The sequence below is a fragment of the Oncorhynchus mykiss genome, chromosome 3 (genome assembly GCF_057628025.1).
Source record: "Oncorhynchus mykiss isolate SJ-2025 chromosome 3, ASM5762802v1, whole genome shotgun sequence".
NCBI classification, from domain to species: domain Eukaryota; kingdom Metazoa; phylum Chordata; class Actinopteri; order Salmoniformes; family Salmonidae; genus Oncorhynchus; species Oncorhynchus mykiss.
In genome coordinates, this window is record NC_143024.1 from 45874876 (window position 1) to 46019054 (window position 144179).

At 43.0% G+C, this 144179-nt stretch overlaps 5 protein-coding genes across 13 annotated transcripts; 2 read left to right on the forward strand and 3 right to left on the reverse strand.

Annotated features, from left to right (window-relative positions):
* Positions 1-11948: 11948 nt before the first annotated feature.
* cnih4 (cornichon family AMPA receptor auxiliary protein 4) lies at positions 11949-24783 on the forward strand. Of its 2 annotated transcripts, XM_021596458.3 has the most exons (5): positions 11949-13119; positions 13594-13662; positions 19990-20102; positions 23409-23549; positions 23742-24783. In XM_021596458.3, the coding sequence occupies exons 1-5, from the start codon at positions 13051-13053 to the stop codon at positions 23767-23769; spliced, it is 420 nt and encodes a 139-aa protein (XP_021452133.1). In that variant the 5' UTR covers positions 11949-13050; the 3' UTR covers positions 23770-24783. The 2 variants fall into 2 exon arrangements, with proteins under 2 accessions (XP_021452133.1, XP_021452138.1); XM_021596463.3 differs by lacking the exon at positions 13594-13662 and having other exon boundaries at positions 13017-13170.
* A 156-nt stretch (positions 24784-24939) lies between these two features.
* Positions 24940-37447, reverse strand: LOC110519296 (WD repeat-containing protein 26). Of its 2 annotated transcripts, none has more exons than XM_036973925.2 (14): positions 36778-37447; positions 34532-34631; positions 34279-34335; positions 33245-33381; positions 32781-32878; positions 31745-31901; positions 31177-31315; positions 30867-31007; positions 30498-30617; positions 30240-30385; positions 30059-30137; positions 29839-29968; positions 29376-29570; positions 24940-28459 (listed from the first exon to the last, which is right to left on the reverse strand). In XM_036973925.2, the coding sequence occupies exons 1-14, from the start codon at positions 37068-37070 to the stop codon at positions 28386-28388; spliced, it is 1866 nt and encodes a 621-aa protein (XP_036829820.1). In that variant the 5' UTR covers positions 37071-37447; the 3' UTR covers positions 24940-28385. The 2 variants fall into 2 exon arrangements, with proteins under 2 accessions (XP_036829820.1, XP_021452125.2); XM_021596450.3 differs by having other exon boundaries at positions 24940-28469.
* A 673-nt stretch (positions 37448-38120) lies between these two features.
* On the reverse strand, positions 38121-67220 carry adcy3a (adenylate cyclase 3a). 4 transcript variants are annotated; one of them, XM_036973927.2, is made up of 20 exons: positions 64903-67220; positions 63260-63409; positions 54530-54672; positions 54268-54379; positions 53914-54041; positions 53309-53467; positions 52789-52954; positions 52285-52401; positions 51636-51778; positions 51166-51327; positions 50927-51014; positions 47732-47848; positions 47154-47422; positions 46833-46914; positions 46531-46689; positions 42680-42826; positions 42373-42486; positions 41929-42055; positions 41700-41824; positions 38121-41252 (listed from the first exon to the last, which is right to left on the reverse strand). In XM_036973927.2, the coding sequence occupies exons 1-20, from the start codon at positions 65575-65577 to the stop codon at positions 41070-41072; spliced, it is 3366 nt and encodes a 1121-aa protein (XP_036829822.1). In that variant the 5' UTR covers positions 65578-67220; the 3' UTR covers positions 38121-41069. The 4 variants fall into 4 exon arrangements, with proteins under 4 accessions (XP_036829822.1, XP_090085480.1, XP_036829821.1 ...); XM_090229354.1 differs by having other exon boundaries at positions 66777-67174; XM_036973926.2 differs by having other exon boundaries at positions 40484-41252; positions 52285-52404.
* Positions 67221-69763: 2543 nt separating this feature from the next.
* Positions 69764-82662, forward strand: LOC110519336 (guanine nucleotide-exchange factor SEC12). Of its 2 annotated transcripts, none has more exons than XM_021596477.3 (10): positions 69764-70008; positions 71005-71181; positions 71397-71586; positions 71943-72196; positions 72300-72380; positions 72517-72644; positions 75928-76101; positions 81030-81102; positions 81186-81345; positions 81448-82662. In XM_021596477.3, the coding sequence occupies exons 2-10, from the start codon at positions 71047-71049 to the stop codon at positions 81540-81542; spliced, it is 1290 nt and encodes a 429-aa protein (XP_021452152.1). In that variant the 5' UTR covers positions 69764-70008; positions 71005-71046; the 3' UTR covers positions 81543-82662. The 2 variants fall into 2 exon arrangements, with proteins under 2 accessions (XP_021452152.1, XP_021452159.1); XM_021596484.3 differs by having other exon boundaries at positions 71946-72196.
* A 28758-nt stretch (positions 82663-111420) lies between these two features.
* Positions 111421-118371, reverse strand: LOC110519356 (lysophospholipase-like protein 1). 3 transcript variants are annotated; one of them, XR_016494635.1, is made up of 5 exons: positions 118041-118299; positions 117374-117473; positions 115002-115171; positions 112919-113494; positions 111421-112621 (listed from the first exon to the last, which is right to left on the reverse strand). XR_016494635.1 is itself a non-coding variant. In XM_090229355.1 (5 exons), exons 3-5 carry the CDS (start codon positions 115156-115158, stop codon positions 112370-112372), a joined length of 525 nt encoding a protein of 174 aa, XP_090085481.1. In that variant the 5' UTR covers positions 115159-115171; positions 117374-117473; positions 117991-118371; the 3' UTR covers positions 111421-112369. The 3 variants fall into 3 exon arrangements, 2 of the variants coding, with proteins under 2 accessions (XP_090085481.1, XP_021452167.1); XM_090229355.1 differs by having other exon boundaries at positions 112919-113034; positions 117991-118371; XM_021596492.3 differs by having other exon boundaries at positions 112919-113034; positions 118041-118352.
* Positions 118372-144179: the final 25808 nt, after the last annotated feature.

Below are 144179 nucleotides of genomic sequence, written 5' to 3' on the forward strand. Positions count from 1 at the left end.
GATGGAAGGAGGTTTTCCCTCAAAATCTCACGATACATGGCCCCATTCACTCTTTCCTTTACACGGATCAGTCGTCCTGGTCCCTTTGCAGAAAAACAGCCCCAAAGCATGATGTTTCCACCCCCATGCTTCACAGTAGGTATAGTGTTCTTTGGATGCAACTCAGCATTCTTTGTCCTCCAAACACGGCGAGTTGAGTTTTTACCAAAAAGTTATATTTTGGTTTGATCTGACCATATGACATTCTCCCAATCTTCTTCTGGATCATCCAAATGCTCTCTAGCAAACTTCAGACGGGCCTGGACATGTATTGGTGTTGTGGTGGGTGATTCTGTTAAGGTTTTCTTTTGTCGAAAGAGAGGAGGACCAAAATGCAGCGTGGTTATTATTAAACATCTTTCATAAAGATGATAACAAACAATACAAACCACTAAACGTACCGTGAAAAACCAAAAACAGCCCTATCTGGCACAAACAAACACAGAGACAGGAACAATCACCCACAAAACACTAAAAGAATATGGCTGCCTAAATATGGTTCCCAATCAGAGACAACGATAAACACCTGCCTCTGATTGAGAACCACTCTAGGCAACCATAGACTTTCCTAGACAACTCCACTAACCACAATCCCATAACCTACAAAAAAAAACCCTAGACAAAACACACCACATAAATACCCATGTCACACCCTGGCCTGACCAAAATAATAAAGAAAACAGAAAATACTAAGGCCAGGGCGTGACAACTGGCTTAAGCAGGGGGACACGTCTGGCACTGCAGGATTTGAGTCCCTGGCGGCGTAGTGTGTTACTGATGGTAGGCTTTATTACTTTGGACCCAGCTCTCTGCAGGTCATTCACTAGGTCCCCCCGTGTGGTTCTGGGATTTTTGCTCACCGTTCTTGTGATCATTTTGACCCCACGGGGTGAGATCTTGCGTGGAGCCCCACAGTTGTCTTGTATGTCTTCCATTTCCTAATAATTGCTCCCACAGTTGATTTCTTCAAACCAAGCTGCTTACCTATTGCAGATTCAGTCTTCCCAACCTGGTGCAGGTCTACAATTTTGTTTCTGGTGTCCTTTGACAGCTCTTTGGTCTTGGCCATAGTGGAGTTTGGAGTGTGACTGTTTGAGGTTGTGGACAGGTGTCTTTTATACTGATAACAAGTTCAAACAGGTGCCATTAATACAGGTAACGAGTGGAGGACAGAGGAGCCTCTTAAAGAAGAAGTTACAGGTCTGTGAGAGCCAGAAATCTTGTTTGTTTGTAGGTGACCAAATACTTATTTTCCACCAAAATTTGCAAATAAATTCCTTAAAAGTCCTACAATGTGATTTTCTGGATTTTTTTTTCTCATTTTGCCTGTCATAGTTGAAGTGTACCTATGATGAACATTACAGGCCTCTCTCATCTTTTTAAGTGGGAGAACTTGCACAATTGGTGGCTGACTAAATACTTTTTTGCCCCACTGTATATATATATATATATATATATATATATATATATATATATATATATATATATATATATATATATATATATATATATATATATATATATATAACATATAGTAACATATACAGTATATATATATATATATATATATATATATATATATATATATATATATACATACAGTGCTTATAGAAAATCTACACCCCCTTGAACAAAAAATAAATAAATGTGAGTTACAAAGTGGGATTGAAATAGATTGAATTGCATCGTTTTTGTCATTGATCTACACAAAATGCTGCAGAATGTCAAAGTGAAAAGAAAATTCTACAAATTAAATAAATAAAATAGAGTCATTGTCTAAGTATTCAACCCATTTGTTTCGGCAAGCCTAAATTATTTCGGAAGTAACACTTGGCTTAACAAATCACACACGTTATATAGACTCACTCTGTGAAATAATAGGGGTGGACATGATTTCTTAATGACTACTCCTTCCTCTGTCCGTCAAATACACAACATCTGTAAGGTCCCTCAGTCAAGTATTGAATTTCAAGCACAGATTCAGCTACAAAGACAAAAGGAGCTTTCGAAAGCCTCATAAAGAAGGGTAGATGGGTAACAATAACAAATCAGACATTGAATATATATTTTTGCATGGTCAAATTAATAATTATGCTGTAGATGATGTATTAAATCAGCCAGACACATCAAATATGCAGTCGTCCTTCTGAACTGAGCTGCAGGACAGGAAGGAAAAAGCTTCACCATTAGACCATTGGTAATTGTAACGTTGATTTCAATGGCTGTGATTGGAGAAACCTAAGGATGGATCAACATTGTAGTGACTCCACAATACTGATTTAACAGAGTGAAAAGAAAAATATGCATATGTATGCAACAAGGCACTAAAGTAATATGCAAAAAAACACAGCAAAGTAATACACTTTTTGGACTAAATGCAAAGCCTTATGTGTACTTCTTCTTCTTTGGTATCTTGGCGTTTGCACATTTTGTTTGTGCATACCGCCACCTACTGTGCGGTACTGTGTGGTCAATCAATTTACATTTTGTGATAAAACTCTAAAAAAGGAAGGGAAAAGGAAAATACTGCACCACCAACTAACCCTACACATACAGTACCAGTCAACCAGCTTCATGAGGTAGTCACCTGGAATTTCAATTAACAGGTGTGCCTAAAAGTAAATGTGTGTTTGAGCCAATCAGTTGTATTGTGACAAGGTAGGGTTGGTAAACAGAAGATAGCCCTATTTAGTAAAAGACCTAGTCCATATTATGGCAAGAATAGCTCAAATAAGGACAGCGAAACGACAGTCCATCATTACTGTAAGACATGAAGGTCAGTCAATCCGGAAAGGTGCAGTTGCAAAAACCATCAAGCGCTATGATGAAACAGGCTCTCATGAGGACCGCCACAGGAAAGGAAGATCCAGAGTTACCTCTGCTGCAGAGGATAAGTTCATTAGAGTTACCAGACTCAGAAATCGACAATTAACTGCACCTCAGATTGCAGCCCAAATAAAATGCTTCACCGGAAGCAGGAAGGGCAGAGTAGGTGAACGGATGATCTCTGCATGTATGGTTCCCACCGTGAAGCATGGAGGAGGAGGTGTGATGGTGTGGGGGTACTTTGATTTATTTAGAATTCAAAGCACACTTAACCAGCATGGTTACCACAGCATTCTGCAGCGATACGCCATCCACACCACCAGGCTGCGAAAGGGCTATTTGACCAAGAAGGAGAGTGATGGAGTGCTGCATCAGATGACCTGGCCTCTACAATGACCCAACCTCAACACAATTGAGATGATTTGGGATGAATTGGACCGCAGAGGGAAGTAAAAGCAGCAAAACAAGAGCTAAGCATATGTGGGAACTCTTTCAAGACTGTTGGAAAAGCAATCCAGGTGACTACCTCATGAAGCTGGTTGAGATTGCCAAGTGTGTGCAAAGATGTAATCAAGGCAAAGGGTTGCTACATCGAATAATCTAAAATATAACATACATTTTGATTTGTTTAACACTTTTTTGGTTACCACATTATTTCATTTGTGTAATTTCATAGTTTTGATATCTACAATGTAGAAAATAGTAAAAAAATAAACAAAAACACTTGAATGAGTAGGTGTGTCCAAACTTTTGACTGGTACTGTATATACCACTATTTAATACAAATCTACATCACCACCCCATTCCACTACTTTGACCCTAACTGATCCTACACCAGGCCAATGGACTGGGAGAAAGGGACTCTTTTGTTCAACACACTTCGTAAAACCTTGTACACCCAAGTACTTCTCTACAGATGCCACCATAACATCTATTTTCTGTGATTTTCCTTCCATTTCTGTGGTACAGCTGATAACCATGGCAATAAACGCTAAGAAGCAAACCTTACTGAAGAACAAATTTGTATCACTCTGTATTGGCCTAGGCCTAGTACTCACCCTTGACCAATCACCCTCTACTCTCTTCACTGTCTCAGTATACAGCACCTTCTGTTCTACTCTGACCCTGGCAACCTCAACCTTTCTCTCTCTCATACCTTTCTCTCTCTCTCTTCTGATCCCCAGCAACATAAGCACCCCCACAATTGACACTCGTTTTTTTCCGCCGATACTACAAATTCCTTCATCCCATGCTCTCCTGCACACTTCTCACATATCCTAATCTCCCTCCTACACACTGCTGCAACATGACCATAAGCTTGGCATCTGAAACATCTTAGTGGGTTCGGCACAAGTTATTTGGACTCACTGGATATCTGACATATCCTAACATGACTTTATCAGGTAAAGGTTCTGTTTCAAAACTCAAAAGGACAGACAATGTCTTCTCAGGTTCACCAAGCTCACCACCTGGTCTGCGTCGCACCAATCGGAGGGTGCCACAGACACAGAGAATTTTCAATTTCAGTTGCTCCACCTCAATGCCACTGCAGTAATCACTCCTTTCAAAGTCTTCCTGCTCCGAATAAGAAAAGCAAGTCACAGGTCTTGTCCCTAGTCGCGTGAAGCAAGACATCTGCTCCTCTGAACAGAAAAACATCACAAGTCCACTTCGAGCTACCTTTTCAGATTTAACAGTTCCCAAATTATTTTCTACCCTGAGACTACAGCCAAAAGGCAGGGATCCACTTTCTCCAATAATGGCCCTCCCACTGTGTCGCTTTACTTGTTACAAAAGGCCACAGAGAATAAATATTAGCTCAAAGTAGGAGAGCTGTAGCTCTGCCCACCAGTGATGTGGAGCAGAGCATGCTGGGCATTCTCCAGTTCTGAGAAGAAGGAAGTAACGAGAGAAAAGTTACAAGTTACAGTCATCTCCTGTGATTTCCTTTAGTTAGCATGCTTTGTTTTAGCCAAGGCCAGTGTGCGTTCTTCAGAAATGTGACTACATCTTTCTTACTTTTCATGTGTTTATGTTGTGGACACACTCAGCTACAATTATTTAGTTTCTCTTTGTTTTACTAATTAGTGTTTTTTCAGCACAATAAGAGCTAAGACGTTAATATTTGTGTAAACTCTACACAGTTGTGTTCTGAGTGCCACTAAGAATGCAGATACCCCATTTCATAGGTGCACAATTCATAGGTTAGGCTGTAGAGAGCAGTATGAATGGTCAATGCACACAATAGACTGGTTGGACTGGCATTTGGATGTAAACTAACGCTGTTGATGTCTGACTCTAGCTAGCTAATGGCGGACTGCAATAGCATCGAATAGTCCCCGCGATATGCAACTGTTCAGGGAAGTCAGGAACCAATACACGCAGTCAGTCAGGAAAGCCAAAGCCAGCTTTTTCAGGTAGAAATTTGCATCCTGTAGCTCTAACTCCAAAAAGTTCTGGGACACTGTAAAGTCCATGGAGAACAAGACCACCTCCTCCCGGCTGCCCACTGCACTGAGGCTAGGTAACACGGTCACCACCGATAAATCCATGATTATCGAAAACTTCAACAAGCATTTCTCAACGGCTGGCCATGCCTTCCTCCTGGCTACTCCAACCTCGGCCAACAACTCCGCCCCCCCGCAGCTACTCGCCCAAGCCTCTCCAGGTTCTCCTTTACCCAAATCCAGATAGCAGATTTTCTGAAAGAGCTGCAAAACCTGGACCCGTACAAATCAGCTGGGCTTGACAATCTGGACCCTCTATTTCTGAAACTATCCGCCGCCATTGTCGCAACCCCTATTACCAGCCTGTTCAACCTCTCTTTCATATCGTCTGAGATCCCCAAGGATTGGAAAGCTGCCGCAGTCATCCCCCTCTTCAAAGGGGGGGACACCCTGGACCCAAACTGTTACAGACCTATATCCATCCTGCCCTGCCTATCTAAGGTCTTCGAAAGCCAAGTCAACAAACAGGTCACTGACCATCTCGAATCCCACCGTACCTTCTCCGCTGTGCAATCTGGTTTCCGAGCCGGTCACGGGTGCACCTCAGCCAAGCTCAAGGTACTAAACGATATCATAACCACCATCGATAAAAGACAGTACTGTGCAGCCGTCTTCATCGACCTGGCCAAGGCTTTCGACTCTGTCAATCACCATATTCTTATCGGCAGACTCAGTAGCCTCGGTTTTTCTAATGACTGCCTTGCCTGGTTCACCAACTACTTTGCAGACAGAGTTCAGTGTGTCAAATCGGAGGGCATGTTGTCCGGTCCTCTGGCAGTCTCTATGGGGGTGCCACAGGGTTCAATTCCCGGGCCGACTCTTTTCTCTGTATATATCAATGATGTTGCTCTTGCTGCGGGCGATTCCCTGATCCACTTCTACGCAGACAACACCATTCTGTATACTTCCGGCCCTTCCTTGGACACTGTGCTATCTAACCTCCAAACGAGCTTCAACACCATACAACACTCCTTCCGTGGCCTCCAACTGCTCTTAAACTCTAGTAAAACCAAATGCATGCTTTTCAATCGTTCGCTGCCTGCACCCGCACGCCCGACTAGCATCACCACCCTGGATGGTTCCGACCTAGAATATGTGGACATCAATAAGTACCTAGGTGTCTGGCTAGACTGTAAACTCTCCTTACAGATTCATATCAAACACATCCAATCTAAAATCAAATCTAGAGTCGGCTTTCTATTCCGCAACAAAGCGTCCTTCACTCACACCGCCAAACTTACCCTAGTAAAACTGACTATCCTACCGATCATCGACTTCGGCGATATCATCTACAAAATAGCTTCCAATACTCTACTCAGCAAACTGGATGCAGTTTATCACATTGCCATCCGTTTTGTTACTAAAGCACCTTATACCACCCACCACTGCGACCTGTATGCTCTAGTCGGCTGGCCCTCGCTACATATTCGTCGCCAGACCCACTGGCTCCAGGTCATCTACAAGTCCATGGTAGGTAAAGCTCCGCCTTATCTCAGTTCACTGGTCACGATGGCAACACCCACCCGTAGCACGCGCTCCAGCAGGTGTATCTCACTGATCATCCCTAAAGCCAACACCTCATTTGGTCGCCTTTCGTTCCAGTTCTCTGCTACCTGTGACTGGAACGAATTGCAAAAATTGCTGAAGTTGGAGACTTTTATCTCCCTCACCAACTTCAAACATCTGCTATCTGAGCAGCTAACCGATCGCTGCAGCGATCCCCATACTGTTTATATTTATTTACTTTTCGGCTCTTTTGCACACCAGTATCTCTACCTGTACATGACCATCTGATCATTTATCACTCCAGTGTTAATCTGCAAAATTGTAATTATTAGCCTACCTCCTCATGCCTTTTGCACACAATGTATATAGACTATTTTTTTCTTTTTTTTCTACTGTGTTATTGACTTGTTAATTGTTTACTCCATGTGTAACTCTGTGTTGTCTGTTCACACTGCTATGCTTTATCTTGGCCAGGTCGCAGTTGTAAATGAGAACTTGTTCTCAACTAGCCTACCTGGTTAAATAAAGGTGAAATAAAAATAAAAATAAAATGTATGTTTTTAAACCTTCCATAAACAAATATAGCTACTACCTTTCTTTGCCTGTTCGTTAGCTGACTGGTGTTAGCTAGCTAGCTACAGAGGTTAGCTGCTGGATTTCAGACAAGCTAGCTAGCTAAAAATATTAACATCAGCTGTGTTGTTGCCGAGCAACCGAGTTACTGACCTGGTTAAATAGAACTCTGAGATTTGGCTGAGTTGATTTGCAAAAAAACTATCAAGCGGTATCTCAATCCTAAAAGAGTTCATCGGCTGTCCCCATAAAATAACCCTTTGAAAAACCCCTTTTGATTCCAGGTAGAAACCTTTCCACAGAGGAGTTTACATAGAACCCTAAAGGGTTCTACCTGGAACCAAAAATAGTTCCACCTGGAACTAAAAATAGTTCTACCTGGAACCAAAATGGTTTCTTCAAAGGGTTCTCCTATTGGGACAGCCAAATAGCCCCTTTGGAACACTAAGAGTGTGGTGTAAGTAGATCCATTTGATATAGCACCACTTCTAATATAATACATTTGTAAAGCAATTATTTTTCAGATGCAAAACCCTTGTGTCCTGATTCAACAGACCTTGGTGAGTCATGTAAAGTTTCTTCCTTTTCTCTCTTGCTCATTCTCCCTGTCGCTCACTCAAACTCACATACGTGCACAGTTGCAGAGAAGAGGAAGAATGATATGTCAGACAACTTTTGAACAATATAATATGTTATTGTCTCTTTATTTCCTCTTTACACAAAGCTAAATGTAAAAATGCACGTTTATTTTTTTAAGACTGCCAAGCTGTCCTCAATTGGGGGAACCTCTGTCAGGGACAATGTCCTCAGGATTATGGAGTGTGTGTTTCTAAAAGGTTGTATAAATATCACAAGATGTATTAGGATTAAGCAAAACTTTACCATTTAAAATGGGTTAAAATTGTCATTATCCAACTTCTTTTTAATGTTGATATCCTCTTTCTTAAACTGTTTCAGATTGATTACTAATATATTAATTTCCCACTTCAATATGATGGGACAAAGGAGCAAACATGCCTTTGCTATACCTTTTTAGTGATTCTGTTAAAAATATTTTACTGTACGTCACTGTTCTGTCATGTTGTCATGACTGTCCTGTGAGGATCACAATGGGTCAGATCAGTTTGACAGAGGGGAGGATGGAACTGGAGTGGGGGTTTGACACCTCAACACCCGGTCGTAAATTAAGCAGGAGAGGACTCTCTCTCCAGTATTGGCTAAAGAAATGTCCCTTTGTCTCCAGAGACCTTTTCCCCACCCAAAACTCTAACGTCCAAAAAGTGGACAATATTTCTAACATAAAGAATGTGGGGAATGGTCAGTGGGGAGATGTAGAAAACTAAAGTCATATTGTTTTTCATTTTGTGATGTCATTAAAAACTGTATGGACGAAATACTGTAACTTGGAAATCTGTCAAGTTTCCATCCAATACGTTGTGTGCATAGGATATGAAAAATGATATGGATGTGATTTTAGGAGTCATAAGAGATAACTTCTAATCCTATTATTTGCACATTAAGTAGCCACGTCCTGTGTGAGGCCAGAAGAGCGTGACAGACGGACGGAGCCGTCCCCTTTGGCTAGAGTGCATAAAAAGCCTTGGTAATGAAATTAACATTAGACCAGAAAAGTGTGGAGCGGTCGCTACACGTCTGAAATGGTTGGAACTTTGAACCTCAAAACGAGGTGAAGAAATGAACTCGCCTTCCTTTAGACCAGAGAGACGAAGAGCTACAGCTCATTGTCCATAGTGGTTTGAATCCTGAACCCTGAATAATCAACACGAGGAGGAAGAGGCGACAAACTCCCCCCTCAGGCAATCACTGGTACAGCTGATTAGCTGTCCTGAGTCAAATATCTCAAACTCTTCAAACCATCCCATCCTACCACGAGTCTCAAATCACTGTAGCACGATACTCTCATCACCCCACTGGAACCATCGACACGGCTGGCTTATCTTCAAATAAGCAGCTTCATGAGCGAATGGAAGAGTGAACTCTGTAGTTCTGTTCAGGACTACACAATGGACAAGGGAACCCACATGCAAACACATTCATGATTTCTTATTCCAAGCGGGCGGCGGTTCGTGCGCAAACTATATGATTAGCGTTACTGTGAGAATAATTCTGAAATGTCTCTCTCTCGCTCGCTGGGTAAAATGCCATATTGTGTCAGTCCGCTAGGAACCTTTGTCTCATGTAGTAAGTGTGTGTATTCTGTGTTGTTATTTAGTTAGCTAGTACATCAATAATTAAACCAATTTGTGTAGTACTGAATAATGCGCAAGGCTGGGGTTTTTACATATGCAAGGAGGTAATGATTAATAAGATGACTGTTTATCGATGTAATAGATATATACCTTTATAGAGTTTAATTCAGGCGATGGTAACTCTTTAACCTCTTCTATGGTGCCCCAAATCCTAATGAGTTAATTGTTACATGATTAATTGAATCGGGTAACAATTAAACATAGTTAGTGGATTAAATAAATAACAGTCATCAGATTACTGAAGGAAAAGTCATGACAATGTCCTGCATGCCCACAGTATGCCAATCATTCATTTTTTATTCTCTTTTTATGATTACAGTAAGTGCCATGAAAAGCCAGAAAACTCAGTAGGTTGATATGTTGCGGGCCCTCTGGAAAGTACTCAAATATGCCCCTGACCACGGGTAAGATGTAAACTACAGTGCCTTGCGAAAGTATTCGGCCCCCTTGAACTTTGCGACCTTTTGCCACATTTCAGGCTTCAAACATAAATATATAAAAAAAATTGTGAAGAATCAACAACAAGTGGGACACAATCATGAAGTGGAATGACATTTATTGGATATTTCAAACTTTTTTAACAAATCAAAAACTGAAAAATTGGGCGTGCAAAATTATTCAGCCCCTTTACTTTCAGTGCAGCAAACTCTCTCCAGAAGTTCAGTGAGGATCTCTGAATGATCCAATGTTGACCTAAATGACTAATGATGATAAATACAATCCACCTGTGTGTAATCAAGTCTCCGTATCAATGCACCTGCACTGTGATAGTCTCAGAGGTCCGTTAAAAGCGCAGAGAGCATCATGAAGAACAAGGAACACACCAGGCAGGTCCGAGATACTGTTGTGAAGAAGTTTAAAGCCGGATTTGGATACAAAAATATTTCCCAAGCTTTAAACATCCCAAGGAGCACTGTGCAAGCGATAATATTGAAATGGAAGGAGTATCAGACAACTGCAAATCTACCAAGGCCTGGCCGTCCCTCTAAACTTTCAGCTCATACAAGGAGAAGACTGATCAGAGATGCAACCAAGAGGCCCATGATCACTCTGGATGAACTGCAGAGATCTACAGCTGAGGTGGGAGACTCTGTCCATAGGACAACAATCAGTCGTATATTGCACAAATCTGGCCTTTATGGAAGAGTGGCAAGAAGAAAGCCATTTCTTAAAGATATCCATAAAAAGTGTCGTTTAAAGTTTGCCACAAGCCACCTGGGAGACACACCAAACATGTGGAAGAAGGTGCTCTGGTCAGATGAAACCAAAATTGAACTTTTTGGCAACAATGCAAAACGTTATGTTTAGCGTAAAAGCAACACAGCTGAACACACCATCCCCACTGTCAAACATGGTGGTGGCAGCATCATGGTTTGGGCCTGCTTTTCTTCAGCAGGGACAGGGAAGATGATTAAAATTGATGGGAAGATGGATGGAGCCAAATACAGGACCATTCTGGAAGAAAACCTGATGGAGTCTGCAAAAGACCTGAGACTGGGACGGAGATTTGTCTTCCAACAAGACAATGATCCAAAACATAAAGCAAAATCTACAATGGAATGGTTCAAAAATAAACATATCCAGGTGTTAGAATGGCCAAGTCAAAGTCCAGACCTGAATCCAATCGAGAATCTGTGGAAAGAACTGAAAACTGCTGTTCACAAATGCTCTCCATCCAACCTCACTGAGCTCGAGCTGTTTTGCAAGGAGGAATGGGAAAAAATGTCAGTCTCTCGATGTGCAAAACTGATAGAGACATACCCCAAGCGACTTACAGCTGTAATCGCAGCAAAAGGTGGCGCTACAAAGTATTAACTTAAGGGGGCTGAATAATTTTACACACCCAATTTTTCAGTTTTTGATTTGTTAAAAAAGTTTGAAATATCCAATAAATGTCGTTCCACTTCATGATTGTGTCCCACTTGTTGTTGATTCTTCACAAAAAAATACAGTTTTATATCTTTATGTTTGAAGCCTGAAATGTGGCAAAAGGTCGCAAAGTTCAAGGGGGCCGAATACTTTCGCAAGGCACTGTATTTATATGAGCAACTTGCTCTTTTTTAAAGACATATCTAAGCTATAACTGCCACAAAATTAGTCAACTAACACCATGGAAATACCTATAGGCAGCTGAGTCCACAAAATTTCTTCAAGAATGTCCTTTTCTAGTTTTCTTTTAAAATACAAAATTGATACAAATGTAATGTGCTGATTCTCTTCACTACAGATCGGACTCATGACACGACTCTTCAAGAGAGCCACTACGCTCCAGATCGCCTTCTGTGCTCAGAGGACCTTGATGAGGCTCTACCCCATCAAACCATGCTTATTAATCATTAATCAAATAATACAATTGGCCTTTATATACTCTGTGTCCCAGTCTTTCTATGCATGTAATGTCTGTGGGTGAATTATAAAACAATTACTGTATGCCGATGTGCGAAAAATTGTGATTTAGATTTGTTTTTGCCATTGCTTGATCTGTTTAAAATGTAAGAATATGTTGCAGATTAACTTTAATTGCTGACAATGGAAACAAATAGAAATGTAATGAACAATGTTTTCAATATCCAACTTTATCCTCAGCAATACATTTTACAGTACACTCTTAAAAAAAAGGTGTTATCTAGAACCGTAAAGGGTTTTTTGGCTGTCCCCATAGGAGAACCCTTTGAAGAACCCTTTTTGATTCCAGGTAGAACCCTTTCCACAGAGGGTTCTACGTGGACAGCTGAAGAACCCTTTTGGAACCTTTTTTTTCTAATTGTGTAGGTAACAAGCTGTAGTCAGGTGGTTGTTACCAGGTTATGATGAGATCTTAACTGTGACCAGTTGGCTGCATAACATAGGACATAATATAGAGGTCACAATTATGACCAACTGCTCGTATGGTGGTCAGAAAAAATACGTCATATTCTGGTCAGTAAAAATATTGTAATGACCTGGCTAGATGGATTGCGTTTACGAATTCCCAGTTTATTAACCACACTCAACACAGGTTACTATTTGGCCATAGGCCACGCCAGATAAATAAAGGAAACCAGTATCAAACAACGGTGACCCATCTCTTGTTAAGACCAGACGTAAAGAAGGAGAATAGCATATGGTCTTAAACTTGCGGTGCTAGTTGAACTACATGTAGTTCACTGCAGGCTATGCTTTGTATTGTAGGCTATTTTTATTTGTATTATACTGTAGGTCTGTCTCATGGGCGGTAGTTTGTACTATCTACTACAGTACGAGAGGTGGCAGCATAGGTAAAAGCTAACTAACAATTTGCACCTATTTTCAAAATAACCGGAAATAGCAGTGAATGCGGAAGACGAAAGATGGAGGCGGCTGTGTTCATTCTATCGCTGGTCGACTGCTGTGCTTTAATTTTTCTGGCTGTGTACTTCGTATCCTTTGCTTGAACGTTAGCTAATACGTTGTGTACTGGATCACTATTGGTATGCTTTGTTATGATCAATACGTTTTTAGCGCTCGTGCTTAGTGGGCACCTGTCTGTGGCAGACCAATCCAATCCGTGCTGCTCTGTCTTGATAAACTGACGTTGGCGAACTAGCCAGCCAGGGCCAGTGAGCCAAAGTCCTGTTCGTCCTTTGCACTTTAAAATGCCGTTCTTCTGGCTGTCAACAGCAGTGTTGACATATTTTAGATGCGGTATCTGCAGCTTGTTTTTTTTCCCTAGCAAAAGTTCAGTGGTTACTGTACGCTTAGACTGTTAGTCCTTGTTTCTCACACATTCCCACGCATTCAATGGCTTCCTCGCTTGAGTTAGCTGACATTCAGAATATAGAGAAACTGTTACTGTATAGCTAGCCTGATGCATCTCTGCCCAGACAGTTTACATACCTTAACTTCATGAATAGATAATTACCCTCTCCGATCTAGAGTGTGACTACATCAATGCACGAGCCTGCTGTTCGAAGTTAAACAGAGTAAGCACAGTTGGCATGGGTCATCTTTCAAATATATATATATTTTTGCATGCACACACAGCTAGCTGGCTCTCGAGAACCCAGGGGGCATAGCCTTCCTTTGGGGCTCTCGGTTAAAGGTGTAGACCACCGCTGGCTCACTGTAAATGATATAATCCCGACACTGTTTTAACGGTTAGAAACATTCAATCTCGTTTGCGATAAGGCTTTGGAAACCTCTGGGATTTAGCTTTCACATTAGCGATAAATAATATTTCAAATACCAAAAGATACACTTGTGAATCGTAAATCGAGCATCACCGGGCCACATTTTGGTGTGCCGGCGTTTTCCAATGATCTTGAATTTGGGATTTCGTTTTAGGTAATTGCTGGCAGAGCACCCAGCTAATAAAGAGAGATATCCCACCTTGTTACCCACTCCACAAATCCGGGAGGCAGCCTGTGGTCAAAACGAATGCAATCATTATTTTTGACCACAGAACGGGTTAACCGGGAGAGCTAAATCGAACTCCCTTCATTGGAACATTAGATTCCGTCTGGAGTATTTAAAAAATAAAATAATTACACAGCAGGGTGTAACTTTGCCAAACTGTGTACTGTAAGTGTATCTTTTGTGTTTTTTCATCGCTGATATGAAAGTTAAAGCTGCAATATGTAACTTTTTGGCCACTGGTTATAGACCTGTCATTCTCATTGAAAGCAAGTCTAAGAAAGAGTAGATCTGTTGTGTGTGCGCATCCTATGCTTCCGTTACATTTAGTTGTCGCGTCTTTACTTTAGGTTTTGTACACCATCTTCATTCAAACAGATGAAAATACAATATTTTTGGTTATGGAAAATATATTTCACAGCAGTTTAGACGCTACAATGATTCTCTACACTATACTGGCTTGTTTTGTGAGAAACTTAAATTACGCTAACGTAGAATTTTAGCAACCAGGAAATGGCGGAGCATTTTTATTAAGTTCCAAACTTTTCCAAAATCCTATTGCAAGCGAAGTGTATTTCGTTTAGACAGACCATTTGGGTAGGGTCAGGACATTTCCAACTGCAAAAAGGGATGTGGAGTGCCATAGAGCCCCATAGTGGAGGTGTCATAATACCCATAAAACCTGGATAACAGGAAAGTGGTTTCAATCGTTTTCAACCATAAATTTTTCCCGTAGGGGATTTTTAGAAACACTTCAAATAAGGGCTGGGTTTCGTGTAGGCTTACCCTGTCGCCATGTTTTGATAACCATGTAAATCTATCTCGGACAAGGTGACTTATATATGATGCTTTATTTACTATTATTTGAAAATGCTAATTAAGATCAAAGTAGACATGCAAAATGACAAATCCCTGCAAGCTCCTGCAGAACATCGCAAGCTGACACCTTTGCTAACAGGTATTGTGTCAATTTAAAACTTGCATAAGGCAGTTCACATAATTGTCCATTTAAATACATTTAGCCAATTTACTCATTACTATATTTACCTAACATTAGATAGTTAATCCAGAGATTCCTACCTTTGCCTTGATTCGGCAGTCCCGTCCAGATTATCATTGCATTTGTAGTTCTTTATGATAGCCACATTAGCAGCTAATTAGCATTTCATTTTTGGTGGGTAAATACAGGTAAATATATTGATGAAAGTCACTTTATCCTAGAGAGATTTACACAGTTATCAAAAAGTCACGCGAGGGTAAGCCTACATGAGCCCCTTATGCATGAGGCATGCATGAGAGCATCAGCTGTTCCGGACGACTGTGATCACGCTCTCCGTAACCGCTGTGAGTAAGATCTTTAAATAGGTTAACAATCACAAGGCCGCGGGGCCACACGGATTACCAGGACGTGTGCTCCGGGCTGACCAACTGGCAAGTGTCTTCACTGACATTTTCAACATGTTCCTGATCCTGATTGAGTCTGTAATACCAACATGTTTCAAGCAGACCACCATAGTTCCTGTGCCCAAGAACACTTAAGGAAACCCATCTAAATGACTACAGACCCATAGCACTCACATCCGTAGCCATGAAGTGCTTCGAAAGGCTGGTAATGGCTTACATCAACACCATTATCCCAGAAACCCTAGACCCACTCAATTTGCATACCACCCAAACAGATCCACAGATGATGCAAACTCTATTGCACTCTACACTGCCCTTTCCCACCTAGACAAAAGGAACACCTACGTGAGAGTGCTATTCATTGACTACAGCTCAGCATTCAACACCATAGTACCCTCAAAGCTCATCACTAAGCTAAGGACCCTGTCACTTTAACCATACCTACATGTGCATACTAGCTCAATTAGCCTGACTAACCGGTGCCTGTATATAGCCTCGCCACTGTTATTTTTCAATGTCTTTTTACTGTTGTTTTAAAAAAAAAAATTTACTTATCTATTGTTCACCTAATACCTATTTTTTACTTAAAATTTGCCCTGTTGGCTAGTAAGCATGTCACTGTAAGGTCTACTACACTTGTTGTATTTGGCGCAAGTGACAAAAAAACATTGCTTTGATTATTTTAAGTGTTTCTGAAATCCCCTATGGGGAAAAAGCAATGGTGGAACATTTATTGGAACTATTTCCCTGTTCGACCGCTTGATTCCATGGGTATTATGACTCATACTGATGTACTCTATAGGACTCATGATAAGTACAAGCTGTGCACCTGAGTGCAGAGCAGACATGAGACAGAACCTCATATTTTGTTAATGTTGGTATAGGTTTAAGGGAGTGAAATATTACAAATAGAAAATCGGACCTCTCTGAAATGAAAATGGCTGGCCCTCCCTACAGTAAAATATATTTGACCTAAACCCTCCCTGAACGCTTAAAAAAATCAGCCCTCCCCTATACCCAAAATACAAACTAACATACACAGTGGATAGCAACTTTGACTCTCCTGAACTGCCACTGTAGTCCTACACAGCACAGCCATTGGTTAGACAGCAAACAAAAACATTTTTGATTAGCAAAAGCAGAGCAGGCCGGGGCTCAGGGTTGGATTATCCATTGCAGTGTGTAATGCAGCCTAGTTTCATTTACACCATCCCAGCAGCTATCTTAGAAATATAACTTTACTATGTGCCTCTCAAGCATGCACTTCATAGCCGATAGGCTATGGATCGTTTGATTGAGACCACGCTAAATAGCCTATATGCTATGGCTCATTTGATTGAGACCACACTAAATAGCCTATAGGCACACTTGATATTGAGTGCCCAGCGGAGAATCAGAGATGAGGGGCGGTATCGGACACACATTGATATATAGCCTAATAAGCAACTACTACTAAATCTCAGAGAAATATTGACATTTCAATCTACACTGCTCAAAAAAATAAAGGGAACACTAAAATAACACATCCTAGATCTGAATGAATGAAATATTCTTATTAAATATTTTTTTCTTTACATAGTTGAATGTGCTGACAACAAAATCACACACAAATTATCAATGGAAATCAAATTTATCAACCCATGGAGGTCTGGATTTGGAGTCACACTCAAAATTAAAGTGGAAAACCACACTACAGGCTGATCCAACTTTGATGTAATGTCCTTAAAACAAGTCAAAATGAGGCTCAGTAGTGTGTGTGGCCTCCACGTGCCTGTATGACCTCCCTACAATGCCTGGGCATGCTCCTGATGAGGTGGCGGATGGTCTCCTTAGGGATCTCCTCCCAGACCTGGACTAAAGCATCCGCCAACTCCTGGACAGTCTGTGGTGCAACGTGGCGTTGGTGGATGGAGCAAGACATGATGTCCCAGATGTGCTCAATTGGATTAAGGTCTGGGGAACAGGCGGGCCAGTCCATAGCATCAATGCCTTCCTCTTGCAGGAACTGCTGACACACTCCAGCCACATGAGGTCTAGCATTGTCTTGCATTAGGAGGAACCCAGGGCCAACCGCACCAACATATGGTCTCACAAGGGGTCTGAGGATCTCATCTCGGTACCTAATGGCAGTCAGGCTACCTCTGGCGAGCACATGGAGGGCCGTGCGGCCCCGCAAAGAAATGCCACCCCACACCATGACTGACCCACCGCCAAACCGGTCATGCTGGAGGATGTTGCAGGCAGCACAACGTTCTCCACGGCGTCTCCAGACTCTGTCACGTCTGTCACATGTGCTCAGTGTGAACCTGCCTTCATCTGTGAAGAGCACAGGGCGCCAGTGGCGAATTTGCCAATCTTGGTGTTCTCTGGCAAATGCCAAACATCCTGCACGGTGTTGGGGTGTAAGCACAACCCCCACCTGTGGACGTTGGGCCTTCATACCACCCTCATGGAGTCTGTTTCTGACTGTTTGAGCAGACACATGCACATTTGTGGCCTGCTGGAGGTCCTTTTGCAGGGCTTTGGCAGTGCTCCTCCTGCTCCTCCTTGCACAAAGGCGGAGGTAGCGGTCCTGCTGCTGGGTTGTTGCCCTCCTACGGCCTCCTCCACATCTCCTGATGTACTGGCCTGTCTCCTGGTAGCGCCTCCATGCTCTGGACACTACACTGACAGACACAGCAAACCTTCTTGCCACATCTCGCATTGATGTGCCATCCTGGGTGAGCTGCACAACCTGAGCCACTTGTGTGTGTTGTAGACTCCGTCTCATGCTACCACTAGGGTGAAAGCACCGCCAGTATTCAAAAGTGACCAAAACATCAGCCAGGAAGCATAGGAACTGAGAAGTGGTCTGTGGTCACCACCTGCAGAACCACTCCTTTATTGGGGGTGTCTTGCTAATTGCCTATAATTTCCACCTGTTGTCTATTCCATTTGCACAACAGCATGTGAAATGTATTGTCAATCAGTGTTGCTTCCTAAGTGGACAGTTTGATTTCACAGAAGTGTGATTGACTTGGAGTTACATTGTGTTGTTTAAGTGTTCCCTTTATTTTTTTGAGCAGTGTATTACAAATGACATAACCCTCCCCTGGACTAGATTAAGAAAATACTAACCCCTCCCCTTGACTAAAATTGATAAAGCATGACCCTCCCCCATTTTCCTTCAGGTAACCATTCTCTAAATGTTAATCCATCCCTAAATCCATTTGAAAGAAATCACTTTTTTGTCAGGATCCCTTTTTGATTTAAACAAAACTTTCCAGACATGTTTGCCCATGGGAAAAGTGGTTAGAAAGTGACTTTTTGGACCTGATTGCCAAAAGGTTCAGGAGATAAAGATGCTAACAGTTTACCAATTTTGCGTACCCCACCATACCATGAGACATCCATGTCTTCTTCACTGGAAAAGATAGTTGGAGTTTAATATAATTTAAAAGCTTAAAAACAGTTTTGTCAAACTATTTTATTTCTTGGAGAGAAAAAAATTGGAATATATTGAAATATATCCTATTTCACATCATCTAAGGTTTCTGTGTTGTGCCCGCCATCGGTTGAGACACAACATGCTCTTGAATACAGGTTGGGTGTCATTTCAATCATAGAAATAGAATTCATAGAATGGAACTATCCCTTCAGGCCACTGCAATTTAGCTGGTACACTATTGCAATTTAAATTTACATTTTAACTTCTAATTACTACCATAAAGATGACCGCCCATCGTCGACTGTCAACGTAAATAGTTATGCCAATTCTATTATCTATATTTCTATGGTTTCCTATGGACGATTGACAGTATAATTTGAAACAACAGGTATACCCATTCCAGTCAACGTTCGCTGGTGTGTGGCCCTCCAACCATCTTTGTGGTACCATTTGAAATTTGACGTTTCAATTTTATTCCCATATTTGTACATCAGCCAAAACATGACACCCGCCCTTTATTCAGGAGCAGGTTGTGTCTTAACCGATGACACAACACAAAAATCCTGTCAAATAGGGTCTAAGCTACAGCATATGTGAATAGCGTTTTTAGATAATTGACAAAGGTAAAAAATAAAAAATATTACAAAAATAAATCTACAAATTATCAAACAATTTGACAACCCTGTTTGTAAGCTTTTAAATTATATAAATCTCACCCGTTTATCTTTTCCAGTGATGACGACGTGGTATGGGGGGGGGGGGGGGTATGCAAAATGGGTTAACTTTGAGCACCTTTATTTCGTGAATGTTTTGGAATTCAGGTCCAAAAAGTCACTTTCTGAGCATTTCTACAATGGTTAAATAGGCCTATGTATGGAAGGTTTCATTCAAATCAAAAGAGGTGCAGTCAAAAAGTTACTGAATTCAAATGGATTTACCCTACATGTAGTTAGTAACTTTCAACTTCCTGACTTATACTTCTGTGGCCCGTTGTCTCCAGTTGTCTTTTTATCTATTGTGTCCTGTATGCTTGTGCTCATATACTTTTCATAATGTGTATCTGCAGTGGGTTGTACCAGAGCTGGTAGGCCAGGCCCTGGCAACAGTGCTGATGCTCGTCTCGCTGCACTGGTTTGTCTTCCTACTCAACCTGCCTGTGGCCGCCTGGAACATGTACAGGTAAATACGCCGTACCTGCTGTTTGAGATGACAACTGAATGTTACAGTTTTTTTCGATTGCTAAACGACAGTGGGTACAACTGGAGTCACATGTGCAAAACTCTAACTACAGTCTGCACTACCAACAGTCACCTGAGCTAAACAGTTCACATCACCTGCAAAACTCATTCCAAGCAACACAACTCTTAACACATGGCTCAAAACACGCTCAGTACAGCCAAACACTAGGCACAACCCTCACTGAGATAACACACACTGTCACTCAGAACACACTGAGAGTAAAAACACTAGCATCAAACACCAATACAGAAAATACAAACTTTTCATCTTTACAGTTTGAACAATTTCAGTGACTTCATACAAAGTAATATTGTCTTCAAAGAAAAGAGTGACATTCTTTCACATGATTTATTAAACTTTTTAGAACATAACAATTCTTTAAGGTAAATGAAAATTAGCAGTTTGCTTCAATAGTCTGTAGTAATTTACGGAATTACAGTAATGAGAAAAAAAAGGTAGAAACTAAAAGTACATACTGTAATTCAAACAAATAATTGAGGGGCTAATCCTGCCTCTCTAGCATCAGGCCACAGGTTTTCTTCAACATCACATCTAATGTTTTCTCTTGCCATGCACCTGGGGAAGAACCTTCTGGAGTGCCTTATCCATCCCTGGCAGTCCTCTGGAATCGTGTCCTCACATCCGGCACGCATGGCTTCCAAAAGAGACATTTGGTCATGTGGGTGGTGACCAAACACTTTCCACCTCCAGGCAGAGAAAAACTCCTCTATTGGGTTGAGGAAGGGTGAATATGCAGGCAGGTACAAAACCATAAATCTGTGATGTGCTGCAAACCAATCTGTGACAGCTGCAGAGTGGTGAAAAGCAACGTTATCGCAAACTATGACAAAAACTTGGGGGTTTCTTACTGGCTCCCCCTGTTCTGCTGGTACTAGCTGAGCATAGAGCTGTTCTAGGAAAGCTATAAGCCTTTCTGTGTTGTATGGGCCAATGAGTGGTGTGTTGAGAAGCAAACCATCATTGGCCATTGCAGCACACATGGTGATATTTCCCCCCCTTTGGCCTGGAACCTCCACAGTGGCCCTTTGACCTATAACATTCCTTCCTCTGCGCCGTGTTTTGGCAAGGTTAAATCCAGCTTCATCGATAAATACAAATGAATGTGGTCTTTCCAGTGCTTCCACCTCCATTACGCTCTGAAAAACAGTAAGTGCACAGTTTTACTGTAGAAATGCTAGTGTTTTTTTTTACTGTAAATATTTTGTATAGCTGTGTACGTAACCTCAGACGTCTTACCTGGACATATTGGTATCTTTGCTCTTTTACCCGTTCACTGTTTCTCTCGAACGGTACAGTGTATAACTGTTTCATTGTAACTTGGTGTTTCTTTAGGACTCGAGCAATAGTTGTTGTGCTGACAGAATTAACATTTTCAAATATATCATTATCAGCCAGCACTCTATCTTGAATCTCCCGCAGTTTTATTGCATTGTTGACAACAACCATGTCAACAATAGCATTTTCCTGCGCATCTGAAAATATTTTTCCTCTTCCCCCTGTTGGGGGCAGCCTTTGGGTCCTGTTGTAAAAATATATTTTACAGTCAAACTTACTGTAATATATATCTGTGTAAATATTCTATAATTGCAATACAAAATAGATTCCTGTAATGTTTTCATTTACTGTAAGGATGTAACTCTCACCTGTTTGCATGATGGAACATTCGCATTACAGATGCCACTGTGGATCTTTGCAGATTGGGTTGCACCCTCAACCCTGCCTCTCTCAATGAGAGACCATGGTTCACGACATGGTCTATAAGTGTAGCCCTTATTTCATCTGAAATAACAGCTCTTTGTCATCTTTGTCTTCCTCCACGCATCCGCCCTCTCCCTGCCACCCTTCTCCCTCCACGAATCCATCTTCCTTGTTCCATTTCCAAAATGAGTCTTTCTGAGCTCTACCTATATATACTGTAATATGTGTGTGTGTTCACTAACAAGTTTAAAACAAGACAGCCTTTCAGCTGAAATTGCAATCAGCAGTGTTTGAAAGGCACAAGGCTGAAATCTATTCCGTTTTGAATGTGTGGTTCACAGTTTTGACAGCAGTGTGTTAGCATTTGAACAAGGTGCTGTAAATCCACAGTGTTGTGCAGGTTGTGGTTAAAGTCATGGGATAAGTGTGTAGAGTTTTGAAAACTGTGTTCAAGCAATGAAAAACGAACTAGAGTTTGGTCCACATGAATTGCTGCTGTGCAGACTGTAGTTAGAGTTTTGCACATGTGACTCCAGTTGTGTCCACTGTCGTTTAGCAATCGAAAACAACTGTAATGATCAACAGCAACTTATTTTCTTATGTGAACAGTAAAGACACTTTTGTGTATGAGGAGTGAGGGGGTCCACGCAGAGATGTCATCAGTGGATGTGTGTAAACCTTACGATACACTTTATTTTTTAATTTACATTAAAATTAATTTTGTGACGTCAGCATACAAACACAACACAAATTACATGCAGTACTGAAAACTGGAAAGTTAGTATACAAATCACACATTTCCATGTTCACATATTCTACTGTCTGACCGTGTATTGGGCCTGCGTCTGTCCTATGTCCTACTGTTTACCAGGCTGGTGGCTAATGGAAGGAAACTTGCCTTCCTCCTATTCTTACTGAACAGTGAGACCCTTAATCGCCTTCTGGAGGGCAGCAGCTCAAATCATTAGGCAAGATTGTGTGTGGGTTCCTCTATGATGCTCTTGGCCTTGTCCCTTGCCTGTTTATCATAGTGGCTCGGAAGCCCCCTGCATTGCAGCCCGCAGAGCTTGAACCCCAGGTTCACAGTCCGCCTGAGGACACCCTTATTAGCCACTGACTGCCCACCGTACCAGGCCAGGAAACAGAAAGCCAGCACACTCTCTATATGGCAGGTGTATGATGTTCTGAGTGTTGGCATTAACAGAGGGTGTGCTGTCCATGATGGTTCCCAGGTACCTACAACTCCACATTCTCTATCTCTTCACCAATCCGGACTAGGTGGCTTACTGTGTCTGCCTTCCCCCAGAAATCAGTGATGTTATTGAACTTCCCCCAGGAAGTGACGTTATTGAACTTGACATCCTGCTCAGCAGGAAGTCCAGCACCCACAAGTAATACTATAACTACCCTAGCCCATGTAAGCCCTTTTCAAACTCCCCAACTCTTAGAGATATATGCCAACCCCAAGCAGTTGTTCTTTTGTCTCAAGTGTTGTTAGTTTTCCTCTACCTATTGTTTATCCGACAGGGTTTGGAAGGTGCCCATGGGAAACATGGGGGTGTTTGACCCCACTGAGATCCACAACCGGGGACAACTAAAGTCTCACATGAAAGAGTCCATGATCAAACTCGGCTTCCACCTGCTCTGCTTCTTCATCTACCTGTACAGGTAAGAGACTGGCCCTTCCTGTCTGGTATTCTATATGCTAGCCGCTGTCATATGTTACAGTACTAACGTAGCTAATCTTACTGCTTCTTCATTTATTGCTTAGTACAGGATAACTTTGACGTTTAGCCTGAGCTTAAGTTTAGTTTTATAGTCACTTCAGCACTTGTCACACCCTTCCTTTCTCCTCCACAGCATGATCCTGGCACTGATCAACGATTGAGATCCCCATGGCTGTTTTAATCCAATTGGCCAAATCACAAACTAATCAGTATGTGGTGTTCAATATGTCCTGGTCCTCAGTCCTCTGCTCAGCTGGAGTCACATGACCTTACCCCCCCCCCCCCCCTTCTGTGTTCTCATAACTGCCCTGGAATAGTGTGCGCGCTCGCTTGTGCACGTGGGTATGTGTGTGTTCTTTCGTTCAGCCTGTATCCAACAATGCTGTCCATGCACTGCTTCTCTGGGCAGATGGAAAACATGACAATCGTACAGGTGCCTACGATTTAGCATTTACAGCCAAGAGCCAATCACAACAGCTAGAACATCCTCTTGCAGCATGGCGAATGCCATATTTGATTGTCAATTTTTTTTGTTTGTTTCTCTTGTCAACATGCTGGAAAATCCTTGAATTGAATATCCTTTGCAGAATACTAACCTGCGTTTTGGCGATCTATTTCTATTATATTTTCTTGCAGTTTCTCTTAACATCAATAAGTTATAGATCTGACATCCCCTGACTGCTGAAAGGTGCACATTTGATTGGTATTATAAAACAAAAAGTGTTCTCAGGGGAATACATGCAGCTGGATTGGAAAATGGTTTTATCACTCTGACTGTGTATCAATGGGCAATATAACCTTGGGCTCGATTCAATCCATAGCGCTGAAGCGCAATTTCATTTAAGGCCATTTCCAATTGAGCTGACATGCAGCATTTATCACAAATGCGGGAACATTGCCTTTTACATTTGTATCGCGCTTCAGATTGAATCAAAGCCCTCGTCTGTATGATAGTTGTATTACATGTCACTATGTATGACAGAAGCACATTTATTGCACATCACTATGTATGTCAATGTGAACACTTTATTTGTACAGTTTCCAGCCAAATGTACTCCATGGGGGAGGGCGCGTGTTTCCGATTGTTTAACTCAAACTAAAATGACTGTCAAGTTTCATTTTTGCTTTTGAAAATAATTTGTGGGGTTTCTTAAATAAATAAACTTGAAAGAGAACACTTGGGTGTCTTTTTCTTGTGAGATTGTATCAACCCGTATTGAGGTAGGGCTAATACAAAGTGAAACCTGGGGAGATTTACGCATGTTCTGAGAATATAATCATTTCTGTGGCTGTGTTTCGTAAGCTGCTAATCATTAACGTCACTCACGGTCTTAAAACCCTGAATGCTTTATTGAAAATATACATACATATCTTCTACACGACATTACATAACAGTACAACCACTTTTTGTAATAACACATTTAAATGCAAAATGGATTCTTCCGAACCTGGCCGCTAACAAACAAACCTAACGATGGCTTCTCACCTCGCCAAGCGTTTACAGCAAGGAGTGGGAAATAAGCCCCAAAATAAGGTAAGTCTCAAAAGAACAAAAACTTGCATAAGCTGAACCTAGAACACCACATCTGTGATTGTTTTACTGTTTGATCTGTACTGAGGTGTGTGGCGTGTGTCTACATATTATTTTATATCTATCGGTCTTCTGTAACAGAACAAGCTGGTGGTGGCTGTAATGACCTGTGGGCTGGGGAGATCTGTGTCGCGGAAAAATGCTGAGCCTATATGCTGTTCTTGCACTATCTCATTATACATGCCATAACATATACAGATATAAAGCGCATACTATATCAGAAAAGCTTATTTTGCTTGACTGTCCAAAAGGAACAATTTGTACATGTTCATAATTATCTGATACGCTTGTGTACAAATGCATTACACATACATGATTAATTGTGGTCAAATAAATTAACTTATAGAAAATGAAATGGTTGAAGAGGCCAATGATAGTACAGGGAATATGAGATGAAGTGATACATGAAACAGAAAACGATAGTAACAAAATTCACAAAAGCCATAAAGAATGTTTTTTATGTCAGCCTGTAATGAACACATAACAAATCAGGACAATGAAAAACAAACCAAGCAGCAAATAAATGGTAATTTCACCACAAAAAGTGGATACGCCAAAAACGTAAGCGCTAAAGACGAGGGATAGGAGAGAAGGGAACAAGTGAGAGGCAAGGAGAGAAGAGGGAAATGGAGGTAAAATGAAAACAGCACAATGGTGGACACATAAATGAGATCAAAGTCAAGGAAAACCCAGTCAACCCCATTGCTGATACAACCCAGTTCAAACAGCAAGTTTAAGCAAGTCCTTCCCCCACTACCTAACCTCTCCACAACTATAACCTCCTAAACGTTCCCATTAGAAAGTTAGCCTCAGCACGTGCTTCACTAGGTCTAGCAAGGAGACTGAAGAGTAAGAGTATAGCCACCATATAATAAAATGCTATTTAGCTGTGAACCACAGGTGGTCAAAATGGTTTCTTCTGGCAGCAGTGAGGCCTAAGCAACATGCACATCAATCTCACCATCCCACCAATTCGGAGAAAAAAAGCTACATCCAATTTAAAATGATATTTTACTGTGTTAAAAAAACACTAAACAAACGTAATCATACAAGCACCTCCAAGATTCACTTAGATTTGTGGATTTTATATCCATCCGATTCAGTTAAAATGCCTGTAGTCCTATCATTTAAAAATTGCTAAAAGTTTGAGGTAAAAAAAAAAAAAAACGTAAATATTTCCAGCGTGTGAAAACCACAATCTCATATACGTTGAGACGTTTATTAGAGGCAGCAATGAATAAACCAAAAAAAAATGACTTTCCTGTTGGAAGAACAACATAGATATACAGTGCTGTGAAAAGTATTTGCCCCCTTTTGGATTTTTGTATATTTTTGATAGTGAATGTTATCAAATCTTCAACCAAAACCTAATATTAGATGAAGGGAACCCGAGTTTACAAGAAAACTCAATTTACAAAGTATTCCCCTGTGTTAAAAAGCAATTGCCCCTTACACTCCATAACTGGTTGTGCCACCTTTAGCTGCAATGACTGCACCCAAATGCTTCCTGTAGTTGTTGATCAGTCTCACATCGCTGTGGAGGAGTTTTCACCCACTCTTGTTCGCAGAACATTTTGGGGGGTTTCAAGCATGAACTGCTCGTGTCATCTCAATTGGGATTAAGTCTGGACTTTGACTAATCCATTCCAAAACGTCAAATTTGTTACTTTTTAACCATTTTCATGTAGACTTGATTGTGTGTTTCGGATCATTGCCTTGCTGCATGACCCAGCTGCTCTTCAGCTTCAGCTCACAGACCAATGGCTGATATTCTCCAGTAGAATTATCTGATAGAGCAGAATTCATGGTTCCTTCTATTAAGGGAAGTCGTCTAGATCCTGAGGCAGCAAAGCATCCCCAACCCATCACACTACCACCACCATGCTTGACCGTTGGTATGAGTTTCTTACTGTGGAATGCAGTGTTTGGTTTCGCAGGACATAATGGGACCCTTCTCATCCAAAAAGTTGACTCAAGTTTGCCAACAAAGTACCTTGATTATCCTCAAGACTCTAGGAAGAATGTTCTATGGACAGACTTTTCAAAAGTATAACTTTTATGAAGACATGGGTCCAATAACACCTGACGAAACACTGCATTCCACAATTAAAAACCTTAAGCATGATGGTGGTAGTGTGATGGTTTGGGGATGCTTTGCTGCCTCAGGACCTGTGTGACTTGCCTTAATAGAACAAACAGTGAATTCCGCTCTGTATCAGAATTCTACAGGAGAATGTCAGGCTATCCCTCCGTGAGCTGAAGCGGAAACCCAGCTGGGCCATGCAGCAAGACATGATCCAAAACACACAATCAAGCCTACATGAAAATGGCTAAAAAGCAACAAATTTGAAGTTTTGGAATGGCCTAGTCAAAGTCCAGACCTAATCCCAATTGAGATGTTGTGGCAGGATTTGAAACTAAGCATTTCATGCTTGAAAACCCACAAATTTCACTGAGTTAAAGCAGTTCTGCATGGAAGAGTGGGCCAAAATTACTCCACAGTGACATGAGACTAATTAACAACGACAGGAAACGTTTGGTTCGAGTCATTCTAGGTCAAGGTGGCACAACCAGCTACTGAGTGTAAGTGGGCAATTACTTTTTCAAACAGGGGTGTTGCACAACTTTGTTTATGAAAATAAATATGTAACGGTTGTGTTATTTATTCACTCAGGTTCCCTTGATCTAATATTCAGTTTTGGTTGAAGATCTGATAGCATTCAGTATCAAAAATAAGCAAAAGGAGACAATTAGAAAGGGAGCAAATAGTTTCACAGCACTATATATACCCTTATCACTCTCCACCACTACAGCCCGCTCTATATATATCAACGTACTAATCATGACAATAAATTATATTATCAATAATAAATAATAAACTCTCAACGAGGCAGGTGAAAGGTGGCAGTCCTGGGGTTAGCTCCGAGACAAAAGAGGATGGGGCCTGGCTGAACACAGGAGGTGCAGACATCAGACACTGTGAGCCACACAGGTAAGAGGTGGGAGACAGGTAAGAGGAGGTGGGATGTCACAGTCAAGGTGGCTGCTGGGTAATCGGTTAATTTCTGTGATTTGTCTGACAGCTCCGTGTGTGTGTGACGTTATCACCTGCCGCCGGAGCACAGCCCCAGGGCCAAACCTCCAGAAAGCAGCTGTCAAAATGCAATAGTTTCTCTGCTTCATTTGTTAGAGTCTAGTGTTGTTCTCCTGGATTCGAGAAGTAGTGTCTTCTGCTCCAAGGTCACCATCAGCTGTCCATGCTACAAGATTCTTTCATGGAGAGAGAGAAACAGAAGAGCATTTTCATTTATTGTTTATTTTTCAAACATTTATTTATGCCCATCCCCTTCTTCGGACTACAAAAATAAACTTTGTTTTTACAGTTTTTTTTATTTTGTTGTTACATGCAGTCTACACACATTTTACATACACTTTTTACAAACATATATATATATTTTTACAGTAGTTACATGGCAAGAATAAAATAATTTGATATTTTTTATATACATTACATCTATATAGAATAGTACTTATACCTTGCGTTGTCAGTCATAACTATTATAGAACATGAGCTTTTAAAACCACACCTCAGCTACTCAGTCCATCCCACCTATCGCCGTAAACCGCCCTCGTGATTTCTGTGCTGCTCACAAAAAATCTGAACCCGTCTAATCCTATAGGATCTACATATTGTAAGTTAAACATAAATATATTTTTTACATTGTTGATTGATTGACTATTGGCTTTCTAAATCTCCCAACAATGCTATACGTAGAGTTCATTATAGCAGAGCATTTGCATATATATTACTTTTTCTTCTTGGTCCACCCCCACACAATAGACTTAAAAACCTACAAATGGTCTTTTACACCACATTTTGTCTCATAATTACAGTGTAGAGGCTATGGTAATAATATACACTGAACCTAAAAACATAGGGTGGTTAGAGTGTTGGACTAGTAATCGAAAGGTTGCAAGTTCAAATCCCCGAGGTACAAATCTGTCGTTCTGCCCCTGAACAGGCAGTTAACCCACTGTTCCTAGGCCGTCATTGAAAATAAGAATTTGTTCTTAACTGACTTGCCTAGTTAAATAAAGGTAAAATAAAAATGGCAGATATAAAGAGGGCTCTAGACCACTAGTTAAAGTATGATGACCAGTCAAATAACTCTGTACCGTTTAGCCCCTCAGCGTCCTGGACATCAAGGAAAGGGGCGGGCCCCCAGATTCGAACGGTGCCGTCGTCTGAGGCGCTGGCCAGGAGACCGGGCACTACAGGATTCCAGCTCACACAGTTCACTGTACGTGTATGACCTGTCAACTCTGCGATGGGCAGCTCACTGCGCCTGTGCCAGATGTACACTTTGTGATCTGTAGATGGACACACAGCATAAACCAGACCATGCGAGTGTTACATATTCTCCTCTACCTTTTCCTGGGCCATGTTCATTAGGCAACAAATGGAAGAAAACGTTCATTTTCCTTTGCAAACGTTTTCCGTTGCATGAGCTAATAAACTGCCCTGACGTGTGAGTGAGTTAGTGTTGTTATACTGACAGGTTTATAAATAGTACTGAAAGTAATGTCAAAGCATAATTTGGACTCAGATGAGATCGACTAGAAGGGGACGTGGCCTTACCCTCACTCCCACTGGCGATGAAGTCTTCGTTGTGTCCTCCAAAGCAGGAGTGGATGGTGTAGAAGCCCTGTGTCACGCCCTGATACTTCCTCACCAGCACCCGGTCATGTAGGTCCCACAGGTGCACACCCTACAAGACAGACAGAATATTGACCGGTGCACTCTCTGACAGCTCGACATAATCCGAACCCCCCCCCCCCCCCCCCCCCAAACCACTCACCTGAGTAGCCACATTCAGCAGAGCTAACCTCCCGTTCTTTGAAACTGTGAAAGACATGATTGGATGGTCCTCCTGGACTCTGTGGAAGGGCAGCACAAACAGACAAATTAAAATGACAGAACTTGCATAAGCACAGGATGGGCCTGGTGATTCGATATGACAATGGAATGGACTAACTTACATGTTTCTGTCCGTAAGGTCCTCAAAGTTGTAACCACGGATACGCTGGTGTGTGTCTGATGCCAGGACGGTCCGAGTGTCACCCAGGCACCACAGGCACTGAACTCTTACTCCTTCCCACGAGTCCAGCAGGTTACCATCCAGATCCTGGGGATAAGGTTATATCAACCTCAATGCACTGATTAGTCCAACACACACAATAGCTCAATCTGCCCTTATGCTTGGACAGACAGGTCATACCCTGATGGAAGACACTCACACACTGGTAGAACTGGCCCCTCTGGCCTCCGGTGACGAAGCGCTTGCCGTCTGGATTCCAGGCCACACTGGTCAGACTGTCCTCGTGTGATTGGCTCATCTTTGTCCGCAACTCACCCGCCTGGCCAATGACAAGAGACATGGGTGAGTGAGAAGGGAGGACTTTTAAAAAACTACCTTTAACCTTTTTTTTTTATGCCTAGTAATAACATGACAATAACAACTACCATTTCCATCCTGGTGAGAGTAAGATGTGGGTAAATTAGAGATGACTTCCACAACACAATCATTGAGGAATAGGACTTTGTAGAGGACTTTTGATCTTCCAACAACAAGCATTCTGGATAAAAAAAAGTAAATCCAACATTACCTGTACGTTCCACAGCCACAGCTCTGAGCAGTCATCGGGGCCACAGGCAATCAAGTAAGTGTCATCAGGGCTCCAGGCCAGGTATGAGACACCGTAGGCGTGGCCCTCAAGAGTCTTCATCAGTTTCAACTGGTGACTCTCCTGTCAATCAGCAGCACAGTTATCACCTCAGCTAATAATTTCCCCCAAAGTTCACATCTTCCCGCCTCCGCCACCCCTTTGAAACCCCCCTCTCTTATGCCCTGTTTACTAAAACCTGATACACTTATCAGCATGATCATGGTTCGTCTGTAATGAGAAAGGCTCCTACTGTGTTGACATGCCACACGATGACTGTGGTGTCTTTGGATCCCGTGGCGAGTTTGGTGCCGTCATTGGAGAACTTGCAGAACCACACTTCATTGCAGTGTTCGGTGAGGATCTGCTGGGTGTAACAAGGGAACTGTTTCCTGTAGATAACAACACTCAGGCGTCATGGAGAGAGGACATATAGGAGATAATAAGGTTTTTGTTAATTCCAGGAATAGACCTTATCACCCTGAACGTTCTACCCAGCTAGCGTGGGTAGCTAATAAACATTTTTTAATCCAGGGCAGATAGTGGCAATGCGCTAAGGTTTTTGCATCGGTTTAAATGAAGCACTTCACTTCCATTAGGAAATGTGAACGTTAGTTAATGGCGTGTGAATCCATACAATCGTCACATAAAATCTTGTGACATAACAACCACAATAGAAGCAAGACAAACTATTACTGGGAAGTAAGACCATGACAACTACAGCTGAGGTCCAAGGCAAGGCAATTTTGACAGCCAAATTAAGGGAATGAACACAGGAAGGACAGACAACTACAGACAGAGTATAGAATGAAGAGCCTTACCGGCTGCAGGCGTGGTCCAGGAGGAGGGACACAGAGTCCAGGCCACTGTCCAGCTTGGTGTTGTGGTAGAGGCAGCGCTCTCTCTGCAGCTCCACAGCCTGCCTCAGCAGGGTCTGCAGCCGGCGCGGAGGCAGCATCACAGAGGGAGGCAGGTACGCTGCAGGACAGGAGACGGGAGGAAATGAGGCACAGTGTGATAAGATTGGAATGAGGGGAACAAAGAGAGAGGGAGAAAGATAAATTGTTTAAAAGAGATTCTATCCTTAAAATGTCACTCGGAAAAGAAGAGGAACAAAATATCTGTGTTTAAAGACACGCAATTCTGTGTCAAAGCTGGAGTTTTAGGTTCCACATGAACCTATGAAAACTCACGGACGCTTAATAAAGCTGAAACCAAGTTTATTCACCCATTGGGCCGATACAGCTGCATAAGACAAAAGACAGATTCACACAAGCACTGATATTTAACCTTTTCTCCTAGGCTGAGTCTCCTCCTACACACCTGACCAGCCAATGCATCTCTGTTGCTAGACAGAACCGTAGTGATATCTGTTCTTCCTCACTTCATTCGACCTGACCTCTATCCCAAAGTGCTCACTCACTCACGGGTGTCATTTCAACTCATACCAGACTGTCTTTTCTCCTCCCATAGGATCCCTGATGGCTAACAATAACATATCCGGACAGAATGTATACGTTATACATTTCCCTCTCTCCCTCAGTGACATGAATAAGTATATTTCATATTCTCAGAACCCAACAAGAGGAACTCATTTGATAATAAAGGTGTACTCATCTTAAACAAAACTGGGGGGTAGGCTGAATGTGAGGATGTGGTATGTGTGTGTGTGTGAGATGTGTATGTGTGGGTGTGTATATGTGGGTGTGTATGTGTGGGTGTGTGTGTGAGAGACGTGTGTGGGTGGGATGTGTGTGTGAGATGTGTATGTGTGGGATGTGTGTGTGAGATGTGTATGTGTGGGATGTGTGTGTGAGATGTGTATGTGTGGGTGTGTGCGTGTAAGATGGCACTCACTCTGTAACTTGTCCAGGAGTTTAGTGCGGGAGGCAGTGCCTTTACCCTCCCAGTCTGCCTTTGCTCTCAGGTCCTCTGCATGGCTGCACATCAGGTACCTTGGAAATAGATGTCATCAGCATTAGGCTGCCCTGCAGGACTCACCCCCAGCACCGCGAAGACAGACAGGGAATCCCATTATTCAGTCAAAATCAGCTAAAATTCAAAGGGGAGTGAAAAATGTGTCTATAATCAAATCCCATACCATCGACCATACTGAACGAGGATTGGCTGTACTCCAACACAAACACTCCTCACTGATGGAATAGTTAGTTGTCACACATTGCAATGGACATGGATCAATGCCGTTTTAAAAGGAACTACAAGTGACAGCGGTTTCAATTTTAAAAGGGGCTTAGCTCTGTGATCTAGGCTATTCCTTTAGGGTGGGGTAGGGCATTAGGACTGTGATCAGAGGTAGCTACCCGCTCAGGATGTGGATACGCTCTGTGTTGTACTTGAGGGGAGTGAGCTCAGCTCTCAGGACCTGTAGCGCCTCCAGGACCTTGGCATCCTCCAGATACTCCAGGTACTTCTGCTGCAGGAGCAGGAACTTCATCCGCTATAGAGGAAAAAATAAGACGGGCAGGGGAGGAAAGGACATGTACAAATATGAGTGCATTATGAGTTAAGCACATACATCTTAAAACATATCAAAACGATTGTCTGTGAGGAAAATGTAGCCTACACATCCTACTCTTTTACTCTTGTCCGCATTCAACTGTAGCTAGTGCTGAGTGATTAACCGAAATGTTGGTCATTTTTTGCTTTTTAAACAACTAATTGAAAGATGTCAGTTCAATTATTTGAATTCAGGTTTTTTCTGTGAGCGCAATGCGCAGTTTCTCTAGAGATAAATCAGATCAAGCCCAACTGCGCAATGTAGTAGGGACAATATTCTACATAGTTTTGTGCAGAACACATGGTAATTACCTACAATGACAAACGAGAGAGAGAACGTGCAATCAAGAGGGATAGAGAGCAGTTGCTTCGTGAGGTATCGATACCTGAAAATACATCATCTAAGATTGGTAGTTGGTATTCAGCAGTCATAAAAGTATGCCTTATTTACTGCGAAGAACCACTAAAATAGTGATTTTGTCAGACAGCATAAGCATCAGCTCTACAGAGATGACGTTGAATTAAATTATTGCCATCAAATAGGCCTAAAACAAATGTAACATACAGAAAAACTGAAATATTTTATTAAATGTGAATAGATTATGGTTAATAAGTGATAAGCAGTAATGGGCAGTCCTTACCATCATGGGACTTTTTTAAATGATTTTTTATTATTCTCTGTGTTGTTACAGCATTCAACCCACATAATGCATAGTGCATTTAATGTTAAAAACAATAATTGAAAACAGTGATTATTTTATTTTATATATAATCGAACCGAAACCGACCTCAAAACACACCAATCACTCAGCACTAACTGTAACACTGTTGGACTTACCACAATAGCACTTGGAGAATGCATCAATGCTTTCAGCTCACTCAGGTCACTTTCAGCCTATATTCAAACCCAAAAAATAGACACTGGTTATTTTCTGTTTTCTAACTACTGTACATTTCAACTTAATAAGCGAAATTGTTGTTTAAAACATTTGAGGAATGAAAAAAATAAGTCAACATGCAGAATAGATGTTTTGTGTACCTCTAAAGTTAGATGACTTAAAAAATAAAAACATCTCAAATGGTTTCATCACCTTGTCCCACTCTCCTTCCACCACATGGTTGCAGAACTTCGTGGCCGAGGAATGCTCCAGTCTGCAGCCAGACTCCTGCATCAACAGGTCCACTGTCTGACTGTAGATGAGAGGGAAAGGGGAAGCATGTGCAAAGGAAAAATACAAAGTATTTTCAAATGTCAAATAGCATTATTTTATGTAGAGGAATTCAACAATAAAGAAATAATTCATTTGAATCATGTCTACTAACTTATTACTTGGTCAAGTACAATGCCTGATAGGGTGATCATTGTATCTTCATCAATGACTTGCCAAAGTCCTAAACAATTAGACTTGTGCTGTATCAAATATGTAGACATATCTTTAAAGTTGGAGGCAAATATGATGACCGTTCAATTTTCAAAACTCTTCATGAAAACAGATTGATTTCACGTGATCTTGTGGCTTGACTGACATGCAAATACTATCAAGAAACCAAACATTCTCAATGTATTCTGGACAAGATTTTCCAGTTTCCATGGTCTTAACAACTCGCAAGAGTAATGTTATTGTAAGCATATTTTGAAATACACTTAAAAAATGTATATATATATATATATATATATATATATATATATATATATATATTAGATGTCGACCGATTAACTGGAATGAGTGATTAATTAGGGCCGATTTCAAGTTTTCATAACAATCCGTAATCTGCATTTTTGGACGCCGATTATGGCCGATTATATTGCAATCCACGAGGAGACTGCGTGACAGGCTGACCACCTGTTACGCGAGTGCAGGCAGCAAGGAGCCATGGTAAATTGCTAGCTAGCATTAAACTTATCTGATAAAAAACAATCAATCGAAACATAATCACTAGTTAACTACACATGGTTGATGATATTACCAGTTTAACTAGCTTGTCCTGCATTGCATATAATCAATGCGGTGCCTGAAATTGTGTCACTTCTCTTGCGTTCAGTGTAAGCAGAGTCGGTATATGCAGCAGTTGGGTCGCCTGGCTCGTTGCAAACTGTGTGAAGACCATTTCTTCCCAACAAAGACCATAATTAATTTGCCAGAACTTTACATAATTATGACCTAACATTGAAGGTTGTGCAATGTAACAGCAATATTTAGACTTGGGGTTGCCACCCGTTCGATAAAATACAGAACCGTTCCATATTTCACTGAAAGAATAAACATTTTGTTTTCGAAATGATAGTCTCCGGATTTGACCATATTAATGACCTAAGGCTCGTATTTCTGTGTGTTTATTATATTAGAATTAAGTCTATGATTTGATATTTGATAGAGCAGTCTGACTGGGCAGTGGTAGGCAGCAGCAGGCTCATAAGCATTCATTCAAACTGCACTTTCCTGCATTTGCCAGCAGCTCTTCGCAATGCTTGAATCACAGCACTGTTTATGACTTCAAGCCTATCAACTCCCGAGATTAGGCTGGCAATACTATAGTGTCTATAAGAACATCCAATAGTCAAAGTTTTATGAAATACAAATGGTATAGAGAGAAATAGTCCTATAATAACTACAACCTAAATCATCTTAACTGGGAATATTGAATACTCATGTTAAAAGAAACCAGCAGCTTTCATATGTTCTCATGTTCTGAGCAAGGAACTTAGACGCTAGCTTTTTACATGGCACATATTGCACTTTTACTTTCTTCTCCAACACAGTTTTTGCATAATTTAAACCAACTTTAACATGTTTAATTTTTTATTGGAGACTAAATTGATTTTATTTGTGTATTATATTAAGTTAAAATAAGTGTTCATTGCTCATTCAGTATTGTTGTAATTGTCATTATTACATACATACATACATACATACATACATACATACAGACATATATATATATATACATAAATCGGCCGATTAATCGGTATTGGCTTTTTTTGGTCCTATATACTGTATAAATATATAAAAAGTCTGCATATGGCTGATGATGAGGGAAGTGTTAGGCTACGTAACGAGAAAACTCCCATGTTCTTGTTATTTCATGAAGTCCCATTTCTGGACCCCAAAGTAACAGTTAACGGTAGACCAGTTAAACTGTGCAATAGTGGGCCATCTTTCTCCCTTCATCAATTTTCTAAAGGACCCGTGCTGTATTCAATGTGACCTCTACAAAACTCTGTTTATCTCACCGAACTAGTCGCTGTCAACATGACTTGCTTTATTCGCGCTTATTATGAAGGACACGATTTAGCATCAGCTGACAGCTAGCTAGGAAGTTAGCGAACGTTACTTACTTAAGTCCTAAATCGTGTAAATGTTGCCCTATAAGTCTAATGACATCTTCCTCTGACTGAGAGAGACGCTTCTTCTTTTTCACGGAGTTTGCATCCGAAGACACGGCGTTGTTGGATGCTGCTGGGGCTGGGATACCGACGTTGTTACTGACAGAGTTCCCATTGTTTGTTGTGGATAGTCCATTAACGTTAGTGTGAGCTCCCCCGGCGGAGGACGGCTCTCCGTTTTGCGCACTGTTGTTTAGGCAGGACAGCTCCGAATCTTGACCCTGTCCTGCCCCGTTGGCCTGCATGTTATTAATGTAGATGTGGGCTACACTGTGCGGATTTAATCGAATGACAGGAGCAACGGGTGAATTGGGAAAAGTTAAAATCCCCACAACTGTAGACAGGGCCGCTGACCCAATTGCAGCCCCAAGCTCCCCTGCTCCCTCCACCACCGAAGCTCGGTATTTCTTCCGCGGTGGCGGCGACACTCCGCCGGTTTCCGAGTCGGAGGAAGCGGAGGCCAGAGTTAATTCGCCAAGGGCGTTGGTGACAGAATGCTGGCAAAAGTGTCAGAGACGAGACAATAACTCGTTTTTATCGCGGAGCTTCTCTTGTTATTGTTGCTCTCCAGTCAGCTGCAGATTCATTATGGATATTGAGACGCAATGACGTCACCGGAAATTCCGACACTACCTTGTGTCCGGGTAGTCCATTTTTGGCCCACTTGAAGTTCATACTGAACTTTGTTTGTTTCACAAGTTAATATACCTTTTTATATTTTGATTAATTTTCTATTGGGAAAATGACAACTTGTTTACGATAAAAGGGTGAATCTGCAGTTCTAACAATAACAGTGACTGCTGTAACCAAATGCAACCACTCTCAAATTCATAGACAAGAGCTATGGATGCATGACGTCAACATTATAGAATGAACTAAGTTGAGGCTATACAGCATTTGTTTCAAATTACATTGTTTAGAGTTTATATTTTCAGTTTGTGTGGGGTACGACAATTGACCTAAGGTCATGAGACTTCTATTCAATAATCAATGGGTATGTATATATATATATATTTTTTAAAATCTATTTTATATATCATTCATTTAAAAGTCTAAAACTGGAAGTTGCAATTGCAGGTTTCCCCTTTAAGTTTTTTTTCAAGCTACATCAAAAAGGGGGATCTCTTCTCAACAAGCAAAATTGGTTGAAACGTATTTTCAACATATTGTGTTCATTAGGTTCTGCAACTTCTGCATGAAATGGATTGGAAGTCACACTCTCAACATATACAACAACTTTATGCTATCCAAAGAGGAGACAACAGGCCTACTCAAAACACACTAAATAAAGAAAGTATTAGGGACCATGGTTTAATTTCGTTTTTTTTATCAATACACTTGAAAATGACAAATAATTTAAACAAAATACATTAATAACTTATCTTTCAACTCAAACACAGATAGTTTACAGACCATTCAAAGTGCCATTTTATTCCCAAGCCTGAGGTTCTTTAAAATACAAATCGAGAAACAGCAAAGACCTGCATTTTGGCCACATGTACAGGGACCAAAGCCATTCCTTCAACATTGGCACTTTTACATTGGTTTAAAAAAAGGAAATCTGTCCCTGACAACTGCAATAAATTAAATTAATGAACAGTAAACTGTATGTACAACTTAGAGACTCATTAGTCCTTTATCCCTTCACTGTAAATAGAATCTCAGCATGAATTAAACTTAGTTATAAAAATATTAAAAGGGCCAGGAATGTTTTAATTTGTGTTAGGGGCAAGCGAGGACAGAGGGTTGTAGAAGAATAAACTATTGCACTTCCATCCAATTTCAGAGAAAAGACACTGACGGGGACACAATACGAGCAAAAGAAACTCAGCCGCACCTGCAATACTGTCCACATATCCACCTTACATACACACAAACAAACAAACAAACATTGCTGTGGAAAAGGAATTTGCCCCCTTAATTCTCTACTTTAAAAAAAAAAAATGTAATACTGAATATTATCAGATCTTCAACCAAAATCTAATATTAGATAATGGGGACCTGAGTGAACAAATAACACAACAATTACATACCTATTTAATTGATTTCAGAAACATAGTTATGCAACACCCAATGCTCATGTGAAAAAAGTAATTTCCCCTTACACTCAATAACTGTTTGTGGCACCTTTACCTCCAATGACTCCAATCAAACGCTTTAGTTGTTGCTCAGTCTCTCACGTTGCTGTGGAGGAATTTTGGCCCACTCTTCTATGCAGAGCTGCTTTAACTCAGCGACATTTGTGGGTTTTCAAGCATGAACTGCTCATTTCAAGTCCTGCCACAACATCTCAATTGGGATTAGGTCTGGACTTTGTCTAGGCCATTCCAAAACTTCAAATTTGTTGCTTTTCAGCCATTGATTGTGTTTTTGGATTATTGTCTTGCTGCATGACCCAGCTGCGCTTCAGCTCACAGAAAGCCTGACATTCTCCTCTAGAATTCACTGATACAGCAAGCATTTTGCTACACCCACAATAACATCTGCTAAATATGTGTATGTGACCAATAACCTTTTGTTTGATACAGAGCATGATTTATGGTTCCTTCTATTAAGGCAAGTCATCCAGGTCCTGAGGCAGCAAAGCATCCCCAAACCATCAGACTACCACCACCATGCTTGACTAATGGTACAAGGTTCTTACCGTGGAATGCAGTGTTTGGTTTTTCGTCAGGCATAACGGGACCCATGTCTTCCAAAAAGTTATACACTTGACTCATCTGTTCATAGAACATTCTTCCAAAGAGCCTTGATGATCTTCCAGGTGTTTTTTGGCAAACGTAAGTCAACTTTAATCCAAAAGTCAAGTCTACTTTAAAATGACTAAAAAGCAACAAAATTGAAGTTTTGGAATGGCCTAGTCAAAGTCCAGACCTAATCCCAATTGAGATGTTGTGGCAGGACATGAAAGGAGCAGTTCATGCTTGAAAACCCACATATGTCACTGAGTTAAAGAAGTTCTGCATGCAAGAGTGGGCCAAAATTCTTCCACAGCGACGTGAGAGACTGATCCACAACTACAGGAAGCATTTGGTTGCAGACATTGCAGCTAAAGGTGGCACAACCAGTTATTGAGTGTAAGGGGTCAATACCTTTTTCACACAGGGGAATTGGGTGTTGCATAACGTTGTTAATTAAATAAATAATATATATATTTTTTTTTTGTAAACTCAGGTTCCCTTTATCTAATATAAGGTTTTAGTTGAAGATCTGCTAATTCAGTATCAAAAACATGTAAAAACAGAGAAAATCCTAAAGGGGGCAAATACTTTTTTCAGGGCACTGCATTTCGATCTACCGGAATACCCATGACCACAGGTGTCAGCTACTCACAAAAACCTGGTGACCACAAACTCTAAAATACCATGAATCACTCTTGCTTGTCAACGTGCATGCGCACACCTGCAATGCCTCCAAAAAAACACAAAAACATTCAACCTGTCGCCAATTTCACACCTGAGGACTCACACCTGGGTTCTGTGCCCACTGTCAGCATAGACTCAGATGCCGTAAAGAAGTGATGTATGCCAATGTAAACAAAGGGGGGGTGGGGGGGGGGGGGTGGAGAACATAGAAGGCATGTGTTCCAAATTCATAGCTAACAGAAAAAGGGCATGTCATGTTACTTGATTCCGGATCAGAAAAAAGTGAGAAAGAATACTTTCACTGCAGGCTTATTCAGCACACACACACACACCTCTACCATCTTATCTCAAGTCATCGCCATCTCCAAGCAGTTTGGAGATACTGTAACAAACACAATGAAATCCATTCTTTTCCAAATATAAAGTATTTTGTAAAAGGGGGAAAGTATTCAAAATGAGGCATTTAGTCCAACAGCCATGATGCATCTGGCTTGAGCGGCGTCGTAAGGATGGCATTGCAGTGAGTACATGAATGTGTATTTGTCAGACTGTGTTTCTGAATAAGAGTGTTTGTCTAAGACTGTGTGTAACTATGTGTGACTATACAGTAGTGTGATATGTGTTCATAAGTCTGTAGTGCAAATAGCTGAGCACTATTTTGAAAAGCTTTGTAGTTTGCAAAAAAAGTATTTGAACAGGCAGGGTGGGGGAGGGGGAGACGGGACAAATCTTCTTTCTTTGCAAGATGTCCATATCCTCTGACATACTTTGCAATTCTGAAAGAGTGTTGGTATAAAGCATAAATTCAGATCTCACTTATACATTACAATGTATATTTCTGATTATGCGTGTGTGTTTCTGTGAGCATTGACACGCAGGTCAGGAGTTGTCCACCACTTGGTGTGGCAGGGTGACCGAGGAGCCGTTGATGAAGGAGCCCTGTTTTTCTCTACCCTTCAGAAAGTAGGTAAGCAGCTCTCCTTTCCCCTTCACAAAGATAGGTCCCCTCCTCACAAAACGGAATCCGTACTCCTTCAAGATGTGGTAGCAATCTTCCACCACCTGGGGGCAGTAGAATCACATCAAATTGTAGGTGATGAATCCATCCAACATGTGTTTTCTACCCAGATTTGGTAATCCACTTAAAACTATTCCCTGATGTCAAACCCCAAGATCTAAATAGTAATCAAACAAAGTAGTATTATTCTTGTGTTATTATAGCCATCTGGAAAACAACAATTCCAGGCCGACTACATTGCAGTCAACCAATGGTTGCATGCCACATCATCGACTGCGCAGTCAGGTATCAGATTGCTCTATGTGGTTTTGCGACTGCAATGTATCAATCATTGTAGGGTATCAAGTGCTCCTGCTCAGTCCTCACCAGAAATCAGGTACATCAACGACCTTACGGGCCAATGCGCTACAGCTATAACTGATTGTTTGGTTGTCACCTCAATACTTATTCCATCCTGCATCTCGTCGCACCCTGTTATGGAGAGGCCTTACCTGGATGTTACCCATGACCCCTGTGGACTCCATGCGACTGGCCACATTCACAGTGTTTCCCCAGATGTCATAGTGAGGCTTCCGGGCACCAATCACTCCTGCCAGAACCCCCCCTTTATTCAAACCTGAGGAGAGGAGGAAGTATGGGATTCATGATATGCATGCTGTACAAAACTAGGACACACTCTCCATTCTTCTCTCACCTTAAAATATATGGCTGAAAAGTTACCTATGCGTAGCATAAAGTTGTTGAAGGACTGGTAGTTGATGTTCATGAGCGAGACCTTCATGGCCAGAGCAAAGTCAGCCAGATCTGCCAAATGCTGCCAGCGCTCTCTGTCAGTCAGCTCCTCTTTCTGCACAACAGAGCCCTCTACCATAACCATCTTCATCATCAAGTTTCAAGTGAATTAATTTGATCATCACCACCACTACGATCATCATCACCCATAAAATTAACATATCCTCTGTAAAAGATCAGTCCAAAAGCTCTTGATCACATTTCTGACCTGCTACCACAAACAGTATAAGATGCCCAAGACTGAGTTCATCAGGAATTCTGCTGTTTAGCTATAGGAGTTCACATGATTATGTCATACATGATATAGTTTACACGGCTAGCTTAAGCCTCTGACCCAGACCCAGTGGCTGATGACCATGGTAATGAGCTAACCTTCAGACAGGCGTAGCCGTTGCTGACGTCGGGAGTGACTCCTGACGCTGCCATGTAGGTGCTGCCAATGGTTTTGATTTTGGTGATGCAGCGGAACTGAGACTCGTCCAGGAGCTGTCAGAGGTTAAAGGTCACGGGTTGAAAGGTCAAGTCTCAAAGTATTAGGCAGCATCTTTAATTCCTATACATGCCTCGGGAATAGGGAGCAATAACATACAGTACTTCCATTGTCATAGCAAGCTAGTTTCAACATTTGCATGACTGTTACAAGTCACAAGTAGAAATGATGCATTCATGCGCTTCTTACGCTGTCAAAATCGGAGATGATTTCGTTGAGGAACCTGAGGCACTCAATCCCCCCATTGTTGATGCTCTCCTCTGTGTAGAAGTCCGAGAAGTTGGGGATGGAGGCGAACATCACCCCAATCTCATCATATGACTGGCTGTACAGCTCCTGGAAGGGATATATATATATAGAGCGAGAAAGAGAGATATTTCAGATTAACAGATGTACAGACATAGATAAGTCAAGAGCATAACTCCAGGTGTAAACTTTGCAACAGCTGAATAAACCTTACCACTGTGATAACATGGTAACATCACCGCACACAGTGACCATGGCTGATACCTCTTTCTCAACTATACATGTATTGGTCCCACTTCACATTGACTGCCTTAAAACATATGTATTTACTAGGGCTGGCACAATTACCATATAAACGATGGTTATGGATGAAGACCGTCATGACAATTAAAGAACTGTCATATCCGTAAAAAAAATATATATATATATACACTACCATTCAAAAGTTTGGGTCACTTAGAAATGTCCTTGTTTTTGAAAGAAAAGCAATCTTTTTGTCCACTAAAATAACATCAAATTGATCAGAAATCAGTGTAGACATTATTAATGTTGTAAATTACTATTGTAGCTGGAAACGGCAGATTTTTTATCATCTACATAGGCCCATTATCAGCAACCATCACTCCTGTGTTCCAATGGCATGTTGTGTTAGCTAATCCAAGTTTATAATTTTAAAAGCTTAATTTATCATTAGAAAACCCTTTTGCAATTATGTTAGCACAGCTGCAAACTGTTGTCCTGATGAAAGAAGCAATAAAACTGGCCTTCGTTAGGGTAGTTGAGTATCTGGAGCATCAGCATTTGTGGGTTTGATTACAGGCTCAAAATGTCCAGAAACAAATAACTTTCTTCTGAAACTCGTCAGTCTATTCAGTCTAGGCAGAGTTGCAAAGAAAAAGCCATATCTCAGACTGGCCAATAAAAAAGAAAAGATTAAGATGGGCAGAAGAACACATACACTGGACAGAGGAACTCTAGAAGGCCAGCATCCCGGAGTCACCTCTTTACTGTTGACGTTGAGACTGGTGTTTTGCGGGTACTATTTAATGAAGCTACCAGTTGAGGACTTCTGAGGCATCGGTTTCTCAAACTAGCCCAAATAAATGTAACAGACACATCTCAACATCAACTGTTCAGAGGAGACTGTGTGAATCAGGCCTCCATGGTACAATTGCTGCAAAGAAACTATTACTAAAAGACAACAATAATAAAATGAGATTTGCTTGGGCCAAGAAACACGAGAAATGGGCATTTAGACCGGTGCAAATCTGTCCTTTGGTCTGATGACTCCAAATTAGATTTTTGACTCCAGCCGCCGTGTCTTTGTGAGATGCAGACTAGGTGAACGGATTTTTTTATTTATTTTATTTCACCTTTATTTAACCAGGTAGGCTAGTTGAGAACAAGTTCTCATTTGCAACTGCGACCTGGCCAAGATAAAGCATAGCAGTATGAGCAGACAACACAGAGTTACACATGGAGTAAACAATTAACAAGTCAATAACACAGTAGAAAACAAAGGGGGAGTCTATATACAATGTGTGCAAAAGGCATGAGGTAGGCGAATAATTACAATTTTGCAGATTAACACTGGAGTGATAAATGATCAGATGGTCATGTACAGGTAGAGATATTGGTGTGCAAAAGAGCAGAAAAGTAAATAAATAAAAACAGTATGGGGATGAGGTAGGTGAAAATGGGTGGGCTATTTACCAATAGACTATGTACAGCTGCAGCGATCGGTTAGCTGCTCAGATAGCTGATGTTTGAAGTTGGTGAGGGAGATAAAAGTCTCCAACGATCCAACGATGATCTGCTCATGTGTGGTTCCCACCTTGAGGCATGGAAGAGGAGGTGCTTTTCTGGTGACACTGTCAGTGATTTATTTAGAATTCAAGGCACACTTAACCAGCATGGCTACCCCAGAATTCTGCAGCGGTACGTCATCCCATCTGGGTTGCGCTTAGTGGTACTATCACTTGTTTTTCAACAGGACAATGACCCAACACACCCAGGCTGTGTAAGGGCTATTTGACCAAGAAGGAGAGTGATAGAGTGCTGCATCAGATGACCTGGCTTCCACAATCACCCGACCTCAACCCAATTGAGATGGTTTGGGGTGAACTCCTTCAAGACTGTTGGAAAAGCATTCCAGGTGAAGCAGGTTGAGAGAATTCCAAGAGTGTGAAAGCTGTCATCAAGGCAATGGTTGGCTACTTTGACGAATCTCAAATATAAATTATATACATTTTTGCTTACTACATGATTCCATGTGTTATTTCATAGTTTTGACGTCTTCACTATTATTCTACAATGTAGAAAATATTAAAAATAAAGAAAAACCCTTGGTACTGTATATGATCAACCAGCTGACTGAAGACGGGATGGCCGGCCATTAGCGCAATTGAGTCCGTTTCTGCTGCAACATGGACTCTGCAACGTGATGAAACTTTGTTTCTCCAAGCTGAAACATGCAAGGTGTTGTAGCAAACGAGGCTTCGGTTGCCTAGGCAACACCCCACTCCCTGCAGCAACAGCACATGCAGAAGACAGGAGAAAATGTGCATCTTAAAAAATATATTCACTGAGTGTACAAAACATTAGGGACACCTGCTCTTTCCATGACAGACTGACCAGGTGAATCCAGATGAAAGCTATGATCCATTATTGATGTCTCCAGCACGAGACAGGTTAAATAAGGATTTTTAAGCCTTGAGACATGGATTGTGTATGTGTGCCATTCAGAGGGTGAACGGGCAAGACAAAATATTTAAAGTGCCTTTGAACAGGGTATTTGTAGTAGGTGCCAGGCTCACCGGTTTGAGTATGTCAAGAACTGCAACACTGCTGGGTTTTTTCCACACTCAACAGTGTGAAATCAAGAATAGTGCAAAACCCAAAGGACATCCAGCCAACTTCACACAACTGTGGGAAGCATTGGAGTCAACTTGGGCCAGCATCTGTGGAACACTTTCGACACCTTGTAGAGTCCAGGCTGTTCTGAGGCAAAAAGGGGGTGCAACTCAATATTAGGAAGGGGTTCCTAATGTTTTGTACACTCAGTGTAGACTCATGTTTTGTACATGTATTCTAATTGTTTTGCTATTAGAACAGTTAGAACAGTGAACATGTCTATTTGGCTGACTAATAACTTTCATCCAAAATTCCGTTACTGTCACAGCTCTCGTATTTACATTGTAGCTACATGGTAGCTACGGTCAGGGCTATAAAGTGTGACAATTTTGGTCGCATATACTCCTAAATGCATTTACAGGTTACCATATTAGTTTCAAGGGCACAACATGTGCTTCAGAAGTAGCTAGCATACTTCAAGGCCCAACATACAGTAGGCTATATTTCAATCGATTAAAAAATATATTTTCAGTGCCACCAATGAAAATGTTCAATTTTGAGCCCTGGGTTTTTCTATATTTTTGCATATTCTTTATACTGAATGTTATCAGATCTTCAACCAAAACCTAATGTTAGATTAAGGAAACCTGAGTTTACAAATAACAAAACAAATTGGATACGTCCCCAAACCATCACACTACCACCACCATGCTTGACCGTTGGTATGAGGTTCTTACTGTGGAATGCAGTGCTTGGTTTTTGCCAGACATAATGGGGCCCATGTCGTCCAAAAAGTTGACTAAAGTTTGCCAAAACATACCTGCAAGATCATCAAGACTCTTGGAAGAATGTTCTATGGACAGATGACTGAAAAGTATAACTTTTTGGATGACATGAAGGGGGAACCAGGTACTGTATGTACAGTAGTGAAGTTGTCTCACCTCATCCCTTTTCTTGGAGCCCAGGAAGTGGCGTGCTACGTGCTCTGGCAGCATGTTAGTGACCAGCGCCTCGTTCCAGCGCCTCATCTCATACACCTTCTCCTTCTGCTCATGGACCTCAATCTTCCACAAGAACAGAGTACGTGCTAGCTTCTCCACCTACAGTCAGGAACATGGTGGCAGGAGACAGGAAAGAGGTTCAAATAGAGATGGAGAGGTCAACAAGAAACATGTGGAGAATAGAGAAGGTGGTGACGACTTGGAAGGTATATAACTAGTTGACTTCTGCCGTGGTAACTTACATGTCGAGAAAAGTAGTAGAAGCTGATCATCATGATGAAGATCATGATAGTCATGGCATATTTGGAGGGAACCAGGTAAGACCTAAAAAACAGAGCACAGAGATCATCAGAAATCACAAGCATGCTCACATTGTTTACGGAACAACAATAATCACACTAAACATGACACTCAAGAGTTGCAGTCAATTTCATTTCAATTCAGTCAACTGAAATTCCAATTCCAGTTTTACTAATTGAAACGAAATGATGACCACACATCCATAAACTGATGACCACCCCCCACACCTGTTCTACAGCCTATAACACCACAACCACATCCACCTGTAGTCCTGGAAGCGGGCCATATCGTAGCGGTCAAATATGTCCCTCCAGCTGTAGATGTTGACGATGCCCGTCGCTATGGTGATGAGGAGCATGAGTGTGACCTTGACCATGTGGCTGACCTGTACCAGCATGGTGGTCGCCATGAGTGCCAGCACGGCGATGTAGCTGTAGTACTTAGGGTTGTCCAGACAGCCCTCTGCCCCGGATTGGACAACAGAGGAAGGAGGAGCCATTGTGGCGTTTCCAGAGGGACGGGGACAGCTCAGCTACACGGCGTGGACAGAGAGGGGATAGAGGCCAAATGTCAAAGCAAGATCGATTTCCAGTGCTTTCTCCAAGCTTACATGGACCCCTTGGTTTCACTCCCATCTTGTTGCTTTATTATGAATGTAAAACATTTAACTGCAACGCGTGCTGTTGCATATGGACGGTATGCGTGCAAGTCAATACCAAAGATAGAACCTTAAGTCAAACCCAGCTTTATGAGAAGGCTTGTGTGTTGGCATGCTACTGCATCATTCCAACACCAGAAAGCCAGTGTTGTGATTTCTTCTACTGGACTAGCGATTTCTCACCATGTCCACAATGTCGGCCATGGTGAGGATGAAGATTGCTGCCATGGCCCATGTGTTCCGTGCCCAGCGGGTGTGGTCGATCCATGTGGAGAAAGACACCAGCCTCTTAGGGAAAACCTAGGTGGGAAAATAACATGTTGGCCATCAACAGTAATATCATTAACCAGTCACGTGAACTTACCAGTAATATCTATCCATCTATCATCGTTGAATTGATGTGGTTCTGAGTAATGTTATACAACACTCTTACACCCTTGGTATGTGTGGGGCAATGGTGGAACATTAAAAACGTTTTAAACTATGATTGATGGTGACGGTCGTCTTTGCTCGCTATAACCAACAAAGTAATGCAATTGTAATCGTCATCGTAATCATGTTCAGTTTTCAAACGCATCGTCAGACGGAAACCATAGTAGCGGTCAGGGTATTTCTCCTAGTGAGTTTGTACAGATGAAGGATATTCATTTGCACCAGTTTGCTACAGCAGGAAAATAATCCTGCAGCAACAGGAAGTGTGAATTATGTGGATTATGATTACTGGACATTTTTGTAGGGGCTGATACATTTCTCATAAGGGAAATTCAAATCTGAAATGTCAAAGTGGTAAACTCCAGAAGCCTTTCTAAACCTCAAACACACTACAAGTTGTACATTTCCTGCATGGCAGGAAAGTTGTCCTGCAACAGTAGGCCGTCATTGTAAATAAGAATTTGTTATTAACTGACTAGTTAAATAAATAAAAAACTTGAGTGTTTAAATTAAGATCCTACGTCTGTACTATAGTGACTTTCATGTTAGTGGCAGAACAGTATACGACTACCCAGTGCTGTATCTGTCAACGGTCATTTCAGATGAGCTGGGACAAACTGAGGACGAGACATATTGGTTTTCCTCATTGAACCATCAATCATGCCATTAGGAGTCATGCATCAGTCCAACCAGAGGGCTTCTCTATGAACATCTCTCTATATGATGAGGAGGGATTGATTTTCCATAGATAAAGAATAGTCACTGGATTGGAACTACCGTCACGCGAGGGGACTCAGATCTCCAATGGTTAAATCTGATCTCATTGGGTACAGTACATTCTCTACGGCAGCTGAACAATAATCTGGCCCATACAGCCTCAAGTAAAAGCATTTCTTATGTAGCACTAAAAGCTCTTGCTTATACGCTCTGGGGTAAAGTGTGTGTGTGTGTGATTTCTGGTGTTCGTGTGGTTGACATTGTACTGGGACAGGCTCAGACATGTTGACATGGACATGCATTTCACCCTTGATATAATAGTTGTTCATCTGTTTGTTTATGTGTGTACGGTGCATTCGGGAAGTATTCAGACCCCTTCCCTTTTTACACATTGTTACCTTACAGCCCTATTCTAAAATTTATAAAATTATATTTTTTTCCTCATCAATCTACTCCAAACCCTCTCCTAGGCCAGACGATGCTGGGCCAATTGTGAGTCGCCCTATGGGACTCTCGATCATGGCCGGTTGTGATACAGCCCGGGATCGAACACCTCTAGCACTGAGATGCAGTGCCTTAAACCGCTGCGTCACTCAGGAGCTAATTTACATAAATATTCAGACCTTTTGCTATGAGATACAAAATTGAGCTCAGGTGCATCCTGTTTCCATTGATCATCCTTGATATGTTTCTACAACTTGATTGAATTCCACCTGTGGTAAATTCAATTGATTGGACATGATTTTGAAAGGCAAACACCTGTCTATATAAGGTCGCCAGTGCATGTTGGAACAAAAAGCAAGCCGTGAGGTTGAAGAAATTGTCCGTAGAGCTTCGAAACAGGATTGTATCGAGGCACAGATCTGGGGAAGGGTACCAAAACAATGTCTACAGCATTGAAGGTCCCCAAGAACACAGTGGCCTCCATCATTCTTAAATGGAAGAAATTTGGAACCACCAAGACTCTTTCTTGAGCTGACCTCCCGGCCAAACTGAGCAATCGGGGGAGAAGGGCCTTGGTCAGGGAGATGACCAAGAACCCGATTGTCACTCTGACAGAGCTCCAGAGTTCTTCCAGAAGAACAATTATCTCTGCAGCACTCCACCAATCAGTAAAAAGGCACGACAGCCCGCTTGTAGTTTCCTAAAAGGTAACTAAAAGACTCAGATCATGAGAAACAAGATTCTCTGGTCTGATGAAACCAAAATTGAACTCTTTGGCCTGAATGCCAAGCGTCACATCTGGAGGAAACCTGGCACCATCCCTACGGTGAAGCATGGTGGTGGCAGCATCATGCTGTGGGGATGTTTTTCAATGGCAGGGACTGGGAGACTAGTCAGGATCGAGGGAAAGATGAATGGAGCAAAGTAGAGAGAGATCCTTGATGAAAACCTGCTCCAGAGTGTTCACAACATTAGACTGGGGGTAAAAGTTCCCCTCCCAACAGGGCAAGGACCCTAAGCACACAGCCAAGACAATGCAGGAGTGGCTTCGGGACAAGTCTCTGAACCTGTTTTTGCTTTAACATTATGGGGTGTCGTGTGTAGACTGATGAGAGGGGAAAAACTATTTAATATATTTTAGAATAAGGCTGTAACGTAACAAAATGTGGAAAAAGTCTGAATACTTTCCGAATGCTCTGTATGCGTGTGTGTGTGACTGTGTGTCTGCATTGCACACGGTGCACAGATAGAGTGCACCGTGCACCAGGTTCAAAACCCTTGTGGGCAGTGTGGGGATGGGGGAGGAGTGTTGCTGTTAGGGTGATAGGAGCAGTCGATAGTGGTAGCTACATAACTGTCTGTAGAAGTCAATAAATTTGACTTTCCATGACCTGGCTCATGAGGTTAGATCAAAAGTGCTGATGCGTGACAAAAGAACGAACGTATAGGTTGCTGATTATACACATTCTTTACCACATTCAGCTTACGTAACATTGGGAGTGTCTGTACACATCAAATGCACAGCATCATGAGATGCTTAGCACATTTAAAAAGTTATTTAACTACGGTATGCTGATCCACTATCACAACTACGTTATTTTTTTACTCAAGAGTATACCACAACAAATATCTTCATATCTACAGATTTCTTATGTTGTGGCAAATGTTCTATGATAAATTCGGATTTGGCTGTGGGTTAACTGTTGCTCGCTCTGAAAGGCTAGCTGCTCTCTGGTTGGATGTCGAGCAAAGTGTGATAGTGGAGCTGGGGGAAGGGGCACTCACTCGAGGGAAGATGGCCGCCAGAGAGCAGACAGTTAGGACGAGCAGCAGGACCTCTCCCACAGCTAGGGTCACGTAGTTTGCTATCATCCTGTCAACCGCAAGAACACACAGAACATAAGGAAGGAAGAAAGAGAGAAAGAGAGAAAGAGAGAGAGAGAAAGAGAGAGAGAGAGAGAGAGAGAGAGAGAAAGAGAGAAAGAGAGAGAGAGAGAGAGAGAGGAGAGATTAGGTGAACTCACAGAGGGTCTATGAGGACCTCCATGGCTGCAGTGAACAGGAGCACTACACAGGAGCAGCTGAAGGCAGCTCCGCTCTGCTTCTCCTTTTCTACGGAGTACCGGGTCTCCAACTCAGGGTCCACAAAGCGCAGGGACAGACGGTTGGTGCGTTTCCCCTTCAGACTGACAGGGTAGAGAGGGAGGGTTCACACAGTCTGTCTGCTCACATAACAGAGGATTCATATCTGGCTGCACAAGGCTCACTCACACACCCTCTGCAACCCTCACTCACACACATTCATAGATATACAAAGGCTGGCAAAATTAAGGGAATTTTAAATAAATGCCCGTTTGGGGGATTCCCGAAATCAGGAGGGAATAAGCATGAAATCCAGAATCCTCCAACCAGGATTTCAGGAAAACCAGGGAATTTATTTAAAGTTCCTGGAATTTTGCAACCCCACACACACCCTCCCTCTCGGTCTACTCACGCTTGTACGGTCTCTCTCTCCAGCAGTGCCTCATTGAGCAGTTTGTTGAGCTCCTGTTCGTTCTCTTGGGCATCAATCACCCTCTCGGCCAGGTCCCGCAGTCTTAGCCTCCGCCGAGGGTTGGGGAACGAAGGGTTCACCACCTGGGGTCACAAGAAGGTGGCATTCCTGGTCTGTCATTACACCACTCACTGGATGCACCCCGATTCTCCACACTTCTTCTAAAAAGTGCACGTGCACACTCCCTCTCATGGATTGAACAATGGTCGAAGCTCTCTCCAGCCAATACTTACACCAATTCAATGCTTTTAGATCCATGATGGGGAGTGTGCAAATGCACACTTAATGAGAAGGGTGGAGAATCTGGGTGGAGCCACTCTTCATTCTGGTTTGAAGTAGAGAAGGTAGCACACTTTGGAGCAACTCCTGTCTTGGAGACAGCCAAAGCATTTGGAGGTTTTTGTACTAGCCCAGCGCTATAACACCCCTGAATAAACAGATCGAGGTCTAAATATAAGACAATGATTAGCTAATCATTTGAATAGGTGTACTAATCCTGGAACAAAAGGCCTGCACACACACTGTGCACTTGTAGCACATTGAGTTGCAATCCTGTGTGTTAGGGGTTACCGTAAAGGTCATACGTTACCCGTGTGTCCAGCTCCTCTGGGTCGTCTGGTGTGGTGCAGGCTGTGTGGACACTCCCATTACACTCAGTGGTGTTGATCAACAATGGAGAGTTCCCATTGGACGACATCACAGACAACTTCTGATAGGAAACGAAGAGACAGGAAGGAGGAGAGAGAGAGGGAGAGAAGAGAGAGAATGCGAGGTGTGTTACAGTGACTGTGGTGTGTTGACAGGAGGAATCTGGAGAAAAACATATATTGACATTTTGTTACGCTTTCTTTTACAGCCTGTTGTAAACTGTTACTTACCTGGTATTTTTATGGTATTAACTAGGAAACTATGCTTGGTAATTACCTCAAAGAATTCAACAAAATTGGAGACTGGTATCAAAGTTAAAGACAAAAGTAATTTCTTAGTAAGTACTACCTGGTTGTAAAATACAGTTTTACTGAGGTTTTATCTCAGTAAGACGAACCTGTAAGAATAAAGGTTGAATAAAACTAGGTGCTGGGGCAATACTCACCACCCCGTTGATGCCGTTCTTTCCCAGGGGGCCCTTGGGCACCACCACCAGGTAGGAGTCGATGCCCCTCTCCTTCAGGTATTCACAGCGGTCGCCCCCGTTCCCCGGCTCCATATCAAACTCCCCGTGCAGACACTCCATGGTGGCCTGGGAGATGTGCACACGCCTGCCGCAAAGGTCAAGGGTTATAGGCTAGAGGTCAGAGAGCCTGGTCTATCAATGGCAGAACGGGTGGGGGCTGACCCTATGCCCTCCCTATTGCAAACTTTGAATAATTCCTGCTGTCACCCACTTAATTGATATTCAGTACATCAACATTTCCTTACCGACTTCATAATTCATGACTTATTGCTAGCAATAGGTATAGAGTGTTTGTATTGGGCACAAACACATTTGACAAATATGAGTGCATGAGGCAGGTCAATCTTGCCTGCGCATCATCTAAAGTTATAGTAAATATCTGTAAATAGAGTTAGGGAAATGTAATAACTTAGAGGGGTTTAAACCAGTTCCTTCTTACCCTGGTATTCCTCCCGCCTCCATCTTATTGGCCACGGTGACGTCAGTGGACCAGACGTCATACTGCCACCGCTTCTGTCCCAGGACGCCCCCCAGGACAGTGCCAGTGTGTACCCCCACACGCATGTCCACATCTGTCCCGGTCTTCTCACGAACATACCTACAGGACAACACAGTCACCGTGACACAGAGCCAAGAAGAACCACCCTAGCCAGTCTTTCCCCTACCATTCGTTTTGCCTCCAGCACATCACATTATTCCTACACTATGTGCAAATCTCAAATGACACCCTATTCACCACAAGTACAGAATGACCTCAGATGTGAACACGTCTGAAACGGAGGTAATTCGGAAAACTGAAAGGTTTGGACTTAAAAGCTCATCAAACCTTGGTAGAAAATATTAAATTGCGTATTATTTTCTCACTATTTATCCAGATACTGTAGATGTCAGACCTGTTTTTTAGCACCTGAAAGTAATAGGTTCTACAGTAGTATACTATCTTTGACCCTAAGTGAGTGAACAGGATTCCCTTTGACATGCAGCCCTATACCACAAACCACTCTACAGTTTCTACAGTCCACATTGCCATTGGGTGGTACTCACGAAATGGCCTCCACCATGGCCAGGCCCATCATGATGGAGCAGGCAGCGTGGTCCTCTCTGTAGTCTGGCAGGCCACAGATGCAGTAGTAACAGTCGCCCAGGATCTTTATTCTCAACTGGTGGTATTTCTACACAGAAACACACACACACACAGTGAGGTAGTTAGTGGAGGGCCTGGAACATTCAAAGGGATTTCATCTATATGTGAAATGATGTGACTACTCATGTAAATTTACTTTAATCTATAAATAAATATGTTTAAAAGATTAGTATAAATACATGCCAACCAATCTACTTTTTGTTGTTGTCAGTAAGTCATATATTTGTCTGTGGGTGTGTGTGTGTGTGACTCACGGCAGCCAGCTTGTCAAAGCGGGCAAACAGTTCATTGAGGAGCTTGACCAGCTCATGGGCACTGCATGATGATGACAGCTGAGTGAATCCCACAATGTCTGCAAACAAAATACTGCAGGAGAAAGGGGATACATGCGGTCATCACGTCATCCTATTAGATATCCTGACTCTTTATTATAGAACACAGTGTACTCTATAAGTTATGCTCTCCTAGCCATAGGTCTATAGATTGCACATAGAGAGTCTGGCCACTGTGTCGTACCTGACGTTTTCGTGGCGATACATGTACATGGTGTTGAACTGCTGCATCTCCTTCTGTCCAGTCTGACTGGCTTCTTTCTTCTTCATGTCCTGCAACATCTCGTCTGCTATATGCTTGGGCAGGATGGACAGCAAGAGACGCTCCTGTGGAGGACAGGGAGAGTGGTGGTGTTTCAGTGGATATGAGGAGACTCCAAAGAGCCTCAATAGACGCACGCACGGCTTACAATAAAGGCACTTACATGTTGTGTGATTGGCAGCAGAATCAATCAATGCTCAATCAGAATCAATAAAAAAAGATTCAGTGACCTAATTAAACCACCTTCTGTAGCAAAGGAAGCTGTCCGTTGCCATCCCAAAGCATTCACTTTCAAATTATATCTACTTTGATCAACCTTCAACCAATAGATCTTGGAAAAATAAATACCATAACGAAATAAACATGGATGACTGACTGCATTTGGAGACAGGATTGTCTCGAAGCACAGGTCTGGGGAAGAGTACCAAAACATTTCTGCAGCATTGACTGTCCCCAAGAACACAGTGACCTCCATCATTCTTAAATGGAAGAAGTTTGGAACCACCAAGACCTCCTTGAGCTGGCCCCCCAGCCAAACTGAACAATCAGGGGAGAAGAGCCTTGGTCAGAGAGGTAACCAAGAACCCGATTGTCACTCTGACAGAGCTCCTCTGTGGTGATGTGAGAACCTTCCAGAAGGACAACCATCTCTGCAGCACTCCACCAATCAGGCCTTTATGGTAGAGTGGCCAGACAGAAGCCACTCCTCAGTAAAAGGCACATGACAGCCCACTTGGGAGATTGCCAAAAGGCAGCTAAAAGACTCTCAGACCATGAGAAACAAGATTATCTGGTCTGATAAAACCAAGATTGAACTATTTGGTGCTGCCACCAATCGTCACGTCTGGAGGAAACCTGGCACCATCCCTACGGTGAAGCATGGTGGTGGCAGCATCATGCTGTGGGGATGTTTAAAAGCGTCAGGGACTGGGAGACAAGTTAGGATCAAGAGAAAGATGAACGGAGCAAAGTACAGAGAGATCCTTGATGAAAAGCTGCTCCAGAGCAGTCAGGACCTCAGACTGGGGCGAAGGTTCACTTCCAACAGGACAACGACCCTAAGCACACAGCCAAGACAATGCAGGAGTGGCTTAAGGACAAGTCTCTGAATGTCCTTGAGTGGCCCTGCCAGAGCCCGATCTTGAACCCGATCGAACATCTCTGGAGAGACTAGGGATGTGGCGGTCCCAAAATTTCATCAGCCGCTGATTGTCAAGCAAATAACTGTCAGTTTCAGGGTAATTGACCGCTAATTAACAAACACATTTAGCATCTCCTGGCTTACACATATAGCCTGCAAGCCACTGATGTAGACCTTTGGAACATCTACATTTTAAAAAGTTGATGTAATATAGCCTACACCATCACAATAAATCCATGATCTATTTTAGACAGAAGCATAATATAAAGACAATGTAGTCAATTTCAGAAGAACAGAATAGCATACCCTGAGTTGTCCTTATGTTAGGTCATGATTTGGCTATGCCAAATGGCTGTGGGCTACACTAGTTCATTTAGCAGACAAGATTTGCTTAGAAGTCCATGGCTGGAATAATACATTATAGCCTTTCTCTTGCATTTCAAAGATGGTACAAAAAAAATACAAAAAAAGTCATGTTTTTTTTCTTTGTATTATCTTTTACCAGATATAATGTTTTATATTCTCCCAGTGTTCCCTTTCAAATGGTATCAAGAATATGCATATCCTTGCTTCAGGTCCTGAGCTACAGGCAGTGAGATTTGAGTATGTCATTTTAGGTGAAATTTTTTAAAAAGGGGCGGATCCTTAAGAGGATTTATTAGCAAAAGAATTAGGTATTCCTATATGTTTAATTTTCAGTTATTATTGTAACTGTAGTTGTTCTACAAACATCGGACTATATGTTTTGATTGTTAATACATTGTAAGGCTGCATGATGCGACTCTAAAAATGATTTGAAAAAGGTTGCTTGAAAGTCATGAGCCCTGCTTTGTTTTTTGCTCAGGCTGTACACACTACATCAGTCACTCATTCACAATTTGACAAGCACTTGATAATGCCCAGAATTTCACGGCGCCATCCACTTTGTGTGGCTGTAATGCACCCTAAAAAATCCATGCCTTTTGCGGACAGTCGCCATTGTGCGCTTCTCCTTGAGTGCAGCGCGCTCTATCACATGATCGGTCTTTCTCACAGGCTACAAGTGAAGACAGACACGTCGGGGATACAACTGCACACATCCTTATCCAATTTCGAGGTGCCTATTGAAGATATTGTAAGAACTGTCCACATTTACTTTTAGTTAGCCAACAAGATGAGTAGACACAACGAACAGCAAAAGCACTAGCCTATGTCAATCTACTATCCCCCATAGTACAAAAGTCGAAGCAATGAGACTGATGCAACCGATCAGAACGTTTAGCTTAAAATGCTGATAAACTATTAGAATATTTCTTCACATTATAAGTGCAGCATTGCGCACATGGTAGTAGGCTACAAGTGTGAACGTTCCATTAGTGGAAAACACCATTATCAAAAGTGACCACAAATGCAATTATGCATGTAATGCTTTTATTATAAGATGCATTTTTATGGTGAATATTATCTTTCCCAAATGTGAAACTCACATGCTGCTTATGTATGCCAGTTAGGCTCTACACCCCTTGTAAAGCGGATTAATGTGCTTCATTTTAAGAAGTTATTTGGCCACTTTAGTTGCAATGCAAAAATTATTAAAACATATAAACCCATGGGTTAGGCTACATGAGGTGTGCGACTATGATTTCAAAAGGTCGCAAAAAAAAGGCTTTGTTTCTTATGTTTCTCATGAGACTATTCTTGATTTAATCTTGTCTTTACATGTACTAAATAATATATATGTGTGAATTTTGTTTGGATTTAGAATGGACCATTATCATGCACCCGTTTCAAAACAGGGGCAGCAGTAAAAATTATATGTCATCTATGCACTTAAATAGCAAATGGAGGATGCTTTACCCTGTTGTTTATTTTCATGCCAGCCAGGTAGGCTATATTCCTGTTGTAAATATAAGCAATGTGTGTAATATTAAGAAAGTTGAGACATAAATAAATATAGTAGGCCCAGCCTATAGAAAGCTAATGAGATACTCCTCTTTTTAGTAGAGGCCATCACTCTGTTTTAGATAGTGAAGAATGCAGTATACAGTATATACAGTTGAAGTCAGAAGTTTACATACACTTGGTTGGAGTCATTAAAACTTGTTTTTCAACCACTCCACATTTTTTTTGTTAGCAAACTATAGTTTTGGCAAGTCGGTTAGGACATCTACTGTGTGCATGACACAAGTAATTCTTACAACAATTGTTCACAGACAGGTTATTTCACTTATAATTCACTGTATCACAATCCCAGTGGATCAAAAGTGGATGTCATTCACTAAGTTGACTGTGCCTTAAACAGCTTGGAAAATTCCAGAAACTTATGTCATGGCGTTAGAAGCTTCTGACAGGCTAATTGATATCATTTGAGTCAATTGGAGGTGTACCTGTGGATGTATTTCAAGGCCTACCTTCAAACTCCGTGCCTTTTTTCTTGACATGATGGGAAAATTTTAAAAAATCAGCCAAGACCTCAGAAAAACCATTGTAGACCTCCACAAGTCTGGTTCATCATTGGGAGCAATTTCCAAACACCTGAAGGTACCACATTCATTTGTACAAACAATAGTACACAAGTATAAACACCATGGGACCACACAGACGTCATACCGCTCAGGAAGGAGTTCTGTCTCCTAGAGATGAACGTACTTTGGTGCAAAAAGTGCAAATCAATCCCAGAACAACGGCAAAGGACCTTGTGAAGATGCTGGAAGAAACAGGTACAAAAGTATCTATATCCACAGTAAAACGAGTCCTATATCAACATAACCTGAAAGGCTGCTCAGCAATAAAGAAGCCACTACTCCAAAACCGCCATAATGTCACACCCTGACCATAGTAAGCTGTTTATTCTCTGTGTTGGTTGGGGCGTGATAGTGACTTGGGTGGGTCATCTAGGTGAATTGTATTTCTATAGTGGCCTGATATGGTTCCCAATCAGAGGCAGCTGTTTATCATTGTCTCTGATTGGGGATCATATTTAGGTAGCCATTTCCCCATTGTTATTCGTGGGATCTTGTCTATAGATAGTTGCATGTCAGCACTATTATTTAGCTTCACGCTTCGTTTGGTATTTTTGTTCGGTGTTCATTTAATAAAGGAAAATGTACACCCACCACGCTGCACCTTGGTCCATTCCTTTCAACGAACGTGACACATAAAAAAGCCAGACTACGGTTTGCAACTGCACATTGATACAAAGATCGTACTATTTGGGAAAATGTAATCTGGTCTGATGAAACAAAAATAGAACTGTTTGGCCATAATGACCATTGTTATGTTTGGAGGAAATAGGGGGAGACTTGCAAGCCGAAGAACACCATCCCAACCGTGAAGCACGGGGGTGGCAGCGTCATGTTGTGGGGGTGCTTTGCTGCAGGGGGGACTGATGCACTTCACAAAATAGATGGCATCATGAGGAATGAAAATTATGCAGATATATTGAAGCAACATCACAAGACATCAGTCGGGAAGTTAAGGCTTGGTCGCAAATGTGTCTTCCAAGTGGACAATGACCCCAAGCATACTTCCAAAGTTGTGGCAAAATGGCTTAAGGACAACAAAGTCAAGGAATTGGAGTGTCCATCACAAAGCCTTGACCTCAATCCTATAGAAAATTTGTGGGCAGAACTGAAAAGGCATGTGCGAGCAAGGATGCCTACAAACCTGACTCAGTTACACAGGCTCTGTCAGGAGGAATGGTCCAAAATTCACCCAACTTATTTTGGGAAGCTTGTGGAAGGCTACCTGAAACATTTGACCCAAGTTAAACAATTTAAAGGCAATGCTACCAAATACTAATTGAGTGTATGTAAACTTGCGAAACAGATGTACTCTCGATTAAGAAAGCTAAATCAAGCTACCTTTTAAGCTCTATATCCGACAGCTGGTGATCCTTCAAAATTTTGAAAAACAATAAATTCACTGAAGCGTACAAATTCCTCTTCCCTTCCTAAGCAACTTCTATCTGACTCTGGCATCATAACTGAGAAGAATGGGATAAGTGATGCTTTTAATCATAATTTTATATTAGCAGGCCTTTTATTTGCAAGAAATTGTGGTTTAATTGACCTTGGTATGTCAATCATCTGCTCTTCCTGTCAGCCTCTAGCTGACTTGATGGTTAATCAATCAACTTCTCGTGAATCTTTGTTTTAAAAAATCCACTGGGGCTGATATGCTTGATCCATTGTTGCTGCAGCTCTCTGCCCCCCTGATTACTGAATCATTAACCCATATTTTTTACCTGATGATTATATCTGGTACTATCCCCAAGGTTTGGAAGGTGGCCCATGTACTCCCCCCTTCACAAACGTGCGGACCCTTGTGAACAAATCATTCAAAATCACCCTATTTCTAAACTTTCTTGCCTAGCTAAAAATATTCCTTGATTCATTCTCAGCTAAGATTTTTCTTGTCTTTGAAATGTATTCTAAATGTACATTAGCTGGGTTCTAGACCAGGTCATAGCACTATCTCTGCTGCACCCTTAAGTTATAAATTATGTGGTTAACTGTATGGATAAAAGGCAACATTGTGCTGCCCTCTTCATTGACCTGTCAAAGGCTTTCGATACTTTTGATCACTGATGGCTAATTCAGAGGCTTTCCTCAATTGACCTAGACCAGATTGCATGTAACTGGTTTAAAAATTACTTGACAGATATACACATTGAGATTTATCTACTGATGGTGTCAAATCAGGTTTCCTGGATATTACGAAAGCTGTCCTACAGGGGTCGATTCTGGCCCTGTGCTTTTAACATGAACAATATCGACTCCTTAAAAAAAACTGCACTTATATGCCGATGATACTGGTGATACTGGTGTGCATGCTATTGCCCCCACGGTTGACCAGGCTCTGTCTGAACTACAGTCTGCCTTCATTGTATTACAGAAAGACTTTATTGACCTGGAATTAGTATTGCATTCAGGTAAAAGCAAGTATATGTTGTTCTCCAGAGCACAACAAAATAACTCTGATTTTAGCATGTCATTTGGATGGTGTCAATATTGTTTGGGTCCCTGCTTACAAATATCTGGATAGATTTAAAGCTGCCTTTTAAAAAAGCATATTGATGACTTAAGAAGCTGAGAATAAAAATTGGCTCCTTCTATGGAAATGGGTCCTGCCTCTCGCTAAATAGTGGAACACAGATTATTCAGTCGACGTTCCTATCGGTCCTAGACTACGGCGACATCATCTATGTGAAGTCAGCTGCCACTTCAATGAAGCTGTTAGATGCAGTTTATCATAGCGCACTGCGCTTTATTACAGGCTAAAATATTTGTACTCATCAATGCATTCATTTGATTTATTAGGATCCCCATTAGCGACAGCTAGTCTTCTTGGGGTCCGACAGACAGTTGGTTGGACCTCTGAAGTCACGTATCAAATCAAAACAAATTTGATTTGTCACATACACATGGTTAGCAGATGTTAATGCGAGTGTAGTGAAATGCTTGTGCTCCTAGTTCCGACAATGCAGTAATAACCAACGAGTAATCTAACAATTTCACCTCAACTACCTTACAAGTGTAACGGGATGAAGAATATGTACATAAAAATATATGAATGAGTGATGGTACAGAACGGCATAGGCAAGATGCAGTAGATGGTATCGAGTACAGTATATACATATGAGATGAGTAATGTAGGGTATGTAAACATATAAAAGTGGCATTGTTTAAAGTGGCTAGTGATACTAGCTGCGCCTTCTTCACCACGCTGTCTGTGTGGGTGGACCAATTCAGTTTGCCCGTGATGTGTACGCCAAGGAACTTAACTTACTACCCTCTCCACTACTGTCCCGTCGATTGAGGTTGGTTGATACGTTGCTATGTTTTTATTTAGAAAGCCCTTTTTAAAAAAGTCTCACTGTACCTAACTTCTTTACTAGACATGCGAGTTACCACACCCGGTCTCAGGGATGACTAGCTCAGGAAATTCCTTTGGCTGCTACCGAGTTAGGTAAATCAGCTTTTAGTTTCCTTGCACTTTATCTGTGGAATAATCTTCAAAATGTTCTTAGATTTGATATTTGGGTGCCTCTAGGGGAATTCAGAAAGCTGATTGAGAATAATGTTATTTTTTTTACCTTACAAAGGCTTATGACTGATGAATGTGTTGTTTTTTTTTACCATGTTTTTCTTTCTGCTTGCATTTTGATGCGTGTATTTTCTGTCATTTAAGGCTCATCTGTAAAAGAGACCTTGATCGCAGTATGACTCGCTGATAAAATAATAAACGTCCAACATACAAACATATATATAATCACATATTACATAGTACATAGACATGGTACAATGGTCAGCCAAAATACAGGCCTATAACTTTTCTCCCTGTTAAAAGCACTGTACCTGTACACAAATCTGATTGGCCTAAAACTATATCACTCATCATCATAAGTCCATCTGAACAGATTCCACCCTTGATGATCCAAGACTAGAAACATAAAACATTGGAAAACACAAATGCATCAGGCAAACAAAAGCCTTGAGTTCACACACACACACACACACACACACACACACACACGGAGGGAGGAAAACAAATAATGTGGCAGCGTTTTTCTACGTTCTTATCAAAACCTGACCGAGAGAGACAAAAAAATGGGCAAGAGAGTCAGCAGAGTGATTACTGCGGACATCGTCTCAGGAGGCAGGTCGCCATGGTAACCTGCAGCGACCGGATGCTCCTTGATTGGCTGGCGGTCCTTGTCTCCCAGCAGCCCATGCTTCTCCATTAGTATTCTGGGAGTTTCTCCTCTCATGGTCTTATCAGCCCTTCACACACACGCACACACACCTTTGCACCCTCCTTCCTTTCCTCCCTCCTTCCTTCCTTTCCTCCATAATCACCCCTTTCCTCTCAGCTCTCTATAGCAGTGACCCTCTGGTCCATAAATAGTAGCAATCAAGAATGCCCAATGGCCACAGCTGTGAGACAGGGGAGGGAGGGGAAATGACTGCTGACACAGCGCTAACTCAAACAGACAAAGTGTACACACACACACACACACACACACACACACACACACACACACATTTAACTAGCTTAGTGTAGTGTAACAGTAGATCAAATTGAACTGTAGATACTAAGAATTGTGTTTAAATTCAATTTGGCTTCAAACATAAAGACAACTGGTCTGAATCAGAATCACATACATTCAAACCAGGGCACTACTCTGGCACTGCCACACACACACACACACACATGCTCACACACATTTAACTAGCTTAGTGTAGTGTAACAGTAGATCAAATTGAACTGTAGATACTAAGAATTGTGTTTAAATTCAATTTGGCTTCAAACATAGACAACTGGTCTGAATCAGAACCACATACATTCAAACCAGGGCACTACTCTGGCACTGCCACACACTCCTTATTGCCCCCCCCATTCTCTAACCTACCACTCAAACCTACTAACCTCTCACTTTTCTCTCTCTTAATATTTTGTTTTTGCCCCTCTGTCCTCCCGCCATGTGTTTTTGCCAACACTTCCTCCCTGTCTCAGTCTGTCAGTCTCACCTGTTGCTGGCTCTGTTCCTCCAGATTGAGTTTGACCTCCAGGGACTGCCGTGCTTCTAGGAAGGCCTTGCGGTGTTTCCGGTCTGCCATGTAGTAGGACATGACGCCCACAGTGATCGCACACACATAGATCACTATGTTGGCCAGCAGCTGGAGAACGCAACAGAGTCATTAGACAGACACACACACACACTTACACACAACACATGCACTATAAAATAAAATAAACACACAAACAGGCACGCACAGCAAGCCTTTAACTGTTAGTTAACCTGTTGTTTACGAAGCATGTGACAAATACAAATTTGATTTGACATACGGACGCATGCACACACACTCTGAACCCTGTGGGGAGGACCCTTGTGTAGACTTATCACGACCTAGGCTAGTGGTATCTTACGGACTTTCTGCATTCATGAATGTGGCAGACAGGCAAAAAGAAACCAGCACTCTCTCAGCACACTCTTTATTATTCGACCATGCTGGTCATTTATGAACATTTGAACATCTTGACCATGTTTTGTTATAATCTCCACCCGGCACAGCCAGAAGAGGACTGGCCACCCCACATAGCCTGGTTCCTCTCTAGGTTTCTTCCTAGGGAGTTTTTCCTAGCCACCGTGCTTCTACACCTGCATTGCTTGCTGTTTGGGGTTTTAGGCTGGGTTTCTGTACAGCACTTTGAGATATCAGCTGATGTACGAAGGGCTATATACATAAATTTGATTTGATTTGATTTTAAACTATTACCAAACTCGTAGAGGTTGCAGTGAGGTGGCTGCTGATGAGTTACAGTTCAAACAAAGTTTGGATACTGCACTGTTTTGTCATTGAATAACATTTTGATTCGCTGAGACTGAAGCTCCGATAGGGGGGTTGGCCTTTTATTGGGCTGCCTGCCTCTCATTGGATTACTGTGAGATTATGATTAAAGAAGACGTGAGCATACTGAGAACCAAAAACTGTGGACCTTTTGAGAACAGTATCGACAAATGACGAAACCACAGAGGCTTTTTTTTTGCCATTGATAATTCTACCTCAGACTCTTTTAATTGTTAGGAGACACTCAAACCTCAGTCTATTCTCAGCCTCTGCTCTGTCACCGAAACATTTGATACATTGAGCCTGTTTGTAGACACACCAGTAATGCCTATTCATTGTAGATGCTGTAAGACAATTACGGGGCATAACGTGACATAAATAGTACATAGACTGGAGGCTAATCTTCTGCGTGATGAAATTATTCAACACATCATTTGATGTGATCAGGAAAGCTAGCATGACTTACCTGCACTGTCATTTGAACTATATCAGCCTCTTATTAAATCTACTGTATATAGCCTAGTAATTGCTCATCGTTCCTTGTGTTGCAAGTATGGCATGTTGCACTGTTCCTAGATATTTTCTTTTATGAGCTACTTCACAAGATCTGTTCACCTCTCTCTACCTGCCACCCTACCCCCCCCCCCCCCCCCACCGCCTGTCTCCAACTCCATCCAACTCGCGTCCACCCACCCCAGGTGTTTCCTGAACCACTCTCACCCGTCTCACTCTCCACCTGCAACTTCAATCCCCATCACCCCTCACCCACTGCAACTCATCCCCCACCCAAGGTGTGTCATCAGCCCCATCCCCACTCTCACCTGTCTCCCGAGGGCAGCCCCCTGGATATCCTCCTGCTGCTGCTGTGCAATGGTGACCCCCAGCACCAGGGTGTGGACCCCGCACGACACGGATGTGATCAGCACAATGGGCGTGAGCCGCAAGGGCAGTGTCAGGAAGAAGGAGAAGCTAAAGAAGGCCTGCCAGCCCACTGTGTCACTGGCCTGGTGGAAGCGGGCATAGTTCAGGCCCAGGTAGCAGAAGATCTGGGCCGCTATGAGCACCCACAGGGCGTAGGGCACCACACGTCGTGAGATGCGGTCGGGTAGCAGGCCGTAGCAGCACAACACATAGAGTAGGATGTCTGATGCCAGGCCCAGTGATGCCACCACCACAGAGGCCAGCTTTTCACCCGTGTAGACCACAGCGCACATGACAATGATGTAGCTGTCAAACAGGGCAGCAAACACAACCAGAACCAGCAGGGTTTCGTGTCGCTGCCGGCGGAAATAGGTCTGATAGAGGTTCTCCAGAGACTCGGGTGCAAAGGTGAGACGCATGAAGCGTGGTAGGCAGAGGCAGCACCCTTGGCTGCGAACCGTTACCTCGTGCGTGCGCCCCACGGCCTGGCCCGGGTCCGATGGTAGGGTCACAGAGCAGTCCGCCGAATACTCTGCTGAGTACTCCGGCTCTGAGAAGGCCCGGTTGCGAGGCATCGTGAATGCTGACTAAGTTTCGTATTCTTCCTGTGACCTCGTCGTAAAAAAAAGTGGGAATCTGTTTGTAGCTCTGCAGGTGTAAAATTCCTCAAGGTACTGTTGTAAGGTTCAAACGCAGGCCTACATTGTGCTCTCTCATCGGGTTCCCTTTTATTCTCCTGTGTGTAAACTGAACCCTTTGCCCTGAGGTGTCACAAATGTCCTTTAAATCACACGTAGTGTCTTGATTGTCAGGCCCTGCACTTTGGAATAGCTTTCCTCACATATTCGTTAGGTACACGTCTCAGATAGTGTCAGTTGATTCTATCAGTGGATTCACCAATCCAATGTCCTCCAAATGTAGACATAAGACAAAAGGAGATTTGAAGGGTCTCCTGGACCATGTTAATTTTCCTTACGTGAGCCCATGGAAAACTCACTAGGGCTAACTCAAGTGAGGGCGATAATGTAGCTTTGTTTCTTTTCAAATGCAAAACTTTGTTTACATTGACACCCTTCTCTTTTATATTCATTGTATCAAGGTCATCACCATTGTTCACATGGGGTTTCCATGGTGAAAACTCAAAAGAAGTGAAGAATATGGGATGCCGTTTGATGAATTGTGGGGGACCTGAGATGTCACCTGACTAGCAATCCACGTTGGGAAAAAAAGGGATTTTTAAGAAAGTTACTGGGAAATATGGACAGCCTGTGCAAGTTGTGCAAAAGAGGCCTAGGTTCGTTTTTTCTTTGCAGTTGACAGACTGATACTGAGAGCAATGTCTGTCGTTCCCTACCAATATTTATCTTGAGAAAACTGCGCCTCTGTCCTCAGTTGAGAATATCACCGGAGAACTATGCGTGACTTCTGATTTTACAGCGCACACAGGAAATAGGCTACATGTTGCGCTCTATCAAAGAGAGAAAAAAGATAGAACTTGTAAAATGGATGTCCAAAATGACACCATCGTGGCTATCCATTTAAAATACTTAACAGTCTTTTTGCCCTATTATTAAGCAACGCGGTTTTCCAGCCTAAAGTACAGGGACATCATATTTCTTGCCCTCATTACACATATTGATGAGTTTGTTGTCTGTGATTTCAGGGTTAAATCGTTTGGCTATATTTCTATTTTGAAAAGGTGCTATAGAGGACCGCTATTGTCATACCCATATAAATGATCGAATGACTGAAAACAATAAGCGTCATTATTTACCCATTCTGTATCCATTTAACATGTGTCGATGGCCAAAGATGAACGTGATCTTTCAATGTAGGTTTTCATTCTCCAGTGACTCGACGTTTGGCATCTCCTGTCTATCTATCCTTTGATGCCGCCTGTGAACAGAGATTTTGTACCAGATGATGTAAAAACCATCCGCATATTGTTGCATCCGTTTACCCAGCCATGGGGGGAAAAAAATACACTTTCGATCTCCTATAGGTGGTGCTCGCTCTTGTAAGGATTAGATGTCACTTGTAATCAAAACAGTGCATGTTGGGTGTTTGTTATAAGAATAACCTGAACATGTCCCTCTCGACGAGTACTAGACTACAATGGACTCTCGCATTCAGCAGAAAACACGGAACAGCTCTGCTTTTTCGCCCTCGATCTTCACTTTCTACCCCCGATAAGCCCGTCCCCCTCTTTAGATCACCCACTCCCCTTGCTTCCCATGTACAAAGTCAGAAATAGGGACAGACAATTCCAAATAGGATAACTACATGTAAATAGCCTATGGTTATTCATTATGACTGGTCGAGCATGCTCTAATATGACACTTGATTTAATTTGATTGATTAATTGCCACTAAAGTTCGCATAGTGTTTTTCTGCCTCCTGGCCATAGCACCACAACGTCTGAGCACACTAATTGACTCTGACCATTGTCACATCAAATTATCTACTTCTATAGTTTAAAAAATTTAAAGAACGAAAAAAAAAAGGTTGGAAGCCTGGGCCTACCCCTAGATCCAACAAGCACCATGAAATAAATATGCATGTCACTTGAACCAGTCTTTGAGAGGGAACAATTTATAGCTACTTATCGACAGCTGTTCCCCCATCGGCTTGAACAATCCAAACAAGAGCAGCAGCCCACTACACAACATCAGTTTATTTTAGACACACACAACGCCCACCCTGTTTCAAACCAAAGGTTGCTTACACAATTTAGCTAATCTTACAGCGGGTGAAGCGAAACGCTCCTAACGATGCAGTAAAATGCCAAACGATGTGTGTGTGGAGCAGGAACTGAGTCTAGTCCAGGGCTGTTATCCAGGGCTGTTCATGCACCATATGGCATCGTTCTTGTATTATTATTTTTGGATGATGAGATGTGTTCAGGTTGTTGTGTCTGGTCATTTGTTTGTGTCCCAGAAACGCTACTGGCTGTGCAGAACCTGCCCGAGACCGGCTTCTTTCGTTGACACCGCCATGAGACCTGTATCGATTATTCCACTGAAACCCTGTATTGAACGTGTGATCAATACCCAGACCATTGACCTTTTTTACTGGAAAAAAACTAATCAACAACATCTCCCTGCCTCTCAGGCCCAAATTGAACAATCATACCTGTATTCATCCCTCTATAGCTTGGGGTGTGTGATACCCAATATCACAGGGCCCACTGTCCTCTCCCTTGTTACTATGCCCCCCCCCATAAACACCCCCTTGAGTTTCCTTTGCCTCATTTAAAAAAAAAAGTACATGATGTATCAATTTGGATTTTGTCAAGGAAGCAGAGGTTATAGGCCACGAGAACACGTGTAAACATATTTTTGAAGCTGTGCTAATCATGGAGAATTAACCCACCGCTAGCTATATGTGCCTAGAGTGATGCAGCCAATTGAGAATAGATGAGGCTTGTAGGTAAACCTCTCTGTAAAAGTGATTCATTAATTGCTGGATTCCAAGACTGATGTTGCCTTGGAGAGACAGATTTCCCCAGAGAACAGCCAACAATAATTATTAAACGAGTGCTCTTTAGCGCCAGCAAAGGCTGAGGTAGGACAGATGGCGATGGTGTGCAAAATTAGACACAGGTTATGGGAGGCAACGGATTAGGGCACATCCTTTAACAGTTGACAGATGATTATGTAATGTCATGATTTTATTCGGAGGCATAACAATTGATTGCTTTGCTAAAGCCGATTTTACAAGTCCGGTTTTCAGAATAATCTCTTCCATGTAACAAATGGGCAAGGGAAGGGAGTGACAAATGGAGCCTGTTTATTGTGTTTAACCATGTCTCTCATCATGTTTTCTCTAGATTCATAAATAAACATTGTCCTATGACAATATCACAATCATTCTCTCAGTATCACTGTGAATGCATGATTGTTTTAGAGAGAGACCATATTTTTCATCATCCCTCTCATGGTATTAAGCCGATACACTGTAACTCTTTGAATGACCCTGTTGGGCAAAATCAGAATAGGACATCAGATGTGCATATTGTTTCCCATGGCATTGGCCACAGAGGACAAAGAAGAAACCCATTATTTGCACAAGGAAAGTGTTATTATCAATACATTGTTTGGCCAATATAGGCCTGTGCAAATATTTTCTGCTGTCCCATGATCTGCAGAAGGTTTTAGATCTATGTAGAATAGAATACATCTATGTAAAACATGTGTTGCAAATATTTGGATCTTGTTTTGCAATGCTATTAAAATGTTTATTGTATTTAGCAAAAACAACAACGATACACTTCAATCAATACAGTGTCACAGAACAATGAGACAGACGTTTCACCGGATATATCAATCTGAAGCATCCGGTTAGGATTTCCACTCACCACCAAATATGGTTATTAGAGGAAGCCCAGTGGCTAACAGTGGGAGAAGATGGAAGTGAGATGGATTTTGGCCAATGTTCTGCAAATTTTCTCATCGATTAAACATTTAATCTTAACACGGTTTTCTGTTCCCCAAACTAGAATCTGTTACGAACAGAGAGGATCAAGTTTTGTAGACTTCACCCTATGCCAAAGTTTAAAAAATAAATGTATAAAAATGCGCTGTTTAGTAGAGTAATGGCGAATTGAGTTATTGAGCACGCGCACTTCACAGAGTAGGCGTTCCCTAACGGTAATATGCAAATAATGCTAGAACGCACCAATAGGATCTCGCTAGGTCGTGCTTAGCTCTGCCCACCATGATTACTTTTCTTTATTTGGAAACGACAAGGTGTGGTCTATCTAGCGAGATAGTTCAAAAAAAAGAAGAAAATTGACAGCGTACGTACAGGGGCGTCTTTAATGACGTGATCGCTCAGGTTGCACGCTGCTGACGTGTTTGTAGGGAAGTAGCAAGCTGGCTACCTAGCTAGCAACTTGAGCGTTATTTTCATTAGACGTGTGCAGCCAGTGACAGCTCATCATGGGAATAATAGCCAACGAATTGAAATAATTGGCGTCAGGAGAGTAATCGGAGTAGAGTACACAGGTGGAGTTTGCAAGACCTCAAATATATTGGCATCCACTACACCATTCATGCTCGAGTAGCTAATGGTTGGAGGGCATGCTAAAAGCTTAGATGGCGAGTTAGCTAGCTAGATAAACGGTATTGTACAGATGTATTGTGCAGTGACTATTGCTGAGATTTCAAGATTATGTAGCTAGCTAACAAGACTTTCGCGATGGGATGTTTAGCGAACTAACATTAAAAGAACAAAACCTGTTCCAGTTAGTTAGTAAACGATGTAGCAAGCGCGTTAGGCTTGCCAGGCAGAAGATACCATCCCTACCGTTACTCTTGTTTACACCTGAGATCATATGTCATGATATTATTCTTATTATTTTATTACCTCATTGCAGGAATGGGATATGCCACTGTACTCCAAATGTTACCTTTATCCACACTGCTCCACCGAGAAGAATGAAATACTGCCAGTTTCCAGAAAACGTCACTTCTCATCTTCAGCTAGCCGAAAAGAGCAGTTTCCCAGGAAAACTAGCAGTATTTCAATCTTCTCAATGGTGCAGTATGGATAAAGGTACAATCTGGAGTACAGTGGCGTATCCCATCCCTGCATTGAGGTATGTTTTCCGACCCATATCTCCGCCCCGGCTCCATAGTGTCTTAATGTAACCGTTATTGTGTTCCGCCCTCAGTGTAAACACGTGTAATGGTAGGGTCAGTATCTTCTAAAACAGGGAAAATATGTGTACTGTCATAATACACAATTGTCCACCACCATTTTCGGACAATTTAGGATGTTGCAAACCGCGTTCAGCCAAGGGTGTGCAACATCCTAAGTTGTCTGAAATTTGTATTTAACTTCTGGCTTCCCATGGACTGTTTTGTGCAACCAAATACAATTGAAAGCAACGCTAGTGTATGTAAGTACGCCAGCATTGCTAAAAGCAAGGATCTAGCTACTATTGTGTAATTATGTGTTTTTGATTTGTATTTTGAGTTCTCATGCATCTGTTTCTACAGACAAGGAATTTGCCGTGAAGTGGATTGATTCCTTCAAGGGCCATGGGCAAATGGAGGATGCCAGACCTGTATAGGGCCCCCTTCCCCCTCTACACAATCAAAGTCGACCCCAAAACAGGATGGGTGATCACTGCAGGAGGGGGAGGTGCTTCCAAAACGGGCATAAAGAATGCAGTGGTAAGCTACTGAATGTTTAGGTGATCATGTAATGGTTCTGCTCTATGGGCACAATCTCTCAATTTCTAGTCTTTTCACACCTTTTTACATTGCATGTATTCTGTAAGTGTGAAAATGCAGAAACATTGTAGATGTGTGATTCAGCATTTATTTTGATCTAATTAAATCTGAGGAATGTTGGACCGTATTTGTTAAGTTGGGACTGTCTTTTTCAGCACTTCCTGGGTTTGGAGTTGGTAGGAGACCAGCACTGTGCCACCCTGGTGCACTCTCATGACACAGACACGCGTGCCACCATGAACCTGGCAATAGGCGGGGATGTGATCGCCGCAGGGCAGGACGGCAGATGCAGCCTCATGCGCTTCAGACAACGCCAGACCAGGGGCAAGGCCGCAGCCAAGGACGGTAAGGAAGGAACACCCCCAAAAACCTGCCATTCACTTTTATAAACCTCTTTATATACAAAGTTCAAATTATCTTTGCAGATACATTTACTGTAACGTCATTCCAATCTTACATTTCGTCTATTACATCTGTGTTTCTCAATCCTTGTCCCAAAGGTCTGCACATTATTATTTTTGCCCTATCCCTAACACACTTAATTAATCTATTCAACTCATCATGAAGCCTTTGATTATTTAAATCACGTCTGTTTGTGGTAGGGGGGGGGTAATTCAAATGTGCACCCCTTTGGGTCCCAAAGAGAATGATTGGGCAACACTGCCTAACATGAACACATCACTACGCCCCTTATTTTCCAGCAGGGGGTGGCAGTGAGCAGGGCGCAGCAAGGAGACGAGCTGGGAAAGGGGGTAAGGGTAGTGAGGGAGCTGCTGCTGCTAGGGGCAATGTGTCCGAGATGAAGGATAACACCACCCAGATCTCTGTTGACACGTTTGGGGAGGTGCAGTCGGACCTCAACCCCCAGGACCCCCTCCAGAAGTGTGTGAGGTTCAGTCCCGATCTCAGCCTCCTACTGACTGGCGGAACAGACGGACACATCAGAGTGTGGGAAGTGAGTTTAAGTTATGCCAAAATGGCTGCCATGTTGAGACTTCTCCCCAATTGTTACTGTGCAGGTTTTGAGCTTGACTGTAATGCCTAAGCTCTTTCACCAGTACCCCTCCTTAAAAGAGAAGTTGGACTTCAAAGCCCATGAGGGGGAAATTGAAGACTTGGACATCAGTCCGAATAACAAGGTACTAACCAGCTAATAAGTATATGATCTCGATGTCTGTCTGTGGAATCACAGTAATAAAGAGGTTATAAACATCATGTGCAAGCGTAACTGGTAAGGGTTTTCTGACCTGTGTGTTATTTTGTGTTTCCGTATAGCACCTTGTGACGGTGGGCCGGGACTTTGCCTGCAGTATATGGAGTGGCAACCAGCTGGCCATGAGCCTCTGTTGGCATGAGAAGATGCCTCAGATAGCAGCAAAGTCATACCGTTATATGGCTTGCAGGCAAGCACAATACCCCATTCTCCTACGAATATTCACATACCCTGTAACATCACTGACATATGGCTCTGGTCCCACTAGCATACCACATAAACTCAGCAAAAAAAGAAACGTCCTCTCACTGTCAACTGCATTTATTTTCAGCAAACATAACAAGGTGTAAATATTTGTATGACCATAACAACATTGAACAACTGAGACATAAACTGAACAAGTTCCACAGACATGTGACTAACAGAAATTGAATAATGTGTCCCTGAACAAAGGGGGGTCAAAATCAAAAGTAACAGTCAATATCTGGTGTGGCCACCAGCTGCATTAAGTACTGCAGTGCATCTCCTCATGGACTGCACCATGGCAGAACACTGACATTCCTGTCTTGCAGGAAATCACACACAGAACGTTCAGTATGGCTGGTGGCTTTGTCATGCATCCTTTCTAATCGACCTGGCCGGGGTATCCTGGAAGGATATTGATCTCATCCCGTCAGTAGAGGATGCCTGGATATGTTTTAAAAATGCCTTCCTAACCATCTTAAATAAACATGCCCCATTCAGGAAATTTAGAACCAGGAACAGATATAGCCCTTGGTTCTCCCCAGACCTGACTGCCCTTAACCAACACAAAAACATCCTATGGCGTTCTGCATTAGCATCGAACAGCCCCTGTGATATGCAGCTGTTCAGGGAAGCTAGAAACCATTATACACAGGCAGTTAGAAAAGCCAAGGCTAGCTTTTTCAAGCAGAAATTTGCTTCCTGCAACACTAACTCAAAAAAGTTCTGGGACACTGTAAAGTCCATGGGGAATAAGAACACCTCCTCCCAGCTGCCCACTGCACTGAAGATAGGAAACACTGTCACCACTGATAAATCCACCATAATTGAGAATTTCAATAAGCATTTTTCTACAGCTGGCCATGCTTTCCACCTGGCTACTCCTACCCCGGTCAACAGCACTGCACCCCCCACAGCAACTTTACCCAAGCCTTCCCCATTTCTCCTTCTCGCAAAATCCGTTCAGCTGATGTTCTGAAAGAGCTGCAAAATCTGGACCCCTACAATTCAGCCGGGCTAGACAATCTGGACCCTTTCTTTCTAAAATTATCTGCCGAAATTGTTGCCACCCCCATTACTAGCCTGTTCAACCTCTCTTTCGTGTCGTCTGAGATTCCCAAAGATTGGAAAGCAGCTGCGGTCATCCCCCTCTTCAAAGGGAGGGACACTCTTGACCCAAACTGCTACAGACCTATATCTATCCTACCATGCCTTTCTAAGGTCTTCGAAAGCCAAGTCAACAAACAGATTACCGACCATTTCGAATCTCACCATAACTTCTCTGCTATGCAATCTGGTTTCAGAGCTGGTCATGGGTGCACCTCAGCCACGCTCAAGGTCCTAAACGATATCTTAACGGCCATCGATAAGAAACATTACTGTGCAGCCGTATTCATTGATCTGGCCAAGGCTTTCGACTCTGTCAATCACCACATCCTCATCGGCAGACTCGACAGTCTATCACAGTGCAATCCGTTTTGTCACCAAAGCCCCATATACTACCCACCATTGCGACCTGTATGCTCTCGTTGGCTGGCCCTCGCTTCATACTCGTCGCCAAACCCACTGGCTCCATGTCATCTACAAGACCCTGCTAGGTAAAGTCCCCCCTTATCTCAGCTCGCTGGTCACCATAGCATCTCCCACCTGTAGCACACGCTCCAGCAGGTATATCTCTCTAGTCACCCCCAAAACCAATTCTTTCTTTGGCCGCCTCTCCTTCCAGTTCTCTGCTGCCAATGACTGGAACGAACTACAAAAGTCTCTGAAACTGGAAACACTTATCTCCCTCACTAGCTTTAAGCACCAACTGTCAGAGCAGCTCACAGATTACTGCACCTGTACATAGCCCACCAATAATTTAGCCCAAACAACTACCTCTTTCCCTACTGTATTTAATTAATTAATTTATTTTGCTCCTTTGCACCCCATTATTTTTATTTCTACTTTGCACATTCTTCCATTGCAAATCTACCATTCCAGTGTTTTACTTGCTATATTGAATTTACTTTGCCACCATGGCCTTTTTGCCTTTACCTCCCTTATCTCACCTCATTTGCTCACATCGTATATAGACTTGTTTATACTGTATTATTGACTGTATGTTTGTTTTACTCCATGTGTGTCGTTGTATGTGTCGAACTGCTTTGCTTTATCTTGGCCAGGTCGCAATTGTAAATGAGAACTTGTTCTCAACTTGCCTACCTGGTTAAATAAAGGTGAAATAAAATAAATAAAAAAATGCTGGAGGGTCATGCCAGGATGAGCCTGCAGGAAGTGTACCACATGAGGGAGGAGGATGTCTTCCCCTGTGCGCTGCGGTTGCCTGCAATGACAACAAGCTCAGTCTGATGATGCTGTGACACACCGCCCCACACCATGACGGACCCTCCACCTCCAAATCGATCCCACTCCAGAGTACAGGCCTCGGTGTGCCGCTAATTGCTTCGACGATAAATGCGAATCCGACCATCACCCCTGGTGAGACAAACTGTGACTCGTCAGTGAAGAGCACTTTTTGCCAGTCCTGTCTGGTCCAGCGACGTTGTTGCTGGTGATGTCTGGTGAGGACCTGCCTTACAACAGGCCTACAAGCCCTCAGTCCAGCCCCTCCCAGCCTATTGCGGACAGTTTGAGCACTGATGGAGGGATTGTGCGTTCCTGGTGTAACTCGTGCAGTTGTTGTTGCCATCCTGCATCTGTCCCGCAGGTGTGATGTTTGGATATTCCGATCCTGTGCAGGTGTTGTTACATGTGGTCTGCCACTGCGAGGATGATCAGCTGTCCGTTCTGTTTCCCTGTAGCGCTGTCTTAGGCGTCTCACATTAGGGATATTGCAATTTATTGCCCTGGCCACATCTGCAGTCCTCATGCCTCCTTGCTGCATGCCTAAGGCACGTTCATGCAGATGAGCAGGGACCCTGGACATCTTTCTTTTGGTGTTTTTCAGAGTCAGTAGAAAGGCCTCTCTAGTGTCCTAAGTTTTCATAACTGTGACCTTAATTACCTACCATCTGTAAGCTGTTAGTTTCTTAACGACCGTTCCACAGGTGCATGTTCATTAATTGTTTATGGTTCATTGAACAAGCATGGGAAACGGTGTTTAAACCCTCTACAATGAAGATCTGTGAAGTTATTTGGATTTTTACTAATTATTTTTGAAAGACAGAGGTCCTGAAAACGGGACGTTTCTTTTTTTGTTGAGTTTGTTTTTTTGCTCTCCCGTGTAGGTTTGGAAAAGTCGAGGACCAGAAAGACACCCTGAGGCTCTACACCGTCCAGATCCCCCACAAACGAGACAGAAAACCTCCACAATGCTACCTCTCTAAATGGGACGGCCAGAACTTCCTACCCATGCTGACGAACCCCTGCGGCACTGAGGTCATCTCCACCCTGGCTGTCAGGTGAGGAAGGATGGAGAGGATACCTAGGATTCAATTAATCTTTCCTTGATTATCTGCATCCTATTTTCTTGCCCCCTTCTGAACCGTCTTCGAGAATGTCCCTCCCCTCAGACCTTCTTTTCCAATGCATTTTGAGAAGGCAAGGAGGAAAATAATAAAGGATGCGAAGAATTGAGCAAAGATGAATTGAGAAAGAGCCTTATTTGTTAATCTCTGATAAGGTCGCTTAACTGCTCATTGCAGGTATTTCTCTGACGTTACTGTATTATAAATGTAGGGCTGGGCGATATGGCCAAAATATAATTTCACAATATTTTTCACATTTATGTTATTTTATGTTTTTGAATGTTAACATTTCTAAATTTGCACATACACATAAAGTTATTTTCAAAGGGGCTTTCTCTAGTCTGTGCAATCAAACAAACCAAAAGTTGATCTATTTTTACATAATTTCCACAATGCCATGCGCACAATATGTGCAAAAAAAACCAAGGCCTTGTGTATATATATCTAAATATCTAAATATTGCAATTGTGATTTGACGTTTGAAGTTTACGTACACTTAGGTTGGAGTCATTAAAAAAAAAAAATTCTACCACTCCACACATTTCTTGTTAACAAACTATAGTTTTGGCAAGTCGGTTAGGACATATACTTTAATGACACAAGTCATTTTTCCAACAATTGTTTACAGACAGATTAATTCACTTATAATTCACTGTATCACAATTCCTGTCAGACGTTTACATACACTAAGTTGACTGTGCTTTTAATAAAAAAATGTAAGACCTCCACAAGTCTGGTTCATCCTTTGGAGCAATTTCCAAATGCCTGAAGGTACCACGTGTACAATTTTTTTGTACAGATGAACAAGTATAAACACCATGGGACCACGCAGCTGTCATACTGCTCAGGAAAGAGACGTGTTCTGTCTCCTAGAGATTAACGTACTTTTGTGCGAAAAGTGCAACTCAATCTCAGAACAACAGCAAAGGACCTTGTGAAGATGCTGGAGGAAACAGGTACAAAAGGATCTACAGTGCCTTGCGAAAGTATTCGGCCCCCTTGAACTTTGCGACCTTTTGCCACATTTCAGGCTTCAAACATAAAGATATAAAACTGTATTTTTTTTGTGAAGAATCAACAACAAGTGGGACACAATCATGAAGTAGAACGAAATTTATTGGATATTTCAAACTTTTTTAACAAATCAAAAACTGAAAAATTGGGCGTGCAAAATTATTCAGCCTCTTTACTTTCAGTGCAGCAAACTCTCTCCAGAAGTTCAGTGAGGATCTCTGAATTATCCAATGTTGACCTAAATGACTAATGATGATAAATACAATCCACCTGTGTGTAATCAAGTCTCCGTATAAATGCACCTGCACTGTGATAGTCTCAGAGGTCCGTTAAAAGCGCAGAGAGCATCATGAAGAACAAGGAACACACCAGGCAGGTCCGAGATACTGTTGTGAAGAAGTTTAAAGCCGGATTTGGATACAATAATATTTCCCAAGCTTTAAACATCCCAAGGAGCACTGTGCAAGCGATAATATTGAAATGGAAGGAGTATCAGACCACTGCAAATCTACCAAGACCTGGCCGTCCCTCTAAACTTTCAGCTCATACAAGGAGAAGACTGATCAGAGATGCAGCCAAGAGGCCCATGATCACTCTGGATGAACTGCAGAGATCTACAGCTGAGGTAGGAGACTCTGTCCATAGGACAACAATCAGTCGTATATTGCACAAATCTGGCCTTTATGGAAGAGTGGCAAGAAGAAAGCCATTTCTTAAAGATATCCATAAAAAGTGTTGTTTACAGTTTGCCACAAGCCACCTGGGAGACACACCAAACATGTGGAAGAAGGTGCTCTGGTCAGATGGCAACAATGCAAAATGTTATGTTTGGCGTAAAAGCAACACAGCTGAACACACCATCCCCACTGTCAAACATGGTGGTGGCAGCATCATGGTTTGGGCCTGCTTTTCTTCAGCAGGGACAGGGAAGATGGTTAAAATTGATGGGAAGATGGATGGAGCCAAATACAGGACCATTCTGGAAGAAAACCTGATGGAGTCTGCAAAAGACCTGAGACTGGGACGGAGATTTGTCTTCCGACAATGATTCAAAACAAAGCAAAATCTACAATGGAATGGTTCGAAAATAAACATATCCAGGTGTTAGAATGACCAAGTCAAAGTCCAGACCTGAATCCAATCGAGAATCTGTGGAAAGAACTGAAAACTGCTGTTCACAAATGCTCTCCATCCAACCTCACTGAGCTCGAGCTGTTTTGCAAGGACGAATGGGAAAAAATGTCAGTCTCTCGATGTGCAAAACTGATAGAGACATACCCCAAGCGACTTACAGCTGTAATCGCAGCAAAAGGTGGCGCTACAAAGTATTAACTTAAGGGGGCTGAATAATTTTGCACACCCAATTTTTCAGTTTTTGATTTGTTAAAAAAGTTTGAAATATCCAATAAATGTCGTTCCACTTCATGATTGTGTCCCACTTGTTGATTCTTCACAAAAAAATACAGTTTTATATCTTTATGTTTGAAGCCTGAAATGTGGCAAAAGGTCGCAAAGTTCAAGGGGGCCGAATACTTTCGCAAGGCACTGTATATCCACAGTAAAATGAGTCCTATATCGACATAACCTGAAAGGCCGCTCAGCAAGGAAGCCACTGCTCCAAAACCGCCATAAAAAAGCCAGACTACGGTTTGCAACTGCACATGGGGACAAAAATCGTACTTTTTGGAGAAATGTCCTCTGGTCTGATGAAACAAAAATAGAACTGTTTGGCCAGAAGGACCATCATAATGTTTGGAGGAACAAGGGGGAGGCTTGCAATCCAAAGAACACCATCCCAACCATGAAGCACGGGGGTGGCAGCATCATGTTGTGGGGGTGCTTTGCTGCAGGAGTGGCTGGTGCACTTCACAAAATAGATGGTTTCATGAGGAATGAAAATTATGTGGATATGTTGAAGCAACATTTCAAGACATAAGTCAGGAAGTTGAGGCTTGGTAGCAAATGGGTTTTCCAAATGGACAATGACCCAAAGCATACTTCCAAAGTTGTGGCAAAATGGCTTAAGGACAACAAAGTCAAGGTATTGGAGTGGCTATCACAAAGCCTTGACCTCAAACCTATAGAAAATATGTGGGCAGAACTGAAAAGGCGTGTGCGAGCAAGGAGGCCTACAAACCTGACTTCAGTTACACCAGCTCTGTCAGGAGGAATGGGCCAAAATTCACCCAACTTATTGTGAGAAGCTTGTGGAAGGCTACCTGAAACGTTTGACCCAAGTTAATCAGTTTAAAGGCAATGATACATTCAATTAGTATTTGGTATGTAAACTTCTGGCCCACTGGGAATGTGATGAAATAAATAAAAGCTGAAATAAACAATTCTCTGTACTATTATTCTGACTTTTCACATTCTTAAAATAAAGTGGTGATCCTAACTGACCTAAAACTGGGAACTTTTACTAGGATTAAATGTCAGGAATTGTGAAAAACTGTGTTTAAATGTATTTGGCTAAAGTTTATGTAAACTTCCGACTTCAACTGTAAGTTACTTTTGTAGCTTGGTTTATCGTCGGTGCCAGGTACGCCGGATCCAGTGTCTCAAACGTCCGCCCTCCTGGGCTTTTCACGCACGATATTGTCTAGGGTTTACCGAGAATGGATGTTGGTTGCACCAGTCAGCAACAGTCCTGTGAAACGGCTCGTTGATGATAAAGGTCGAAGGAAAATGGCAAGAATCTCGCACTCTTAACAAATAACGGTGCAGTACAACAGTGGTGTGCAATGGCAACTGAACGCACAACTCGTCAAGCCTTCTCATGGATGGGCTATTGCACCAGACGACCACACCGGGTTCCACTCCTATCAGCTAAAAACAAGAAGAAGCGGCCACGCAATCGCCAACATGGGACAATTGAGGAGTGGAAAAACATTGCCTGGTCTAACGAATGTTGTTGCGTCATGCTGATGGCAGAGTCCGGATTTGATGTATGGACTCGTCCTGCCTGGTGTCAACGGTACAGGCGTTGGTGGTGGTGTACTGGTGTGGGGATTTTTTGTTGTTATCAAACATTAGGTCCCTTGATAACAACATGCTGATTTAGGCCTACACCATCACTGGTGTCAGGCTATATTTGCTCTAACTCAGTACATTTATTAGCTATCCAGCTAATTAGTGATTACCATTAGCGGCGAACACAATTTCCCCCCCCCACATCTTTCTAAGAAAATAAACTGGCTGTTTGCAGACATTAAGATGCACAAACGAATAGTGTATTTCTAGAATGCTTATATTAACAGGCAATGTGGAAAGCAGTGTCACTGTCATCAACAATATGTTGCATCTGCTGCATTGACCATGCAGACCGAAGAGAGAATCGGGGCGGCAGGTAGCCTAGTGGTTAGAGCGTTGGACTAGTAACCAAAAGGTTGCAAGATCGAATCCCCGAGTTGACAGGGTAAACATATGTTGTTCTTCCCCTGAAGGCAGTGTTCCTAGGCCATCATTGAAAATAAGAATTTATTTTTAACTGACTTGCCTAGTTAAATAAAGGTTAAAAAAAATAAACAAAATAAACGGTCGGCAAATGATCTCGTGGTCTAACATCAACTGAGCTCCTTCAGTGACGGGGCAGAGCTTGGGGAGAGAGACGACTCAAGTAGCGGAGTAAACTATAAAAACGAGGTGGTGTATCACATTTAATGAACCAAACATTGAAATACCGTTACAGAAGGATAAGTAAAAACTCAAACTGGTCTGTGCATCAATACTGATATATATTAAAATAGGGTATACCACCTAGCCCTGAATAAATGTGTTTGTATTAGATATTTGTTCTTCCCTGTTAACCGGAGTCAGTGGCTCCTTTTTGTTCTCGCTGTGTTCCACAGTGACTCTGGAACCTTTCTTGGCCTTGGGACAGTGACGGGATCAGTAGCAATCTATATCGCCTTTTCACTACAGGTAGACACACACACACACACACACACACAATTAGCTGCCTTAGCATATCCCTGTGTAACTCCCTATTTATCTTGTCTCTGTAGAAGTTGTACTATGTGCAGGAGTCCCACGGCATTGTGGTGACGGATCTGGCCTTCCTGCCCGACACTCCCAAAGGCCAGAGCCTCAAAGGGAACAACGAGGCAGCCATGTTGAGTGTGGCTGTGGACTGCCGCTGTCAGATGCACACTGTGCGCAACCGAAGTAAGTGGTTTGAATTGGTAGCATTGATTTTAGCATTGTGAGTAGTATTGTCTTTTCCCTCACCCTCCTTCGTTCTCCCTCTCTGCATCTCCACCATCCCAGGATCCTTCCCTATCTGGCTGGTGCTGTTCTTCTGTGGCCTCATGGTGGTGGGAGCTGTCCTGCTCCTGCAGCACCTCTTCCCAGGATTCATTTAGACATTGACAGGGAGTTAAGGAGAAGGAAAGAATCAGACTGCCCTACAACCACTACTAGCCCTACAATCTTCAACAACAACCTCAGAGGAACCCACCCTGACACCACTCAATCCTGGAACACGCATCAATCTCCTACCTATAGCCATCGTACCACACTTAACCAAACCGTGGAACATTTTAACCACACTTGCCCAACCCTGGACTACATTTACTATAGCCATTTACTCCCTCTTAACCCAGCAAGATTCCCTGCATCAATTACTATACCCGTAACCAATATTTGTATCCCCCATCCTTCCCTGTCACCCCTTGTCCTGATTCAGGACTACCCCCCAGTGAACCATCTGTGCTCCTTCCACCCCCAATTCTTTGAGACACAAGATTTCTTTTTTTCTTGATCTGTATCAATCTTCTTTTTGCTTTTATACCATGGTGGGGAGTTAAGGGCTCAACTTCAGATCTATATCATCAAATCAAATCAAATTTTATTTATCATCATGAATGTGCAAGGGGTTGGGCCTTTGTTATCGTAGCTATTTAAGAAATAATTTAAAATTATAAATATACTTAAATCATTGCTCTTCTGTCAGTTTCCATCTGTCCTGTGCATACATAAACACACATACCAGTTTCCAGTGAGGCCTGTGTTTCCTGCTTTGTCCACTAGTTGGCATCATTGACCAAATGTCTATCTAATGTTGTTCATCCCAGACTGGGAAGCAGGCCAGGCAACAGGGCATCATGACCTTCAGGAAAAACTAAATCAATTAGGTTGGTGGACTCCCCTTTAGCTCCATTTCCAATGTTGAAAGACCTGCCGTTTTTGAGTTCTGCTCTGAAGGCACCTGTATAGGATCTCTAATCGTCTCCTTTCAGGCCTATTTCGACATTAAACCAGATTGACAGATGGAAGGGTGGTCTTTTTTTCTGCTCCACACAGCTCCGTAGATGTGTTTGTGTACAACCATTCAGTCTGGGCCCAGGGCTTGCTCTGATTCGTCAGAGCTGGACCGACTGATTCATGTTAATGGTCTAGTCACTCACGTGACATTTTAACACAAGTTAGCTAAGATAGAAGAACGAGATAATGATCCTAAATAAAATATGAGGCAGGCTATGATCCAGTGTATGTGATGGTTTTCTGTGTCTTGCAGAGTATACATACTGTATATCAGCATTGTATGGTCTTTTGTAGCATGGAATTCAAGATTCTTGCACGTTCTCGACCAAAGCACCATGGAGAGTGCTTGGTTTGTTTCAAATGGCCGACTAACACTATCATCAAGCTGTATAGTTCATCTGTGTTTGTTTCAACCAATTAAACACTTTATTGGAATCTCTTTTGTCGAGGCTTAATGGCCTTCAACTAAAGAGCTTTAATGACTTTCTCTTCCGCTTTCTTCACACTCTTTAAAATAATGCCACCAGCCCGTTTGGGTACCTGACTATGTAACAGCTTGGTTCTGGCCCCTAGTCTCACCACCATTCCTCTACATGCTTGGCCTAAGCACTTGCGTTGTTGCAGAGATGGAAAGGTTGCTGTGATACACTGGGACGTGCTCATTAAGCACCGACTGGAACACAACGGACTAAAACAGGGAGGGTCTACATGGACTTATCCAATAAGAAAGTTGAATTTTAGTTTCCCATTGCAATACCTTTTTTTTTTTTAAATGATTACCCTTCTTGAACACGAGCCCCGGGGCATAATAGTAGGGTACAAGGTTGAAAACATTGGATATACAAATTAGAGGTATAGAATGGACATTATCTTCCGTGAACTTTGCAATCTGGGACATTTTAAATGTTTGGTCCCACCAGTTCACATCATAACCTTTATAGGTGCTTTGCCAGTGACAACAAAGACTTCTTGAGGGAACAAGAAACCTTGAGAGGCATGCATTGCTGGCATGTTGGCTGCAATATTGTTTGGCTTTGGCATACACGGAACACTGGATGGGGTTTTAGCCTTAAACCAGCCAGCAGTTGGACTACAATTTGTTTGATCAGAATTGACTTGCCAATTTTCCTCCCTCAACATCAAGGCCTCTGATGGGTAGAATGTCAAGGAGTGTGGGCTCTCTACCTCTTCAATTTCTGTTGCAGCAGTGTGTCATTTGTACACTCTCTCTTATTAAAAACAAACAGGCAGAATATACCCTTTATTAAAGGTCAAATGCAGCCGGTTTTATTTCAATATCAAATCATTTCTGGGTAACAATTAAGTACCTTACAGGGATTGTTTTCAATTAAAATGATCAAAAATAAACAAAAATGGCTTTAAGCAAAGAGAAATTTCTCAAGCAAGAATTTTGTTAGAACTGTCTGGGAGTGGTCTGATTGGGGAAGGGAAAACTGAAAACGAGCTGTTCTTGGCAGAAAGGTTTGGAACTCTTTCTTATTGTTCTATTAACCAGGCAGGCCAAAACTCCATCCCACCAAAACAGTCAGAAATTCTAGGCAATCTTTTCAAACAGCTCTTACAGGTAGCCTAGTGGTTAGAGCATTGGGCCAGTATCAAAAGGTTGCTAGATCAAATCCCTGAGCTGTCAAGGTAAAAATCTGTCGTTCTGCCACTGAACAAGGCAGTTGACCCACTGTTCCTAGGCTGCCATTCTAAATAAGCATTTGTTCATAACTGACTTGTCTAGTTAAATAAAGGTTAAATAAAAAGGGTATTATCATAATTTTCACAATATTATAGTATATACAGTATAAAACACAGGAATATCACATTTTTGATTGCACTGGGCATTTAAAGACATTCTCTGGTACTTTTGTATACTTTTTAGCCAGTAGTTCTGAAAGTAGTCCCCGAAAAATGTGTACTATGTTGCCTATGTGCAGATACAGTGCCTTGCGAAAGTATTCGGCCCCCTTGAACTTTGCGACCTTTTGCCACATTTCAGGCTTCAAACATAAAGATATAAAACTGTATTTTTTTGTGAAGAATCAACAACAAGTGGGACACAAAAATTATTCAGCCCCCTTAAGTTAATACTTTGTAGCGCCACCTTTTGCTGCGATTACAGCTGTAAGTCGCTTGGGGTATGTCTCTATCAGTTTTGCACATTGAGAGACTGAAATGTTTTCCCATTCCTCCTTGCAAAACAGCTCGAGCTCAGTGAGGTTGGATGGAGAGCATTTGTGAACAGCAGTTTTCAGTTCTTTCCACAGATTCTCGATTGGATTCAGGTCTGGAATTTGACTTGGCCATTCTAACACCTGGATATGTTTATTTTCGAACCATTCCATTGTAGATTTTGCTTTATGTTTTGGATCATTGTCTTGTTGGGAGACAAATCTCCGTCCCAGTCTCAGGTCTTTTGCAAACTCCATCAGGTTTTCTTCCAGAATGGTCCTGTATTTGGCTCCATCCATCTTCCCATCAATTTTAACCATCTTCCCTGTCCCTGCTGAAGAAAAGCAGGCCCAAACCATGATGCTGCCACCACCATGTTTGACAGTGGGATGGTGTGTTCAGCTGTGTTGCTTTTACGCCAAACATAACGTTTTGCATTGTTGCCAAAAAGTTCAATTTTGGATTCATCTGACCAGAGCACCTTCTTCCACATGTTTGGTGTGTCTCCCAGGTGGCTTGTGGCAAACTGTAAACAACACTTTTTATGGATATCTTTAAGAAATGGCTTTCTTCTTGCCACTCTTCCATAAAGGCCAGATTTGTGCAATATACGACTGATTGTTGTCCTATGGACAGAGTCTCCTACCTCAGCTGTAGATCTCTGCAGTTCATCCAGAGTGATCATGGGCCTCTTGGCTGCATCTCTGATCAGTCTTCTCCTTGTATGAGCTGAAAGTTTAGAGGGACGGCCAGGTCTTGGTAGATTTGCAGTGGTCTGATACTCCTTCCATTTCAATATTATCGCTTGCACAGTGCTCCTTGGGATGTTTAAAGCTTGGGAAATATTTTTGTATCCAAATCCGGCTTTAAACTTCTTCACAACAGTATCTCGGACCTGCCTGGTGTGTTCCTTGTTCTTCATGATGCTCTCTGCGCTTTTAACGGACCTCTGAGACTATCACAGGGCAGGTGCATTTATACGGAGACTTGATTACACACAGGTGGATTGTATTTATCATCATTAGTCATTTAGGTCAACATTGGATCATTCAGAGATCCTCACTGAACTTCTGGAAAGAGTTTGCTGCACTGAAAGTAAAGGGGCTGAATAATTTTGCACGCCCAATTTTTCAGTTTTTGATTTGTTAAAAAAGTTTGAAATATCCAATAAATGTCGTTCCACTTCATGATTGTGTCCCACTTGTTGTTGATTCTTCACAAAAAAAATACAGTTTTATATCTTTATGTTTGAAGCCTGAAATGTGGCAAAAGGTCGCAAAGTTCAAGGGGGCCGAATACTTTCGCAAGGCACTGTATGTGCACCACCTCATTGCTCTCTCTCTAATGTACACTGAGTCGTTGGGCCCTTCCTGCAACCTCATTTGATAATGCTGGGCAGGCCTCCTGCTAGCTGTCACTCAAATGCAAGGGGCTGAAGCTCATTGGCTAGAACACAAATTGCTAGGGGGCTGTCCCATATGGGGGAAATGTAGGGAAAATGACACGGGACAACTTCAAGAAAACAGTTTTGTGGCTAATTGAGGTAAGACAGTCATTCTGCAAGTTGATTATGAATGTGTAACAAGGTTGGTTACGTTTCCACTTGACACTGCATAAATATGTATTGGATGTTTATTTATTTTATTTTTTATTTCACCTTTATTTAACCAGGTAAGCTAGTTGAGAACAAGTTCTCATTCACAACTGCGACCTGGCCAAGATAAAGCAAAGCCGTGCGACTCAAACAACAACAAAGAGTTACACATGGAATAAACAAGCGTACAGTCAATTACACAATAGAAAAAAATCTGTCTATATACAGTATTCATTTTGGTTGGTTGATGAGGTGTTATGCCATTGGTCATGCTTGCAGATAGGGGGAGATCGCAAATTTAAATTCTTCCCACTCTGATATTGACATTCAAGTGGTAGGTCACGTTCTGAAATACTGTATTCTATTTTCATATTTATATGTGTACGAGTTCACTATGCACATGTCCTGATGTGTATATACAGTATATATGTGTATGGTACCTGTTAGATATTGGGGGCACATCTAATGTGCTTCCTTGTGTCTATTGTCAGATACTTACATTTATTGTATTTTGTACTATTTTTGTCATTGTTATGTTTGATTTCAATATACCCAGACTAATATTGACATGCAAGTGACAAATCAAGAAATCTACTTCCATAAACATATTGTTGTCCTGCACTTCTAATGCGCTTCCTTGTGTCTATTGTCAGAATAAACACAAATCAAATGGCATCGCAGGCTGGACAGTCACAAAGTATGATCTCATCTGTTACACTACTGGTGCCGAGACCAGTCATCTTGTCTTCGCTGGACAGCTGCTACAAATGTATGAACTACACCCAATCAAATCAAATTTGATTTGTTGCATACATATATTCAGCAGATATTATTGCGTGTGTAGCGAAATGCTTGTGTTCCTACCTCCTGCAGCTTCAGCAGTATGAACTAGACATTGACACATCCAGCCCAAAGAGAGAGGTTTAAAGATTACTTCCTTAGTCGCTAAAGTACCGGAACATGTCTTTAAGGCTTTCACTGAAAACAAATGTGTGCATGTGTGCACTCACTCACAGTGTGTTTGGCCAACAGGTGGCACTGTGTGTCTGGCAAATTCTTGCTGTATAGTGGTGGAAGTCCCCATGTTGTTGATCTAACCTACATTCTGATTCAGTTGAAGCAGCACAACCTTCCCACACATCCGAGCCAGTTATCACAGATAGGGGGGAAAGTCTCAGACCTCTCAGACTCAGAGGTCTATGGTTTCTCCAGTAAAGTCCAAGGCCACTTCACAATGGCAGTATGTGTTTCATTGTGAAGCTCTCTAAATGCTGTCTGTCCAGCCAGCCATCCCTGGTTTATTTGTCTATATGAGAGAGCGAAGGGGCAAGTATCAGTCATCATTGTGCTGAAAATGCTGAGCTCCATCAGTGAGACAAAATGACGCCCTAAAAGGTCAGCAGCCATGTTTGCGCAACCCATTCGCCCCTCCGAAACGTCATTCTTCTCACCAAATTGTGAAGCCGATTCAGACATTTCCCCAAATACACCCCCGCCCTCCAGCCAGCCTCCTCCACCCCACGGCCCACCCCTACATCAGCACAAGGCAGGAAACCCAACTCCCACCTCTCACCTACATCGCAGCCCAGCCCAGCAGGAAATGAATTCCCCAGACAGGCCCGTGTCTCAAACTCCATGAAGAGGAACAAACACCATCTCTTTCTCTTTTTTTCACCTCCTGTCCTCCCGACAACGCACATACCCTGTGGGTATGCCCCTTGCCAGACCAGTAAAATGGTTTCAATTTGTCTGAGGAGTTGACTGGTGGCATGGGGCAAAATGGCTAGACAGTGAGGGGGAAGTTTGTCTTTCTCCATAGTGGTGACTAAGCCAGTGACCATGATTATCTGTCCCATCGTGGTGATTGTTTTGGCGTACCTTGATAATACAGTAATAATGCAGACCAGGGTCATGTGTCTCAGCGGGTGGGTTTTGTTGGCTGGCCAGTCAGCCTGGTCTGCACAGAGCATTGGGGACTCCTGTTCAAATGAGACTACTAAAACAATATGAATGGATATGTGAGTTCATGGATCAAACCTTGTGGGACAACAGGGACTAAGGGGTAGGACGTAGCATAGTAAATGCGGAACACTCCAATTAGTGTGATATGTTATGATTCGTATGGTATGTATTAATTTGTGGATGTCCATTATCCATTTCATATGATGTTACGAATTACAATTCGTATGAAATGTTACAAATTACAATTTGTTAAATATATTACAAATTGCAATTCATACAATATTTTATAAATTTGCAAAATATATGATATGTTACAAATTCCAATGTGATGTGGCTAATGCTAACATTAGCTAGGTGGCTAACATTAGCTAGGCTAGGGGGTAGGGTTTAAGGTTAGGAGTTAGGTAAAAGGGTTAGGGGAAGGATTAGCTAACATGCTAAGTAGTTGCAAAGTAGCTAAAAAGTAGAAAGTAGTTGCAAAGTTGCTAACTAACTAAAATACTAAAGTGGTACGTGATGAGATTTGAACGTTTGCCTACACATCCACCCTGACCAACCATCCTACTTTTGTTTTTGCCTTATGTAACCTTCTGTCTTATGTAACCATACCAAATGTAACATATCATACTAATTACTACTAATTTGAGTGTCCCGCATTTACATTTACTATGTTACGTCTAGTCTATGAGACCAGGCTGTGTGGGACCACTGGTTCAGATACTGTCATGTCGAATTACAGGGAAACATTGATCTTCTTTGCATTTCTCTTCGTTTCTCGTGTAAAAAACACTTCAAACTCACCCAGTTGGATACAGTTATGGTATCAGAGAGCGGCGGCTTTAAATGGATTTCAAAGGTGTGAGATAGAAATCATAAAACATGCATGTTTCCACTATAAAGGCAGGCCTCTCCCGTTGCTGCTTCAGGTGTGTTGAAGATCAAGCATTTCAAATTAGGGAGGGGGAAAAAAAAACATTCTCCCAGATGAAAAGGTTTCCCGGGGTCTAAAGCACATAAAATACAGTCTTAAATGTAGTACAGTTAAGCAATAATGTGAAACAGACAAGCAGGGCAAACATTATACCTGCCTTTGCCTCTATCAGCATGGCAAACAACTGAGATATAAAAGAGACCCCCCCGCCCACACACACACACACACACACTAAACCCCATACAGTGCCTTCAGAAAGTATTCCTTCCCCATTGACTTATTTCTCATTTTGTTGTGTTACAGCCTGAATTCAAAATTTATGAAAAACATTTTTTGGTGGCTTACGTTAGCCACTTAGGTTATGTTAGCCACAACAAATTGGAATTCGTAACAATAATGTTTTGTAAATTAGTAAATTATTGTACAAATTGATGAAAACCCAACGTATAATGTCGGCGCCCGTCGGGCTCGGGTCAGGTAGCAGAGCTCTAGTTTGAACCCAGAAGTCGCCCCCTCCTGGTAGCCTCTGCAGCCCAGAAGCCTCACCTTTCATAGCCACATCACAGCAACATACCGCACAGCAGTGGAGAGGCCAGGCCAGCTGCCTTTGACTTAAACCTCCTGTCTACTCATCTCCATCTCTCAGCCCTATCTTGGATGGGAGAGGAGGAATTCCTCATTATCGTATGGTCCTCTCTATAGATATAAAACGTTTTATATGAATGATATACGACCACTCAAGGTCTTTTCATCCATTATTGGGAACCGACAAAGAGCAAGGAACCACTTTGAACAAAATGTGTAACATACCTTTTGTACAGCACCATACATGGTACAAGAAATAGGCTGTGTCTGCATGCATGTGTGTGTAGGCTATTTCATGTTTGACTTTGATTCTGCGTGTTTGTAAGAGTGAGTGTAATTGTGTGGCATAGAACTGGAACAGTGTAGTGTGCTTATGTCTCTTCCTGTGTGTCTTTGCAGTGTGGTGAGTGAATATGTCTTTGAGTGTACTGTATGTGTGGCTGTGTATTTGAGGTGAGTACAGCATATGGGTGATGGAGTGACTATGTGCTTTGGGATTGAGTGACTGTGTGTGTATGGGAGAGTGCTGTCGTCTAGCAGTGTGATTGTATGAGGTGGAGTGGTAGCCAGAGCGGCACCAGGTACAGTGCTTTATCAGAGATGGAACACATTAGAGAGTATTATTGCTTCAGCATGTTTCGGTCCACACATTACTTCACTCCCACTCACTCCTATCACAACCAGTTTGAATTGGAAGGGTTAGGGGTTAGCTTTAAATTCCACACATAAAATGTACATTCATTTTGATTTGCGCTCAACCCTGTCTCTTTGTGAGTGTGTGTGTGTGTGTGTGTGTGTGTGTGTGTGTGTGTGTGTGTGTGTGTGTGTGTGTGTGTGTGTGTGTGTGTGTGTGTGTGTGTGTGTGAGTGAGTGTGTGTGTGTTCATGTGGCTACAACCCCATGACATGGCAACATAAGACGAAACAGAAGAATACTGCTTGAAATTGTTGGTGGTCGAATGTATAGTAAAACATGATCCGCCCTGAGTTAAATGTTGTGGTGGGCAGACCCCAAGGAGTCTAGAGAAGAAAGAAAAAGAGTGTTTGTTTTTGATGAGAAGCTGTTGGGATGGGCTTGAGAGAAAACAGCAAAAATGTGTGTCAGGGACTTTAATTGTAGGGCCCCTTATTCTGGAATGATTCACCCCCATGTCTGGGAGGCAGAAAGTGAGTCAGTTTTTAAAATGTGGACTAGAACCTCATCTCTACCTCCCTCCCATACCGTCCCGTGGCCATGCTCTGTTTATTCTCATCTGGCCATTGTTTAAACACTGCTGACCCGTCTCACCAACTTAGGGTGGTATGCTTGCCAGGCAGTCTTGCTGGCACAGATTAAACAAACACACACACACACATATATACATATAGCCACATACGCACAGACAGACATAGGCTGTGGACTTGATAGCGGGGTGTGCCTCTGTAGACGCCAAGTCCTACCCAAAAAACCTGTCTTTCTAAACATTGGTGTTCTAATGGTATCTGCCAATGCCATTTCAAAACGTCATAACTCTCCTCGCAGGAGAGGTCAAATATAATCAGATTACATGGGATGGAATGACACCCGATGAGACTAAAGCCCATGTGTCTTAGTCTAGTCTAGCGTCTAAGCTCTTACCCTAGCAGCAAACCCAGGCCAGTGGTGACCTAGCCACAATGAGCCAGGCAGTGAGTAAGCCGGGATTTCCAGCGAGAAAACCCTGTATCCCATCCCACACACTCACACCACAAGTGTCTGCGCCGGGGCCCCTCTGCACTGACGTCAGCCATGGAGTCAGTCGGCCCACGGCTGGAGTGGAAATCTGTCGCACACAGCTAAAAGTGGCCCTGTCTGTGGATGTGTGTGTAAATAAGCCAGAGCCCAAATAGAAGGCCACATAAACAAGAGGGGAAAAACAACAACAGACAAGATATGAAGGATGTAAAAGTATATGTTTTTCCTTTTCATGAGCAAAATCTCCCAGGGTAAACAAAACAAATCTCTTTAACTCTTTAAAAAAAAGCATAACCCTGCACTGCCTCACACAAGCATGTCCTATACATATAAAATAGTAGGCTAAATATTTAAATGTTAATTGGCACACCACCACACACACACACACACACACACACACACACACACACACACACACTAGATACAGTATGCTGAATTTTCTGGCAGAACACAGTTGAAGTTCTGACTCTCCTGGCTCGTGCCCACCGGACAGTAGACAGTAGACACAGAGCAGAACTGGACCCTGGCAGCCAAGATGTACGGAAAGCCACAGACATGTTATTGAGGCTGTGACGCAAAAGCCCTACATGTCAACCAAACTATATATAACCAGCAGTAGGATGCTTGTTTGTGTGTCACACATCATTGTTTTTAATCATACTGTGCTTTGTGCCATGTGCGTAGAGTCTGGCCTACAAGAAAGCCTTGGTGGCGAACCTTAACTACAGTTCTGCCCACCCATTTAGCCACAGTCTGTCTGGGCCATAGATGGGTTAGCTGACAATGTCACGAAAACAATGCACACGCTTCAATGGGGCAGAAATATGTGTGTTTATTTACGTTTTCAATTAACATTGGAGACTAAATATTGTTTACATGTTGTGAACAATGTAAGCCAACTCCATCTGTTTTGCCCCATAGTTGCGCACGTGTCGGTTTAGTTGCTAAACAACCAACCCATCTATTGGTATGGGCACTTTGTCCCAACCTGCTATATACCATTCTGGTGAGAACAGGGTGCCACGGGAGAGTGGGGGCGTTTTCAGGGCGTAATTTCCCTTCGAATTCTATTTTGGTAAACCAGACGGAATAATTTTGACTCTTTTTCTTTTTGTCACCGTGGTGGCTATGGTGCCCGAGTGAAGGACGGGGCATTAAATAACACAGATGATGGGAATCTGGGTGCACACGCCCTGGCCCTGCTGCTGCTGACATTTTGGGTCTAATATAAGGAGTTCTGAACTCAAACATGGAAAAGACAACATGGTCGCATTAAGAGACGGGCTTTGGTTTCTGACAAAAGGGCAATGAAACAAAGAAAATGACAGGGTGAGTGGAACAACTATGTCCCTCTGTCTGACTCCCTCCTTCCCTTTCCCCCTGTCTGGCTGTGGGTGACTTGAACAGTCTTGGCCCGTTAGAGCAGCATGGGGCTTGCCTGCTGAGGCGAGAGTGGGAAAACCGATGCTGCGGCAGGACAGGGGTAACACGATCATTATGTTCCATAGACAAGTCTGAAGTCGTCTAAAACGACTCACATCTTCACTTGTCAACATTTAGAAATGATATATTACTGCATCATGGGTTATTTCTGGTATCTCTCACAGACCCACAGTCTGGCCTGGTAAACTCACATCAGATGACAGAGATATGGGTCAACTTGCTCAGCCAGTCCTTGGAGCTAAAGCCATGTGTGGCGCGTCACAGACACCCGTTGTGGGGCTTGTGGTGGGGGGCTCCCTGCTGGTGATGGCACCACTTTCTCTACCGCCCGCTCTTTAAGACGCAAGCAGCACAATGAAATTATACGTCTAGCCCAGGGCAAACATTGTGTGATTCACCGTGATGCGGTTTGAACCCCAGTAGTAGCGCATGGTTTGTGTGTGGTGGTGGTGCTATGAGTGAGGTAGCATGTACGTTTATGTGCGTGTGCGTTTGCCGCAGGGCTGATGTGTTAAGATCCGCGATTGAGCTTTGGTTTGCCGTGATGAGACATCCTCCTCTCACAGGCGGGCCTCTGTCTCTCGCAGCACTGGATAGTTAGCAGAGTGAACACGAGCAGGGGCCATTTTGACTCCTGTGAGGTGAAATAAATCAGAGGGTTTTCTCCAGCTGTTCCCCGATCAGACCAGTCCAGATGGAGACAGGCTGAGGCAGCAGTGCTGGGGGGCAGTGGGGCTCTCACATATGGGCAGTCAGGCTCATTACTAGGAGGTCAGCTACCGGTCTGCAGACTACCTGCGATGGTGATGATCACACATGGCTATCGGCTAGCTAGAGGTCCATTTCTCCATGCTGGGATGAGAGGGACCAGTGGATATGAAAGAGTACAGTCCCACTCTCCCTGGATAGCGTGCCTACAGAGGTAGTGGGGGTGGTGATCCCAAATATATCTGGTCTGAGTCCCAAACATCTCCCCTTCAACCCTGCTATGAATGAGACAACCACCACACCACTAACGGCAGTCCGGCGCTTCACAGTCTCAGCATCAGAGAGGAACGTAGGTAGCTGACTAGCAATTTTCACCTGGACTATACCTGATGGATGCATCTGACTGGCGACTGCAAACATACTCACTAACACAACACACAAACACACACATACTCATACACAGCCATTTTATTTGCATGAGGTAGTCACACCCATTCTACACCGCATTAAAGAAGATGTTGGTAATCATCTTTAACACATTTAACACATCTTTTTTTTTTTTGGGGGGGGGGGGGGGGTGAACTGCCCAGGTTTAGACTATTCCTCTATAAATAAAATAAAACTATAAAAAAAAGGTTCTGGTAAAACAATCAGTGGTCTCGTAAACAACACGCCCCTAAACGCCCCTGCGAATATGGCACTAAATGTCACAGTGCACTGAATCTGGCAAGTGACAGCCATCTGAAAACCCCCTGACAAATACAGGAACATTCTGTCTGAAGCACAACGCTGCGTGTCAATGACTGGACAGTCTCAGACTTCAGGAGTGCATTCTAGAAATGTCTACTGCTATTGGCATCACCTGCTGTTACACCACACGATTGGTCAGGAAACATAAGTGAATGTTTTAGTCCTTAAGTCTTTTTTTCTCAAGTCTCAAGCCAAACTGACTGGTTGTTTCATTAATTGAAATTATGGAGCCTTGCATAATCTTTAAAAAAATAAAAAAAATAAATAAGAGTCGACTGAAGCACCAATCTAATTAACATAAACCAAAATCCCCATAAAAAGTCTGTTTAAATTAAAGATATCTGTTTTTTTGCATTGGTCTCAATCCACCGACATCGGCTTTCCGCATTTGCGGAGGAAAGTGAGAAAGCTCCAGCACTGTTTGTCAGACCAGGAGACATCCTGAAAATCGGGATGTATCGCCCGAACGGTTTGGCCTACAATTAATATATACCTACATGTCCTAAAATTCAAAATTAAATAGCAAAATGATCCATGGTATCACCATGTTAAAACAATTCCATATGTTAGCTTAGTAGAACCCCATCCAACGACTTATACTTTTAGGGTTAATTTCTGGATACGTCTACAAGTTACGCTGTGTTCAAGTTCCATGTGGCTGTAGACACGTTTTAAATAACATGACATTACTGTACAGTACTGTAACGACTGCAAAATGTTTCAAGATGAAAGGGCAAGGTGTTTGTTTGCACATTACATTAACCTAAGTATTTCCTGGGAAAACAGCATGATGAAAAGAAACGACGAAATGAAAATAGAAATGTACAAGTGTGCTCCTGAGTGGGCTAGCTTGAAAAGTGTACGATGCCACATCCCAGTATAAGACATGGGATGTACTTGAACTGCAAATCGGTGTGTGCTCCACTGGCAGCGGTGTGATTGGACTGGTTTGGTAGAGTAGTGTGGAGCAGAGCGGAGAGGATGGGGAGGGCCATCTATGGGCTCTATGTGAACAGAGCAGGCACTGTCTCGTGGCAGTAAGAAAGTTGGAATAATATATACGTTGGACGAGCGCCCACTATTAAAAATGGAGCCTACTCGAGGCAGTTGTATAAACTTCAGAGGACTTTCAGCGTCTCTCTTTCTAATGTCAAAGGTCTTTTGAAGCACTTAAATCGAATCACTGTAATGGACAACAAGGGAGGAAATTAAATTAGATTTCCTCCTCCTATTGGGTTCCGAGGTTTCACTTTCAAACAAGGTGCACCCATTTTGCACGAGAACTTGAGGTATTTCATTATTTGATCACGCTTTGAAATGTTAATAGGGCAAAATTTGAATGTGATCCCTCTTCAAAATAAGCAGCAGCAGGGAGGGGCGTATTGTGATTGGAGGGTTTAGTGTTTATCCTGCATTTTGGCCTCACTCTCTGCTTCAGGAAGGTTTTCTCTGGCAGGGATGACCCAAAAAGGCTCAAATAAAGCAGTGGACGTCAAATTTTCTTTGGTGAGTTTCTATCACCCCGGGTACTCCAGCTGCCCAGCCCCCTAAACAGCGAAAGAAAACATGGCGGCCCCCGCAGGGCCCTGAGTCAACACTGGCGGACGCCTGCAGCTGCTTTTCTAATCACAGGAAAGCCTATAAGCGGCAGCATAGTGCGGACACAGACCAGCAGACTACATACTCCACTCGATCTCTAGTCTCTCTGTCATACACTCTCGGGGACACACACAGACGGACACACATACACACAAAAACCTGGATGACTAATGCCTGCATTATGAGTTCGACTCGAGTTTCATCATCATCGTAAGACCAGAATCTGATCTGTTGCAAGGTATTCACATCTTCATTTTTCTATTTAATAACATTTTTCAAATAGATTTTTTATTTCACCTTTATTTAACCAGGAAGGCCAGTTGAGAACACGTTCTCATTTACAACTGTGACCTGGCCAAGATAAAGCAAAGCAGTTCGACAAAAACAACAACACAGCAACACACAACAACACATGGGATAAACAAACATAGTCAATAACACAATAGAAAAATGTATATACAGTGTGTGCAAATGTAGTAAGATTAGGGAGGTAAGGAAATATATAGGCCATAGTGGCAAAATAATTACAATTTAGCATTAACACTGGAGTGATAGATGTGCAGATGATGATGTGCAAGTAGGGACACTGGGATGCAAAAGAGCAAAAATAAATAACAATATGGGGATGAGATAGTTGTATGGGCTATTTACAGATGGGCTGTGTACAGATGGGCTGTGATCAGTAAGCTGTTCTGACAGCTGATGCTTAAAGTTAGTGAGGGTAGGTCTCCAGCTTCGGGGATTTTTACAATTCGTTCCAGTCATTGGCAGCAGAGAACTGGAAGGAAAGGCAGCCAAAGGGGGTGTTGGCTTTGGGGATGACCAGTGAAATGTACCTGCTAGAGTGCGTGCTACGGGTGGGTGTTGCTATGGTGACCAGTGAGCTAATACGGGTCTTTACCTAGAAAAGACTTACAGATGACCTGGAGCCAGTGGGTTTGGCAACGAATATGAAGCGAGGGCCAGCCAATTAGAGCATACAAGTTGCAGTGGTTGGTAGTATATGGGGCTTTGGTGACAAAACGGATGGCACTATGATAGACTACATCCAATTTACTGAGTAGAGTGTTGGAGGCTATTTTGTAAATGACATCGCCGAAGTCAAGGATTGGTAGTATAGTCAGTGTTACGAGGGTATGTTTAGCAGCATGAGCGAAGGAGGCTTTGTTGCGAAATAGGAAACCGATTCTAGATTTAAGTTTGGATTGGAGATTCTTAATGTGAGTCTGGAAGGAGAGTTTACAGTCTAACCAAACACCTAGGTATTTATAGTTGTCCACATATTCTAAGTCAGAATCGTCCAGAGTAGTGATGCTAGTCGGGCGGGCAGGTGCGGGCAGCGGTCGGTTGAAGAGCATGCATTTCGTTTTACTAGCATTTAAGAGCAGTTGGAGGCCACGGAAGGAGTGTTGAATGGCATTTAAGCTCAATTGAAGTTTTTTTTAACATAGGGTCCAAAGGAAGGCCAGAAGTATACAGAATGGTGTTGTCTGCGTAGAGGTGGATCAGAGAATCACCCGCAGCAAAGGCCGAAAACTTTGATATATACAGAGAAAAGAGTCGTCCCGAGAATTTAACCCTGTGGCACCCCCATAGAGACTGCCAGAGGTGCGGACAACAGGCCCTCCGATTTGACACACTGAACTCTATCTGAGAAGTAGTTGGTGAACCAGGCGAGGCAGTCATTTGATCAACCAAGGCTGTTGAGTCTGCCGATAAGAATGCGGTGATCGACTTAGTCGAAAGCCTTGGTCAGGTCGATTGAAGACGGCTGCACAGTACTGTCATTTATCGATGGCGGTTATGATATCATTTAGGACCTTGAGTGTGGCTGAGGTGCACCCATGGCCAGCTCGGAAACCAGATTGCATAGCGGACAAGGTACAGTGGGATTCGAAATTGTCGGTGATCTGTTTGTTAACTTGGCTTTCGAAGACTTTAGAAAGGCAGGGCAGAATAGATATGGGTCTGTAACAGTTTGGGTCTAGAGTGTCTCCTCCTTTGAAGAGGGGGATGACCGCGGCAATTTTCCAATCATTAGGGATCTCAGACGATACGAAAGAGAGGTTGAACAGGCTAATAATAGGGAGTGCAACAATTGCGGCAGATAGTTTAGAAAGAGAGGGTCCAGATTGTCTAGCCCAGCTGATTTGTAGGGGTCCAGATTTTGCAGCTCCTTCAGAACATCAGCTATCTGGATTTGGGTGAAGGAGAAGAGGGGGGGGGGGGGGGGGGGGGGCTTGGGCAAATTGCTGCAGGGGGGTGCAGAGCTGTTGGCCGGGGTAGGGGTAGCCAGGTGGAAAGCATGGCCAGCTGTAGAAAAATGCATATTGAAATTCTTGATTATCGTTGATGTATCGGTGGTGACAGTGTTTCCTAGCCTCAGTGTACTGGGCAGCTGGGAGGTGGTGGTTTTATTCTCCATGGACTTTACAGTGTCCCAAAACTTTTTGGAATTTGTGCTACAGTATGCAAATTTCTGTTTGAAAAAGCTAGCCTTTGCTTTCCTAACTGACTGTGTATATATTGGTTCCTAACTTCCCTGAAAAGATGCATATCGCGGGGATATTCGATGCGGATGCAGTACGTCACAGGATGTTTTTGTGCTGGTCAAGGTCAGTCAAGTCTGGGGTGAACCAAGGGCTATATCTGTTCTTAGTTAAAACATTTTGGAATGGGTTATTTAAGATGGTGAGGAAAGCACTTTTAAAAGAATGACCAGGCATCTTCTACTGACGGGATGAGGTCAATATCCTACCTGGGCCAGGTCGATTAGAAAGTCCTGCTCGCTGAAGTGTTTTAGGGAGCGGTTGACAGTGATGAGGGGTGGTCGTTTGACCGCGTACCCATTACGGACGTAGGCAATGAGGCAGTGATCGCTGAGATCCTGGTTGAAGACAGCAGAGGTGTATTTAGAGGGCAAGTTGGTCAGGATGATATCTATGAGGGTGCCCGTGTTTACAGATTTGGGGTTGTACCTGGTAGGTTCCTTGATCATTTGTGTGAGATTGAGGGCATCTATCTTAGATTGTAGGACGGCCAGGGTGTTAAGCATATCCCAGTTTAGGTCACCTAACAGTACGAACTCAGCCACGCTCAAGGTTCTAAGCCAAGTTAACGGGGGGCAATCAATTCACATATGGTGTCCAGGGCCAAACAGTAATGTTTGTTGCCAAACAGTAATGTTAGCTTGTTTATGTGGCTAGAGCTTTATGCATAATGTATTGAGTTGGTTTTTAAGGGCTTGTTAATGTTGTGTTAATGGTCATACACCCCCTTCTTTAGCAACATGAACAGACAATTTTAATTAAAACAATTCTGATGAGCTTAAAACAAGCCTCTTAATGATCTCTTGTTGGAAAAGTGCCCTGGAGATAGAGGGGCAGGGGGGTAGGGGTGTAATGTTTGGGGTGCGTACCCATGGAGAAGTGCCCGGATGGAGGCTCCATGCCAGTGGTTGTGTACTGCCTCTGGGGTAAAGGAGGTATAATGTTTTCATGTCCTCTCACTAAACTCTGCCAATGATGCCTTTTGGAAGGCATTAAAAAAAAGAACAAAATGGAAATAAGTAAACACTGGATACTTTGAACTTCAGGGTGGTCTGCCAGTCACACAAGCTATTATTATCATCACTGACTACACGGCATTCTGTTGCCATCTGATTATGAACAATTTCTCGGGCATCCTACTGCTTCACTTCGTCAGCAGGTTATAAGAGTTAGAGGGTGAATGGAGCAAAATGAAAGGAGAGGGAGAGAGTGTGTGTGCGTGAGGAGAGATGGGCGGAGAGAGAACAGTGAAATTGAGTGTGTTGTCCACAAAACTGACGAAGCATCTTCTCTATATGCAAAGGCACGTGTTAAGATACACTGAGTGTACAAAACATTAAGAACACCTGCACTTTCCCTGACATAGACTGACCAGGTGAATCCAGGTGAAACCTATGATCCCTTTTTGACGTCACTTGTTAAATCCATCTCAATCAGTGTAGATCAAGGGGAGGAGACAGGTTAATTAATGATTTTTAAGCCTTGAGACAATTGAGACATGGATTGTGTGTGTGTGCCATTCAGAGGGTGAATGGACAAGACAAAACATTTAAGTGCCTTTGAATGGAGTATGGTATTAGGTGCCAGGCGCACCGGTTTATGTCAAGAACTGTTACGCGGAGGGGCGCTAGAGAGTGTGCTATGGAATAGACGTGTTTTGTAGAGATCTGCTCACTTTTGAAACAAAATCATATTTATTTTAATCTCTCACCACATATAACTTCAAACATTGTCTGGCAATGTGACAAAAGGAAAAGGCATCAAAAAAGGGGGCGCTAAACAAGATAATTTGGATGAGACAGAAAACAAACCAATGTTAACATCAACCCACGAGGAGTTAGCTGAAGATACTAGCTCCCCACAGAACCTACTCCAAGTGACCTACTGGCCGCTATAAACTCACTAAGCAAAGAGGTGGACACAGGTTGGCCGATATCTCAAAGAGTATTGGGTCTTTGTCTAAAACTGTGAAGGCAACCAAGGGTGCATGAGGTCGAGCAGACGATCACGAGGCCAGGCTACAGGACAAAAATTACAACAAAACACTGAAAGCCCGACTGGAAATGGTCGAATCGCATTCAAGACGCCCGAACATCCGAATATTTGGGATCCAGGAGGACACTGAGAAAGGGAAACCCACAGAATCTGTATCGGAGCTGATACCGATCTTTCTGGGGAGTGAACACTTCAAAACGGCCCATCCTGATCGATGATGCACACAGATCACAGGTGCGCCACCAAGGTCATTCATCGCACGGCTGCACTATCCCCAGACCAGGGATCTCATCCTCAAGCTGGCTAGTCAAAAGTTCCCCCTTAACTACAACGAGGCAGGGTGTCTTTCTACCCAGATCTTACTTTGGAGGTGAGGAACCAACGGAAAGAGTATGATGAGTTGCGCAAGAAATGCAGGGCGGCAAAACACCCAATTTTGATTCTTCTTCCCAGCTTGATTTAAGGTGACAGTCGAGGACTGGCTGAGGATACAGAACTGCTGTGTCTGCCGGCTAAGTGGCCAAATACTCTAACACCAACCCTCGGGGTAGACCTCCCGGGATACCACAGTATCATGATCATAAAGTTGAAGTAGTGCTATTTGCTCTTGATGTAGAGAAGGCAGATTGAGTGGAAGTATATGTCGTAGGTTCTGAAGCATTTCGGGTTTGTAAAGGAATCTATTAATTGGATAAGAATTATTTATGCACTCCCAGTGGCATCCGTGTTAACCAATCAGGAGATGTCGCAGTCATTCCGCCTGTTCAAAGGCTGTCAACAGGGGTGCCCTTATTCTCCATGGACTTTACAGTGTCCCAGAACGTTTTTTAGTTAGTACCACAGGATGCAAGCCTTAGCTTTCCTAACTGCCTGTGTATATTTCTGCCTGTGTATATTTGTTCCTAACTTCCCTGAAAAGTTACATATCACGGGGGCTATTTGATGCTAATGCAGAACGCCACAGGATGTTTTTGTGCTGGTCAAGGGCAGACAGGTCTGGAGTGAACCAAGGACTATATCTATTCCTAGTTCTACATTTTATTTGAATGGGGCATGCTTATTTAAGATGGTGAGGAAGGCACTTTTAAAGAATAACCAGGCATTATCTACTGACGGGATGAGGTCAATGTCATTCCAGGATACCCCGGTCAGGTCGATTAGAAAGGCCTGCTCGCAGAAGTGTTTTAGGGAGCGTTTAACAGTGATGAGGGGTGGCCGTTTGGTCGCAGACCCTTTACGGATGCAGGCAATGAGGCAGTGATCGATGAGATCTTGATTGAAAACAGCAGAGGTGTATTTGGAGGGCGAGTTAGTTAGGATGACATCTACATCACAGATGGTATCGAGGTCACAGCTGGGGGCAGAGAGAGGTCTATTGCAAGCGGCAACAGTGAGAGACTTGATTCTGGAAAGGTACATTTTTAGAAGTAGAAGCTCAAATTGTTTGGGTACAGACTTGGAAAGTACTACAGAACTCTGCAGGCTATCTTTGCAGTAGATTGCAACACCGCCCCCTTTGGCAGTTCTATCTTGGCGGAAAATGTTATAGTTAGCGATGGAGATTTCAGGGATTTTGGTGGTTTTCCTAAGGCAGGATTCAGACACGGCTAAGACATCCGGGTTGGCAGAGTGTGCTAAAGCAGTGAGTAAAACAAACTTAGGGAGTAGGCTTCTAATGTTAACATGCATGAAATCAATGCTTTTACCTTTAAAGAAGTCAAAAAAATGAGAGCACCTGGAGAGTGTGAGTGGGGCTAGCCACTGCAGGACGTCTAGCATGTTCGGAACAGAGAGTAAAAGGAGCAGGTTTCTGGGCTCGATAGCATAGATTCAAGGCATAGTGTACAGACAAAGGTAAGATAGGATGTGAGTACATTGAAGGTAAACCTAGGCATTGAGTAATGATGAGAGATATAGTCTCTAGAGACATCTAAACAAGGTGATGTCATCACATATGTAGGAGGTGGAACAACATGGTAGGTTAAGGCATATTGAGCAGGCCTGGAGACTCTACAGTGAAATAAGACAGTAATAACTAACCAGGACAGTAATGGACGAGGCATATTGATATTAGAGAGAGGCATGCGTAGCCAAGTGAACATATGGGTCCAGTGAGTGGTTGGGCTGACTCGGGACTTGGCGATTCAGACAGTTAGCAGGCCGATGCTAACAAGCTAACAGTTAGTAGGCCGGGGCTGGCAATCTAGCAGTTAGCAGACCGGGTTAGCAAGCAAGCAGTTAGCAGGGGCTAGCAGTTAGCAGACCAGGGCAGGCAAGCCAGCAGTTAGCAAACCGGGGCAGGCAAGCTAGCAGTTAGCAGACCGGGGCAGGCAAGCTAGCAGTTAGCAGACTGGGGCTAGCAAGTTAGCCTTTGGGGGACGTCGCGATGGGGGCAAGTCTGTTTTTGCCTCTTTGTGCGGTGACGTCGATAGACCAGTCGTGGAGTTAGTAGGGTTCCAGGTAGCTCTATGTAGCTAGCAGACCTAGCAGGTTAGCAGAATGGGCCTTCAGCGGGCGTCGCGCCTGAGGGGCCTGTTGGAGTCCTCGGGCAGATTATGTCGGTATTCCAGTCGTAGAGGATCGGCGGGGTTCTGTACCCCGTACCGGCAGTAGAAGGGTTCCGGATATTGTAGCCCAGGAGTGGGCTTCGGTGGTAGCACCTGAGCCCTGGCCGGGCTTGCTTCAGGCTAATTGGTTCTTGCTCCGGGATGGAAATGCTAGCCAGGAGTGGTCACCCAGGTTTGCGGTTAGCTAGTTGCGAAGATCCAGATGAAAATATTAAGAGTTTGCGGTAGGAATCCGGGGATATGGAGAGAAATAGGTCCGTTATGCTCTGGTTTAAGTCACGTTGTTCTAACTGGCGAGAGCTTTCCGAGCTAAAGGTTAGCTGATGACCGCTAGCAATGGTTTGCTAACTGATAGCTGGTAGGTAGTTAGCTGGCTTCAGTTGAGGGATTCCAGATCCGAAGTAAATAGATATACTTTAGAAAAAAGCAGATCCACGCCACATTGGGTGAGGCGGGTTGCAGGAGAGTATTTAGAAGTTGAGGCTTAGGAAAATATTTTTAAAAGATATGCGGAGAAAAATAAGTAAAAATATATTTACACAAGGGACAGGACAAAGTCGTCTGACTGCTACGCCATCTTGGATTTTTTAAAACATTTTTTAGATAGCCTTATCCTTGTCAAACCCCATTCAACAGGGTCGGTCTCTAGACTTTATGATGTGCTACCTTCCCACATAGAGGTATCTACAGACACTATTTAAAGGACTTGGGAGCAGGAACTTGGTTCAGAAATCTCAGATAAAGACTGGGAAGAAACTCTCATGAATATAAACCACAGTTCAGTGAATGCCAGACACAACCTTGTTCAGTTTAAGGTGATACACAGGTTACATTACTCAAAGGTTAAAACAGCATACAATATTCCCAGACACCTCACTACTGTGTGAGAGGTGCAAGCAGGATGAGGAAACTTTGACACACTTATTTTGGACATGTCTTAAGTTACATGCTTACTGGGCTCTCATTTTTTATAACATATCTAAAGCCTTAGTGTTATAGCCCCAGGCCAATTGATCGTTGTTTGGTACAGTTGATGGGAATAACCAGGAAGGGAAGGCTGTTTTTCTTTGTACTCCATTAGCTAAAAGGCTCATATTGCAATTTTGGAAATTGTAGACTGTACCTACCTTTGAAATCAATCAATCAAATGTATTTATAAAGCCCTTCTTACATCAGCTGATGTCACAAAGTGCTGTACAGAAACCCAGTTTAAAACCCCAAACAGCAAGCAACGCAGGTGTAGAAGCACGGTGGCTAGGAAAAACTCCCTAGAAAGGCCAGAACCTAGGAAGAAACCTAGAGAGGAACCAGGCTACGAGGGGTGGCCAGTCCTCTTCTGGCTGTGTCGGGTGGAGATTATAACAGAACATGGCCAAGATGTTCAAATGTTCATAGATGACCATCAGGGTCAAAAAATAATAATCACAGTGGTTGTAGAGGGTGCAACAGGTCAGCACCTCAGGGGTAAATGTCAGTTGGCTTTTCATAGCCAATCATTCAGAGTATTTCTACTCCTTCTGCTGTCTCTAGAGAGTTGAAACAGCAGGTCTGGGACAGGTAGCAGGTCCGGTGAACAGGTCAGGTTCCATAGCCATGGGCAGAATAGTTGAAACTGGAGCAGCAGCACGACCAGGTGGACTGGGGACAGCAAGGAGTCATCAGGCCAGGTAGTCCTGAGGCATGGTCCTAGGGCTCAGGTCCTCTGAGAGATAGATAAATAAATAAATAAAGAGAGAGAATAAGATAGAGAGAATTAGAGAGAGCATGCTTAAATTCACACAGGACACCGGATAAGACAGGATAAATACTCCAGATATAACAGACTGACACTAGCCCTGACACAAACTATTGCAGCATAAATACTGAAGACTGAGACAGGAGGGGTCGGGAGACACTGTGGCCCCATCTGACGATACCCCCGGACAGGGCCAAACAGGCAGGATATAATCCCACCCACTTTGCCAAAGCACAGCCCACCACACCACAAGAGGGATGTCTTCAACAACCAATTTACCATCCTGAGACAAGGCAGAGTATGGCCCACGAAGATCTCCCCCACGACACAACCCAAGGGGGGGAGCCAACCCGAACAGGAAGATCAATGTCAGTGACTAAACCCACTGAAGTGACTCACCCCTCCTAGGGACGTCATGGAAGAGCACAAGTAAGTCAGTGACTAACCCCCTGTAATAGGGTTTGAGGCAGAGAATCCCAGTGGAGAGAGGGGAACCAGCCAGGCAGAGACAGCAAGTAAGGTTCGTTGCTCCAGTGCCTTTCCGTTCACCTTCACACTCCTGGGCCAGACTCAATCATAGGACCTACTGAAGAGATGAGTCTTCAATAAAGACTTAAAGGTCGAGACCGAGTCTGCTTCTCTCACATGGATAGGCAGACCGTTCCATAAAAATGGAGGTTTATAGGAGAACGCCCTGACTCCAGCTGTTAGAAATTCTAGGGACAGTAAGGAGGCCTGCGTCTTGTGACCGTAGCGTACGTGTAGGTATGTACGGCAGGACCAAATCAGAAAGATAGGTAGGAGCAAGCCCATGTAATGCTTTGTAGGTTAGCAGTAAAACCTTGAAATCAGCCCTTGCCTTAACAGGAAGCTAGTGTAGAGAGGCTAGCACTGGAGTAATATGATCATATTTTTTGTTTCTACTCAAGATTCTAGCAGCAGTATTCAGCACTAACTTAAGTTTATTTAGTGCTTTATCCGGGTAGCTGAAAAGTAGAGCATTGCTGTAGTCTAACCTAGAAGTGACAAAAGCATGGATACATTTTTCTGCATCATTTTTGGACAGAAAGTTTAATATTTTTGCAATGTTACGTAGATGGAAGAAAGCTGTCCCTTGAAACAGTTTTGATGTCCAGAGTATCCAGAGTGTCCAGATGTGTCCAGAGTAACGCAGAGGTCCTTCACAGTTTAATTTGAGACGACTGTACAACCATCAAGATTAATTGTCAGATTCAACAGAAGACCTCTGTTTCTTGGGACCTAGAACTAGCATCTCTGTTTTGTCTGAGTTTAAAAGTAGAACATTTGCCGCCATCCACTTCCATGTCTGAAACACAGGCTTCCAGGGAGGGCAATTTTGGGGCTTCACCATGTTTCATTGAAATGTACAGCTGTGTGTTGTCCGCATAGCAGAGAAAGTTAAGATTATGTTTCCAAATGACATCCCCCAAGAGGTAAAATATATAGTGAAAACAATAGTGGTCTTAAAACGGAGCCCTGAGGAACACCGACATTTACAGTTGATTTGTCAGAAGACAAACTGATATCTTTCCAACAGATAAGATCTAAACCAGGCCAGAACTTGTCCGTGTAGACCAATTTGGGTTTCCAAAGGAATGTGGTTATTGATGGTATCAAAAGCAGCACTAAGGTCTAGGAGCACGAGGACAGATGCAGAGCCTCGGTCTGACACCTTTAAAAGGTAATTTACCACCTTCACAAGTGCAATCTCAGTTCTATGATGGGGTCTAAAATCATACTGAAGCGTATCGTATATATTGTTTGTCTTCAGGAAGGCAGTGAATTGCTGCGCAACAGCCTTTTCTAACATTTTTGAGAGGAATGGGAGATTCGATATAGGCCGATAGGTTTTTATAATTTCTGAGTCAAGGTTTGGCTTTTTCAAGAGAGGCTTTATTACTGCCACTTTTAGTGAGTTTGGTACACATCTGTTGGATAGAGAGCCAAATATTATGTTCATCATAGGAGGGCCAAGCACAGGAAGCAGCTCTTTCAGTAGTTTAGTTAGAATAGGGTCCAGTATGCAAGGTTTAGAGGCCATGATTATTTTCATCAATGTGTGACAACATATAGTATTAAAAAACTTCAGTGTCTCCCTTGATCCTAGGTCCTGGCAGAGTTGTGCAGACTCAGGACAACTGATCTTTGGAGGAATATGCAGATTTAAAGAGGAGTCCGTAATTTGCTTTCTAATGATCATGATCTTTTCGTCAAAGAAGTTCATGAATTTTTCACTGCTTAAGTGAAAGCTATCCTCTCCTGGGGAATGCTGCTTTTTGGTTAGCTTTGCATCAGTATAAAAAAAACATTTTGGATTGTTCTTATTTTCCTCAATTAAGTTGAAAAAATAGGATGATCGGATTTAGGATATGTAATGCTAATGGAAAAAGATTCGATACAATACCTCCAATAGAAGTCCAATGTTTTACAAAATATGGCAGCCGATACGGGATAAATGGTCTATCCCCCCTGGGTTGTTGACCTGCTGCTACTCTGTGCTGTACTCCACTCAATATTTACTTCTGGTTTAACTACACTGCTTGGAATGACTATACGCTGTCTTCTTATCATATGTACCACCTAATAAGTTTTGTTTTGTCCTCTAAATTTGCCATCCCATTCAACACTACGGTGAAAGTCAATGTTTGTATCTCGTTCTCTTTTTGGAAAATAAACATATTATATAAAAAATAAAAAAAGACCTTCAAAGCTACAGAGCTTTTCACACTCAATAGTTTCCCCTGTTCATCAAGAATGTTCCACCACCCAAAGGAGAGCTGGTGTCAATATGGGCCAGCATCCCTGGGGTACGCTTTTGACACCTTGTAGAGTCCATGACCCCAACTGAATATTAGAAAGGTGTTCCTAATTGGTATACTCAGTGTAAATCACCTGCACTTACCTCTAACTTTCTTCAGAGTGGGGAGATCACCATCACAAATTGGCCCTGGCTACAGCCCGTGACATCTCTGTCCAGAGCCCAGCTCCAGCCTCTTGTAAAAGCCAGGTACAGTTCTTCTGGGGGGACTACAGCTCTGCTCTGTCTATTGGGTCCTCAGATCAAAGAGAGGAGAGCTAAAGCTGCAAACATTTTTTTACATAGGACCTGCCTCCCTTCCCCATGGCCGTGTTCTGACCGTGGTCTCGTGGCACAGAGGATGTATTCAACGCACAGAAAGAGGAAAGGTCAAAAGGGAGAGGTCAGGGCAGGACATCAGGTAGCCAGCGTGTGTGTAGTTAAAGACATGATAAAGGCTAATAAAAAAACAACTCTGGTTTGAAACTTAAAAACCTCAATGGGACTTGCTCTGAGATAAAGAGTGCCCATAAAGCAGGGGTTGGAACCAAAACAATTTAAATAACAAGGAACAGAAATGGAACCGGGAACGAAAGTGATTCATACTGTTCCAGAACAGAACAGTTATTTTAAAAGCATGGGAACCGGTTATTATTTTACGTTCCAGGCATTTTCTTCTAGCCACACAAAAAAATGCAACAAAGCCCAAATGCAAAGCCCTCACTCTGTCACTCAGAAACGTATTCCAGTGTCTGCCAGCAAGCTGAAAATCTTTCCAAGTGTGTGTGCTTTTAGACTACCTGCCCCTTTCCCCTCCGAAGCATAGGCTACTGTACTGACGTTACAAACATGATTCAGAAGATAGGGAGAGAGATTCTTTATTAGCTAGAGAAGAATGGATTAACTTTTTCAATGGTAGTTAAGGATACTATAGGCCTAGTTATCACGTTTCAAGTTGGATTTATTAACTACAAAAAGGCAAGACGTGTTTTCTATTCTGGTGCCGCTCTGCACACACAAGCTTGTTAGCTAGCTAGATCAAGGGACATTCAAAGTTCCTCCATAGAAGCTACCCCCTCCTAGGTACAGTATAATTCTGTGGACCTAATTCAGATAGTGCATGTCAGCCCAGCGCTTCAAGCCTCCTCAACCCTCTGCAAAATGTCAGTCGCATCTTGCGCCATAGGCTACACATGTCAGTCCATCATGCATGTAAACAACTAGCTTGCCTGCTCTACCCACACTGATTGGTTAAGTAATTGAATGAGCTAAATGTTTTTAAAAAACGGTTTATTTCACAGGTTAAAAAAAGGAACAGAAAGGAACCAGCATTTTTCTGGGGTTCAAACCGGTTCAGAACTTATTTTTGCTGGTCGGAACAGTTTTTCTATAAAGTAACATTAAATCAAGTTAGACCCTATTCTTCAATTCAGACTATTTATAAATCCTAATCTACAATAAATGGGCTATTGGAATAAAATGAGAATACAATCAGATTTTGGCACACTTGCTCACACATTTCCTAATTAATTTGGCTGGCACACTTTACAAAACAAATGTTAGAAGAATATATTAGACACTACAACAATAATCTAATCCCTAGACCACAAATAATTGAATACTGGATTGGAATCCATAGTATCTAATTACAAATCATCGACGGATGGTCAAGCGTTGCAATAGACCAATTGAGTGGTGACCTCTAATTGGGGGGGGGGGGGGGGGGGGGGTGACCAGATGAGTGATCTGGAATCTTTCAACATCTCGGCTCCCTCAGCCGGGAATTCCTTCTGCTGTAGCCTGGCCACTCTGGAGCAGGTCCACATGGAAAGTAGTGCACAGTGGAAACTGGCAGCCAAAAAAAAACCGATTTCGCAGTCCGCAACTCTTCCAGATTAGCATTCCTTCCCCCTGACACATGCACCGTGAAGCAGATTATCATCTGAGCCGACAGGGGACGCACTTTATAGGAGGAGGGAGGGGAGGAGAGGAAGGGGGAATACCTCAGGAAAAGAGAGAACAAGAAAGCAAAGAGAAGGGAAGGTGGAGAACAGAAGGGTGAAGTTAGAAATGCCAGTGAGGTAGGCTAAGGGTTAAGGGGCCAGTTAGGGTGGCTATGTAATTGCGATCTGCTAGTATTGTAGAAGCCTCAGAAACAGTGACGGGAGTTGTAGTGGCATATCATACGCCAATTAGTGGTGAAAAGTAAGGTATTGGATAAGGAGTGATGAGAGGACTTAAAGTCTACAGTGGAAAAGGTTTGTCAAGGTGAAGGCTGTATCCTCCTCGTTTCTAAATGCAGCGTTTTTAGGTGTCGACAAACACTTGTTTCTTCACCAAAATTTCACGGAGAGGAGTAGACCGTTCATTGGCTCCTTCATTACCTACATCTTTTCCCGCCATTAAATCACAAAACGCATGGATGGCAATAGGCTACAGCCCAGGCCTCTCACTGGCCAGGGGAAGAGGTAGAAAAAGAGAGAACGTGTGGGGGCATGGAGGGAGGGAGCGAGTAAGGAGCGATGGCTTAGGAGGCATACAAGAGAAGGGGAGTGTGCCAGTCGGTGTAGGGGAGGAGAACTGCTGGCCGCTCAACAGTAGCATTCTTTCACACATAGCTGGAAGTAATCAGCGATCAGGGCCAGAGAAAAATTCAGAGCTCAGTCTGTTTGCTTTGGCCGCACCTCCCACCCTCCTCTCTTCTTTCTCTCCCTTCCCCTCGACATGGGCTGAGGCCCTGAGCGCACCCCCATCTTCCACCTCCCCATTCTCTTCTCCCTTTCTCAGCCCCCCATCCCAGCCCCACCAAACCACTAAGAATGATCTCAACATTGTTGCCTAATCCGAGTTCACCTGATACTCACGTTTCCATCCTCTCCAGTTGAAGGAGACAGAGAAAGAAAAACCCAGATAGAAAAGGGGGAGAGAGCATGATTGACAAATAAACTTTGCACATGATTTGTTGGGTGATTAGAAAGTGGAGTATAGTGGGAGCACAGAGACTTTAATCAGTGTTGAGTTCAACACACGTTGATGAAACAGGTGCTGGAGGTGAACGCTTCCTAAATGGAGGATGGTGTTGAGGCCAACTTCTAACTGAATTTGAATAGCCTTACTGCTACTGTAAAAACAGCTAGATGCCAAAGCATTTTGGACATACAGTTTATATGTTGGAATGAAAGCATGCACGGCTGTGACGTAATAAACATGCATTTTCCTTTGCAGTGAGATACATTTTGGTTTGGTGTTCTTGTGTGTAGGGGGACCATGTTACATTCTCTAGCTGGTTCAACTGAGCAGCTATCATTTTTCATACCTTATTCATGTATTTTATTTGATAGTAGTTGCAGTCTTGTGTCATCGCTGCAACTCCTGTACGGACTCGGGAGAGGCTTCTCGACACACGCACATCCAACCCGGAAGCCAGCCGCACCAATGTGTCGGAGGAAACACCGTACACCTGGCGACCTGCTTCGGCCCACCACAGGAGTCGCTAGTGCACGATGAGACAAGGATATCCCTTCTGGCCAAGCCCTAACTAACCCGGACGACACTGGGCCAATTGTGCGTCGCCCCATGGACCTCCCGGTCACGGCCAGCTGCGACAGAGCCTGGGCTAGAACCCAGAGTCTCTGGTGGCACAGCTAGCACTGCGATGCAGTGCCTTGGATCACTGCGCCACCCAGGAGGCCCCCACCTTATTCATGTCTAAGTTGCTGATTTGTTATAGCCTATATCATGTAAACCACAAATATATAATAAACTCATTAAAATAATGTTAATTTTAAAGGTTTGTGGATACAATTTCAAAAATCATAATTCAAAGTATTTTCCAAAGGGTGACTGCTGATGTTGACAGATGTTTAATTTATAGCCAGGACTACACAAGAAACGTGAATCATTTCCATAACTCATTATGTTTGGCACCTAAGTGTTACTACTGCTCACTCATGATCTTCCTGTGTTCTGACCCTGGCCTGCAGCCCTACACTAGTGAAGGCAGCCCAGCATCCGGACTACCTTAAGCACAACGCCGAGAGAAAGGCTGCAGGTAGGAAGAAGGGAAGAATAGCTAACTGCTTCTTCCCAATAACTATCAATGAGGCGATGTGTGCTACGGAGCAGAACTACTGAGCAAACAGAACAGACCTCCGCTCCCTCCATCCCCACACATGTTCAACACATTCCCCAGCGCAAAACGATAATGGTGTATAAAAAAAAAAACAGCGAGCAAGATTGACTAAACAATTCCTGTTCTCTCTACAGCAACGGTACTAAATTGACTCTAGTGTTAGTTAAACGATAGGGGTGGAGGCAGAGCATGCTCCCATATCCTATCAGAGTTAGACAGACGAGGCTGAAGCGTTAAGAGTGGAGACTGTACAAGTGCAGAGGGAGTGGTTATAAGCACACTCAACTATCACATGTTCTCTTTTGAAGGGAACCACACAGCTGTTGAGGACACTAAGCAAGCACAACTGACAGTGTCCAAGCAAAAAAACAAAACATTTATTGACACATATTTTAAAAAGCGGTATTGTGTCCAACAGAGGTTGTGAGGAGGTGTTCCACAGCCCACTCAGCATGTTAATATCCTTTTCACACTATAGTACCGACCTGACCGTGCTGGCTCGCTTTTCCAGCTTTGTTCCAGAAACTATGGGCAATGCTTTACCAGGCCAGCGCAGTACCGTTTGGTTTGGCTCATTTTAAAGCAGCTTAATAGTGTGAACGTGTTATTAACATGTTAATAGCGTGTTGTTAATGTGTCTGTTTAGTGGTGTGGGGCTGACTGGTCACTGCCCACTGGCGTCTAGACTGTCCGGGCGCAGCTTGGTGAGGATCCAGGAGCGCAGTAGCTCAATCTCTGGCCGGGAGAGCTGGTGCTGGAGGCCTGGGAACGAGTGGAAGGTGGTTGTCATCCCAGCCTTCTTCAGCAGGGCCGTAGTTTCTTCTCCCCACTTATGGAACACCAACTCGTCTCCTGTCCCATGGCCCTGGAATAGCTCAGGGAGGGGGCTCCCCGCCCTTGCCCGCTCCTCCACAGCCTAGCAGGGGGAGAAGAGTCAGTCAGACACTTCTAGACTGCTTACTAGCACACTCTATAGGCCCAATATCTCTGTCAGAACCAAGTGCAGCCAACTCCTGATAAATGCAAGATCTTGGGAATGACATGGAGCATCTTTGAATTGGGAAACTGTATATCAATACACCAATATTTCTCTACCACTATCTGTCATTCAAAGGACAGTTGAGTAGGTAGTTGTAGTTTTCTGGCGCTCTAATTAAGATTTAGAATATTGTCTGGACAGTTTAGTAGACATACCAGTGACAGCCTGCCTTACCTGATATACTACAGAGTCTTTGTTGAGAAAGCTGGACAGAGCAAAGACTCCTGCTACTTCAGGGTGATAACGGCACGCCAGGTGGAGGGCCATAGCTCCGCCCATAGAAAAACCCCCTTTGGACGAGGAACAAGACAAAACAGAACATCATTGTACTGGGTTCCATTAGGTGTCTTTGTACAGGTATTCACTGAAAATGTGTATCGAATATTGTATCCAAAGTGCTTTTCCCAGGGAATAAAAAATAAAACCAAAACCAAATCCAACTGTGCATACTGGCAATAATATAAGATAGGAACATAATAATAAATATATTCATTTATTATTATGTATGAGTAACAGTAGTTTAAGCCATCCTGGCAGTTTAAGCGGTCCGAAGTGGAAAATACTCTGCCTTTGACTGAGAAAGAAAATAAAAAAACATTAAAAATGAAACAGACTCCATAGTTCCACATCATCAGCTTTTTCGCTCCTCAGGAGTCGGCATCCGTTCACGAGCCCATCCTTAATCTCACACATCTGGGTACATCTGGGCACACGGTGTACATCTGGGAAAGTGTGAAAGTACCCATCATCCTGTCAGAGGGGGAAGGGAAGAATGGAGATATGGGGGGAGTTCACACGCTTTGCCCAACGAATAAAACATTTGTCCATGAGATTCTCTGTTTCTTTCTTTACTTCACCGGCTATACTCCTTGAACCAAAAAAAGGTGTTATCTAGAACCTAAAACGGTTCTTTGTCTGTCCCCATAGGATTACCCTTTGTAGAAGCCTTTTTGGTACTATGTAGAGCCCTTTTGGGTTCTACCTGGAACCAAAAAGGGTTCTCCTATGGGGACAGCTGAAGAACCCTTTTTTCTAAGAGTACATACTTTGAGACTGTCTTTCTGGTATACTCTCTGTCTTTCTGGTATACTCTCAGTCTCTCATTCCAAACCACGATAACAAACCTCAATCATACATTCACATTATAATGTCTCCTTCTTTCGTATACCCCTCCGCTGTGCTGTTTGGTACAGTGCTGCTGTGTGTTTTCAGTGTGTGTGTGTGAGCCTATATGTGTGAAATCATGACTGTGGCGATAGCTTCTCTTTTCTGAGATTCCCCAACGGATCCGTGCTTTTTTAAAGAGTGAAAAACATGAACACACAAGCCTGCGGCGGCGGCTTGTACTTGAAAAAGTTTTTTCCATGGAAAGTTCTGCCGCTTGTCAGTCCGTCAGCCCTGCAAGTGGACTCCGGGTACAGACCACTCCCGTTTCTCCAGTATGCCGACTGATTCCAATGAGTATTTATAGTTAATGACAAAATGTTATGATTTAGGAAGATAATATTTCTCCCAGGAACATGTGTTTTTTGAATCACTTTCTTGAGTGGAGTTCAGGGGCTTTTCTGGCGTTCCACACTGGGCCTTTCACACAAACGCTCAGCTCTTTTTTCCCCCTTCTACTCACAACTATTTCCGTATATTTATATATTTCAGGGCTTGTAGGTTAACCCTTTTCCCAATGTTCCCATCGGTTTCCCCTTTCATGGATGCTATCATTTGTTCTCTTACAGAGACATAAAACTTTCGATGGCCCCCCCACATATTTCCTGTGGGAACTCTTACCTAGGTTCTAAAATAGTGTTTATGGCGCTTGATCCGAGCAATTTTATGTCATTGTCATTTACACGCGAACCTGATAACCAAACTATTTGGGAAAAAGGATTTGCTGAACCCAATAATCCCTCCAGAAATACTTTACGGTTCATAATTGGCAGCGAATAAAAGGGTAAAGAAACCTGATAACTTGCATTCTTCATTTTATATCATGACAGAGGGAGTTGAGAACACCAAGGCCAAGAGAGAGAGAGAGTGATGTGTGTAGAGAGAGAAAGAGCAAGATCAAGCAAATGGGCAAGTGGATGGGTGCATAATACACATTCAGGAGGGAGTCATGGAGTTAGGAAGTCATGAGGAAGGTAACGAGTGAAGGAGAGACCATACAGCCAAATCTGACATACGGTCAGAAAGAGACAGGGAAATAAAACAAACAGCTCTAGTAGCAGCAGAATTAGCGTGTATGTGTGTGAGACAGTACCTATGATCATCCTGTGTTTTGGTACTCCTGCCCTGATCTCCTCCTGTATAACCGCTCCCAAGGAGTTGGCCATGGCGTCTATAGACTCCAAGTGCTCCAGGCAGTCGTGTGAGATCTTGTAGCGGTCAAACCACACATTGGACAGAGCCCCCCGCATGGGTGTGTATGGCCTGAGGGGTCAACAGAAGACAGAACAAGATTCAAAGTTTAGCTATGGAATGAGGAAAGGTTTGGGTAGTGAGGGTCACATGGGAGGAGGAGAAGAAGATTTACCCCTTTCCACAATATCGTGCTGACCCGAACCGCACTGGCTTGGAAATTATCTATTCACATGGTCCATTCATCTTGGTGCGGTAGTATGAAAAGGGTATTAGGCTATTTAGCCTATTTAAAATGCTATTCAGGGTCCATATTCATAAAGCATTGGAGTAGGAATGCTCACCTAGGATATACACTGCTCAAAAAAGTAAAGGGAACACTTAAACAACACAATGTAACTCCAAGTCAATCACACTTCTGTGAAATCAAACTGTCCACTTAGGAAGCAACACTGATTGACAATACATTTCACATGTTGTTGTGCAAATGGAATAGACAACAGGTGGAAATTATAGGCATTTAGCAAGACACCCCCCAATAAAGGAGTGGTTCTGCAGGTGGGGACCACAGACCACTTCTCAGTTCCTATGCTTCCTGGCTGATGTTTTGGTCACTTTTGAATGCAGGCGGTGCTTTCACTCTAGTGGTAGCATGAGACGGAGTCTACAACCCACACAAGTGGCTCAGGTAGTGCAGCTCATCCAGGATGGCACATAAATGCGAGATGTGGCAAGAAGGTTTGCTGTGTCTGTCAGCGTAGTGTCCAGAGCATGGAGGCGCTACCAGGAGACAGGCCAGTACATCAGGAGACGTGGAGGAGGCCGTAGGAGGGCAACAACCCAGCAGCAGGACCGCTACCTCCGCCTTTGTGCAAGGAGCAGCAGGAGGAGCACTGCCAGAGCCCTGCAAAAGGACCTCCAGCAGGCCACAAATGTGCATGTGTCTGCTCAAACGGTCAGAAACAGACTCCATGAGGGTGGTATGAGGGCCCAACGTCCACAGGTGGGGGTTGTGCTTACAGCCAAACACCGTGCAGGACGTTTGGCATTTGCCAGAGAACACCAAGATTGGCAAATTCGCCACTGGCGCCCTGTGCTCTTCAGAGATGAAAGCAGGTTCACACTGAGCACGTGACAGACGTGACAGTCTGGAGACGCCGTGGAGAACATTCTGCCTCCTCCAGCATGACCGGTTTGGCGGTGGGTCAGTCATGGTGTGGGGTGGCATTTCTTTGGGGGGCTGCACAGCCCTCCATGTGCTCGCCAGAGGTAGCCTGACTGCCATTAGGTACTGAGATGAGATCCTCAGACCCCTTGTGAGACCATATGCTGGTGTGGCCCTGGGTTCCTCCTAATGCAACACAATGCTAGACCTCATGTGGCTGGAGTGTGTCAGCAGTTCCTGCAAGAGGAAGGCATTGATGCTATGGACTGGCCCGCCCGTTCCCCAGACCTAAATCCAATTGAGCACATCTGGGACATCATGTCTCGCTCCATTGCACCACAGACTGTCCAGGAGTTGCTTTAGTCCAGATCTGGGAGGAGATCCCTCAGGAGACCATCCGCCACCTCATCAGGAGCATGCCCAGGCGTTGTAGGGAGGTCATACAGACACGTGGAGGCCACACACACTACTGAGCCTCATTTGGACTTGTTTTAAGGACAATACATCAAAGTTGGATCAGCCTGTAGTGTGGTTTTCCACTTTAATTTTGACCTCCATGGGTTGATACATTTGATTTCCATTGATAATTTGTGTGATTTTGTTGTCAGCACATTCAACTATGTAAAGAAAAAATTATTTAATAAGAATATTTCATTCATTCAGATCTAGGATGTGTTATTTTAGTGTTCCCTTTATTTTTTTGAGCAGTGTATAATCATAATCATTATTATCTTAAAGGCAAAACTGATCCTAGATCAAAACTCCAACTCTGAGATGCTTTATGAATAGATGCCCAGATGTTCCACCTGTCTGGGTTAGTTCAGTTATTTCAAAGACAACAGTTGAAGGGCTTTGTCTGTGTGTTGAGGGGTTTCAGCAGCTTGACTGCAGTACTGCATTTAGCGGCAGGTAGCCTAGTGGTTAGAGCGTTGGACTAGTATCCGAAAGGTTGCCTGATCGAATCCCCAAGCTGACAAGTTAAAAATCTGACGTTCTGCCCCTGAATGAGGCAGTTGACCCACTGTTCCTAGGCCGTCATTGAAAATAAGAATTTGTTCTTAACTGACTTGCCTCTTTAAATAAAGGTGAAATAAAACAAATAAAAATACCTGGCTGGAGCTGTGGGATATACCACTCTGATGTGGGGGAAAGCCAGGTCTGGTACCGAAACCTCTTTGACCCATGCTCGCACTCCCCGTCCAGTGTCTCCTGCATGGCAGAAGTGAACAGTTAGCCAATATAACTGACTCACCAGTCACGAGGCAGAACCTTGGTTTCACCAACATCCCGTTCACATGCTACTGACTGGTGAATATTTGATACATTTTTATTTTATTTAACATTTATTTTATCTGGGAGATATCAGATAAATACATATAGCATTCTGTTTTTTTCTCTTGTGATCAAGCCCAAATATTAAGTATCCTTAGACTAACATTTGCCAATGCTGACCACTCAATTGAATGTATCGATCTACGTAGCTTCTGTTTAGCTACATTATTAATTTGCCACAGTAGGCCATATCATAACGCAGTTACAGTTGCGTGGAAGCCACATTGTATAGTTAGTTATACATTTCAAAAGACAGCCAGTCCTGTCTGTCCATCACTGTACACAAGCTTTCAGTATCTAAATCGAAGGTACTCTGGCAATGCTACAGGCTAGGCTACTGGTCGCTAACCTACCAAAACTCCTAGTTATTATGAGGCTAGTTCAGCGTAGTTACCGTTGAAGAAATGTCACTAAAACATCGGGAGCAGTGTAAAACGTAACCACCTGAGCCGTGTAAGAAGATGACCGACGCGGAGTGTTTCCCGGTTGGAGATGCAACACACCTGCCTAGAAGTTTGCTGCTCGGTACGGCAGCCATGACTTCTCTGTGTCTTGCGAGACTACAGAGCAGACGGACAGGCCTCTGTGATTGGATAGATGCAGTTTACAGATGACCAAAACCTAAACTCCCGATAGGTTGTTTCCGAATGGACATTTTTCTCAATCCGGAAGACTCAAATATTAGGGAATTTACGATGCATATGCGCATGCTCCAAGGCAGCTATGAAGGCTACATTTGGTAAATTATTACAATACATTTTCACTTCCCCTTTGTAGGATGAGTATGTCAGAATTCATGGGCAAGGACCAATTTCCCCCTGATGCTATTTAGAGCCACTAAAGTATGAGTTTAGTTTTAGTAGCCCCACAAAAACTGATGTCAGTGTGCTCTATCATGTGTGCAGTGATTTAATGGAATGTCTGGATCTACAAATACGTTTAAACACATTCTAAGGTCTTATCTTTTATAAACATAGGCCTGTTTTACTCAGATTCGGGTCATTTTCACTTGCCTTGGACCACACAAACTGTATCTCAACCCTGACCCTCAATAATGTTGCAGAGAGGGATCAGCTTGAAAGTGGGTGGCTATCTTGCTGTGCCAAATACCAAAACTATAAACCCACTCAGGGGTTATTACCTCCATTTTGTGTAATAGAACAGACTATAAATAATTCATGAACCTTTCACTAACATGTTTTACATGGGAAGCTCCCCTCTTTAGAACAGGCTTGTTGATGTGAAACTTGATATTATGTCTGGGTCATGGTGTCTGTGCCATGTAACGTTGTTGTCCTTTTATTCCTTATTTGACATTGCACAATGGTTGTATGACAAAGGAATGCATGGGTCTCTTTGGAGGTTGATGTGGAATATGGTGTGAAACATGACACATCCACTCAATCATTAACAAACTTAAAAAAAAATATATATTTTTTTTAAATCAGTGAGCACCACAAATTTGTGCTTTAATTGTTTTCAGGATTATTTATTGGTATAAGTAGCTTCACTACATAGACAGAGGTGAAATAAATATTCAATACATCTAATGTGGGTTTTGTGTGAGTTGTTCAAAAGAACAAAATGTATTTTACGTTTAATTGAAGCCCATTGTGTGGCCTTGTTATGGATGGCTCATGTTTTGGATGGCACGCTGGAATGAATTCCCTCTGAGTGATTCATGCTGCTGACTGATAAGTATCATGCTGACTGATAAGTGATGCTGACTGATAAGTGACAAGTATCTCACCTCACACTTTATCATCAGTGTTGTACTCATGTCCCTGTGCCTACCTTGCCCAGCTCTATCCTCACCTGCTTGTTATTGCCTATGATAGCATCTGGGTGTGCATGTGTTGGTGTTAAAGTGTGCTACCTTGCTTCCGTGAGATACCCGTTGCAGCATTGTCATAACAAATGTAGGAGTTTTTGCAGGTTTAAACCAGACAGTGAAAAAAACATGTTCTAAAGATAACTTTAGCACTCACTCATTCAAATTCTAACTCAGGTTAACCCATGCACCCTATAAGTGGCTAAGTCATGTGGCTCATAGTAATAACTAATAGCAATAGCACATACAAGTCCAAAAGAGATTGAACAATCTGTTAAAACTCTCAGTATTTGTATGTGTGTGACAGTGTGAGAGTGAGTGAGTGAGTGAGTGAGTGAGTGAGTGAGTGAGTGAGTGAGTGAGTGAGTGAGTGAGTGAGTGAGTGAGTGAGTGAGTGAGAGAGAGAGAGAGAGAGAGAGAGAGGAAAATAAAGATTTAGAGTGGGGTCAGATTGTAAGTAAAGCATTGCAGTGGGTTTGGCGCTCTCTCAGGCTTTCAGAGGTTGGTTGTTATAAACAGTAAACAGTAGAGGCTCTGGTGGCCCACCGACAGTAGCTGTGGAAGACGTAAATCAAACTGTGATTTTTTTCAGTAGTGCTGTTATAGACTGAGTCAGAACTAAACATGCCACACACACACACACACACACACACACACACACACACACACACACACACACACACACATACGTTTCTCAGGGAAAGAAATAGCTGATCTGTCTTCATTTAGGGACCCAAATCCCCCAGAGCTTTACACCAGATGCTGTCCTCTCCTAACTATATATATATTTTTTTCAAAGTGAAATAAAAATGGGAGACGTTAAGCCGTAGAGGACAATCCTTGCTTCTGTTAATTCCTGCTTCTGGTTTTATCATATTGGAAAGTTTGACTGGGGAGTTAGCACTTTGATCGCAGCAATTTTTCACCCTGTTGTTTTTCTTTTGCCTTTCATTTTTCACTTTTTTCTCTCTAAATGTGAGCTCACTGGTGAGCCCGTTGGGGGCTGCCGTGGAAAGGTAGCTTCTTCACATCGATCAGTGCTGATAAAATAATCACCACACTCAGATTGAGGGGAGCGATGAGTTAAACAACTCATCACTCTCCCTACTCAGAGGTCTTTCTGTGATTCAGGTCCATGACAGGGTTTTTATTTATAGAGGGAACTTAGTTAGCAAAAGGAAAAATGCCAGCAATGGAAACTTGTTCTCCCCTTTCCAGTTAGGCAGGCTAAAGGGGATTGGTTTGATCTTACATAGTACACTCATAACTCAAAGGGACTCAACACAGCAGTCACATATGAATCATACTTCAGTCCACTTTGACTCACACTCACACATGATAGGAACTACATCATTGGACTCCCAGCTCTGGGAATATACATATCTACAGTATGGCCTTGTGTCATCTAGATATCAGTGTTTTATTACTGTAGTACTGCCAAGGCTTCTGAACTGTGTGCAGTAACAATTTATTTATGCCTACTATGTGATCTGTGACGTGGATGCACTTCAGGTGTTAGTGTCCTCTTGGCAGAGGCTCCAGGTCTCTGTATGATCACGACCTGTCCTCACACCCTGTATAGTGCCGTTGCCGCTGACTCTACTGACCTGCGTGTCCTGCCTCAACCCACAATACAGTGTGCTGCCTTGGCTGCTCTCTCACCGCGTTTTATGGCCTCACTTCAAAGGTCCCTGCTGCAGCCCTGCCAGAGAGCGCCACATAACTCAGCCAACATAAAAGTATGGCCGACCATAAATTTTTACGGAGAAAAAAACCTAAGTAAACACAATGGGCTCCTAACAAGCAAACTAACGGAGAAACAATGCCACCGCCTCTGCCCATGTTCATTTGGAACCAGCCAAGTCAGCAGTTGACGGTTTCGCTTTTAATATCTGTAAATGTATTGTCATTATGTACCCAATCCATAATTCCTCCTACCTACAGCGGTGCAGAGGTATTGGGTTTTCAGGAATGTGCACGGGAGGCCAAGGAATTTTTTGGCGATGTGATTTTATTTTCAGGGTTCACTTTGATGTGGATGGATGTATTCTCCATTCTCTCCCTTAACGAGAAAATCAGAAGCATACATGCCAGCACAAAGGTCAACTGGGAAAAGTGTACTTTTATGGAGAAGTTTTGGTTTACACAACCATTTTGATGTGATAGTTGTATCTAAGTTTAAGAGCAGAGTTTGGAAGGAATAATCTTTATGCTCTCCTTACCTTTTTATCAGAGCTATGAATATCCACTCTCTCTATCCTCTCTCAGATACCACTGCATCCATAGCTGCACCGCATCAACCCCATTGGCCCTGCCATATTACTGTAGCCTCCCTTCTCTAACATTGTTCCCTCTATGAAAGTCTGCTGTCAGTGCAGGAAAAACTTGGGGTATAGAATTTGCCTCTAAATGTTTGCTTCATTAGCTAATAGTGGTTGAGGTCAGACGTGGGCTAGGGAAAGCTGATCCTAGACCAGCACTCAGGGCCAGGGGCAACGTCTCCCCAGAGTATTGGGGAAGCACCTGCTCTCCCCGGGCCTATGATTTAACCATAACACAGAGCTTCTGTAGCTCTGACTTCAGAGAGGTTTCTATTACACAGGAAAAGAGGGAAGCAGTGTTTTCTGAGCTGTGAGCGGTCACAGTTTGCGCTCATGCCAACTTCCAACTGTATTTTTGGAAAATAAAGGGTGAAGTGAGAGCATCACCACAGCATTTTGCACAGCACAGGCTCCTCTCTGGGTTGATTTTGGATGGGGGAGGCCCCTCTGGAATGGATCTTCCCTCTTTGTTTTGAAGGACCTGTCATGGAGAATGAGTGGGAAGCAAACATGTTGAGGGGCATGAAATAGAGAGAGAAATTCAGAGAGAAAGTGATGCAACACACAGTTCTGTATAATGACTCATTTAAACCCCGCAACAAATTAGAATGACCCTTGTAATATTTTGGTTGTGTCTGAGACCATATTGAATTTATATTATATTCAAACAGATAAGCCCTGACCGAGTCATTGGAATCACTGTCGTTTATCTGACTGGCTGAATAGGGAGAGATACAGGAGGAAATGTGAAATCCGACTCCTGATCTAATCTCCCCCTTTCCCCTCTACCCCACCCCAAAACATTCTGTTCCCACGTCATTCAATTCTGATGTCCCATCCCAGGGGCTCTAAGTGCCACATCCCGGCCCTTCCTCTCACCTTGCTTTGAAATCAGACACGGGAAGAAAATATGAAGTTATTTGTTATCCCACCCCCCCCAAAAAAAATAATTGATCAAAATAAATGTCATGGTGGTGTTATGCAAATGTGCCACATCCCCTGCTTAACAGGGTAGCCTTACTTTTTGTGCCTCTGTCTTGAGATGCTCAACCCTGGCTAAACTCAATGCACAAGCTACTGTTCGACTGTTTATGTCTCTTTAAAAAGTCATAGTCTATCTAAAGAGACACTGACCGTGTGTGTCTTTGAAGTAGCGCCATGGTAGAGTACTTGAAACCTCAGGTAAAATGGCCATGAGCCTCAGCTTTGACTAACGCTTTCATTCCGTGTCAGCTCACCTGCCACTGGCAAAATGACACTGTAGGGCTATTGCTAACCAATGTCCACTCTAGCATCCCCACCCAGCTTCTATTCCTGTCGCCACCAAGCAGCAGATGATGCTGGGAATCTGCCAGCCGGAATAAAAAAAGGGCCAGAAGGTGATGGTGCCCCCTCCAACAGGAGTGACTTGATTTCAGAGAGAGCGAGCGAGCGAGAGCGAGCGAGAGAGAGAGAGAGAGGAAGTATGGGGGCCAAGGGGCAATGGGGATCATCAACTTGGAGTCTTGAGTTACGGGTTCACATGCAACACTGAATGGGTTTCACTGACAGGTGACAGGGATTTCCCAAGAGACAGAGGCAGAATTCCAAACACTTGGGCCTGAAGAACACAAGAAGTGGCCGTGATGGAGAGAGAATAGTTGGGCGACCAGGTTTTAAGGTGAAGGGTCATAAATCTCACTTATCAACACAGCAGTGACATATGAGGTCCTTAGAAACAGCCCCCCCGCACACTCTAAACCCCCTGATCTGATTTTAGCTGTGCAGTCTGGGACTGGTTTTGGCACGTTCTCTGGCAGTGGAAAGTTCAATGGTGAAGGGTCAGAGGTCTTGATAGTGATAGGGTGGATAGTAGTGAGTTGTAATCGAGTTGCAATATTGAGATGAAAACGGGAGGAAACCTCACGGTGCAATATGAACTTTCTCTTTTTAGATGCAGTCAGAAACCCAAGTTTTATTATGTTTGTTTATAAAGAAATGCCAAGAAATAATGTTATGTTCAACATACAGTTGAAGTTGGAAGTTTACATAGAACTCAACCAAATACATTTAAACTCAGTTTTTCACAATTCCTGACATTTAATCCTAGTAAACATTCCCTGTTTTAGGTCAGATAGGATCACCACTTTATTTCAAGAATGTGAAATGTCAGAATAATAGTAGAGAGTATTATTTATTTTAGCTTTTATTTCTTTCATCACATTCCCAGTGGGTCAGAAGTTTATATACACTCGATTAGTATTTGGTAGCATTGCCTTTAAATTGTTTAACTTGGGTCACACGTGTCGGGTAGCCTCCCACAAGCTTCCCACAATAAGTTGGGTGAATTTTGGCCCATTCCTCCTGACAGAGCTGGTGTAACTGAGTCAGGTTTGTAAGCCTCCTTGCTCAAACAAGCTTTTTCAGTTCTGCCCACAAATTTTCTATGGGATTGAGGTCAGGGTTTTGTGATGGCCACTCCAATACCTTGACTTTGTTGTACTTAAGCCATATTGCCACAACTTTGGAAGTATGCTTGAGGCCATTTGGAAGACCCATTTGCGACCAAGCTTTAACTTCCTGACTGATGTCTTGAGATGTTGCTTCAATATATCCACATAATTTTCATGCCTCATGATGCCATCTATTTTGAGAAGTTCACCAGTCCCTCCTGCAGCAAAGCACCCCCACAACATGATGCTGCCACCCCCGTGCTTCACGATTGCGATGGTGTTCTTCGGCTTGTAAGCATCCACCTTTTTCCTCGGAACATAACGATGGTCATTATGGTCAAACAGTTCTATTTTTGTTTCTTTAGACCAGAGGACATTTCTCCCAAAAGTACGATCTTTGTCCCCATGTGCAGTTGCAAACCGTAGTCTGGCTTTTTTATGGCGGTTTTGCAGCAGTGGCTTCTTCCTTCCTGAGCGGCCTTTCAGGTTATGTTGATATGGGACTCGTTTTACTGTGGATATAGATACTTTTGTACCGGTTTCCTCCAGCATCTTCACAAGGTCCTTTCCTGTTGTTCTGGGATTGATTTGCACTTTTCGCACAAAAGTACGTACATCTCTAGGAGACAGAACGTGTCTCCTTCCTGAGCGGTATGACAGCTGCATGGTCCCATGGTGTTTCTACTTATACTTGTTTGTACTGATGAACGTGGTGCCTTCAGACGTTTGGAAATTGCTCCCAAGGATGAACTAGACTTGTGGAGGTATACAGGTTTTTTATTCTGAGGTCTTGGCTGATTTCTTTATATTTTCACATGATGTCAATCAAAGAGGCACTGAGTTTGAAGATAGGCCTTGAAATACATCCACAGGTACACCTCCAATTGACTCAAATTATGTCAATTAGCCTATCAGAAGCTTCTAAAGCCATGCCATAATTTTCTGGAATTTTCCAAGCTGTTTTATGGCACAGTCAACTTAGTGTATGTAAACGTCTGACCCCCTGGAATTGTGATACAGTGAATTTTTAGTGAAATAATCTGTCTGTAAACAATTGTTGGAAAAATTACTTGTGTCTTGCACAAAGTAGATGTCCTAACCGACTTGCCAAAACTATAGTTTGTTAACAAGAAATTTGTGGAGTGGTTGAAAAACAAGTTTTAATGACTCCAACCTACAGTGCCTTGCGAAAGTATTCGGCCCCCTTGAACTTTGCGACCTTTTGCCACATTTCAGGCTTCAAACATAAAGATATAAAACTGTATTTTTTTGTGAAGAATCAACAACAAGTGGGACACAATCATGAAGTGGAACGACATTTGTTGGATATTTCAAACTTTTTTAACAAATCAAAAACTGAAAAATTGGGCGTGCAAAATTATTCAGCCCCTTTACTTTCAGTGCAGCAAACTCTCTCCAGAAGTTCAGTGGGGATCTCTGAATGATCCAATGTTGACCTAAATGACTAATGATGATAAATACAATCCACCTGTGTGTAATCAAGTCTCCGTATAAATGCACCTGCACTGTGATAGTCTCAGAGGTCCGTTAAAAGCGCAGAGAGCATCATGAAGAACAAGGAACACACCAGGCAGGTCCGAGATACTGTTGTGAAGAAGTTTAAAGCCGGATTTGGATACAAAAAGATTTCCCAAGCTTTAAACATCCCAAGGAGCACTGTGCAAGCGATAATATTGAAATGGAAGGAGTATCAGACCACTGCAAATCTGCCAAGACCTGGCCGTCCCTCTAAACTTTCAGCTCATACAAGGAGAAGACTGATCAGAGATGCAGCCAAGAGGCCCATGATCACTTTGGATGAACTGCAGAGATCTACAGCTGAGGTGGGAGACTCTGTCCATAGGACAACAATCAGTCGTATATTGCACAAATCTGGCCTTTATGGAAGAGTGGCAAGAAGAAAGCCATTTCTTAAAGATATCTATAAAAAGTGTTGTTTAAAGTTTGCCACAAGCCACCTGGGAGACACACCAAACATGTGGAAGAAGGTGCTCTGGTCAGATGAAACCAAAATTGAACTTTTTGGCAACAATGCAAAACGTTATGTTTGGCGTAAAAGCAACACAGCTGAACACACCATCCCCACTGTCAAACATGGTGGTGGCAGCATCATGGTTTGGGCCTGCTTTTCTTCAGCAGGGACAGGGAAGATGGTTAAAATTGATGGGAAGATGGATGGAGCCAAATACAGGACCATTCTGGAAGAAAACCTGATGGAGTCTGCAAAAGTTGTTGTTCCACTTCATGATTGTATCCCACTTGTTGTTGATTCTTCACAAAAAAATACAGCTTTATATCTTTATGTTTGAAGCCTGAAATGTGGCAAAAGGTCGCAAAGTTCAAGGGGGCCGAATACTTTCGCAAGGCACTGTAAGTGTATGTAAACTTCTGACATCAACCGTATCTTTTCATGTATGTGTATCCCCCAGTGATGTAAGGACTAGGTTTAATAATGATTTGCAACACTTGCGAGTAACAGAGCTGCCGAATATTATAAACACAATTAAAGTTGTGTTTGCTACTATAGCAACTACCCGTGCCATAGCAACCTGGAAGAATCCCACAAATGCAATTTGGGTGTGTTTCAGAGAGGAGAATTTCAGAAGTTCATGGTAAACATGTGCTATGTAACAGTTTCTGTGTGTGTGGGTGGGTGTTTGTGTGTGTACACGTTTTTACTATACTTGTGAGTGCCAGAAGTCCTCACAAGAATATTAAACCAACTTGTAAAAGGCTATTTTAGGCTTAGGGGTTAGGTTTAGAGTTAGAAGTAGGATTAGGGGTTAGTGGTTAGGTGTTGGGTTAGAAGTTAGGGTTAGGGGTGAGGGTTAGGGGTGAAGGTTAGGGTAAGGTTTCAGGTTAGGATTACGATTGGGTTAGGGGTTAGGGAAAGTAGGATTTTTAATGGGAATCAATTGTTGTTCCCCAAAAAGTGAAGGTTACAGCGGGTAATGTTACAGGTTGAGGTGATAATAACGGTAAAGGTTGGAATGTTATTGCTGAGAATGTCACATGAGTCAGGAGCTTGGGGGAGGAAATGTGATGGCTGTAAATGTAGCAAAACAGGGGACAACAGCAGTTACAGGTGAGAATCAACTAGTCATTCATTGTTTGGTAGATATACAAGTTGTCTCGTCAAACATATTCTAGTTGTTTAGCAAAATACATTATAGTTGTATAGTCAAAAAGGTTTTAGTTGGATAGTCAAAGATGTCATTGTTGTATAGTCAAATACAGGTAACTGTCATGTACTGTCATGTTGTGTCTTGTTTCTGTCCTTTCCCTTCACCCTGTCTCCCTCTGCTGGTCGTTGTTAGGTTACCTTTTCTCCCCCTCTTTCCCCCAGCTGTGCCTTGTCTCCTCCTAACTACCTCGTCACCCCTTTTCCCACCTGTTCCCTTTTTTCCCTCTGATTAGTCCTCTATATCTCTCTCTGTTTCTGCTCCTGTCTTTGTCGGATTCTTGTTTGTGTTGTTCATGCCTGAACCAGACTATCGTCATGTTTGCTGCAACCTTGTCCTGTCCTGTCGGAACCTGCCGGTCCATCTGAGCCTACGTTTTGTTTTGTTATTAAAGAAGCTCTGTTTACGTTAATTCGCTTTTGGGTCCTCATTCACGCACCGTAACAGTAACTGCCAAAATAATGGAAACCCCAATATAAAGTGACTTAATAGGGTGTTGGGCCACCATGAGCCAGAACAGCAGCTTCAATGCATCTTGGCATAGATTCTACAAGTGTCTGGAACCTTGTTGGAGGAATGTGAGACCATTCTTCCACAAGAAATTCCATAATTTGGTGTTTTGTTGATGGTGATGGAAAACGCTATCTCAGGAGCAGCTCCAGAATCTTCCAGAAGTGTAAATTTGACTTTAGATCTAGTATGTGAGACGGCCATGGCATATGGTTTACATTATTTTCATTCTCTACAAACCATTGTTTAGTAAAATATGTTATAGTTGTATAATTATAGATGTTATACAGTTTCACACACTTGCACGCACACACACACCCTTTCACATTTACATGGGACAGTGACAAATGGTGACTCTCGAATACTGTCACATGACCAGGAAGCAGGACGTTTGAGTGGCGATACAGTGCTTCTGTGTTTTGTACATTTTACACTTATGAGTGTTTAGTGCTGTTCCATACCGTGTTGGCTGGATTTTGCCTTTTCCCGGAGCTAACGTTAGCAGGCTAGTTGGCTAGCTCGGTTACCTAGCCCTCACCGGAAAAGCTTATTTCGTGTTGCGGTTGGCTCTTGTAGTCGGGACTGCTGTTTCTGACCCAAGTATAAGGATGTTGGATTCCTCTGATTTGGAGTAGCCATGAAATATGAGACCTGTGAAATGTTCACCGGAGTAAAAGAGTGTCCTGACTTTTTACATTTGTAAATAGCGTAAGCAACTTGTTGCCTCAAAATACCAGATCATTGAACTACTTGTCATGTATTGTCATGTTGTGTGTTTCTGTCCTTTCCCTTCACCCTGTCTCCCTCTGCTGGTCGTTGTTAGGTTACCTTTTCTCCCCCTCTTTCCCCCAGCTGTGCCTTGTCTCCTCCTAACTACCCATTCACCCCGTTTCCCACCTGTTCCCTTTTTCCCTCTGATTAGGTCCCTATATCTCTCTCTGTTTTTGTTCCTGTCCTTGTCGGATTCTTGTTTGTTGTGTTTCATGCCTGAACCAGACTATCGTCATGTTTGCTATAACCTTGTCCTGTCCTGTCGGAATCTGCCGGTCTATCTGAGCCTACCTATGTTTGGTTATTAAAGAAGCTCTGTTTAAGTTAGTTCGCTTTTGGGTCCTCATTCACTCACCGTAACAGAAGAATCCGACCAAGAATGGACCCAGCGACTTCGGATCCTCTCCACTCAGCCGTCGAGATCCAGGGAGCGATGCTAGGCAGACACGAGCAGGAATTGTCTGCTGCTCGACATGCCGTTGAGACCCTGGCCACCCAAGTCTCCAACCTCACAGAACAGGTTCACCATCTCCGCCTCGATCCACCGGCCACTTCCAGGGCTTTCGAATCTCCGGAGCCCAGAATCAATAACCCGCCGTGTTACTCTGGGGAGCCCACTGAATGCCGCTCGTTCCTCACCCAGTGTGATATTGTGTTTTCTCTCCAGCCCAACACTTACGCCAGGAGCACTGCTCGTGTCGCCTACGTCATATCTCTCCTTACTGGACGGGCTCGTGAGTGTGGCACGGCAATCTGGGAGGCAAGGGCTGAGTGTACTAACCAGTATCAGGACTTTAAGGAGGAGATGATACGGGTTTTTGATCGATCTGTTTTTGGGGAGGAGGCTTCCAGGGCCCTGTCTTCCCTATGTCAAGGCAATCGATCCATAACAGACTACTCTATTGAGTTTCGCACTCTTGCTGCCTCCAGTGGCTGGAACGAGCCGGCTTTGCTCGCTCGTCTTCTGGAGGGTCTCCGCGCAGAGGTAAAGGATGAGATTCTCTCCCGGGAGGTTCCTTCCAGCGTGGATTCCTTGATTGAACTCGCTATTCGCATTGAGCGACGGGTTGATCTTCGTCACCGAGCTCGTGGAAAGGAGCTCGCGTTCTCCGTTGCCCCCCTCTCCGCATCACTACCATCTTCCTCTGCCGGCTCGGGAGCTGAGCCTATGCAGCTGGGAGGTATCCGCGTCTCGACTAAGGAGAGGGAACGGAGAATCACCAACCGCCTCTGTCTCTATTGCGGTTCTGCTGGTCATTTTGTCACTTCATGTCCAGTAAAAGCCAGAGCTCATCAGTAAGCGGAGGGCTACTGGTGAGCGCTACTACTCCTGTCTCTCCTTCAAGATCCTGCACTACCTTGTCGGTCCATCTACGCTGGACCGGTTCGTCAGCTTCCTGCAGTGCCTTAATAGACTCTGGGGCGGAGGGCTGTTTTATGGACGAGACCTGGGCTCGGGAACATGACATTCCTCTCAGACAGTTAAGGGAGTCCACGGCCTTGTTCGCCCTGGATGGTAGTCCTCTCCCCAGGATTCAGCGTGAGACGCTACCTTTAACCCTCACTGTTTCTGGTAATCATAGCGAAACCATTTCTTTTTTGATTTTTCGTTCACCTTTTACACCTGTTGTTTTGGGCCATCCCTGGCTAGTTTGTCATAATCCTTCCATTAATTGGTCTAGTAATTCTATCCTCTCCTGGAACGTCTCTTGTCATGTGAAATGTTTAATGTCTGCTATCCCTCCTGTTTCCTCTGTCTCTTCTTCACAGGAGGAGCCTGGTGATTTGACAGGGGTGCCGGAGGAATATCACGATCTGCGCACGGTGTTCAGTCGGTCCAGGGCCACCTCTCTTCCTCCACACCGGTCGTATGATTGTAGTATTGATCTCCTTCCGGGAACCACTCCCCCCCGGGGTAGACTATACTCTCTGTCGGCTCCCGAACGTAAGGCTCTCGAGGATTATTTGTCTGTAGCTCTTGACGCCGGTACCATAGTCCCCTCCTCCTCTCCCGCCGGAGCGGGGTTTTTTTTTGTCAAGAAGAAGGACGGGTCTCTGCGCCCCTGCATAGATTATCGAGGGCTGAATGACATAACAGTTAAGAATCGTTATCCGCTTCCTCTTATGTCTTCAGCCTTCGAGATCCTGCAGGGAGCCAGGTTTTTCACTAAGTTGGACCTTCGTAACGCTTACCATCTCGTGCGCATCAGGGAGGGGGACGAGTGGAAGACGGCGTTTAACACTCCGTTAGGGCACTTTGAATACCGGGTTCTTCCTTTCGGCCTCGCTAACGCTCCAGCTGTCTTTCAGGCATTAGTCAATGATGTCCTGAGAGACATGCTGAACATCTTTGTTTTCGTTTACCTTGACGATATCCTGATTTTTTCACCGTCACTCCAGATTCATCTTCAGCACGTTCGACGTGTCCTCCAGCGCCTTTTAGAGAATTGTCTTTTTGTGAAGGCTGAGAAGTGCACTTTTCATGCCTCCTCCGTCACATTTCTCGGTTCTGTTATTTCCGCTGAAGGCATTAAGATGGATCCCGCTAAGGTCCAAGCTGTCATTGATTGGCCCGCCCCTAAGTCACGCGTCGAGCTGCAGCGCTTTCTCGGCTTCGCGAACTTCTATCGTCGTTTCATCCGTAATTTCGGTCAGGTGGCAGCTCCTCTCACAGCCCTTACTTCTGTCAAGACGTGCTTTAAGTGGTCCGTTTCCGCCCAGGGAGCTTTTGATCTCCTCAAGAATCGTTTTACATCCGCTCCTATCCTTGTTACACCTGACGTCTCTAGACAGTTCGTTGTCGAGGTTGGCGCGTCAGAGTTGGGCGTGGGAGCCATTCTTTCTCAGCGTTTAATAAGCGTAGAACTAAGAGTCCTAGATATTGTCGCGGTCAGAGAGTTTGGCTCTCCACTCAGAACCTTCCCCTTAAGACGGCTTCTCGCAAGTTGACCCCGCGGTTCATTGGTCCGTTCCGTATTTCTCGGGTCATTAATCCTGTCGCAGTTCGACTTCTTCTTCCGCGATACCTTCGTCGCGTCCACCCGGTCTTCCATGTCTCCTGTATTAAGCCCGTTCTTCGCGCCCCCGCTCGTCTTCCCCCCCCCCCCCCCATCCTTGTCGAGGGCGCACCCATCTACAGGGTCCGCAGGATTTTGGACATGCGTCCTCGGGGCCGTGGTCACCAGTACCTCGTTGATTGGGAGGGGTACGGTCCTGAGGAGAGGAGTTGGGTTCCCTCTCGGGACGTGCTGGACCGTGCGCTGATCGAGGATTTCCTCCGTTGCCGCCAGGTTTCCTCCTCGAGTGCGCCAGGAGGCGCTCGGTGAGTGGGGGGGTACTGTCATGTATTGTCATGTTGTGTGTTTCTGTCCTTTCCCTTCACCCTGTCTCCCTCTGCTGGTCGTTGTTAGGTTACCTTTTCTCCCCCTCTTTCCCCCAGCTGTGCCTTGTCTCCTCCTAACTACCCATTCACCCCGTTTCCCACCTGTTCCCTTTTTCCCTCTGATTAGGTCCCTATATCTCTCTCTGTTTTTGTTCCTGTCCTTGTCGGATTCTTGTTTGTTGTGTTTCATGCCTGAACCAGACTATCGTCATGTTTGCTGTAACCTTGTCCTGTCCTGTCGGAATCTGCCGGTCTATCTGAGCCTACCTATGTTTGGTTATTAAAGAAGCTCTGTTTAAGTTAGTTCGCTTTTGGGTCCTCATTCACTCACCGTAACACTACTAGAGGAGAACAGGATCCTAAAAGAATGTCTTGCTTTGGCTAAGGAGACGCTAAGATTGCATGCTGTTTTTGATGCGACAATTGTAAATGACCGAGGAGATAACCCAGGGTACTCTACGAGATTGGGCTCCTCTGCAGAAGCCACTGAAGAGCCTACCTTGGACCACATTCCCATAATAACACATTGTTTTCTGGATCTGGTCCTGGGTTACAGAGCCGGCCAGCCCCTGGATCAGCCCCCATAGCACGTCCCACAGGCTCGCAGTGACCCACTCGTCATCCTCCAGTGGTGGTTGCTATATGGAGCTCCATAGTTAGGGATGTGGTGGTCATGAAAGCTAGGACCTTCTGCTTCCCTGGAGCCCCTGTTACTACCAGGTCCCTGGAGCGATGGAGATGCACCCGAATGCTCAGTCGTCATTCATGTTGATACAAACGTCATCCATCCTCCTAAATTGGAGCAATTAAAAGATGACTTCAGAGGGCTCATAGGCAGGCTAAAGAAGACAGGCAAGCGGGTTCTCATTTCCGGTCCTCTACCAACAATATAATGCTTTAGTTATCTCCTCTAGCTACACTACTGGCTTAAATCCTACTGTTCCTCAATGAATTTGGAGTACATTGAAAATGTTTACCACTTTTGGGAGAGGCGCCAGTTTTACAAGAGGGATGGCTTGCATCCAAATATGAAAGGGGCAAAAGTTGTCTGGTGTATGCTATTGCCCCCACAGCTAACCAGGCTCTGTCAGAGTTTCAATCTGCCTCTATTTCCCTGCAGAAAGCCTTTGTTGAACTGAAATGAGTACCTAATGCAGGTAAAACCAAGTATGTAATTTTCCAAATCACTTAAAATGCATCTGATAATTTTTGCATATGTACTTTTGATGGTCTAGATTGACAAAAAACAATCTTTCAAAAACCATGTTGATCAGTTAGTTAATTAAGAAATTAATAAATAAAATAGGCTTCTTCCATAGGAACAGGTCCTGTCTTTCGTTAAATAGCAGCAAAAAAAAATATTTGGTGAGCATTCAATCCGGTTATTAACTATGGCAATATTTCAGCCACACCCGTTGTTGGCAGGTGTATAAAATCGAGCACACAGCCATGCAATCTCCATAGACAAACATTGGCAGTAGAAGGGCCTTATTGAAGAGCTCAGTGAATTTCAATGTGGCACTGTCATAGGATGCCACCTTTCCAACAAGTCAATTCGCCACATTTCTGCCCTACTAGAGCTGCCCCAGGCTACTGTAAGTGCTGTTATTGTGACATGGAAACGTCACAATAACACTTCAGCCGTGAATTAATAGACCACACAAGCTCACTGAATGGGACTGCCAGGTGCTGAAGCACGTAATGCACAAATATAGTCTGTTCTCAGTTGCAACACTCACTCCCGAGTTCCAAACTGCCTCTGGAAGCAACGTCTGCACAATAACTGTTTGTCGGGAGCTTCATGAAATGGGCTTCCATGGCAGAGCAGCCGCACACAAGCCTAAGATCACCATGCGCAATGCCAAGCATCGTCTGGAGTGGTGTAAAGCTCGCCACCATTGGACCCTGGAACAATGGAAATGCGTTCTCTGGAGTGTTGAATCATGCTTCAACATCTGGCAGTCCGAAGGAAAAGTCTCAGTTTGGCGGATGCCAGGAGAACCTTCCCAAATGTATAGTGCCAACTGTAAAGTTTGGTGGAATAGGAATAATGGTCTGGGACTGTTTTTCATTTTTCGGGCTAGGCCCCTAAGTTCCATTGAAGGGAAATCTTAACGCTACAGCATACAATGACATTCTAGACAATCTTGCGCTTCCAACTTTGTGGAAACAATTTGGGGAAGGCCCTTTACTGGTTCAGCATTATAATGCCCACGTGCACAAAGTGAGGTCTATAATGAAATGGTTGGTCAAGATCGGTGTGGAAGAATAAAGAAATAAACAAACACGTTCGGTGTTCGCCAAAAGGCATGTGAGAGACTCCCATAACATATTGAAGAAGGTACTCTGGTCAGATGAGACTAAAATTGAGTTTTTTGGCCATCAAGGAAAACGTTATATCTGGCGCAAACCCAACACCTCTCACCCCGAGAACACCACCATTTTCATCGGAAGGGACTGGAAAACTGGTCAGAATTGAAGAAATTATGGATGGTGCTAAATACAGGGAAATTCTTGAGGGAAACCTGTTTCAGTCTTCCAGAGATTTGAGACTGGGACGGAGGTTCACCTTCCAGCAGGACAATGACCCTAAGCATACTGCTAAAGCAACACTCGAGTGGTTTAAGGGAGAACATTTAAATGTCTTGGAATGGCTTAGTCATCCAATTGAGAATCGGTGGTATGACTTAAAGACTGATGTACACCAGCGGAACACATCCAACTTGAAGGAGCTGGAGCAGTTTTGCCTTGAAGAGTTGGCAAAAATTCCAGTGGCTAGATGTGCCAAGCTTATAGAGACATACCCCAAGAGACAGCTGTAGTTGCTGCAAAAGGTGGCTCTACAAAGTATTGACTTTGGGGGGGTGAATAGTTATGCACGCTCAGGTTCAGTTTTTTTTTGTCATATTTCTTGTTTGTTTCACAATAAAACATATTGTCACGCCCTGGTCTAAGTATTTTGTGTTTTTCTTCATGTATTGGGTCAGGCCAGGGTGTGGCATGGGTTTTTGTATGTGGTGTGTATGTATGGGGATTGTAGCTAGTGGGGTGTTCTAGCTAAGTCTATGGCTGTCTGAAGTGGTTCTCAATCAGAGGCAGGTGTTTATCGTTGTCTCTGATTGGGAACCATATTTAGGCAGCCATATTCTTTGAGTTTGTTGTGGGTGATTGTCCTTAGTGTCTTGATGTCCTTATTCTGTGTTAGTATAGTATAGGCTGTTTCGGTTTTCGTTACGTTTATTGTTTTGTAGTGTTTGTATTTAGATTCGTGTTTCGTTTGTTGAATAAACATGGATCGCAATCTACACGCTGCATTTTGGTCCGACTCTCCTTCTCACCAAGAAAACCGTTACACATATTTTGCATCTTCAAAGTGGTATGTTGTGTAAATCAAACGATACAAACCCCGAAAAAAATCAATTTTAATTCCAGGTTGTAAGGCAACAAAATACGAAAAATGCCAAGGGGGATGAATACTTTCGCAAGCCTATATAGTAGAAAGCCTTCTCAGAAGAGTGGAGGCTGTTATATCAGCAAAGGGGGGACCAACTCCAAATTAATGCCCATGATTTTGAAATGAGATGAGACCGTAGTCTCAGCTTGACTCCCTGCTTAAATAAAGGTTAAATAAATACTAAAATAGTCATATGTTAGTTGTATAGTAAAAAATCTTGTAGTACAGAAAGACCCCACAACTACAGTCGTGGAAAAAAGTTTTGAGAATGACAAATATTAATTTTCACAAAGTTTGCTGCTTCAGTGTCTTCAGATATTTTTTGTCAGATGTTACTATGGAATACTGAAGAATAATTACAAGCATTTCATAAGTGTTAAAGGCTTCAATTGACAATACATGAAGTTGATGCAAGGAGTCAATATTTGCAGTGTTGACCCTTCTTTTTCAAAACCTCTGCAATCTGCCCTGGCATGCTGTCAATTAACTTCTGGGCCACATCCTGACTGATGGCAGCCCATTCTTGCATAATCAATGCTTGGAGTTTGTCAGAATTTGTGGGTTTTTGTTTGTCCATCCGCCTCTTGAGGATTGACCACAAGATCTCAATGGGATTAAGGTCTGGGGAGTTTCCTGGCCATGGACCCAAAATATCAATGTTTTGTTTCCCGAGCCACTTAGTTATCACTTTTGCCTTACGGAAAGGTGCTCCATCATGTTGGAAAAAGCATTGTTTGTCACCAAACTGTTCTTGGATGGTTGGGAGAAGTTGCTCTCGGAGGATGTGTTGGTACCATTCTTTATTCATGGCTGTGTTCTTCGGCAAAATTGTAAGTGAGCCCACTCCCTTGGCTGAGAAGCAACCCCACACATAAATGGTCTCAGGATGCTTTACGGTTGGCATGACACAGGACTGATGGTAGCGCTCAACTTGTCTTCTCCAGACAAACTTTTTTACAGATGCCCCAAACAATCAGAAAGGGGATTCATCAGAGAAATGTACTTTACCCAGTCCTCAGCAGTCCAATCCCTGTATCTTTTGCAGAATATCAGTCTGTCCCTGATGTTTTTCCTGGAAAGAAGTGGCTTCTTTGCTGCATTTCTTGACACCAGGCCATCCTCCAGAAGTCTTCGCATCACTGTGCGTGCAGATATACTCACACCTGCCTGATGCCATTCCTGAGCAAGCTCTGTACTGGTGGTGCCCCGATCCCGCAGCTGAATCAACTTTAGGAGAAGGTCCTGGCGCTTGCTGGACTTTCTTGGGTGCCCTGAAGCCTTCTTCACAACGATTGAACCGCTCTCCTTGAAGTTCTTGATGATCCGATAAATGGTTGATTTAGGTGCAATCTTACTAGCAGCAATATCCTTGCCTGCGAAGCCCTTTTTTGTGCAAAGCAATGATGACGGCACGTCTTTCCTTGCTAGTAACCATGGTTGACAGAGGAAGAACAATGATTCCAAGCACTACCCTCCTTTTGAAGCTTCCAGTCTGTTATTCAAACTCAATCAGCATGACAGAGTGATCTCCAGCCTTGTCCTCGTCAACACCCACACCTGTGTTAACGAGAGAATCACTGACATGATGTCAGCTGGTCCTTTTGTGGCAGGGCTGAAATGCAGTGGAAATGTTTTTTGGGGATTCAGTTCATTTGCATGGCAAAGAGGGACTTTGCAATTCATCTGATCACTCTTCATAACATTCTGGAGTATATGCAAATTGCCATCTTACAAACTGAGGCAGCAGACTTTGTGAAAATTAATATTTGTGTAATTCTCAAAACTTTTGGCCATGACTGTATTGTACTGTCTATTGCAGGAACTGGAAACCTGATACAGATATTGACTAAATCACTGGGGTTTACATGGTTGGAAATCTCATAGATATTTTAATGATTTATGGTGCTACTCTCTGGCTGACAAACAACACCATGCTTTTGCTTCTTCTTATATGATATAAACATGATTTGGCCCAGTAAGACAAACATTATGATAGTAATTTATAATCCTGTGTGAACAAGGCCCTGCCTTGGACTTCAGCTCGGTTATTTTCCATCTTTTCAGGAATCGTACAAAGTGTAAAAGATATTCCGGCCGTGTGGAAAATGTGTGCGCTATAAGTGAAGGAACAGACATGGGTCCCATTCCAGAGGCGTATAACATGATCCTCAGAGGTGGGCCAAGGGGGTCTGGAGTGGGGGTGGTTCAATGGGGTCCCCACGCAATGTCGACAATATGATGCATATACAGTACAGTACCATACATACATACCATACATACAGTTGTAGCCTATGTGATGGTCTCCTATTGGACTGATTTCTTGAGTTGTGTCACTATGTCCTACAGTCTCACAATGTTCCCTGTATTTGAATGTGTTTGTGTTAGGGAAAGGCAAAGTGTGTGTTGCTCTGTACACCCTGTAACCCCGCACATTGACTCAGTACCGGTACCCCCTGTATATAGCCTCATTATTGTTATTTTATAGTGTTACTTTACTTCAGTTTATTTAGAAGATATTTCCTAAACTCTATTTTCTTAACTACATTGTTGGTTAAGGGCTTGTAAGTAAGAATTTCACGGTAATACCTGTTGTATTCTGTGCATGTGAGAAATAAAACCTGATTTGATATATGCCATTTAGCAGACGCTTTTGTCCAAATTCACTTACAGTCATGCGTGCATACTGTATATTTAACATATGGCTGCTCCCGGAAATCGAACCCATTATCCTGGTGTTGCTCTACCAATTGAGCTACAGAGGACCACTGTGCATGTGTCTCTCTGTACAGTGCAGTAAGGGAGTAGGAGAGCAGGTGAGATTACATTCAGTTCATTACATTACATCCATATGTGTGTGGGGGAACTAAGTGACCTTGTGGTTTCTAAGGATAAACTCCATATCGTTGTCTCTCACCTGCACTACCCAGGTGCTCTGAGTCTTTATTGCTGTAAGATGACCCTAAGTCAGAGTCATGTGATGAGTTATTCCTCAGATCTCTTGTGGGAACAGGAATAAAGGGAATAAAGGTGGCTTGGGAGTCCCAGGTGGGAAACCAATGGCACAAACCTCTGACACAAACAGCAGAACAGCCAATTTCCTCATACACCTGTTATGAGTGTACTCAATACTTAAAAAAAAAAAAAAAAATAGTTTGGTATAATGTGCGTTTGTGTGTGCGTGCGTGTGAGCACTTGTGTGCCCAACCGCTACGTGAATTTGAACAAGAGGAATCTTGTGTAGAAGCCTGCATTTACACAGTCATGCTATGCCATAATATGGCTACAATGCTTTAGCCGAAATGCACGGAGGATAAATTATTTTATGAGACGTGTGTGTAGAACTGTATCCACTCTACCAGAGCAGATTCCATTTCCATGTTATACACTGAGTGTACAACACAATAGGAATACCTTCCTAATATTGAGTTGGGGCGTGTACTCTACAAGGTCCAAAGTGTTCCACAGGGATGCTGGCCCATGTTGACTCTAATGCTTCCCACAGTTGTGTCAAGTTGTCTGGATGTCCTTTGGGTGGTGGACCATTCTTGATACACACAGGTAACTGATGAGCATGTAAAAACCCAGCAGGGTTGCAGTTCTTTACACATTCAAAACGGGCACCTAGTAGCATACCCTGTTCAAATGCACTTAAATCTTTTGTTTTGCCCATTCACCCTTTGAATGGCACACACACAATCCATGCCTCAATTGTCTCAAGGCTTAAAAATCCTTCATTAACCTGTCTCCACCCATTCATCTACACTGATTGAAATTAATTTAACAATACATTTGAACTGGATTCATCTAGTCAGTCTGTCATGGAAAGAGCAGGTGTGCCTAAAGTTTTGTATGTTCAATGTTCTAGGTTCCAGTTCCAGCTTCTATGTTCTACACTCTTTCTAAAAATTATTCCGAAAGGGTCCTTTGGCTGTCCACATGGGATAATCCTTTGAAGAACCCTTTTGGGTTCCAGGTAGAACCCTATGTGGAAAGGGTTCTACAGTTCCAGGTTCCAGATACACCAGCCATGACACAGCTGCCATCGTACGCAACTGCCATGGTCTTATTATTGAGAGAATTGTTGTTTGATTACAGTATGATGTCAGACAACACGGGGCACTGATGTCTAGTTATTTCTACACCCTGCTTGGTTAAATATACACAACCGTTCAAAAGTTTGGGGTCACTTAGAAATGTTCTTGTTTTTGAAAGAAAAGCACATTTTTTGTCCATTAAAATAACATAAAATGTATCAGAAATACAGTATAGACATTGTTAATGTTGTAAATGACTATTGTAGCTGGAAATGGCTGATTTTTAATGGGTGTACAGAGGCCTATTATCAGCAACCATCACTCCTGTGTTCCAATGGCATGCTCTGTTAGCTAATCCAAGTTTATCATTTTAAAGGTCAGATCATTAGATTGATCATTAGAAAACCCTTTTGCAATTATGTTAGCACAGCTGCAAACAGTTGCCCTGATTAAAGAAGCAATAAAACAAGCCTTCTTTAGACTAGTTGAGTATCTGGAGCATCAGCATTTGTGGGTTCGATTACAGTCTCAAAATATCCAGAAACAAATAACTTTCTTCTGAAACTCGTCAGTCTATTCTTACTCTGAGAAATGAAGGCTATTCCATGTGAGAAACTGAAGATCTCGTACAACGCTGTGTACTACTCCCTTCACAGAACAGCGCAAACTGGCGCTAACCAGAATCGAAAGAGGAGTGGGAGGCCCCGATGCACTACTGAAGAGTCTTGTCTGAGAAACAGACGCCTCACAAGTCCTCAACTGGCAGCTTCATTAAAAAGTACCTGCAAAACACCAGTCTCAACGTCAACAGTGAAGAGGCGACTCGTGGATGCTGGCCTTCTAGGCAGAGTTGCAAAGAAAAAAACATATCTCAGACAGGCAAAAAAAAAGAAAAGATTAAGAGATGGGCAAAAGATGGCTAATAGTTGTAAGCCCTGCCACATCCGACGAGCGTCAGAGCCAGTATAGTAGGATTCAATCTTAGTCTGGTATTGAATGCTTTGCCTGTTTTATGGTTAGTCTGAGAGCATAGCGGGATTTCTATAAGCGTCCTGATTAGTGTCCCATTCCTTGAAAGCGGCAGCTCTACCCTTTAGCTCGGTACGGATGTTGCCTGTAATCCAAGAATCAGGAGGATAGCATTATAGTCAACAAAATGCATTGTGAGCAATGATGTACAGTGCCTTGCGAAAGTACCCCCTTGAACTTTGCGACCTTTTGCCACATTTCAGGCTTCAAACATAAAGATATAAAACTGTATCTTTTTGTGAAGAATCAACAACAAGTGGGACACAATCATGAAGTGGAACGACATTTATTGGATATTTCAAACTTTTTTAACAAATCAAAAACTGAAAAATTGGGCGTGCAAAATTATTCAGCCCCCTTAAGTTAATACTTTGTAGCGCCACCAAATTCTCTCCCTCTCTGTGTGACTTTTTGTTTTGATTAATGTCCTGAATGGACAGATAATGTACTGTACCTCAAGTCTGAAAGGCTCTGGAATAAAGACAAACTTAATAAAAAATAAAACAAAAATAAAAGATGGGCAAAAGAACACAGACACCGGACAGAGGAAGATTGGAGAAAAGTGTTATGGACAGACAAATCTAAGTTTGAGGTGTTCGGATCACAAAGAAGAACATTTGTGAGATGCAGAAAAAATGAAAAGTTTCTGGAGGAGGCAATGTGATGGTCTGGGGGTGCTTTAGTGGTGGTAAAGTGAGAGATTTGTACAGGGTAAAAGGGATCTTGAAGGTCAAAGGCTATCACTCAATTTTGCAACGCCATGCCATACCCTGTGAACGCCGCTTAATTGGAGCCAGTTTCCTCCTACAACAGGACAATAACCCAAAACACAGCTCCAAACTATGCAAGAACTATTTAGGGAAGAAGCAGTCAGCTGGTATTCTGTCTATAATGGAGTGGCCGGCACCGTCACCGGATCTCAACCCTATTGAGCTGTTGTGGGAGCAGCTTGACGGTATGGTACGTAAGAAGTGCCAATCAATCCAATTTGTGGGAGGTGCTTCAGGAAGCATGGGGTGAAATCTTTTCAGATTATCTCAACAAATTGACAACTAGAATGCCAAAAGTCTGCAAGGCTGTAATTGCTGCAAATTGAGGATTCTTTGACGAAAGCAAAGTTTAAAGGACACAATTATTATTTCAATGAAATATAATTATTTATAACCTTGTGAATGTCTTGACTATATTTCCTATTCATTTTGCAACTCATTTCATGTATGTTTTCATGGAAAACAAGGACATTTCTAAGTGACCCCAAACTTTTGAATGGTAGTGTATATATATTAAATAAGCTCACTCTGCCTTCACTTGTGGCATCACTCTCTATGTGCTCCCAGTAGGACACAGCGGGCTTTAACCCCCTTCAACCTTACTGTCCACAGGCTCTCTTATATGACCCCCAAAATCTGGAAAGGGCAACATACTGTATCTCTGACTCAATATGACCTTTCACCCATGGCATATTCCATGGCCTGAAATCTTTCCCAATTGCCTATTATTACTGTATGTCAAGGGATGTTGGATTGTTTGTTATGAGGTTGTGAAAAGGCTCCCCTAAGTATATTGTGGAAACACAGAACATTATAATTTCCAATGCTGCTTAAAGGGCGAGAGTACCTCCCCTGGTACAGTTTCCACAAAGGACAAACACACATTTTACAAACACAGCTAGGGGCTCAGCTAATTTAGCAAAGTGGGTTAGCAAGGCTGCAAGACAAGTCATATGCCAATGTACTTTATTACGGAGAAGAAGTGGGTTACCCCAGCTATAAAATGTTGCATGTCACCCATCCACGGTGGCCCTGTTTATTTGTCCTAGCCTTTAAACAGTAGAGAAGGGCCCCTGGTGGGAGCCACGCTCAGGTAAGCGGGACCCACTTAATCTTGTTTTTCTCCCTCCAGGGAGTACAGAGAACAATGCTCTATTATCCCCTGTCATTAAAGACATAGAAGAAGCTCACAGAGATGGGAACCTGGGTTATAATGACAGCTATGGTGGCTCTGGCATGCTAATAATAAAATGCTGGTTGATGCAACAGGGGAGAGAGAGAGACAGATCATGAAACAAGAGCTATGGGTTAGGCCCCCTTGTTCTTTTGCCTCTGCTGCACGTACTGGCACATTATCTGTAATCAGGCCTTCCATCTGGGAGCTCATTGTGAAAGTTCCCTGGCACCACTCTGCTCAAAAGACCCTCTGTGCCCGATAACTCCCTCCCCTTGCCCACACCACAGCCATTTACTGTACTCGACATCAGTGGCGGTCAGTGCCGTTAAAGATGAGGGAGGACGATCATTTTTTTAATGAGCATGGCCTTATTTCTATTACAGCATATTGGATGACTGTCATTCATATTCCATTCACCTAGAAGAGTTCCATAGCCAGTCAGATAACATAGCATCCCTCTCTATTTGAGCTGGGTGTTTAAGTTGGCTAAACTAGCTAGTTGCATTCGCTAGCTAGGCAATTGAAAGTGAAAAAAGTTAGCGCTCTCTCTCTCCCATCTGAAGAAATTCAATTGTTCAAAACTGTTCAATTATTGTCTTTCTCTCTCTTTGAGTCAACTACTCACCAGATGTCATGCACTGCAGTGCTAGCTAGTTGTAGCGTATGCTTCCAGTACTATATCAATGATCTGATCCTTTGATTGGGTGGACATTTCAGTTCATGCTGCAAGGTGTGTGAGAACCACGAGCCTCCTAGGTTTAGTATTGAAGTGAATGTAGCCAGAGGAGGATGGAAACTAGCTGTCCTCCAGCTACACCATGGTGCTACCCTACAGATTGCTGTTGAGACTACTCTAGACTTTCATTGCCAACCGTGTGTTTGAATTAATTATTTGGTGATGTGAATATATTTAGTATAGTTTTATCTAAAAAGGATACGTTTTTATATGTTTCACTATTTAAAAAATTCTGAAATTCAATGAGGAGGATGGCCCTCCCCTTCCTCCACTGAGGAGCCTCCACTGCTTTACATCTCACACATACATACGTACGTACATACATACATACATACATACATACTGTACACACATTTTCTGTACACACACACAAAAGACAAATACCTATAACATTGACTTCCTGGTCTGGGTTTCAGTAGGCGAGAGAGAAAACGGTACCACAGTCCTAAAACAACAAACAAACCCTTTGGCTGAAGCGAGAGGGGGAAATGTTTACCTCGAGACCAACAGATTTAGGAACTATGACCCTTGTTGTGCTTGACATGAATACATGGAAGAAAATTATGTTATGACATATTGACAGCCATGATTGAGTGTGTGATGTTTTCTGGTGGTATGTTATACTGATGAAGTGTTGATGTTCTTGTTTGCTGATATTTTGGTGGTCTTGCTGAAGTCATAACAGTGAATAGCTAAATGTCTGAATCAAGCGTCATTGTGAGTAGCTGGAGTCTAACTCTACTTGAACAACTCTTCTACCTGTGAAAAGATATATCTATTTTTCTTATAAATCAAAGTAATTTAGTAAATTTCAACATCTGTTTTAATGTGATATAATGGGTGTTGAGAAAGAGTTAACGATGGGACATTAAAAAGTAATTAGTTATGCACAGTAAGTGCAAGCTGGTGTAATCAATGTCTTGTTAAACAACC

Excerpts from the sequence above, each read along its gene's own strand:
- cnih4 (XM_021596458.3), top strand. The coding sequence starts at position 13,051 with ATGGAGGCGGCTGTGTTCATTCTATCGCTGGTCGACTGCTGTGCTTTA. Across the intron at positions 13,120-13,593 it reads TTTTTCTGGCTGTGTACTTC|ATAATTACCCTCTCCGATCT; the intron begins GTATCCTTTGCT and ends CTTCATGAATAG. Across the intron at positions 13,663-19,989 it reads GCTGTTCGAAGTTAAACAGA|TGGGTTGTACCAGAGCTGGT; the intron begins GTAAGCACAGTT and ends GTGTATCTGCAG.
- LOC110519296 (XM_036973925.2), bottom strand. The coding sequence starts at position 37,070 with ATGCAGGCCAACGGGGCAGGACAGGGTCAAGATTCGGAGCTGTCCTGC. Across the intron at positions 33,382-34,278 it reads ATTCTCCAAGTGCTATTGTG|CGGATGAAGTTCCTGCTCCT; the intron begins GTAAGTCCAACA and ends TTTCCTCTATAG. Across the intron at positions 29,969-30,058 it reads TGCTGAATGTGGCTACTCAG|GGTGTGCACCTGTGGGACCT; the intron begins GTGAGTGGTTTG and ends TCTGTCTTGTAG.
- adcy3a (XM_036973926.2), bottom strand. The coding sequence starts at position 65,577 with ATGCCTCGCAACCGGGCCTTCTCAGAGCCGGAGTACTCAGCAGAGTAT. Across the intron at positions 51,779-52,284 it reads CAGAGGAGCTGGACACACGG|GTGGTGAACCCTTCGTTCCC; the intron begins GTAACGTATGAC and ends TTGTGACCCCAG. Across the intron at positions 51,328-51,635 it reads GAGAGAGAGACCGTACAAGC|TCTGAAGGGGAAACGCACCA; the intron begins GTGAGTAGACCG and ends CTACCCTGTCAG.
- LOC110519336 (XM_021596477.3), top strand. The coding sequence starts at position 71,047 with ATGGGCAAATGGAGGATGCCAGACCTGTATAGGGCCCCCTTCCCCCTC. Across the intron at positions 72,197-72,299 it reads GACACATCAGAGTGTGGGAA|TACCCCTCCTTAAAAGAGAA; the intron begins GTGAGTTTAAGT and ends CTCTTTCACCAG. Across the intron at positions 81,103-81,185 it reads ATATCGCCTTTTCACTACAG|AAGTTGTACTATGTGCAGGA; the intron begins GTAGACACACAC and ends TTGTCTCTGTAG.
- LOC110519356 (XM_021596492.3), bottom strand. The coding sequence starts at position 118,134 with ATGGCTGCCGTACCGAGCAGCAAACTTCTAGGCAGGTGTGTTGCATCT. Across the intron at positions 115,172-117,373 it reads TATCCCACAGCTCCAGCCAG|GCCATACACACCCATGCGGG; the intron begins GTATTTTTATTT and ends TTGACCCCTCAG. Across the intron at positions 113,035-115,001 it reads AAAACACAGGATGATCATAG|GGGGTTTTTCTATGGGCGGA; the intron begins GTACTGTCTCAC and ends CCTCGTCCAAAG.